Source organism: Diceros bicornis, chromosome 4 (assembly GCF_020826845.1).
Source record: "Diceros bicornis minor isolate mBicDic1 chromosome 4, mDicBic1.mat.cur, whole genome shotgun sequence".
NCBI lineage: Eukaryota > Metazoa > Chordata > Mammalia > Perissodactyla > Rhinocerotidae > Diceros > Diceros bicornis.
The window spans coordinates 21,136,151-21,274,128 of NC_080743.1; the positions used below are offsets into that span (position 1 = coordinate 21,136,151).

General features: G+C 41.4%; 1 protein-coding gene, 1 long non-coding RNA gene and 1 pseudogene across 6 annotated transcripts; 1 reads left to right on the plus strand and 2 right to left on the minus strand.

Annotated features, from left to right (window-relative positions):
- Nucleotides 1-1,204: 1,204 nt before the first annotated feature.
- SSX2IP (SSX family member 2 interacting protein) lies at nucleotides 1,205-44,418 on the minus strand. Of its 5 annotated transcripts, none has more exons than XM_058538402.1 (14): nucleotides 44,336-44,418; nucleotides 24,608-24,727; nucleotides 23,824-23,993; nucleotides 23,160-23,372; nucleotides 19,612-19,722; nucleotides 17,881-18,016; nucleotides 15,893-15,968; nucleotides 15,635-15,824; nucleotides 12,162-12,312; nucleotides 10,619-10,755; nucleotides 10,098-10,271; nucleotides 6,730-6,844; nucleotides 5,869-6,034; nucleotides 1,205-2,041 (listed from the first exon to the last, which is right to left on the minus strand). In XM_058538402.1, exons 2-14 carry the CDS (start codon nucleotides 24,636-24,638, stop codon nucleotides 1,867-1,869), a joined length of 1,845 nt encoding a protein of 614 aa, XP_058394385.1. In that variant the 5' UTR covers nucleotides 24,639-24,727; nucleotides 44,336-44,418; the 3' UTR covers nucleotides 1,205-1,866. The 5 variants fall into 5 exon arrangements, with proteins under 5 accessions (XP_058394385.1, XP_058394384.1, XP_058394383.1 ...); XM_058538401.1 differs by having other exon boundaries at nucleotides 15,635-15,812; nucleotides 24,596-24,727; XM_058538400.1 differs by having other exon boundaries at nucleotides 10,098-10,268; nucleotides 24,596-24,727.
- Nucleotides 44,419-44,760: 342 nt separating this feature from the next.
- On the plus strand, nucleotides 44,761-54,531 carry LOC131404108 (uncharacterized). Its single transcript, XR_009219729.1, has 4 exons — nucleotides 44,761-45,186; nucleotides 46,558-46,697; nucleotides 46,806-46,956; nucleotides 52,325-54,531. It is a non-coding gene; the product is annotated as an uncharacterized LOC131404108 (long non-coding RNA).
- Nucleotides 54,532-55,204: 673 nt separating this feature from the next.
- LOC131402215 (large ribosomal subunit protein eL34-like) lies at nucleotides 55,205-55,577 on the minus strand (annotated as a pseudogene).
- Nucleotides 55,578-137,978: the final 82,401 nt, after the last annotated feature.

A 137,978-nucleotide genomic window follows, 5' to 3' on the forward strand; every position in this document is an offset into this window, starting at 1 on the left:
AAAACAGATGCTGCTTTGTAGAAATCCATTGTCATGGAATGCAACATTCCCTAAAGTAAGAGATGTACTTTAAAAATTAGAATGCTTGTTTCTGGCAAAGTATATCATGGCAACTCCTAAAAATAACCCAATTTTTGACAAATGTTTCATTGCCTATTTAAAAAATTTCTGATTGCCTTTCTTTAATCATGTTATTGCTCAATAGCAAAAGAATTCTAACCTAGCTGTTTCTTCGTTTGGAATATGGTACTCTCTGAAATTCTGTATCATTTCTAACAGTTTAAACAGTAAAGAAGGGACCATGCTCCAAGCTGAAGGCAGCGAGCAACTAATTTGCTTTTGTTCAAGAGGCAGCTTTCTGAGACTCTAAATGTGGTTCCTGTGTTATGAGCAGTTTCATTAACGTCTTCTAAGATACTCGACAACATCCTATCACCCCTGAAAAAACGGCTGCTGCTACACAACTCCAGTTATATAGTGAACGGACAACAAAAACACTTTTTTTTAATATGACAGATTTAAATGCAACAGGCACAAGAGCGTGAATGCAAGTGGTGGAACTGCTGGAAGATGGGGAGGCAGAGGCTAAGGTACAGCACCCAGCAAGGCCTGGATCTGGCGGGCTTATGTGTACAGAGACAAACAGGGAGGCACTTAAAGCTTTTCGATGAAAATGCTGGGAAGGAGCCTGGGCCTGCATTCCTTCTTGTTACTACTATCAACAATAACAATATAGATGAAGAAACACGCGTCAGTTCCGAAAATGAAATGACACAAGTCTGTGCAGAGTATCGTAGCATCTGGATTATAAAATCGGATGCTTTTACATTGTCAGACTTCCTTATCAGTAGCAAATACCTCACTGAAAAATTAAAAAATTGCTGGTAACTATACAAAGCCCTAGCCGGCACAGATGTGATGGTGCTGGTACCCATCTGGTAAAGTAAATATCACTATCCAAATATCTTAAATATACTGCTATCTTCTATTATCCAAATATCTTAAACCAATGTTCTTAAATTGCTTTATTCAAAGGTATTTTTGTTGTCTTACCTCTATTACCCTATAATCAAAGGTCCTTTGAAAAATTATAATATCCTACACATACAAAGTAAAAATGCTAATTTAATTCTGTAGCAATTTCAAAAGTGTAATGTTAGTAATGTTAATTATATAAAGAACTTGGATTCATGGAATACTTTTCAGTATTTATTGCTCAGATGGGTTCAAAAATTCTTAAACGTAATGTGGCAATGGCTCTAATACATCTGTAAACAGAATATCACTAAAAAAATTTATTGGCATGAAATACTATAATTATGGATGTGTAAAATTTTTAAATCTTAAAGCCTCTTAACATAATCATGTATATCTATGTACAAAACATACATAAATTTCACTTTATTTAAAACATGAAAGAGCAAATTTCAAATCACACTAAACATAATAAATATAGAACTTGCTTTGTTGAAAATCTACAGTATACATTCAAGTAAAGGCTAAACTTCCAATGTCAACTATATATGAGACAAAATTAAACATTTACAATAATCAGTTTCCTAAAAGTGCTATTTTCATACCTATAAGAGGAAACTCATTCTAGTGCTTTTGTTTCCATCCAAACATCCATACATTCCTTTATTCACAGAACCAGATGCTTCTGTTACTAAAAATACATATCCAAAGCTTCTATATCCTTTTAAATAGATTTAACATTTTAGCTCTTTGGGGGAGGAACAGGGAAGTCCAGAAAAACAACTCAGACCATCTTATATTATTGGATGATTGACTTTATGACACACCCTGTTTCAACTTAGATGTGACATTTGACGAACATGTTAATGAAAAAGATCTCAGTCCATGTGTCTAAGGTAAGTCATCTTTTTCTAGATGCGAGTTTGTGTAGGTCAAGGAGCATCCACTATAGCAACCTTCCCGGGACCCAGGTCTTGATGCCATGCTCCATTTCTGATTTGTACATTCTCTTCCAACCTGATTTGGTTTAGTTTCTTCAGGAGTTATATTCAGTACACTGATCGAACTGTTGGGAAAAGAAGGGTAGATCTTAATAATCATCTCCTCTCGTTTTATACGTTAGATAAGCCTGAATGTCTCAAGTCTGATTGCTCCCTTTCTCCATGCTCAGTAAATTTTGAGGACATACAGATCAAGAACAAGGAAGTGTTTTCAAGTGGCCTAATTTATCACTTTTATCTTATCTGTCCATCTATTTATCCATCTATTTATTTTGTCTCTTTAGTCTGTTCTGAAGCACTCTGCCCAAATGAAGCCTAAGGGAGGTGCAACCATGTGGGTTTTGAAAGCTAGGTTCCCCCATATCCTCATCTTTCTGCTACCATTTTTAATTCTCTCTGGTTTCTTTCTTGACTCATCCATTTGTTCACAGATGCTGTCATCTAGCCATCCATTCATCCATACACATATTTAATGAGTGCCTACAAAAGTGATAAAGAGTCTAGACCCTGAAGTCAGCTGGTGTAGGTTCACAGCCCAGCTGGACCACTCACTATGTCACCTTTGACAAGTTAAACCTCCCTGTTCTTCAGCTTCCTCAGTTGTAAAATGGAAATAATAATAGTACCTATCTCATAGGGCTGGGGTGGGAACTATACGAATTAACACACATTAAAGCACTTACAACAGTGCTCAATTAATTCGAAGTGTCAGGCAAAAACAATCTCAGCGTCTCAACAATGACATAGCTCCTCCCTTCAGCAACATAATCTGAGGGGTATGCTCTGCAACCAGCCTCAAAACAGGAGTCAGGTTAAATGATTACTTTCAAATCTATGGGGTTAAGGCAATGAACAACACATTTTTATCAACTGAGTATCTTACATAATTTTTTCCACAAAAACTTTTTTTCATAAATTTACATTTTTTGTGACTTTGGTTTATTAACTTGACCTCATAATGAGAATCCCAAAAAAAATTAAGTTGCTTTAACTCTAAAAATCTAAACCGAAAACAATTAAAAATTGTACTTATACTTATTTGCCAATACTTAAAAAAAAAAAAAAGGAACTTGCTTATAATTCAGCCCTGAATCCCTGCCGTCTCAGTCAAGATGAGATCAACGATCAACTAAGTTCCTTAAGTAACTTAGTACTTGAGTTATTTTGCATGAAATCCAGGCACAGCCTTTATGTAAAATTCCACCCTATAGTGAAGGAGAAATGAGGATGTTGTAGAAATTAGCTACGAATACTCCTAATTGTTTTGTTATAATCTTATTACAAACCCAGATCCAAGGTGTTTCAGGAGCAAGAAATCCAAATTTACCAAACAATTTAAAATTTCAAGAACTATGTCAAGCTGCACAGCCTCTCTCCTGAGAACCTGAAGAGTTACACAACTCTTTTCTATGTTTGTTCTAGCGTCAGAGGCCATAACTGTGACGAGCTTAATGGAATTTCTTTATGCTCCAAAATTCTGTTTCTATGCCACTGATGCTGTTCTGTGTAGCCCTCACAATACAGAAAAGCATTTTTATAATCCATTTATGTTTACATATATTTTCAATCTTATAGCCTGTTACTAAAGATTTATAACGGACCAAGTACTCTTTTAAATGCTTTACATAGGGGCCGGCCCGTGGCTTATCAGTTAAGTGCGCGTGCTCCGCTCCTGGTGGCCTGGGTTAGGATCCCGGGCACGCACCGACGCACCACTTCTCTGGCCATGCTGAGGCCACGTCCCACATACAGCAACTAGAAGGATGTGCAACTATGACATACAACTATCTACTGGAGCTTTGGGGAAAAAAAGGAGGAGGATTGGCAACAGATGTTAGCTCAGAGCTGGTCTTCCTCAGCAAAAAGAGGAGGATTAGCATGGATGTTAGCTCAGGGCTGATCCTCCTCACAAAATAAATAAATAAATAAATAAATAAATAAATAAATGCTTTGCATATATTGACAATCTCATAACATCCTATGATAGATGTACTAAATGTTGGACTTGTGTTATCCTTATTAAACACAGAACAATGTCTTCAAGGAATATTTATGTCAAATATTTCATAACTAAAAATAATTAGGTAAAAAAGTAAAAATTTTAAATACATAAAAATAATTGAGGCAACTATGCTATGTTCTCTCAGATTTAGAAGGCATTATTTGTACATGGTGACTAGAATTTGTGTCTACATCTATATAGATAGTTCCGATTGGTCAAATTTGGGGGTTTTAATAACATTCTGTGTAAGAAAATACTCTGAGTTTATAATATCTTTTGATAGTAAATTAAACTTTTACCTCCCATATTCAACCCATCAGTCAATCTATTTGCAAAACATATCCCAAATTCAAGCATTTCTATCTTCGTATTACGACCCTCGTCCAAATTACCATCATCTCTCACCTCAACTCCACTAATGCCCCCTACTGGATGTCCTGGCTTACATTACTAGCTCCTACAATCTGTTTTCCACATAATAAAATGGAGTAATCTTTTTAAAACTTAGATTTTTTTTTTCATGCTCCTGCTTAGAAGTCTCCAGTGCTTTCCAATGCCCTAGAAAAATATGTGACCTACAAATACAGACTAAAATATTTTACAAATGAAATCTCAAGTATGTGGTTATATGTGAACAATACTGTCTGGTGATAATTGCTGAACCTGGATGATGGGTACACAGGGGCTCATGACCTCATTCTCTCTACATTTGGATATATTTGAACTTTTACATAACAAAGATTTTAACCCCAGTCTATTCACCCAGGGCCTGTAGGACGCGGCCCCTGCCCACCTCCCACCCTCACCTCACACCTCTTGGTCTCGCTCACTAATGACACTCACCATCCACAAACCACCAGTGTCCCACCTCAGGGTCCCCACACTTGCTTGGAGGGCTCTTCATCCAGCTCTTTTTTGCCCCCCAATGTTTACTTAGAATCCTAATCCTTTTAAAAGTCAACTATAGAGTGTTTTCTCATTTTTAAAAGCTTCATATTTCTGTTTTAAAATTCACCTATTTAACGATTCTTGGTCCAAGGGCTAGCTGGCTTCTTCAACACTTGGCTCCACACCAGTCTCTCACAACCACAGGCCAAGTGTGCTGCAGCCCGACTCCTGCTGTCTAAGGCCCCTGCCCCAGCGCAGGCCCTCCTGCCCGTCTCCCGCTCAAGAGGACAGAGAGCACCACCCGCTTCCAACACACCCCATGCGCTTCTGTTCCTCTCTATCTCCCTAGGAACGTTCTGTCTGCTTAGTTCAAATGCAATCTGAGAAGAGGCTCTGACATACAGCACTGATACTATACCTGAGGAAATGATTTAACAACTTGAGACAGAGAAAAATACCAAAAAGAGGCAGTTAATAGCAATACATGGGTTTCCTGGGGTGAAGAGCAACTTGCGTCACCCCGTCATCCTTGGGCACAGATCTCTTCACCAGTCAAGATGAGGAAGCTTTCCTGAGTTCTTTACCCTTCAACATCAATAAAACAGGCAACCAAAAGAAACTCGGAAATAAGTACTCTACAAAAACTGTCAAAACAATATCCTTCTATTTAATAAAAGTGAAGTACTCAAAATATTAAGTGATTCCTGTAAATAAGACTATATTTTAAATTGTATTTTAGGTGTGAAATAAAAAGAATCACATTATATGATTCAGGTCCCAGCAGACAGGGATCATCTACCTTGTTCACTATCATATCCCCAGCACCCAGCAGGTGTCTCTATATATGGACACCCAGTAAATATTTGTAAAATGGATGCATCAATCTACTAAATTCCTCCCCAAAGCCTCTACTGTTGCTAGCACTACAGACGTGTCGACTTGTCCTCAGCAGAGTAACTCGAGCGCTTTCACAAATCTGTGAGATCATCCATAGACCAATACCTATGTTCAGACACACAGGAACGTGTCGGGCAAAAGTCTGAAGTGCAAGGAGAAGCAGGAAGGGATTTAGTCAGTGTAGACGTGCACACTGGAGACCCGCTGGACACACTGTGAGGCTTCTTCTGCCGTGGCCTTGAGTGCACTGTAAGATTGTCCTGTTCAGAACCTGTCAAAAAGAAAAGGCAGTACATACAGTGAAGTATTAAATCTAGTGAAGGTAATTAACTAGGAGGATTCATGTGCGGTTCTGAGTGAGGTATCAGCACAATTAATCTGAATATCCCCTCTGGCCCTATGACTCTAGTCTAGCTAATCTTGTGACCTTTGTTATGCATAATCCACATTTAGAAGGATGTAGTTTTAAAAATATTTCTAGACTATGAATTTTCAAAAACTTGACATTCTTGAGGCTGGCACGGCGGCATAGTGGTTAAGTTCACGCGCTCCACTTCAGTGGCCTGGGTTTGCAGGTTCAAATCATGGGCGCGGACCTATACACGGCTCATCAAGCCATGCTGTGGTGGCATCCCACATAGAAAATGGAGGAAGATGGGCACAGATGTTAGCTCAGGGCTAATCTTCCTCAGCAAAAAGAGGAAGATTGCCAATGGATGTTAGCTCAGGGCCAATCTTCCTCACCAAAAAAAGAAAAAAACGACATTATTACATTAACAAAAGTTGTTTTTAGTACGCATAGTCCTCCTGTCATTCCCATTGTGACTACAGTAAATAAAATATTAAAGTTGATTTTTTAGTTCCAATTAGAGAGCACTTACTGGTGATCTTCACAGTTCTATATTAATAATTTACAGTATTTTATTTACATGCATTTTCAGATTAGAGAGTTTATGAAGTACTCACTTCCTGAGAAGGCACTGAAAAGTTTCACATTTTCTGAGTTCTGGTGGTCAAAGGTAGTCATATTTAAAAACTGTTGCTTTAACCAACTGGCTCTTTCTTCTTCAAATGCCTTTCTCTACCATAACAAGCAAAACAGAGAAACACTGATCAATGTTTCAACATTCACAGAGTTGCCATTTCACATGATTTCTCTAGCTATTTGTGTTTGCTTTCTGGCTATCATATATATTTCTGAAGTCAAATGAATTAACCTAGAAAACTAAGAAAAATTTCACTTAATAAAATTATGCTTAAAAGATAAAAATTCACCCATTTCATCTAACAAACCAACTAATCACTCTTTTCACATCAATTATGAATAAATTCAAAAGAACAATGCACAAAAATATAGCACATTAGCACAACTTTTAAACATACAGAATATTAGCATAACTTCTGAACGTATAAAATATTATAAATATAAAATTACCAACAACAGAAAAATACCCACTGTCATCATCTGAAAAAAAGGAGATATGGCTTCATCAAGCATTGCTCTCATCCTCCAACCATCTACCAGTACGAGCAGCCACCACCACTAGACCACAAGAGGGCACACATCATACCTTCCCCTTCCGAACAGCTGAGGAATCCTGAACTAAAGTCTCCCTCACTCATCGGGTCTCTCCATCCTCCCCTCCCATCCTTCACTGACCCCATGTCCCCACTGAGCAGAGGCAGACAGATTCTCATGCAGAGAACTGGGAGTGGTATGCAAAGGGGCAAGAGTATCTCTTGGAGCAGGTTGGGATATGGGCTCAGAAGCAGAGGTGATCCCATAAGAAAGGAGAAAATGCTGGTGCAAACTGTTTTTGTTTCCTGAGGAAGATAGCTACTGATGAAACAGACTTTCACAATTGTGGAGAAAATCCATGTCAGCTACTTAAAATAACCAACGTACAGTCTTTCACTCAATATAAATATTAACACAAAATCGTGCATTACCAGAATTTGAAGAAAACTAACAGTGTAAGAGAAAAAAGGCCAAGATAAATAAAGAGACCTGACCATGGATAACAGTTCAAGATAGAAGAAATCATTTTTAAAAATTACAACACAAATTATCAGACAGATTTATGAACATCCATAAATAATATAATTCTATACAAAGAAAAGCAAAAAATAAAGACATTAGAAAATTTAAAAGATAAATTCTGAAATAAAAACTCAGTGGATGAAGTGAATAATAAAACTGACCCTGCTGAATACCAGGCTAGTGATGCAAAGATACAGGCGAGAGAATATCCTCGAATTCAGAACATAAAGTCAATCTATAGATTTAGTCAGAAGGCCAAACGTTTGTCTAACAGAAGTTCTAGAACACGAGAGAAGTCAAAGGAGGACAAAATACAGAAGAGAATATCTCTAAATTGAAGAAATATAGTGTCTTGGGCTAAAAGGAGCTACCTAGGCGTGTCCTGGTAAAATTTTGGAACTTTAAGAATATAAAATTCCAAAAGCTTCCAGAGAAGAGGATAAAACAAAACACAAGGTATCTACAAAGTAATGGAGATTATATCATAATCAGGCTTCTCATCAGCAAAAGCAAAAGCTAGAAGAAATGGATTAACTCTTTCAAAGTTTTGAGGGAAAAAGTTGAAACCTGAATTCTATATCCAGCCAAATCAATCAAGTATGAATATATTTTTGGATATTCCAGAATTCAGAATATTTTTCACTCACATACTACTCAGGAAAAAATTACTAAGAAGGTAATACAGCAAACTGAAACAGGAACCCAAGAATGAGAAATAAGAAAAACGGCAGCTGAATCTGACTCAGGAAATCATCAAGGAAGCCACAAAGAAAGTCAGAGAATTCACTACATAGTGATACATGGAAAATTCTCTTCCAAGTGGCAAAGTCTTAATAACATAGAATATTTCCTAGGTGTCCCAACATATTACTTGGTTATAGAATGAATAATATTTACTTAATCATGATGTTCTTTCCTGGTTTTCAATTTTTAAGTCTCAACCTTAGATAAAGTATTTACACCTGGATTATATCAGAGGATAGAATATAAATGTGATAACACTTGACAATGAAATATAATATCACAGACAAAGACGGGGAAGTCGAAGTGGAACAAGGGTAAGTACAGGAACGTCCCATCCTTCATTGAGGGATAGACTGATACTGTCTGAAGCCGGGTAAACATGAAGGGGAAGCATTAAACATTTTACTTAAAGTAAAAAGGTCAACCAGAAGAAACAATTTTTCAAAAAGTAGTTTAAAAAAGTAACAATATTATGAAGAAATCAGATGTGATGAGGAACAGTGTAGATGGGAGGTCCAATAAGGACATCAATGCCTTATCTTTCAGAGTGGGAATCAAGAGACTGGGATCAAGAAAAACAGGCTGGACTACAATAAAGTTAAAATAGTACTTCCCGGAACAAAAAGAAACTTGTAACAGCGGGTACCTCTATGGAATGAAACTGGCATAAGAATGGAGGGTATTTTCTCACTTTGTAACTTTTTGTGTGGGTTGAGTTTATTTTTAAATCATGTTCAGACATTAATTCTATAACTTTTGAAAGGGAAACATGTAGGTAATACATTGCTAACTAAAAAAAGCAAGCTGCAGAAGTGTATATCCAACAATCCAGGCTGTTCACCGTGAAGACATACGTACATCCTGGGTGAGGGACTGGCGGGGGGTGGGGGGACCTTTTATTTTTTACTGTACTTTCTTGTTTTGTTTTTTTTTTTAAACAACAAACACTCTCTTGGCTGGACCGTCCTTTTTTTTTTTTATAATTTTATTTATTTATTTATTTTCCCCCAAAGCCCCAGTAGATAGTTGTGTGTCATAGCTGCACCTCCTTCTAGTTGCTGTATGTGGGACGCCGCATCAGCATGGCCGGAGAAGCGGTGCGTCGGTGCGCGCCCGGGATCCGAACCCTGGCCGCCAGCAGCGCAGCGCGCGCACTTAACCGCTAAGCCATGGGGCCGGCCCCTGCACCGTCTTCTGACACTTTAACTATTGACAATGGAGAGATGACAGATCCGGAAAGAGATCTCTGGTGTCAAGCTCAACGCTTAACAGTAGAAAGCCAATCCCAAAGGGATAATGAATGTTTATAGGTTTTTTTTCAAAAAAATGTTCAATTCCCAAATCTAGTAAAGGCAAAAAGATATCCTTCCACAGTTCATGTGCTTAGCATCCCTTCTGTTTCAAGTTATTAATGAGATCACCGGTCAAATACTTTAGGAAAAAACTGGGCAGCAAAGAAACAAGGAAAAGCAGAACTTAAGACGCATTCTACTGAGGCCTGCCCCCAATCCTCAAAAGCTCCAGAGGGAAAGTGAATTGTTTAGAATACCTCTAATCCTAGGCGAATAGCAGCTTCTGTAAAGTTTCGTCTTTCTTTCTCAAAATTCTTTTTTTGCTCTTTAAATAGAGACCACTCTTCTTTGAGGCGTTCCTTTTCTTCCAACAGATAACAGTCTCGCAGTAGTGAAGTGGTATCATCATCACACGTGGTAGCGAGCTGCTGCTATTAAATTTGAAAACACAGTAAGTTCCAGAGGGTCCCAGCACCACCCCAACAAGGTGAAACGAAAGCAAGAGAAGGCAGGTCAAACTTTAGGGGAAGGACAGAAATGATGAAGAATCAAAAAGTCAGCTGAGAAGTCTCAGTTCCCAAAAGCTTCTACTGCAAGCAAAGCACCGCCCAAGGAGTGGCATGCAATCCATCCGCCAGCACGTAGAGAACTTAGTTTGGATCAGGAAAATGTCAAATACTACAGATCTTATGAAACAAAGGAATAAAAGTCTAGCAAGAGTCAGTACATTCTGGCCCTTCTCAGGAGGGAAGAGCTTTACAAGGTAACTGACATTTACCTGTAAAAGTTGCTGCTGGGTTTTTATCATTTCTTTACACTGCTGAATTTCTAACTCGAGTTTTTCAGTTTCTTGCTCGTGGTCTTGCCGTGAGATTACATCTTCATCATTAAAACCTTCTAGATGTACCTTTGAAACTAACACAACACCAGTAATTTGACCTAAGTTTTACAGACACCATTCAGTTTATGGTGCTTTGGGACATACCTTTAAAAATCAAGGCTCTCAGAACTTTTCTCTTTCTGGAATCTCATAGGTTTTCTAAAAGGTAGTTATTTCCTTCACCCTTTAAAAATTTCATAAGCTATAATAAAATTAAATTTATATTATTTCAACAGTGAAAAATTTTAAAAAGCAAAGCAGCTATAAGGAGTTCATGACAACTATAAATTTGTACTATTTTTGGATTCAATGATGTCCTTACAAATAGAGCTCTATTGTCAACATTTAATTTGTAGTCTATATTTATTCAAAATTATGTCTTAATTAAAAATAGACAACCTGTATTCACAGAAGGGAAAAATAATTAACATTCATAAACTACATTCTTTTGATACTTCTTCAAAGATCAGTGCAATGCTACAAATCTTGCTCTCGTATTAAATTCAACAAATATGAAGGCCCAATATACTATTTACTAATAGACAATGACTTAAATCAATAAAATCTCACATAAATTAATTTTAGTACTATAATCATTTTGCTGACTGCTCTTTACTATTGAAGACAACTGGCACTGAGTGTGTGATTTTTGACAATTTAGAATAAATTTTCTTTAAGTAGACTTCATTTACTGAACAGAAACCTTAATCTTCTTGATTTAAAAGCATGCAAACTTTAACAAATATAAAATATTAAGGATATATTCCTCAACTTAGCTATATCTCTACCGTCTACAATGACAGGAAATAATGTCTAAAATAATACACTGTTAAGTGAAAAAGCACAGTGCAGAAAAAATATGTAATACTCAATTTTGGGGATTTTGTATATTTTAAAATAAATATTCCGCAAAAGCATAGAGAAAAGTCTAGAAAGATATGCACCACACTGTTAACACAGTGTTATGTTTAGGGAACAGAGACCTGGATATTCTACTTTATGTACCTCCTAACTGATACAAAAGCATTGAATATCTATTGTTTTGAAAATAATTTAAAAATGGATAATTAGGAACCTAGGAATATGTAAGTATCTAGGAATAAGTGAAAAGTTTGTATTTATACTGTATTATGATTAATATTTCTTGATTTCCAAGATTTAGTCCAAGACTCAGTTCACTTCACTCAACTGTACACTGCACCCAGGGCAGATGGACATGATGTCCTCTTCTCAGAGAAAGAGTCACTCCATGAGCAAAGTGTATTTCCTCAGTGAGGTTCCAACCTCACGTCTAGAAGAAGGCAGAATCTTGCTTCTCAAACCACCACACTGAGCTCAAGTACTTCAGGTCTGAGCCCATAACGTGGCTTTCCCAGTGACTGAAAATGAAGAGTTTACTGAGTGTCGCAACTCACTTTAAATGCATTTAGGCAGCAGTTACCTTGGTTATCAAGTTTTTCTACGTGACTTTTCAAAATTCTCCACTGTTTCCTGATGCTGTTTGTTAGCTGCTCTCTCACAGTTTCACAGGAAAGGTCCCACATACTCTCTCTACTCAGTTCCCCAGCATCTTCGTCAACATCAGAGAGAACCTATGAGAGACGAAAAGGAAAGACGAGCATCTTAAAATGGCTTTAGATATTAAGGCAGTAGTAATCAGAATGATTGTCAGAGATACTTATCAGAATCCTTTCTGTGCTATATCTTAAGCATATATGACCCAGTAGCTAACATAAATATCTTGAGAAAAAGCAATTAATGTTGAAGATAAAAATTCCTCAATTCAGGTCTCTTCAACCCCAATTTGAATCCAAATATAGTTAGTGACAAGAGTCACAGAGCCGTGTGAGGAAGAGTCATTCACCACCTTTCTAACGTTGAGTTAGATGCTTTCACATGTTAACGAATCCTCAAATCATGTTACACTGTGGGGAAACTGAGGCTGAGATGAGTAACTTGCCCCATATCACATAGCTGAGAGGTAGAACTGAGATCAAGTTAGATCAACTTGTCTCCAGTCTTGGGCTGCTTAAATAACTCTGTGAAATAACCTCCAAAGAAAAAGCAACTGTTAGTCCTATTTTCCTCATATAATTTTTTTTATAAAATTGGTGATTATTTTTCTTTGTATTCTACCAAGACATTACATCACAGGAAAACATAGTAAACTTAACTGACATAGAGCATACAGAATCAAAGCAGGATAAAGAACATAGGGAAACAATGTCATAATAACCTGCATCTACATAAAATGGTCCTAATTTGTCACTAACATCCAGAAAACTGGACAGACATACTTTAGTAATTTGAACAATAAATATCTTGCTGGGGAAAAAAAGGAAGAAAAGATAGAAGATGGAAGGAAAGAAGGGCTGACTGCTCCCACACGAGGACAGAGCAGGAATGAGGGAGGGGCTGAGTCTGAAGAACTGATCAATAGTCTGAGGTCAGCGATGGGCTGGGAGACACCACGGTCTCCCAGGCGGAGCAGGTGGGAAGATGCGCAGGTGCAACTGTGACTCTGGTTCTTGTCACTCAATCCTCTGGAGCTACCTGCCAGTAACTCTTCCAAGGAGCTACACCTTCTCTTCTACATATTTTAAGGCATACCAGAATACTACAAATCCATTATTTATTTATTTATGTTTTTGCTGAGGAAGATTAGCCCTGAGCTAACATCTGTGCCCATCTTCCTCTATTTTGTATATGGGACGCCACCACAGCATGGCTTGATGAGCGATGTGTAGGTCTGTGCCTGGGATCTGAACCCACAAACTGTGGGCCGCCGAAGTGGAGTGGGCAAACTTAACCACTACGCCACTGGGTCAGCCCCCCCACTAATCTATTATTTAAAAAAATTAACAATAATTGCTGCACAGTTCCCAGATTGAATGAAACTCTAAAACCACAAAATGAAAACAAAAAATCCATTTAACTTGAATTTGGGGTATGTATTTTGGCTAAATGAAGTAAGCAAAATAATAAATAAATGAAACTTGGATGCTACCTAGGCATTCCAAGGTTACATCTTATTCTTCTTGCTAAATGCTCCAAAATCTTTCCTCAAAACAATGGTTGAATTACTTCAATTTTAAGAGAAAAAGGATCTAGAAAAATGGATATTTTAAAAACAGGAAATATACTTACGAGATTGTTTCTCCAAATGTAAACATTTGAATTATGAATACTGGATACTACCCACCGGCTGAGTAATGGAGAAGGGGAGAATTTAATTATCTGAGAAAGATCTCCTTGATCTTCTACCTACTTTGGAGGTTAGTAATGGTTGAGCCAAAAAGTGAAGAAACCACAGGAGTAACAGAAACGAGGCTACCCCTGGAGAGGTACTGGTGAATGTTAAGAGCTGGCCAGAAGTGACCAGCTCTGAGAGATAGGTTAACTAAATACAAGAGGTGAAGCAGGCCCCAGACTCTGGAGAGTGTAAATAAACACTCAGGTAATATTTGTTTTAAAGAAGATAAAAAAAAAAAAAAGGTAGGAGTTGGGATGGTCTTATCAGTTGGACTGATTTGTAATACCACAAAATAAATAATCCTCAAATACAGGTTTAAAAAACAAGTTCTGGTGACTTCCCTGTAATTAGCATTTTCCATTAACACTGTTATTTTTCAGATTTTAGTCACTAATGTGAACTTGCTTGAATCTAGAATTTAAACTTATATGTAAAGTAATTAAAAGAACTTTTCACCACTATGTGACTTGTTTCTTCAGACCTCTGCACATATTACTCCCCTCTGCATCAAATGCTTTCACCATGCTTTCTACCTCAAAAACACTTATTTTTTAAAAGCCAACTCAAATGCCACTTTCTCTGTGGCGCCTTCCTTGATTGCCATAATTGTTTTGTTTTACACATGGCAGCACCCTATTATGGCTCTAACGTGTAATAATTACTTTTCTGAATGCCTATCTCTCCCAAAAAAAGAGCTTCTTGATGGATGCAATGGACTAAATGTTTGTGTTCCCTCAGAATTCCTGTATTGAAATCCTACCCCCACTGTGATGGTATTAGGAGGTGGGGCCTTGAGAAGGTGATTAGCTCAGGAGAGTGGAACCCGCAGGAATAGGACGAGAGCCCCTATAAAAGGGACCAGTGATAGCTCTCCCCCTCTTTCTGCCATGTGAGGACATAACAAGAAGCCAACAATCTGCAACCACGAAGAGGGCCCTCTCACCAGACCCTGAATCTGCTGGCACCCTGATTTTGGACTTCTGGACTCCAGAACCGCGAGAAATAAACTTCTGTTGTTTATAAGCCATCCAGTCTATGGCACTTTGTTATAGCAGCCCGAACAAAGACAAGGGAAAAAGTCAAAATCTTTTTAGCTTTTTTTCTCCAAGGACTAGAACATAATGTAGATTCAATAAATTTATGGACTGAATAATTATTTCATTTCCAAAGTTAACAAAAGTTCACTCTCTGAAAAGTAGAGCCTGCTTAAGTACACAGAACTTAAACTATTTAAAGGCTATTTGGCACAGTGGTTAAAAGTAAGAACTCTGGAGTAAGACAGACTTAGATCAAATCCTAGTCTATCATGTGTGAACCTGGGCCAACATTGTAACTCAGGTTCCTTCATCTATAAAATGGGGATAATTATAGTATCAAGAGCATCAAATTACTATAAAAACGAAATGCGACAATGTGTATAAAGTGCTTGTCACAGTGCCTGGCACAGATTAAGTTCCCAGAAAATCACTGCCATCATTCCCCAGGGCATATCTGGAAACACAGAGGGACACTTTCTGGTTGTCAGAGTGACTGGGGGTGAGCACAGCAGTGAGTGTCTTGTCTAAACATCAATAGTACCCCCACTGAGAACACCTATCTAGTGTTTCAATTGTTCTAATCAGCAACCTGAAGACTGTATTAGAGAATAAGGAGATACTTACAGTTCCTGTACTATCATCTGCTCTTTCTCTAGGTTTCTGCTTTTGGGGAGAAAGAAGAGAAATCATTTCCTTTTTCATTTGCTGAAGAACCTTCTTAAGTTCAGCATTTTCCATTAGGATTTGTTTCTGACGATATTCATAATCATTCAAGAGAATTTTATACATTTCGTCTTCATTCCTGAGAAAGAAACTGTCAGCATGAAAATGCAGTAGAGAAAGACAAGTCTGCGTACATTTCTCAACTTAAGTGGACCTTACCTGGCTTCAGTTTTACCAGTCCTCCAGGAGCCTCTTTTTCCATCAGCTCTCCCCACATAATTTAAAACTTCCATAGCTATAAACACAAACACACACACAAAAAACAGTTCTTACCACACACGTTTAGGTGTTTAAAACCCGACTACACCCTATAGCACATTAGGGACAGAAGTCAACCGGGTGTAGAGATTAGGATTTGGGCTCAAACAGCCCAGATTTCAAGTTCCAGTTTCATCACTTATAAACACTCAGATCTTGGCAAGTTATTTAACTGCTAAGCCTGTTTCTTCATTGACCCCATGGGAATAATAAAAGTATCTACCAGAGAGTTGTTGCGAAGAGAAAAAGAAATGTTAAAGCACTTAACACAGGAAGTACTTAATAAATATTATTTTATTATCATTATCTATTTTATCATCAGGGGTTGGAAAGCTAAGGCCTATGAGCCAGCTGCGTGATTCATAAATAAAATTTTGTTAGAACACAGCCACACCATTTGTTTATATATTGTCGACGGCTACTTTTGCGCTACAATGGCAGAGATGGATAGTTGTGACAGAAGACCACAGACCTCCACAAACCCGAAAATATTTAGTATTTGGATCTTTACAGAAAAAGTTTGCCAAGCCCTGTATTGTCACCATCATCAAAGGAGTCAAGGCCTCTGACAGTATTAATGTCTCCTCTGCCCCAGGTGGAGATGGAAATAGTTGTCATAAGCAGGAAATAAGATGAGAGTAAGTTATTGTAATTTTAGAGCTGATAAAATCATTATGAAACTTTCACTTCCTATTGGGTTTGGACCAGGAAACAGCTAGACCCCCCATAAAGGAAAGGCTTGGTTCCCAGAATTAAATCTTTAATAAACTTCCCTAACGAGGTGTTATATTTTATACTTCCAGCATTTCATCCTGCTCTTTCCTTATTTCCTTCATGAACAAACACAAGGTTAGCCTTAAAAACCAATGAGTGTTCAAGTGAAGTTTAAGATTTAGTACCTCAGAATACCTAAAGATTTCCAACCATATCTTAATTGGTTATTACACTCATTTTTCAATAATTTTTAAAATAAAATATTCTAATTACTGCAACAGCTCTGCTGCACAGAATGACAGCGATGCAATCAACATTGAACTGCTGGCAGAGAGCAGGCAGAGCCCACCATGTGACAGCTTGAAACATCTGCTCATCAGCTGCCGTTTCAGCAAGTCCAAGTTCAGTTTAGGAAAAGACAGTGCAGGGTCTCACTGGATAATGTCGGTTAGAGGACAACCTATGTCCACTTGGAAACCACTCTTCAATAAGTCAGTGCAGATTTCCTGTTCCCTGAATCTTATCAGGCCGACAAAGCTGTGTCTGTGTAGCTCCACTTTTGTGCGTGTGTAGTTCTACTTCTTAATCTAAGCTATTTACCTGAAATCATGCACACGCTTGGATTAAATTGTAAGTTAATTTTCAGAAGAATAATACCAGAAAAAAGTATACATTAGGCACAAACATAAGCAAAACTTTCATAGTCCATCCTTTTGACCCACTGTTTCAAAAATGCACAGCTAAACTTATTTAAAGGAACTCAAACTGACAAATGATTCAGGCTGATGAACAATTTTATGAAGTTAACTCTAAAATCATACTTCTTTTGATACTCAGAAACAGATCCTGATTTTTAATATTATTAGTTCTTTGCTATGGAAGATTCGAGTGTCCCCTGGCTTAGTTTTTCTCTATAGATTAATCCTACCCCTGTCCTATTAAAAAAAATATGCAATTCTTATACGCACACAACTAATGAACCAAAGTAAAATTACTATTTTTCACTGACCAGCTGTCTCAATTTCTAGTTTACATGGATATACACCATCTAAAAACAATTGTATGAAGCATGAAAATAACACTTCATGAGTTACTGTGCTCAATCCCTTCACATTTATTTCTTAGCATCCTATTAGCTTATGTATCCCCTTTGCTGTTAGCCAGCTGCTTCTTACCTATTTTTTTATCCTTCTTGTTCATAACAAGTTGATGTAGACGTTCCTTTAGTTTATTATATTCACGCTCTTTTCTCTTCATATCATGATTATACTGAGTGGCTCGACTTGCAATGATATTTTGTAATTTTTGTACCTGAAAAAAAGCATTTTCTATCAAATGAGTCCCTTTAGGATTAATAAATCCAGGTAAAATTTACAAATTCAAAAGAGAAAAGAATCCTAGCATTTACCTCCCCATAAAATAGTTTTCAAATTCTAGAATTATTCTTCCTTCTCCATAACCATTGGAAATCACTAGCATTAAATGAATCACATAAAGTTTTTAATTCTGAAATTTCCAGAGCTGCTAACTTTCTAAATTATCTTCTATACCTTTCACCTTACATATAGATTCTGATCACTGAGAAACCAGAAACTCTTACGGAAGTATTCAAGTGATTAAAGCTTCATCTGAAACAAGCAGAATTCGTCGGATCATTGGTACTGACTTCCTTATACTCCTGACTTGAATCACTTTATTCCTTATCAATCTGTGACAAGGCAAATTAGCGATGGCACATGGCAGCAGGTAAACAGGTTCGTTTTTCTCTGATCATAAACAGTTCTCAAATTACAGTAAGTCCAGTTCTCAAATTAGAGTAAGTCCAAACAGCAGAGAGAATCAGGTTCAAACGTGCTGAGCACACGCCAGGCACTACTGTTCAACGTTGTATCCACTATGGCTTCTCAGCAGCCCCTGATAGGAAGCATGTTTTCTTCTATACAGACCTTTTTATTCTCTGTTGGAGATGATCATGTTTAACTTAATCCTTACTAAAGATGAACTATATCCAAACCATTTACGTGTAATCAACAAATCAAGTCAAAATTTTCTGTGAAATAACTCAAGGAAATGTATAAGCAAGCTTGCAGTTAAGATACTTCATTACCCACTTACTAAATATGCGACTAAATAATCAAATATGGTAAAACAAATCTAAATCACTATAAGGTCCTTAAATAAAAAAAAAAAATACACTTCCCTAAAAGTCTTCAATTATAGTTAAACAACATATACAACACTGAAAATAAGTATTATATTTTTACAGTTATCACACGTTCAGGGACCAAATTGCAGAGCAATAAAACCATGTTTTCTTCTTACATAAATTAAAAATTAATTTCAAATGCATTAACTCTATAGGTCCAAATACTAAGTAACCACTAAAGCAGAAATGTGATTACAATTATAGCGTCTTTAGCCCCAGAAATGAGATTTTTAATGTGAATTGCGTTTTTTTTTTAAACAATAACTCTTGTTTCCATTAAGTCAAGTAACTGCTTAACTGGATGAACAATATCAATATTTAAGATAGTGCAAGAAGAGGTGTGCCAGATATCAAGTACAGGTATGGCCGAGCACAAAAAAGATCTGCACTTAAAGCACCCTTGTGCCTGAGAAAAAGTGACAATGCATGTGAGTCCAGGATGGACAGTACAGGACAGTGGTTGTCACAAGCTATGGACTAATATACTAGCTGAATGGGTCCACCTGGGGCAGGGGGTGGCCGGGGAGTTCCTGACTTCTCAGTTAAATATGATACAACACTGTACACAGAGGTCCACCATACCAATTTGACACAGGATGAATAAATGGTTCTTTCTTATTTTAACGTGGCTCCTATGGTCACCTCAAATTACAAACAAACAAATTCACTTAAACTTTATCTGCAACAACTGACAACTCACCTCATCTTTTTCATTTTTCAGTAGCTGATGCAAATTCCGGTTCTTGCATTGTAACTGTCTGTCTCTTTCCTGAAGCCCAATCATTTCTCTCCTGGAGGTTTCCAGTTGTTCCTAAAACATTCATATGCAATTCTGATTAAAATTAACATAGGATTCAGAGCAACTGAATTCTTAAAAGATTAGTAAAAACAATTTACACATACTAGGGTTTGTTAGCTAAAATTGAGGTTTAATGGCACATAAAATGTTTATTTAAAGCAATTATTATAAAGCTCAATACTATAAAGTTACAAAATTTATTTAAATTTAAATACCCAATTTTTTAACGTATATACAAAAGCGCTTCAAAGTGGATCCCTTGAAAGGCTCGTCACTTAGTCCAGCGATGCTGCCACTGGACATTTTTTAAATTTTTTAATATTTTTTAACACTTTTATAGAACACTCTTTGAGAAAGAGCCAAAAGTGATTCAGAGCTAAGTCTGAAGAAGACGGGTGACCAAGCAAAGTGGCAACCCTTCAGGTCAAAAAGGGCAGGACAATAGCCAGACACCAGTTCTCCCTTGCAGGCGGTCAACTGGTGAAGACCTCTCCCAGAGAGGAATGGCAGCCACCCTGGGGTCGGTATGAGATAAAATGCTCACTTTCAATTCATTCCATACATTTCTTGAGGAACTGCGCCAAGTTCTGCATGAGGCGACTGGAATATTTTTTAAATCCTCTTATCTTTATGAAAGGCACTCAAGTTACGTCATAACTGGCCACAAACAACAACTTGCACAATATCTGTAACAACGGATCTCAAGAAGATACAGAAAATTTAGGAATATAACTTGGATAATTCTAAGTTGTCAGAATTTCTGGCATCCTCTTTTTTGGAGTGTTTAAAACTTCCTATCATGCCAGACCACTTGGCATGGCTAAACTTAAACGCGCTAGCACAGCTGATATGTTCCATATGTCAAATCGGAGATTCACTCCAAGAGATTATCAATGCCTTAGTTGAACTCATTATCATCCCTGCAGACCCTCCTCCTCCATTTCTTATCTCAGTGAATCATACCATCACCCTCAGTAAACTCAAGACAGAGACTCGGATGGTATCTTAATGACTTTCTTATTCCCCAAATTCAAATTTTTCATAAAATTTTACCCCTTCTACCTCTTAAGTTTTCTTCATATCTCACTCTTACTATCCCCATCAGCACTACTTTAGTTCAAGTCCAAAAGCTCTCTGGCCTGGGCAACTGCTAAGGCCTGCTAACAGCTGTCCTGTCCACCAGGCCTTCTGAGCCCCCTACCTCCATCCCAAATACAAATCTGCATCCCTATAGAACTATAACTTCTCCACCTACTGCCAGAGTGATATTTACATGATGCCTTCCTCCTGTTTACATTTCTCAGTGCCTCTGGGTCTCTGTACAGTGCCTTTCATATCATCTGAAACCTGGGTCCCAGCCTCACTTCTTACCACTCTTCATCTACATCATATACTTCAGCCCCTACAGAGCTATTTGCTGTCACCTGAAAGTAAAATGCTTTCATACCTCCATGCTTTTATACAGGTTATCCGCTCTGCCTATAATGCCTTTTCCAAACACTAGCAAATTGCTATTCATTCCTCAAATTCCAGATCAAGAAGCTTTCCCTTACCTCCCACATCAAGAACAATTAATGAAGCTAACAATCATGGTTCTATGTGCCTCTTTCCACTGGACTGCAATCTCCCCGCAAGCAGGGACTGGGTTTCACTCATCTTTGAAACCCAGTGCCTAGCACATAAATACTCAATAACTTTTGCTCAACAAACTGAATGAATCATATGCTGGTTCTAGAAACTCTTCAGGGATAGATCAGCAACTTTTCCCAATGAACACACATTTCTGTCCACAAAAAAATACCTGATTCTGATCCAGGTCAAAGCCCAAATTAGAAGATATTCTGGAAAATACTTTATTCTCTGGGCAGTCCTAATAAGTGATCACTCCGTACAAGAAAGGCTCGGTAACCCTGGATTACTAAGATCATTACACAATTACTCACCAGCTACTTACGAGATACTTGGCCAAGGGTACACAGATATCAAAAGTTTTATTGCAGAATTATTGCCTTCTAGGGTTTACAACTCTGGGTCAATCTAATTCATAAGACCTTCCATAAGTCTCTCTGATTAAGATTCAAGTATTACCCACAACTCACAGCCTTTGTATAAGCTTGGAGGGTACCAACTACCCACTCCAGCTCACCACAGTTCTCCAGTCAGCTAAGATACATAGTTGGATAACCTCTATCCCTTTGGCATACAGGATGTACAAAAACCTAAAAATATTATTAAAGAGAAAACCTACTGTTATTACTGTCTATGAGCTCAGAAGACAACATAAAACAGCATCCAGCAATGACAGCATCCGGCAATGACAGCATCCGGCAATGACAGGCTGGTGGGCAGTGCTGCTAAAGAGCTAAGATGCCCCTCAATCAATCCCCAAATGTTCTCAGTGTTCACAGACGGACCACCTCCAGGCCACTTCTCCACAGTACACTTCCTACCAGAGGATTTAAAATATTACACTGAGAGAGCCTGTTATTCTCCAATAGAGCTTAGTGATTCAAGATGCTGAGTGGGTTTTTTTTTGTTTTTTATATTGTTGCTATCTGTTCTTAGAGGGAGATGGTGGGGAGAGGATACAAAGGAAGAAAAATAAGTAGAGAGGCATGGGCCAACAGATGAAAAACTAAAAGGAAGTTGATTTTCTGAGAGTATGCAGATTCAAAGGCTTTTATTTTCACCAATAAGAAAACCCAACATAGAAAAGTATCTTTAGAAAAAAATTTGCCTTGATGATATTACATCCTTCATAACATACAATCATAATATAAGTCCCTGCCATACCGTGATTTTGAACACCTTCTTCTCTCTCCTTCTCAAATGAATAAAAATTTTTTTAAAAAGGAAAATGTAAAAAAAAGAAGGAAAGAAAAGCAGAAGCCAGCAACAAATTTTCTATCATTTAAGGTAGCAGGTCAATGGTCTGTGAAAAATTTTCCTTTGTTAAGAGAAACAAGCAAGTTCACGAAAGCATTCCTCTAGGTGTTCCCTAGAGCTCCGGGGACCTCTACGAGTTAGAAGTTGTCCGTCCTGCTTTTGGTATTGAGCTTTAGCAACTTGGGCACAGATGCCCTCAAGAATTTTTTTTTGGAATTAACTGATGCAGCTTTTCACAATGAGACTATTTTAAATTAAGTATTTATTTTATTAAGCAAGATTGGATGGAGTGGGTCAAATTTTACTTTTCTCAGATATAAATATGTCCTAATCTTTCTATAGATTCAACAAGTCACTAAACAGTTCATAAAATCAATGCCTTCAATATAGATATTAGGAAGCAGCAGGACTGATCTGCACAAATTAAGTTCACTTTTACTTATCAGTTTAAAAAACCAAAAAACTTAAAAAAATTAACCCTAAAAGTTGTTTGATAAATAAAATTTAGAGTATCAAATTACATAATAATGGCATTGAAATACAGATTGCCACACAATTTCTACCTTAAGTTTTGCATAGCAGCTCTGTAGATGGTCCATATCACTTCCCAGTTTCAGATTCTGTGTTTCCACATTTTCCTGAGCCAGAAGGTTCTTCCGCTGAAGTACAAGTAGCTCATTCATACAATTTAAAACGGCAACTATATTTAATTCTCTCTTTGTCTCTTTACCTTTGGATTCTTCATACAATGAAGGAAAACCAAAAGTAGTCAATTCCTGGTAAAAGAAAATGTTTTCCTATAAGTTGGTTACCAGACAATTTAGTAAAGAAACAAAAGATAGAAATCTTTTCTGAGAAAGAAAGAAAACTAGCCTGAGATAGTTAAGTCAATAGTAAATATCGCAAAGGACAAAGAATTGAGAGAACTGGGCTCTTTTAGCCTCAATTCTGCCACCACCTGTGACCTGGAGCATCAGTCTGCATCAGTAAAACAGGGTGAGACTCCCAGCGGAGGAGCCCTGGGTGATAGGGAGGCCAACACGCTCCAGACAAAACGTTTATCTTGTATCTAGACTAGATGATCACCAAGGTCCTCTGCAAATCTAGTGTTATGAGTCCCAGGACAATACATAAACTGGTGCTCGACAAGAGTTTTTCTCATAACTTCAATATTTTCTATTATATAACATGATTTATGCTACTGCTTCTTACAAAAAAACATGTTACCTGATCAAGATATGAAATACTCTGTTCAATGTTCTGTTCTGTGCAGAAGGCACTGAAAAAACTGTGCACGTTTTTTGATAACGGTATTGAAGAACATAGCACTTGCTGTGAGTATAAACTTGATGGAGACATCTTTGTTTCTGAGGTATACTGAGAGATATTTTTGCTTTCTGAAAGAATCAATAAAAGGCATTTAAGTGAATAATTTATAAAAATGCATACAAACCAAACAATCTCCATTACCAAAGATCTTAAATTATATAAATATTTTTAAGTATTTCCAAATTAGGACAAAGCTATTTTTTATATGAAAACCATATACTTTTCCCCAAAAAGATACAACTATACAGTGGTGCTCTTAGTAGGCATGTTAAGCTACAAAATATTACCCTACTTTCAGTACTACAGATTTATAATAACTGACAAAAACCACTTGTCTATGCCACTTAAAGTTTATGTGATTAAAGGAGTAAGTCAGAGAAATGTACTAAAGTAGCCAATGAATTTACTTCAAATGCATGAAAACTTCCCTCAAAAATAATAACAATCAAGTAACCTGTTACTCATCCAAAGCATTTAACCCCATGAATCATGGCACAATTCTTAGCTCTCCCTGTTAATTTTTCTGAAGATGAAAATTAGATATTTCACAACTATTTCTCTTTCTCTCTAGTCACATCTTCAATATTTATGGTAATTATTTTATAGTTTCATTGAAAAATTCACCTTTACAATTACTGCTTTAGTTTACAATTACTTTAGACGCAGTTACCTGAAGACAGACCTGGATCTGTAACAGTCATCCAATCTCCCATAGCAATTGCCCGAGCCAGGATACCTGAGGAACCAGTTCAGCAGGGAAACATTTAGTCCAGCTGCTGCCACCCTTCTATGTAGGCATCTCCTTAAAAAGCAAAGCATAGAATAATAGCATCTAACTAAAAGTATGAAAGCAAATATAAAACCAGTGTATAAGAATTAGGTGTATGTCCTTCAAAACAGAAGGATTTTGCATTATTTACTCCCAAGTACTCCCATATAGAACATGATAGAGCTCAATAATAATTGTGTGTGTGTGTATGTGTGTGAAAGGATCAAGATTAAAGGCTTTTCAAGTTCTACTAAGGTATTCACATTACTTCATATACAAAGTACATGGTGCATGATTTGACTCACAATATAAATCTAAGGTACAACATCATACTAAGTAATAAACATTTCTATATTATATCCTCTAAAGTAAAGTACAATTCTTATTTATGTAGATGAAAAGATGAAAAACTTCTTGGCCATCACTCTCATTTTTTGTTTGTTTTTACTAAATATATTAGCAAAACCTTTTTTTTAATTTATTTTTTATTCAGGTAACATTGGTTTATAACATTATATAAATTTCAGGTGCACATGATTATATTTCGACTTCTGTATAGATGACATCGTGTTCACCACCAAAAGTCTAGTTTCCATCTGTCACTGTACAAATGTCCCCTTTACCCCTTTTACACCCCCCCAAGCCCCCAAAATTGTTCTTTTTAATTACAAGTCCCAGTGTTGGCACAGATGTAGGAAAATGAATACTCCCATATACCACTCTCCAGAAAGATCACATCAATTTCTACTACTACCAAGCAATTTGGCAATATGTATCAAAAGTCTTATAAATGAAAATATATTTTAATCCAGAAATTCCATTTCTAAAATTTTACCCCAATAAGATAATGATTTGTATAAAGACTCATCTACAATACCCATTGACAATATCAAAAAACCAGAAATAACTTATATGTCCCATAGTAAGAGACTGGTTAAATAAACGACACATTTATACAATAGAACACTGTGCCACCTTTAAACACAGAATTAGGATGGCTAACAAATATATATAAAGGCCAGAAATACATATAAATGAAGTGGACTAAGTATAAGAAACACATAACCTTTTCAGCCTACCATTCATGTTTCCACTTTTTTTTTTCCTGAGGAAGATTCGCCCTGAGCTAACGTCTGTGCCAAGCTTCCTCTACTTTGTATGTGGGTCGCCACCACAACATGGCTGCCAACGAGTGGTGTAGGTCCACGCCTGGCAACTGAACCCAGGCTGCCAAAGCAGAGCGTGCCAAACTCAACCACTAGGCCACGGGGCTGGCCCCATGTTTCCACTTTTTTATAGACAAAATGGAAGAAATAAACATTTCTCCATCATAAAAAACAAAATTCAAATGAAATTATAAATGGCCACTGGAAGCTGATTTCAAGGTCAAGGACAGAGGGAGGGTAGTGAGGACAGCAGGCAAACGGGAGAACACACGCCAAAACTGGGCAGCTGCTTCTCAGCTACGACACACAGTGACCACAAGAGAAAGCAGGTCCTGTGTTGCCACAGCTTTCCATTTTTTAGGAGATGTCGGAATTCTAGATTTTTATGTGAAATATCCAATTTTTAAATGTTAGAAGCTAATGAAAAAGATTAACTATGCAAGTTATCCCATGGGAGGGAGGAGCAGCTGGGAGCGGGATATGAGCGCCTTCTACATCTTGATCTGAGGGGGGTCACACGGGTACACACGTTAGTGCAATTCATCAAGCCATACATCCAGTCAAGTGCACAGATTTTAAATGTAAGTTATACCTCAAAGAACTACACTTTTTAATAAGCCAAATAATACGTGTCTTTAGGGTGGATCTGGACTGTGGATCAAGAGTTCACAACAAGTGTTCTGAATATTTAAGATGGCAGGGAAATATTCACACTGTAATGTGCAAATGACACGAAAATTTTCATTCATTCAGTAAATGTTTAACTGTACTACTACATGCTAGGCACACTTTTCTAAGTACGGGGGAGGCCCTGCTCTCAAGAAATTCACATGCTGGTGGGGGTAGAAATAGATAAGAAGCAAGCAATAAGTTAAATTAAATTAACATAACAGTGATGAGAACTATAAAGAAAATAAAACACAGTAACAAGAGAGAGTATTGGGGTGGGGGGCATCTAGATTAGTCAAGGAGGGCTGCACTGAGATGCTGACATCTGAACTGAGACCTAAATGATACAGAGTAAGCCACAAGATGATCAATGACCAGCCAGCCCAGGTAGAGGAAACAGCAGGTACAAAGACCCAAGATGGAAATGAACTTGGTAAGTACGAAACACATCAGGAAGGCCAGTATGTTTCAGGCACCCTAACCAAGGACAGATGGCAGGAAGTTGATTTCCTCTAAATTGCAATGAAAAGCTGTTGAAGGAGTTTAGGCAGGAAAGCAACATGATCTCCTTTAGGGTTTAAAACAGATCACTCTGGCTACTCTACCCTCTGAGTAGATTACAGTGGCCAATAGTGGAGGCTGGAAGAAATGAGGCTACAGCAATAGGTTAGGCAAGAAGGCCAGGGTTCCACTACAGCTCTAACAGGTGGACAAATTAGGGATGTGTTCTGGAGACAGAACCTTCAGGACTTGCAGATGGACTGAAACACAGGCAAAGGAGAAATCAAGGATGGTTCCTAGGTTGTACAGCAGCATACAATATACACTAACGCAAATGATGTGACATGTCATATTACATGTTATGATGTCACATACACAGGTGGTTATCTGGTCCAGCACTGAGCTTTTGCCATTTTTCTACTCAGGTACCTTGGTAAGAGCACCCTGAACTAGTCTGCACTTCCCACTGTCCTTAAATGGGTGCCTTCAGCAACCGGACGAGCAGGATGAAGGCTGAGTCTGCACCAAGCAAGACAATGATTTCACTTTTGGCTTTCAGAGATAGTAGCTTTAAGCAAAACAGGATCCAAGGGACCATAAACCAGTCTACTCTAAACCAGCTCTGCTTTGGGCAAGTTAGTTAACCTCTCCAAGCCCTGGTTTCCTCACTGGTAAACTAGCAGTACAATGGCGTTGACCTCATAGTTTCCCTGAGGACTAAGTGAGATAACGCACATGAAGTATTTAGCACACTGCCTGGCATATACGACACATGTAATTAATATCAGGTGTTATCATCATCTAGACACAGATCTGTTTGGTACAAATGACGGGATTCTAAAACCTGTAACAAAATGCTCTTAATAAAAGTTAAACATCAATCCTTAGAAGATCTGGAGATAGATATCCTTATAAAAACACATTAACGGGGCCGGCCCCATGGCCTAGTGGTTAAGTTTGGCACACTCCGCTTCAGCAGCCCAGGTTCGGTTCCCAGGTGCAGACCTACACCACTCGTCGGCAGCCATGCTGTGGTGGCAACCCACACACAAAACAGAGGAAGACTGACACAGATGTTAGCTCAGGGCAAATCTTCCTCAAGCAAAAAGAAGATTGGCAACGGATGTTAGATCAGGTTGAATCTTCCTCAGCAAAAAAAACCACATTAGGCAGTGAGTTAATTCTTTGTAATTGTTAAGTTGGGGAAGGGACAAGATCAGAAGAAAACGGAAACAGGCACCCACCCAAGTCCTTTTTTTTCTTTTAAGATATTTGTAAATAAGACATAATGGTGCCCTAAGAGCCTTTTCTCCTCATACAAAAAGATCATCAAACCCCAGAATGTGTCTACTACATATCCATTCTTTACAATTGTAATTTAAATCAGTTTCTCTTTCTCTGTGAATTTAGCTCTCCAATGTCTACAGGTTTAGACAGTGAATTGTTCCCTATCCTACTAAAAAACATAAATAAATAACTGCAAAATATTCAAGTCTAGTTAAATGTTCACAATGAAAACCAAAACTCCATTTTGAAGTGCTATGAAACAAAGAACTTACCAGTATATGATTTCACACAATCTAAAAATTTCTATGGATCCTCATCTGTTCAATGATGCACCAAATTATACCATGAGCCTTATGACAAAAGAAAGCTACCCAACCAGTGTTTCCGAGAGGAGACTTAAGACTCTTAATCAAGGTACAGTCCTGTGCCACATAACGACATTTCAGTCAAGGATGAACCACGTATACGATGGTGGTCCCATAAGATTAGTACCATATAGCCTAGGCTATACCATACAGAACTGTGTAAGAAGACTCTACGATGTTCACACAATGATGAAATCACCTAAAAGCATTTCTCAGAAGGTATCCCGGTCGTTAACTAATTTAAGCAAAGTATTCTATTCTGGCTCAATCATAGCAAGAATTTCATTGTTAAAGGTTGCCAACTGTTTTTTAACAAGATATTAAATAAGTCAATATTAATTTCAAAAGGAAAGGAAAAAAGTTAACAGAAGCATCTCTGCTTTGCATAAATCTAATATCATCACAAGTTCATTTCAACTTGAAAGCTTCAAAATCAGGCAAGAAGGATTCTATTAAAACCTGGTGCTGGAACACAGAATTAAGTTCCATATTATATATATATATTATATAATATTAATCAAATCATAGCAAACCATTATTTAGTGAACATGATCATCCATGACAAGTCATATAAGAACAAACAGTTATGCTGGCATTGTTACTATAGTTTCATCACAGAAGAAAGGAAAAAAAGTTAACAGTGAATCCTGTTTTGGTTCAAACGAACTGTAACCCCCAATTCTCTACATACACCATTGGTTAGGGTAGCTGCCCAGATTCCAAGATGGTCAAATCCACAAATGAATTTTATGAGCAAAACTTGAAGATTAAAGAATTTAAATATCTTGGAAAAGTCATTTCATTCACCTAAGATTGTTGGGGAACAATCTTGAAACAAATTAAAGAAAAAAATCTATAAAGTAATCCATAAATAAGAATTTTCTCTCCTATTCTCTACATCAGAGAGACGTAGTTTTGTTCCTTCCTGGTGGATAACGTATATAAGCATCTCATAAACTTCCTTGTTCCAAGTATTTCCCAATGTACATTCCAACAAATAAGTCTTCATACTACAAAACCTTGCTAATTGCAGTAAAATTGCAATCAATCATTGCAATCAATTATCTCACTATTTCTGAAGAACTACTCTAGCTTCCCTCTATGCTGCTGTGGGCCCCCCAAAGACCAATGCCACATACTTCAGGTGTAAAACAAGCAAAGGGTACCCTGTCTTTTCTGGGTAAAATCATTAAGCAGAACTTAAGAATTATCTAGTAGCATTCTCTTGGTAGAATCCTGATAGAAAATTGAGGAGCAGTGAGACAACTGAACTTAATATAATTGTACCCTTTCTGAAAGAAAATGAAGATTTCATTTTCTTTCATAAATCTATCATTCTTCATGTCAAAGTATTTTCTTTCATGTATATATCTATTTTATAAACAGCAAACTTGGGCTCAGAGAAGTTAACAGCTCTGCCTGAGGTCACATTTCTAATTGGTTGTGAAGCCTGGACACAAATCTCAGTCTTCAAAACTGTGCTCTTTTTACTCTATCACCATTCAACCTCTCAACACTGTATATACACGCAAATCTATCTATATATGTTAAAAGTAGAATAAAGATTTCCATGAGGTTTCTTTAAAAGACTGAGTTCCCATAATTCATTTTAAATTATTCCATTCAGAGCATATAAGCTTTAACAGAATTTATCTACTACTTAAATTGAGGCACAGTTGTAAACTTCTTCTCTTGCCACAAACAATAGCTTTTTTCTCATTTATGAACACTTGGCTTTGAAAAGGCATAAAAACAATTCCCAGAAATGAGATCAGTTCCATAGAAAGTTTAATGAGGGTGAGAGTGAACAAATCATTTTACCATTTTCTATCCTAGAGTAAATCTTAAGACAACAACACAACTAAGTTTATAGATCTTTAACAAAAACATTTGTGGTCTTTTTTTTCCCATCAGAAAAGTTCCTTGGATGGTTCTTCTACCCAAGACTCAGAAGTTCTTAATATACACCAATCACTTGTAGAATTTGGGGCCAGGCAGCCTCTAAGATGGCCCCCAATTATTCCTGCTTCCTGGTGTACACACCTTTGGGTTATTCTGCTCCTCAAGTGTGGACTGGATTTAGTGACTAGCTCCTAACAAATAGAATAGAGCAGAAGTGATGAGATTTCACTGCCAAATTTAGTTTATAAAAAGGCTGTGGCTTCCATTTGGGGTCATCTCTCACTCGCTGTTTCTTGGATCCCTCTTTCCGGGGAAAGCAAGCTGTCATAGCTGTCATGTTCTGAGCAGCCCCATGAAAGTCCGATGTGGCAAGGAACTAATGTCTCCAGCCAACAGCCAGTGAGGAGCTAAGCCCCCTAGAGCCAATGAGTGAGTCTGGAAGTAGATCTCCCCAGTTCATGCCTTGGGATGACTGCAGCCTTGGCCAACACTTTGAAGGCAGCCTAGTGGGAGACCCTGAGCCAGAGGGACCCAGCTAAGCCACACCCAGATTCCTGATCGACAGAAATTGGGAGACAAATGCTTGTTGTTTTAAGCTGCTAAGTTTGAAGTAATATGTTATGCAGCAATAGATAACTAATACAAGTTTAAAAATATATATATATATTTCCGAGTCCCTTCCATAATTTACACGTCTCCTGCTGAAACATAAGTGATACCATATACTATAAAAGCAACTAAGTTTTTGATAATGATATCATCCAGTAGTACAATTAATCACTCCATATTATTATAGTTGGATGCCTCCCTCACTATTTTATGAACTTCTCCAGGGTAGAGAATGTATTCATCTTTGTATCCAGCAGTTCTCAAAACATAGCAGGTACTCAGCAAATATTTATAAAATGAACTGAGTCCCACGGATGGCACACCCACTCCAGCCTGTGTGCTCTACTTGTGCTTTCTCCCTCCACCTACCCCAAACTAATGCTTCTTCAAGCCCAGCTCAAGCATCCTCCCCTCCACACAGCCCACTAACCTCTATGCTCAAGGTCCTCCATATATTTACTAGTTTGTTTCATCTTTCCCAGCTAGACTCTTTAAGTACCACACATTTTACATTTCTGTATCCCCCTACTAATCTTAATAGATGGAATAATCAATGAACACTCAAGTATATAACTGATGATAAATTAACATGTTTACTCCAGCAAGCAAAAGTGGATAAAGGAAAACAGCAATGGAAAAGATGCAAAAGATGTGAGTCCTTTAGAGAAAAGCATTACTCTTCTTCACCACCCAACTCTCTCCTAGCACGCCTACCCACTGAGAGAGAGCTCAGCAGAAACCTAAGTGGTATCTTGATTACAAGATTTCCTTCACACAGTACAGGATTTTAAGTGTTCTTTTCAAGTTCACTTGAAATGCAAACTTGAGAAGGCACCATTGCCTACCTAATCAGAATTCTAAAACAAACTTCAATGAAGTGTCAGAAAACAATAGTTTTTCATTACACAGGAATGTAGTAACATTATACCATGTGGGCTTCTAAATATTGTACAAGATTTTTCACAAATAGCTAACTAAAGTCTTTGCTAAAATCTCACAAAGTTAGAGTTACCAAATTGTTGGGTTAAGAAAATAAAATTGTTGAAACTCAGTCTTTAAACATTAGTCCTATCTTACAAATTCAGTCATAAAACTTAGTTATCAGTATACTTTAATAGATGTTATTACTCTCAAAACCAAATACATTATGGTTATTTAAAAAAATCAATATCACCATCTACTATAATTTTGTTCCAAAGGAGATTATAGTTTTTAATTCTATTATAAATACCTCTGCTACCTTAAACAAAACCATTCAAATATGCATCACAGTATAGAAACGCACTAAGTTCAACCTCTTGGAAAATCTACTTTTTACACATTTAAAATCTAAATGATTTCATCTGAGTGGTACAATAGTACAGATATTTTCCACAGAAATAAATTCTTCTTCATAAATTAAATTTTAATATATAACAGAATGGCTGAAACTCAAAATGTGGTATTCCCTTAATCCTCTGCCCCTCATTGAGTGTGTGGCTATGAGGAGGATTCACAGGTGGGGAGCACAGAGCAAACAAGGCCAGCCTCACCGGCCTAGGGCAGACAGACGGTCCTCTCCTGACCAAGTCTCTCTCCGAGCTGGTTTCCTCACCTGGAAAACAGCGTGATACCATCTACTTCCTAGGGTGGCTGTGGGTATTTAATGAGGTTAACAGGTGAAAAAGCACTGTATACCTAGGATACAGGGGACTGATTTAACAAACTCGGGCCAGGGGATGTTTTAAGTGCTTTACATCTATTATGAAGTCAATACTCACAACAACACTACGTGTTATCATACTATTTTCTTTCTACAGATAAGGAAACTGAGGCACAGAAAGCTACAGTAATTTGCCCAAGGTCATACAGCCGGCAAGTGGCAGAGCCAGGGATATTCCCCATCCAGACTTCAGAGCCCATGCTCTTAACTGTCCTGTGTTGCTGCTCCGGAGGATGAGAGGCTCAGGAAGCAGTATTTCCTACCACCGCTCATGGGGCAAAGGCTCACAAAGCAGCGTGAAGACACAAATTATGGTAAACTATTTCACATGTACCCTTTGGGTTGAGAGAGACAATCTCCAGGAAGCTCCAAGCCAGAATTTGCCTTTAGAAAGCTACCCTCTTAGTAGCTTAGAGAGCAGGAGGCGACATTAAATTCCTTATATATGTCCTTGAACTAACTACTGCTGCAGTGTGAGAAACAGTACAGTGTAATGGTTAAAGCACAGGATCCAAAGTCAGACCACCTGGTGTCAGACCCCAGTTCCAGCCCTTACAAGGGAAGTGGCCCTGAACAGAAATCTCTGGACTTCATTTTCCTCATCTGCAAAAGGAGAGTAAAAACAGTCTACCTCAAAGGATTATAATGTGGCTAAATAATCAATTTAGGTTTAAATTTAATAACTTTATTAAACAAATTTATGCATGTAAAGGGCTTAAAACAGGGTCTTGGGTACATGGTAAATGCATAATAAATGTTAGCTATTATTAGATATTTTACTAATTTGGAAAGATTTCCATGATATTTTGTTAAGCAATAAAAAAAAGTTGCAGAACAATATCTAAGATGACCTTATTTGGTCTTTAAAAAAAAAAAACTACAGGGCCGGCCCCGTGGCTTAGCGGTTAAGAGCCAGCGCTCCGCTGCTGGCGGCCCGGGTTTGGATCCCGGGCGCACACCAACGCACCGCTTCTCCGGCCATGCTGAGGCCGCGTCCCACATACAGCAACTAGAAGGACGTGCAACTATGACATACAACTATCTACTGGGGCTTTGGGGGGAAAAAAAAAGGAGGGGGACTGGCAATAGATGTTAGCTCAGAGCTGGTCTTCCTCAGCAAAAAGAGGAGGATTAGCATGGATGTTAGCTCAGGGCTGATCTTCCTCACACACACACACAAAAATAAAATAAAATAAAAAAATTTAAAAAAACTACATATGAGGGGCCGGCCCACTGGCATACTGGTTAAGTTCGCACACTCCACTTCAATGGCCCAGGGTTTGCAGGTTCGAATCCAGGGCATGGACCAACACACTGCTCATCAAGCCATGCTGTGGTGGCGTCCCACATACAAAATGGAGAAAAATAGGCGCGGATGTCAGCTCAGAGGCAATCTTCCTCAGCAAAAAGAGGAGGACTGGCAATGGATGTTAGCTCAGGGCCAATCTTCCTCACCAAAAAAAAAAAAAAACCTATACATGAGTATACACGTATAGGTATAAATTCTGTTCTATGAAGATAGAAGTTTGCGTAAGAACAGAAAAAAATGGAAGACAGGACCAACCCGGGGAGAAGAAAAGGGAGGCAAGGGCAAGACTTTCATCTCTGTCTTTATGTATTTTCACACACACATGGATATTACAGGTAATCTTTACTTTTTTTTTGTCTTCTAAATTTTTTGTAAATGAATCTTTTTTCATACAATGAGGAAGAAAATCCATGTTTTTAAAAGGCAATTATGGTGATAAGCAGAGGCAATGGGGATGAATGGCACCGCTCTCAAACACCAAAACTAGTGGCAGAATGGCATGAGTAACAAAAAAATATAAAATATTTATTTCCAGATTAATCAGTTAATCTACAGTATTGTAATACACAAAGGCAGCAGCCCTGTTGGGCAAAAACTGGTTAGAAATTAAACAAATGTCCCAGAGTTAGTCAGATAATCAATTATGCAAGGGAAATAGAACTTTACCAGAGTCAGTAGTTTGCAGTTTTAGATTGCAATCTAGCAGTCCACAAAAATACGAAACGTGTAAATCTTTCCACTAATCAATTATACTTCTAGGCATCTATTACCACATATTCAATCATACAAGTGAGCAAGCATGACATATAAGGACATTGCTGACTGTAGCAATATTTGTAATGGTAAGAAACTGGGGACAATCTAAATATCTACCAGTAGGGAAACAGTTAAAAACCAATACCTATGGTACAGCCAGAAGAAGGGACACGTTGGGATTATTAAAGTGAAGTAGACCTGCATGTATAACATGAAAAACAGAAGTGATAGATAACGAGAATAGTATGATCACCAGTTTTTGCTAAATCAAACTATCTAAATACATTTAGGAGAAGGGTCTGGAAAAGTTACAAACTGTTACCAACAGCATTCCTGGGGAACGGGATGGCTGGGCGTAGTGAGGGAGGGCCAGGGCTTTCCATTCTTCCACAGTACACCTTCACAGAGCTGGAATGTTTTAGGAGCATGTATTATTTTGTAAAAATTTTAGAGGCCGTGAATTTATGCAGAGTTAATGAGACAATATGTGTGGAAGCACTTCCACCTCAACTCCAGACAGCAGCACCCCTGCCCTTTAGTGCAAATTATCAGCTCAGAGAAATGATAAAGTCTTTCCACCAATCAATGACACTGCTAGCCCTATCCCACACATGCACGCATACAAGTGAGCACGGATGCCCTGCTGTGTCGGAGCACATCTGTGCAGATGGAGCCCACCAGTGGGGGCAGACTTTCCCCCAACTGTGTGAAAAGTAAAGACACAGAGTACTGGCCGACCTAGCAAAGGGGGACTCTCCCGCTCGCTCAATTACCATCTGACCCTGGTGGGAGGAAAGAAGCAGGGAGACTGGCTTTGATTTATAACTAGTATCAAGATTCTTTTCAAACAAGAATGTTCTTAATCAATCTTTTATGACTCAAGCAACTAATAAGGCGCATTTCTCTTCTTCCAGAGAGCAGCTCATGCAGCTACATAGGTATATGCCACACCACCTGGTATTTCATTACACAATTACACACTCTTTTTTATTTTTTTTTGTGAGGAAGCTCAGACCTGAGCTAACATCCATGCTAATCCTCCTCTTTTTGCTGAGGAAGACCGGCTCTGAGCTAACATCTATTGCCAATCCTCCTCCTTTTTTTTTTTTTTCCTTTTCTCCCCAAAGCCCCAGCAGATAGTTGTATGTCCTAGTTGCACATCCTTCTAGTTGCTGTATGTGGGACGCGGCCTCAGCATCGCCAGAGAAGCGGTGCGTTGGTGCGCGCCCGGGATGCGAACCCGGGCCGCCAGTAGCGGAGCGCGCGCACTTAACCACTAAGCCACGGGGCCGGCCTCCCACACACTGACTTTTTATTGCTAATGTTTTCATCTGTTTTGGTCTTGGCTCTCCAATTAAACTTTTTTTTTCAGGGCACTGTCACTTCAGGGAAGCTGCACAGGGTGTCACCACAGCCGCAGACCGAGTGTCAGGGTCTATGGTTCTCAGTGCCACTTCTATCATTTACTGAGCAACCCTGAGCTGGTCATCATTTCCTTTTTATTTTTTTTTTTTCCAGTTTCCACATCTATAAAATCAGGAGGTCCAACTAGATTATCTTCAAAGATTTTTCAGTTCCATTATCTATGATTTTTACATTTCTCAAAGGACCTAATATGGACTTGAGTACAGCTATTTATATCAAAAATTTTTCGTCACTTTTTGTAACAGAATATGCACACTGTCTTCACACCCACATGTGTAGCAAATAAGATTCTACCGAATTTTTATTAAGCATAAACCATTTACTTGGAACAAGTAAATTTAAAGCATTTTACATGTATTAACTCATTCCATCTAACAATAACCCAAATCAACAGTTATTTCCCCCTACTACAGATGAGTAAACGGAGGCCCAGAGAGTTTTCCTGCCCAAGGTCACACAGCTAGAATGTGACAAAGCCAAGAATCAAACCCTAGTAGTCCAGCACATTCAACTATTACACTCTCCTGTCTTTACTGTAGGAGAGGAGGGAAGACACAATACGTGAGCTGCTTTTTCACCCTGAACACACACACACACACACAAGTACTTGCTTCTCTACCACCTCACCTTGACACTAAATTACAATCAGATAGTAACTATTCCAATTGAGTACCTGGAATGGGAGCTATATAAAAGCAGACAAAACATTCAATGTTACAGCAATTCAAAAAATTTTTTTGAAAAATCGAGTGAACATCGAATCCAAATTGCCAGGCTTTCCCGGAACTGCCATTCCCTTCTCTTTGTGCTTCCAGAACATGCTGCATTAACTCTATTACAGTGCAGATCTAACTGTAATGAAATATCTCTCCCACCACCTAAACTGAGGTCCTGGTCAGCAGGCCTGTCATCGTACTGTCTGCACCGCTTTGCTATGAGGTATCATAACTGACCCATGGCAGGAAATAAAGTTTGCTGAAAGAACGTCCACCTAAGTTCAATGATATATTAAGGTGAGGTGTGCTACTGTAATATTATGACAGACAAGAACCAATGCTTTAGCCATGCTGCAACTTAGGGGGGCTTTCAATTGAGTCTTGATTGGTGCCAGCTCAGAGAAGCAGCAAGGTGATTTAGTGTACGAATCAACACCATGACAATTCAGAGACAGTACACCCATTTCCAGTTCTCCCACTGCACACACAGGAATAGCAGCAATCATAGTCTTACCAGAGGATTATTAAGAACAAAAAAGAGGCACTTTTTTAAAATCTATCTTACTTGGTAAGGTTGAAAGTCAGCTGCAAAGTCCAAATAAAATAAACAACAATTCCCATTTATTGGTATTTCATTCCTAAAATAATTAAGTAAAAGGTAACAACATTTACTAAAGGCAATGGGAAATAACAAAGAAACTAAACATAATTCATGAGTCTGTTCTGTAACAGTGTAATCATGTATCTGTAACAGTTTTTCAATGATTGAGCCCAAATTCAATCATCAGTTATAGTTCTCAAATTGTGGTCCCAGGACCAGCAGCATCAATAGCACCTGGGAACTTGTTAAAAATGCAAATTCTCAAGCCCCACTTTAGACCCACAGATTCAGAAACTCTGGGGGTGGGACCCAGAAATCAATGTTTAACAGACCCTGCACGGGATTCTGATGCATAAAGTTTGAGACCATGGCTGTACTCTATAGAATGTGGTTCAGTACTACTATTTTATTTATGCAGTTTAGATTATTACAGAATACCAAAAAGGAATTCTTACTTAACGGTGCTACAGAATGGATTCCAAGAACAATGTAAAAGTGTTCCAAAGTACAAAATGAGGTTGAAAATAACAGTCCTAGAGAATGCCGGGCTACAGTTTATTAAACTTTGGAGGGTGGGGAGAACCTCTGAAAAACTGTATGGCAGCTGAAATTCCTATCTCCTATTCATACACTCTACAACCTAGCAAATCCACTTCTAGGTATAAATCCAAGAGTAACTCTTGCACATGGACGCCAAGAGGCGTGCACACACACAGCAGCACCCTTCACAACAGCGAAGTAGCAGAGGAGCACAACACCCCGATCAACAGGAAAGTGGGTAAACTGACATATCTGCAAAATGGATATTATGCAGCAGAAACCTTCAGTGACACACTATAGATGAATCTCAGCAATATAACACTAAGTGGATGAATTTCAGCATTATAAAGTGAAAAAAGTCTCAGAAGATAGGGTACGTAACATACATAGTTTTCATGTATGTATGCGTGGAAAACTTACACATAGGATGAATATAAGATGCAGTAAATAGTTGCCTCAGGGGAGGGAAGTAGGAAAAGGGATGGAGGGGCCCATGTGGTTATATAGAGGTTAGTGTCAAGGTCCTAGCTTTACGTTAGTTGAAGCCTATTATGTTAGAACTAAATAAATGGACCAATTATGAGAACGTGTCATGGGCCAAAGATTATAAGGAATCTAATTCTTTGCACCTGAAGTCCTTAAAAAAAATTTTTTTACATAGATATTGTTCCTCAAATATTTCAAAAAATTCTAAATTCTACCCAGTCTAGCTATGAGGCACCAAGAGCCTTGGGCCCTAGGCCTGACTACTGCCAACTCAGGGGTTAAACTGTTTTGGGTCACAGAATCCGAAACCAATGACCCTCCCCTCTTATAAGTACAAACACAGGCAGTTTGGCCTACAGTTTCAGAAGATCCATGAAGCCACCCCCAGATTTACAAATCATCTGTGGATGGGGAGTTAAGAACTCCTGTACTAGCTAATTACTGGTAGGAGAGAAGAACTACTACTCTGAGCCTCTCCTGTGTGCCAGATGTGGCTCATGCTTACAGTGGCCCTAGGAAGGAGTAGATATAACCCTATTTTATTGATGGAAGAATCTGAGACTCAGAGAGATTAGGTAATTTAACCGAGCTACAAACCTGGAAGGAGGGAATAAAAACCCAGCTATTTAACCTGGAAGGTAAGAATAAAAACTAGCTATTTATGATTCCAAAGCCTCACAGACCCTGGCCTCCTCTTAACACTCAAACAAGTCTCCTGAGCAAATGATATAAATTCTCTGTGCCCGTCTCATTAGAAAATAACACAGCTGATGATGGGGTGTATTTACTGATGATTTCTAAGATGTCTTCTTGCTTTTACATGCTAGATCCTATGTAGAGGGATATTTTTAAAACTTGGATACAGAATACAAAGACTAATGTTTTTGAGGGTGCCATCTTTTACAAAGAAAAGCAGAGACAGCCAGATTACAATAAACTGACAAACTCAAGACTAGGACCCTCATAACCTAGACTACCAACTCTCAGGTAAAAAACATAACCAATTGGGGCTGGTTTAGTGTGCTCTGCTTTGGTGGCCCAGGTTCGATTCCCAGGTGTGGACCTATACCACTCATAGGCAGCCATGCTGTGGTGGCCACCCACATACAAAATAGAGGAAGACTGGCAGATGTTAGCTCAGGATGAATCTTCCTCAGCAGGAAAAAAAAAAAAAATAAGCAATGGCTGGAACCCATCTTGCATTATAAGTACCTACTGGCCACTCACTAAACTCTATATAGTTTTAAAGTCATAAGTAGTGTTACAATTCTTTTACAACAACATTCTTCTGGCAATCTCCTCCCAACTTAATGTTTCCAAAATAACATTATTATTGTACCAGCAGCCTGTTTCAGCAGCCCTGGTACAAAAATATTATAGCAAACTGGGCAATTAATGGTCAGGGGCTGGCTAACTTAGCCAGTGACAATGAGGATAGTGAAGGTCAGATAAATACTTCAGAAGTTGGACTGACAAACTGGGTGACAAGAACACAAAAGGGAGGCATTGATTCTCTCATGTAAAAATCTGTCTTTGGTATTAGACAGATAATAGTGTCACTTAGACAAAGAGAACAGCGGAGTAAGGTTAACAAAACTAGGTCTGGTTAAGTGTGTGGAGACAATGCTCTCAGCGTAGAATTCATTGGGTTGAGATGACCCCATGAGACAATCAAATGGCGCTAAACTCTAGGGCCTGGAGGTCAGAAGACATCAGGGTAGATTTAGGAGTCATAGGCATATACCTGGTAGTTGAATCCACACAGAAAACAGGGGCAGCAGAAAGAACCCTAAAGATCAACATTTACAAGTAAGTGAAGGTGACCTAGGTGTAGGAGATTAAGGGTCGGGGGGAGGCTTTAGGAAAGCCAAGGAAGGAGGGGGTGATGAACAACAGCAAATGCCAGAGGAAGGGTGAGATCTGAATAGAAAAATATGTTGGATTTGGTGATTAGTGACTTCACGACAAAGCTGAGGGGGAAAAATGGAAATTGGATTTCAGGAAAGTGATCAGCAAATAAGAAAAGGAGATAATAAACAAATATCACTTGTTTAAGAAGCTTAGTTTTACATAATTTAGCTTCTCTGAATGTCGAGGCTTTATTAGATGCTCAAGGATTGATCCACTAGTGACTAAAAAAAATCCTGTCCTTAAATTAGTTCCTATTCAATTACAGTATTTTTATATCAAATAGAAATATTATTAAATGCTCAATAAATATAAGCTATTTTTCCAGGCACCATTCTGGATATTTACATATTTTCTTACTTAATCATCACAATCCTATGAAGTAGGTATTATCATCCCTAATTTACAAATGACCTGCCTAAGGCAAAGAGAAGATAAGGGCAAGGAGTAACTCGCCCAGGGTCACAGCTGGTGATATGGTGGTCAAACCCCACATCTGACTCAGAGGGAGGGAGGGGAATGTGTGAAGCTAGGTTAACAGATGAGACCTGTAAATATTACAGTTAAAATTGTTATTTGTTTAACTGGCTGAAGTTTAATTTCTACTTAAGAACTTATTTTTAATTTGAAAAATAATTTGTCTCCTCTCATCTCAGAATCATTCGCTAGGGCCTGACATTTTTATGCCTCTTATGACACTCAGATTCTGCACTGCATTATAACTGTTATTTCTCCTACTGAATTGCAAGTTGCTTGAAAATGGAGCTGTATCTTATTTCTCTCTGTATCCCTATTCCTCTAATCCTAAAAGTAGAAAATACTCCATAAAGGTTTGTTGCATGAATAATCATTTCTGCTCTTGTAAGGTCTCTGGGGGCTTCAATAAAATATTTTTCAAGTCTTTAATTGCTGTGTAGGGTTGTTGTCTCTCTGCTATTATTTGGATGGTCTATGTTAAGAACACTTTCAGATCACCCAACTTACTGATTTGAGTGGAAATACCCTTCTCAAGTAAAAATCAAATGTAATTCTGCTGGATAAAACCTTTTAAAGGTTCCCTTTCACCTACTGGTCAAAGGTCATAGCCCTGTTCACCAACCTTATCACTAACCCAGGCCACCTGGCTCCACCAACCAAACCACCTGTACTTCCCCAATGGTATACTGCTGCAGAACATGCTAATATGTGTTCATCAGGTAAACTCCTTCTCCTCTGTCAAGACACAGCTGAAATTCTCTTTTCTAAAGCCTTCTCTTATTTGCAATTTTTATTTTCTATTTTTGCTCTCTCCCTGACTACACCGTAAGTTTCCTAAAAAAACTCAAGGCAAGATTCATCTTTTTAATCCTCAGGTCTGACAAGTAGCAGCTTAGTGTGTAATAAATGTTTATTGAAAAAATAAATTATTAAAGCATAATTCAATACTCTGCTGGTACCATACAATACTGACTCACTCTCAAAAGTAAAGATTTTAGGTTGTTTTCCATTACCAACAATGAATGGTGCGCTTCTCTATTCTATCCCATCCCATAAACTTGTGAATTCAAGATAACTTGTACCGTCATTGCCAATTAATCATGATCAGCATCAGCAAAGACAGAGTATCAAAATCCCTTGTGTCCTGAGCAAACAGTCAGACCAATAAGGCATATTCACAACTATTATAAAACACATGGAAAACTATCACTTAAAAAGCTTTGAAATTGCACCAATTTAAGCATGTGAAATGAATTAAAATCACACAATTCTGGGGCAGTGTCTTTCTCATCATTCAGTATCATTTCATCTCTAAGTGCATACTCCATAGAAGGCACTCATCTGTCTGCTTTTATCAAAACCTGTGTCATTGCCAGCTTGTCAAAGATCAGCTATGTCAAGTTTTTGGAGACTCCAAGAACATACTCTGACTTTGTGCTCGCCTTGAGACCTTTGGCAAATCATCGGAACAGTTAACATTTTCATTTTCTCATATACGGCCTCAGCGTGCTTGGAACGCAATGTGCTTTAACAAGTCTCGTCACAGGCGCAATGTGTTATGAGGAAATCTTCACATTTCATCCTAGAATAACTAAGTCTTTGCACTTATCTTCAAGCTGCTTCCCTTGTTACTTAATCCTGGGGCTTTATTATCTTCATTGTACAGATGGGGAAAGAGAAGGGAAGAAGGGTGTAAAATGACTTAGCTCAAGAGGCCCAGCAAGTCACTCAAAGAGCCTTCATTTGAACTATCAGTTCCTAATCCTCTTTTCAAAAAACCATTTTGTTTGAGAAAATTTCATTGACAGCAGGCAGAACCGTGTCAAATTAGTTATTAGCTTTTACTTGTTAAATCTGAATGAATAACCTAAGCTTCCTAGGCGTGTAGGTTATGACAGCTCTAGGATAGGAGATCTGACGGACTGTTTTGCTGACTGAATCCAAATTCATAAATCTACCTCTAACTTCTTCTAAATTTCAAGACAGCTTGAGTTAGACTTCAACTCTAGGGCATTTTTTCTCTCTCCAGATCTCTAAGTCTTTTCAAATTCTATTCAGTCACCTAAACGTGTCAAGTCATATCTACCTTTCCAGTTTAGGATCAAGGCTGCCAGAATGTTCTTCTACCTGAACAGTAAACCAATCCCTCCTGAGGCATAAAGGGTTCCAAGGCACCCATCACTCACAGCCAACTCGAGACCTAGACTCTAAGCTGAATTGTTAGGGGAGCCCAGCAATTTCTAAGTCCAGGAGGCCCTTCTCTTACACTTCTGAATCACCCTCGGAGGAGTGACTGTTCTAATCCTCATCCATTTATGGGGCCCAGAAAAGGGAAATCTCAATTCTCTCAGATTCATCAAGAACTTTATCAGCGCTGCAAGTAATGACAATTTGGCAATCATAACTATGGACCTTGAAATGGAGTAATAAGCTAAAGATTCCCATATTACACATGCTGAGATTATTTAGCAGATTCCATACACATGCTGAAATTATTTAGCAGATTCCATTTCCTGGACCCAAGTGACTTGTATAACTGGGCGATCAGCATAGGCTCAAAAGCCGGCAGAGAGCTCACACTTCGGTTTACCGTACTTGATTATAACATTCTGCACCAAAATATCCTCACACACGCCTGCCTCTTGGATGGGGTAAGTTCTTGCCCTAGACTCGTTACTAGACCACTATCAGGGTCCTCTTCCCCTGCAGCGGCCACGGGCCACCCGGGAACTCATTCTAACGACTGCCTCCTGCGGCTCGCGCTAACAAACCCCGAAGCCCGCATGCCCGCAGCCTCTGCTAAAGAGGCACCGCAGCCCCAAATCCGCCATCCCCTCCTCCCCCTCCACGTCCCCGCGTTGCTCGTCATCCCACGCCAGGCGCCACCCTCTCTCCATCCCCGGAAGGGTTTGGGGCTCCCCGGGCGAGAGCCCTGCCGTGGGCGCAGCGCTGCGACGGCGGGCAGGAGCGGTCCCCGAGCTGACACCTACCTCCCCCCTCCTCCTCCGGGCGGGACCGGGGTCAACGCTCGCCCGCCTCCTCCAACCGCCCCAACGGCCACGCCGAGCTTCCGGCAGCGAAGCGGGGCGCCGAGCCAGGTGCCGGCGCGCACCTCCGCGCCCGCTCTCCCGCCCCCCGGCCGCCTGCCCTCGGCACCCCCGGCGCCGTCGCCCCTCCCCGGGCGGGCGCGTCACAATCCCCGCCGCGGGCCGAGGCTCTCACCGTCACGGCCCCCGCGAGCGGCGGGGAGGCACCGCTCAGCTCCTAGCCCCGCTAGCGCAGCCCCGAGGGCCCGCACAGGAGCGCCGGCACACAGCGCCCCGGGCCGCCGGCCCCGCCTCCGCCTCCGGCGCCCGCCTTCGCCGCCCCGCGCCGGGCTCCGCTCCGCCCCTCGCCGCCGCCTCCCCGCAGCGGCAGGTTCGCTAGGTTCCCACCCCGCCCCCGCCCGCCGGCGCCGCCGGCCCGGCCGCCTCCCATTGGCTCGGCCAGTTGCTAGGCGATGAACAACCGCGGCCTGCATTGGTCCGGTGGGGGCCCGGAGCCTCCTCCTCGCCTCCAAAAAAGCCCAGAGAAAAAGAAAACCTTATCCCCAGAGCCCGAGCGGGATGCGGGCGCAGCTGCGGCTGCGGCACCTGTTACGCCCTGTGATTCACCCGGCCGGGGCCTGCTCCCCGCCCCCTCCTCAGCCTGCCCAGCTCGGGGCCCAGGGCTCCGTGGGGGAAGGGGGTCGTGGCTGCTTTAAAGCACGTGTTCCGAGCCGCGGTGAACCCCAGTGCCCACCCATAGGAGCAAAAGGGAAGCGCCTAGAAGAGCCAAGTGCACTTGGAAAAGTGGAGAAATAAACCAAATAGCAGCCGGCACCCAGAATTAGGTCAGGCCCAGGGGAAGGGAGGTTCAGGTGTCGGGAATCGTGGAGGCAAACAACCCAACCGGGAGAAAGTTACCTGTTAAATTAGGGGAAAGAAACGGACCTGGGCAGCAGACAGCGGGAAGACTAAGAAATGGCACTCGTGAACCAGAGGTTTATGCAAAAATGCCCTACACCCACCCAGCAAAATATGTGCAAAGAAACGGTAAGCCTGCACCCGTGGCCAGGGTCAGGCCGGCTCCTCCCCTGCTCCATGTCAGCCTGAAATTCTCCAGGGAAGAAAAGAGGCCGGAGGAAGGAAAGAGATCAGATGGAGAAATGGCAGGCATATGAGTTGAGTTATAAACACAAAGATGTACTTTGATGGATTTTTTTTTTAAGTGAAGCCAAGAGAGTTACTCAAGAGGGGAAAAACAGGTTTAGTATCTTAAGGAGGCTCCTGAGAGCACTATGAAACTAAAATAGTATGAGATGAGAATGAGAAATATTAACTCTGAAGAGCGAGAGAGGAAGGAGTGCTCCCTTCCCGATTTACACGCACGTATCCCCAGTCCTGGATGAAAGAGCAAGGAGAGAAAATGAGCCCGCCATGGTGACAACTTCGGAGTCCAACGAAATCCTCCTCATTGCCTTTGGCCTAAGCGATTAGGAGGCCGGCCAGACGCCGTCAAGCATAGGTGAATGACAGCCAAACAAGCCGTTAGGGCCCATCATTATAAGGACGCTATTAGTGCAGGGCTGGTAGGGAGGAAGAAACCAATTATTGCAATGATTACTTTTCTCCCTAACCCAGACTGCTGATGGGGGGAGGGGGTTACCCCAGCTCCCGAGAGGGCCTTTGAAATTTCATAGCAAATATCCCACACCCCTTTCCATCTTAAGAAGCAACTTAACATGAGTTTTTCTTTGAAAGAACACTTAAGGCTTCTTTTTTTTTTGACCATTTCACCTCCTCACAGTCAAAAAGGGAGAGCTCGCTCTCCGATTAGCTAGAAGAGTTGAGATCAGTCAATTCAGTAAGCAGCGTCTGGCACACCCTGTTGCGATCTAACGCTAACAGTCTGATTTGAAGAAGGTTTGGGTCGGGCTGAAGTGAGCTCCGGAGAGTTCGGCCCCGCCCCCAGCTCCAAGGGTGAATCACATCTGTCTGAATAAACCAGCAGTTTTCAATCTTTTGCTCTGGGGACCCTCTTTCCACTCCCCAAAATTATTGAGGGCCCCAAAGAGCTTTTGTTTATGTGGGTTATTTCTGTTGACATTTACCATACTAGAAATTAAAACTGAGAAATTTAAAAATATTTGTTATTTAAAAAAATAATAAAGAATAAAAATTGTCAACATAAATAGCACATTTTTATGGAAAATATGTTCCAAAAAAAGGTAGAAAGAGTGGTATTACTTTAAAAATTTGCAATTGTCTTTAATGTGTGGCTTAATGAAAGGCAATTTGGTTTTCATATCTGCTGCATTCAATGTGTTGCACTATTTCAGGTAGCCTTTGGAAAACATAAGAGAATGGGAGTAAAAAAGGCAAATAACATTTTAATATTATAATAAAATAGTTTTGACTTTGCAGACTCCCTGAAAGGGTCTTGGGGATCCCCCTCCCAGGCTTCCTCAGATTACACTTTGAGAACCACTGGTCTGCACCTGTCTTGGTACTGTGTCCCCCTTGTCAATGACTGGTTTAGGAGCTGAGCTTGTAACCTAATACTGGTGAGTACATATTGGGAAGTAGAGGGTAGGGGATTTCAGGGGGAGGGTTTTGTCCCTGAGAGCCCATAAGAAGTCTTTTCCTTACTTCTCGCCTTGGCCATCCTCCAGGGAGCAAGACATGTTTGGAGCTGTGGTGGCACATCCTGCATCAATGAGAGGAAAGCGGGAAAAGCAATACGGGAAAGGCAATCCGGAACCCAGACGTCACTGAATGGCTAAATTACCCTACCCTGGCTTTGCATACCTCCAGACTGCTCAGGTGGGAGAGCGCAAATGACTGATTGCTTAAGCCATTGTGGGTCAGGTGTTCAGTTACTGGCAGCTAAGGAGATCCTGACTGATATACAGGACAGGTAAAGAATTTGGCTGCAGCCTAAAAATAGTCTAAGGACACTTTTAGCCCAGGGCTAGAGGAATTGGGCTTGATAGAACTATGGTAAGGAAAGATAAAGGGTAAAGATGTAATCTGGAATTTTTCTTTTAAATGCTTTGCTTTGCCTGCTTTTGCTTCTTTAAGCAAAATTAAGGGGATGTGACTATCAAGTGGTGTTGTCTTCCAGAATGCATCAAAATTTCCACCCTTGTTCCTCTATAGTCTAGTTTTATCACAGTGGTCAAAGTAATTCTTTTAAAATACAATTCAGATCATGCCACTTCTCTGCTTTGGCTCCCCTCACTCAATGTTAAAGCCAAAATTCTTTCCATGGCTGCAAAGTTCTTATGACTTGCCCTCTATCTCCTTACCTCATGTACTACAACTCTCTCCCTTACTCAACTACTAGCCACCTCATTGTTCTTCAACCTTGCTAGGCACATTCCTGCCTCAGGGCATTTGCACTAGCTATTCCCTCTGTTTGAATGTTCTTCCCCTTAACATCTATATTACTTATCTCTCCTCTTTCAAGTCTACCCAGTCATCTTCTTTGTGAGGCCCAACCTGACAACATTACATGTGTTTAAAATTGGAACCCCCTCCAGCTTTCCAAATCTCTCTTACCTTGCTTTTATATAATCTTTAACCATAATATAGAGTTTACTCATTTTGTTTGTTTGTTTGGTCCTTCTCCCTTTGCTAGAATGTAAGCCAGCAGGAACAGAGATTTTGTCTGCTTGTTCACTGATGTGTCCCCAGTGCCTAACACAGTGCCTGGGATTTAGTGGTTAGTGCTCAATAATTAGTTAGTGAATAAATGAACATAACTTCACATGAATGTCATTTCAAAGTAGTCACTTTGGCAGGCTGTATGCATATTCAAATGATGCTGCTCAAAAGGTATCACACCAGTAGGCACTGAATTTGTTGAAAAGAATTCTTTCTTTGATAATAAATCTGATTTTTGGAACAGTACAAAAGTTATTCAGAGCCAAATCTGATGAACACATTCTGGAGCCATGTTAAAATGCCAAAGCTGTGTTTTCCAACTAAGTTACTGCATTTGGGTGGATAGGGAAAGGTCAAAAAACAAGATGTGTGTGATTTTCTAAGACAGTAAACTGACTCTGAACATAATTTCAAAAAGGAGTTCTAAAAATGTGCACCACTAACAAGTTGCAGAAAAAGTATACATGTATATATCTTAAACTCTATATGTTTGTGTGTCTGTGTGAATGAATCTCTTCCACCCTGTCTGCAGACTTCCATTCTTGCTCCCACTACATCAAAATCTTTCAAAAATGAAAATCAGATCCTCAGGGCCAGCCCTGAGCATAGTGGTTAAGTTTGGCCCGCTCCACCTCGGCAGTCTGGGTTCACAGGTTCGGATCCCAGTCATAGATCTACACCATCATCAAGCCATGCTGTGGCGGTGACCCACATACAAAATAGAGGGAGATTGGCACAGATGTTAGCTCAGGGACAATCTTTCTCAAGCAAAAAGAGGAGGGTTGGCAACAGATGTTAGCTCAGGGACGATCTTCCTCACCAAAAAAAAAAAAAGAAAATGAGATCCTCTCTGCTCCCCAGCCCTCCCACCCCCTCCCCAATTAAGAACCTTAAATGGCCTCTCATTGTATTTAGCATGAAACTGAACTTCCTACCCAGTCGTGCCTGCATGACCTGGCCCCCATGCCCCTCTTGGAACTCTCACTTTGGCACACAAGGTGCCAGCCTTAGTGGCCCCCTTGTTTGTTCTCTGGCTCTTTGAACCTGCCCTTCAGTCTGCCTGGAAGGCTCTTCCCACAAGGATTCAAGACTCTGATTCTTTTTCATCATTCGGATCCCACTTCCAAATATATAAAGCAACGTTCCCAGGCTTGGTTTTATTTGTTTATTTGTTTGCTGGCTTGTGGTCTGTCTCCTCCCACTAGAATGTAAGCCCCATGGAGGCAGGGACCTTGCTGGTCCTGTTTGCCTCTGCAGCCCCACCCCCTCCATACCTGCACTGGAGGGTGGCTGACCAAATTATTAATGGTGAGATTAGGAGGGAGGTGGACGGGAGGGAAGGAACATCCACTTTACATTTTATTAACTTCTGTTATATATGAATTTTTACAAGTGTGTATTATTGTAATTTTAAAATGTTTTATTTTTGCTTCAATAAGTAGGCTCTGACTTTAATATACGTGTTAAGTTAATAATCCACCCCCTATTTACTCATATGTGTTCCTCAGAAACCAGTGTTTCAAATACCCCAGCAAACATTCAGGCCACATAGCTTCTACTAACATGTGTATTCAAATCTGGATAATAAAGGGACCACTTATAAAGGCTTTCGCTATAATTCATACCATCTGGATTATTTCAATAGCAGCAACCATTCCTGGATCTAGAGGAGAACGTTTCTTGTTAGGGCCTGTATGCCATAACAGATGAGAAGAAGGGCTGAGTCACCTGCGCTTAATGGCCCCACTTTCATTAATTCTGTGTTCTGGCCAGGACTATCTTTCCAGGGGTGGCGGGGTGGATTAACAAAGTCTTGTTGGATACTGTGCTAGGAACTTTCATATCCATGGCCTCATTTTATTCACAAGATCAATTTAAGGCTGTTTGTAATAAACTGCAAAATAGTATAGGACAGATTCCAAGGGCGATAAGGCTCCAGAGTTCCCCGTGTGGGCTGGAGTGGTCAGAGAGTCCTCCATGGAGGAGAAGGAAATGGAGTAGGGCCTTGGGGCAGTCTTCACTCTGCCAGCCTGGCAATAGGCAGAAACCAGACCACCAGCTCTGCTTTGACTTCTAAAAGGTGGCCTTATGCTTAGCTGGACTTGGCTCCTCTGGGCATCTGAATATCTGCATCATGCTGCATTTCCAAAGATAATTGATTTCTGGCTAATCTCTTTGGATTTGGGCCAGTAGTAGTCCAGCTTGAAATGACAGTCCTGTGCCACTTACAAAGTGCTGCCCGAGTTCAGGAAAAACAGACCACTGAAGTTCCCTTTTCCTCCCACCTCCATCCAAGTGAAAATTCCCAGAAAAGAAAGCTATCCCTCCTCATTACCCTCCCCACCCCACCTTGTTCTACCCCACCCTGCCACCCACAAACACACAGAGCAGCAGACATGCCTGATCATCTTCTAGGTGTTCCCTTCTTAGTGCATTAGATTTTTGTCTAGTCTGCTGAGTGTTTGCTCTACTATTTCTTTTGAAAGTATTCTTTTTGTGCAAGAATGCCTGATGCATTTTATTCAGCTCTGACACTTTGGTTTCCAACTCTCCATTTGTCCTAAATTGATTTATTAATTTTAAAATATGCCATGAAAAACTTGACTATGCATAAATCACTCAGTAGATAAGGTGCTATCATAGAACAGTGGTCAGGTACCAACTAGAGTAATTCTCAAACCCTGTTTTTCCAAGAGAGAAGCATAGCTCCTTTCGTAAATGCAGTGAACACACATGCAACACACACACACACACACACACACACACACAATAGGCAATCATTTTGATCATTCAGGAGGACTGTCCTGAATTCTGATCTAACACTTCAACCATGTTAACTCAAGTCCTCAACATAGACTCGTCTGCTTCAGGATCCAATCATACTAAGCATAATGATTTTTTATATTTTTACTGAAAACTTATGGCGTCTCATCACACAGCATATAACATTTCACTTTTTAAAAATTCATCAGTTATACATACATCAATTATACATATCTCCTCCTGGGTCTCTCCTCCAGCCATCTTGTTTTTGCTCAATCCTCCTTTCCCTTCCAGTACACAAACACACACACACGCACACACACACGCACAAAGCTAACCTTGCTGACTACAGTGGCCTCTAAACCTTTCTCAGACAGAGCAATTTGGCTCAGTCTACTTTTCTAAACTTGCAAATTTAAACCCAGAGCATTGATCATCCAACAAAAGACCCTCTAAGGAAGTGGGAGGGGACTATAAATGACCCAAAATGTTTTTTAGTTAGAAACCTATTTAAAAACCACTGAGCACAAAGATCCAGCATTAACTTGAATAGTTCTAACCGATTTAATTCTGCACCAAAGGACCCTTTTAATTCACATAGTCTTAGTCTCCCCCCTCTTATTTGAAATTTTCCTCAATGGTTTAATGAATATTTATTGAAGGATTACCATGTGCCAAGCACTGAGGGATATAAGGTCCCTGCTCACAACAGCAACTCAGAGTCTCCCAGGAAGACAGAATAATGACAGTCTTAGTATTGTAGAGAAGTAGAGCAGACCATAAGCACTGGAGTTAGACTGCCTGGGCTGAAATACTGGCTCGGACACCTGGGTCCATGTTGACATCACTGAGCTCCCAAACCAACCTGGGGCTTCCTGCCTCTGGGCATTATATTTAGTAAAGAATAAATGCTTGTGGTCTAAGTCATTACTAGTTAGGTCGTTTGTTAGTTGCAGCCAAAAGCATCCTATCTGATAGTAGGATCTGAAAAAAGAACTCTCATGAAGTAATTTGAGGGTGTGATATTTCATTTTATTTGTACAAATATACTCAAGTGTCACAAGTAGAAACAGTCAAGTGAGCAAAAAGTCAGTGAAAAATGGGGTATAGGAGTTATTTACAAAGAACGGATTGAATGGAATAATTAAATGCAAAGCAGGGAAAATGTGGCACTATTTCTATGCTTTGAATTATAAATATATACTAGGATATTAACATTTTTCTAAACTATATTTTCTTTATTAATTTAACTAAGCCAGAAAAATTAAAGCATATTGATAAACACAACTTTTCACAAAATGATTTGCTATTCTGAAGTTTTCAGGCCACAGCACTATGTTTTCTTGCTAGTGCTTGCTTTATGTTATATTTTCCAGGAAAAGTTGTGTGTAAATAATGTATTTATAAATCTAATCATGTTCTAAATGTACTAGCAAAACTATATATTTAAAAGAAAATTATGATAAATCTTTTTGTGTGACGAATGACATCTTTGTAGAACAAATAATCTCTTTATCATTTATCCATTCTATAAGATCATATTTTAATATGCTGGATTTCTTTAAAAGAGTTTAAAATCATTTAAAACCCAGACTTTTGTGCAACTATTTTAGTGAAGAGTTTTCTGTAATATGAATCATATTACCGAAAGCCAAGGTTTGCAATCAACAAAACAGTTCATATCTTTTTATTCTGCAGCTGGCAACTCAATTTTATCTTAGTGATAGATTTCCACTTGATTTCATTATTTATATTTTGCTAGGCAAAGTTCTTTTCCTGCGTTCTCAGTGAAGAAGAAATCTGGAGGCTTGGTTCCTGATGGATTTTATTTCCTGCTTTGTAAACCTCTGTCGACGTCATCAAATAATTGCTCGAATTGAAATATAGTGGAAAAGAATCCTCTATATATTGGGTAAACACCCACATAAAATTTCAGATTTGAAAAACTTTGATGTCAGTTAAAATATGGTATTGATTTAAAGTTACAGCTTAAGGCTGAAAATCATATGTGAATCTGCCTGTCCCTTTAAAAAGAAAAGCGATTATGTTCTGGTTGCTGAGCTCTCTTGGATTTATTTTATCTTAGCAGCTGTTCCTGAAGTCGATGTTATTCAAATGAGGGTTTTCAAGCTCTTTGTTGTGTTCTTCAACTTATGGTATATGCTATCAAACGTAAAACCCAAATTTAGAATGCGGTGGGGGTGGGGACAATTAGAAATACCGAGAAATAAAATAATATTGGAAAAAACCCTTTAGTTTTCATTTAACGAAGATAAAACTGTTAAACATGATCTTCCTGAAGCCCCAGTAACAGAAGCAAGACAAAACCCTGGAACCTCCAAGCACCAAAAGTTGGATGATATATTTAGTAATAAGTGCATGTGTAGGGCGGAGGGGAGGTGTCCCAGATGGAAATAATGGAACTTCCTGTGGTTATAGAAGATGAGGAAAGAACACACCAAATACTTTTCTTGCCACTCTGGAAAGAAGCATATTATAAATTTTGCGTAACATAGGCTACCGTTTGATCTAGAAAGAATAACTTTACAACTCATACACCTTCTACTTCCTTTATTTTCATTTCACTTGTTTTCCAAGAGGCAGCATAGCACAATTGTTAAGATTGCAAACCCTGGGCAAGAATATTGGCTCTGCCACATATCGGCTGTGGAAACTTGTACTTTTCCTTTAATTGACACAGTAAACCAGTTTGCTTCAGTAATAGCAAAGTATATATCAAACTTTAATTTAGTTAGGAGTTATCATCCTCATTTTCATGTCATATATAATCATTTCCTAGTATTGATGTTAATCATTTATTGAGTGATTACTACTTGTCGAGTGCTGTTCGAAGTGCTTTACATATTAATTCATTTAATCCTCACAGCAACCCTAGGAGGGAGGTATCATTATTGCCTATATTTCCAGATTAGGAATTAAGCAGGGAGAGGTTAAATAATTTGCCTATTGTTTAACCTAGAGGTTAAGTAATTTACACACAGCCAGTAAATTTCAGAGCTGAGGTTTACAGAGCTCTTCTCTTAACCACCCTGTCATTACCAATCTGTTTAAGACTGCCTTAATCTCTGTGGCTCTCCAATCATTTTTGTTCAAACACTTGCTGATTAGTGAATAGAAATCTTCAAACTAGGATAACCACCTCTGCCCATGTACGTGAAAACTCTCCAAGTGGAGCAGAGGATGGATAGCTTTAAGAGCATCAATTCCACATCCTCCACTTTCATTTCCACACTTTCCTAAAACTTCTCTGCCTGGAACATGCTTGTGGGCTCTTTTCCACCCCCTTTTCACAACTGCCATTTTTCCACTTAACAAAAGAAAGTCATTCTCACAGATGCCACATCTTACTATGGCGCATTGACCCTAGGTGCACAAAACAGAAAATTAGAAGCCTGTGTTAGTGTTGAGAAAGAGAATAACTATGATGACTGGGAACAAAGCTGTCACTTGATAGAGCCTTAAAAATAATTTAAATGACAGATCATCACATGATTTTATCATCACATGATAATTAAAAGTTCAAGGAATTGAGTAACCACTACAACCAGTTCCTCACATTCCCATCTACTTATTTCTGTGAACAAAGTACTCAGCATTTATATCTACAAGAACAGTGTCAAATGCATGAATAGAATCGAGGCGGAACTCAGTCTCATTCTAGCTATAAATAATATTCATCCACAAATCCACTGGACAAGAAAAAGCCCCTTCCATTTCTTTAAAAGATGCATTTTCAATAAAATCTTATTTTTTATGTTTAAAAATAGTTATCAATTTGTAATATAGCCACTGTTTGATCAATTGTGTACTACTAATCATTTTAGTGATAACTCCACTCAGAGACATTTTTAACACCTAGAAGCTTATAGTCACAGGAAAGTAAAATTATGTAAATATGTAGTTATAATGTCTGTTGTAAAGAATGATGTAATGATCAATAAAAATTTTTCAAGCATGAAAATACTCAATAAGATAACATTCTGTGGGGGAAATTGAGTGAAAATATGACTTCAAGAAGAAGAAGAAACAATGTAAATTTTCTGACTGTTAAAGAAGAGCTAGTTCATGTATATTTAAAATGAATAATGTTGAGTAACAAATTACTGTGGGATTTAGATTCTTTGGGGTAAATTTAAAAGAGTGAGCTAACAGCTTTATTTTTAAATATCATGAATTATAATATGCTAGAAATTATACCCTTTGCAAACTTATGATGAAAAATTGTAGGAGGCAACACAAAAATGTGGGAGGCATACAAGTTTTTCAAAATTCTTTTAGGGAGGGTATGTGAGCAAAATTTTGAAGACCACTGATCTCGAAACCCACATAAGATCTTCCCAGGGTGCTTAAAATCGAGTCCAGGTAATCATTAACACTACCATTTTACACATAAAAACATGATTGCTATGTAAAATAAAATGCCCTTGGTCACTGTTCTGTATGCCCTGGACATTCAGCATTCAGCAAATGCTAACAAATCAGAACTGAATATACCACTTTGAGTTGATATAGGCACTTTTTGCTATGCTATTCTTTCATCTCTCAAGACACTGTGTGTAGCTATGTCTACCATCCTGAGTGTGTTTCAGGAAAACAATAACACAAAAAACATTTTTTTAAAATTTTTTTTATTACTCAAAAAAGCTTCATTTTTTTATTTAGCTTTCTGCCTCTGTGCTTGTGCCTTCAACACTTTCCCAACGATTTTCTGCTCCTCAGTAAGGAAAGTCCATCTGATCCTGTCATGACCACACTTAGCACACAGGGAACCTCCATAGGCCCTGCTGACATGTTTTTTCATTTTCGACAACCTCATAAGAACTTTAGGTCTCACAGCACGAACTCCTCAAAGGAGGCAGCCACATGCGGATTTGGGTGCGTTCCCAACCTTCTTGATGTAAAGGGGTTCTATTACGAGGGGCTCAGGACAGCCTAGTTTTGTTAGAGGTTGTATTATAGGATAGCCTATGATGGTATGTCAAACACTGGACCATTTTGAATGCTTCTAAACACCGTCCCGGAAGAGGAAAAAGGAAGTGCTTGTGAGTTCAAAGGTCAAAACAAAACAAACCCACGTCTTTTAAGATAAAGCAACATTACCACAAGATTTTCCTGTGATTTCTCTGTTAATATAACCCTGGTCTATGAGCTACTTAGGATATGTATTTTCCAAAGCCAAATTTAAGACCTATGATCTGATATGTGAAAGTGTCCTTTGGAGGTTAAACTGGCAGTTTACTGGAAATCAGATATTTCCTGAGAATCCAGGGATTCAGGTCACAATAAGTAATAAATAATATGATCCACGGAAAGTCTTATAACTTACTCTAGTGCCACACTTGAACTCTAGAAAGCTTGGATTCTCATTTTATTCTGCTACCAATCTTTAATAAATAACTTCTCTGGGCCTCATTTTCTTCCCCTATAAAATAAGCGGGATTACTTACATATCTTTTGTTTCCTTCTGCGCAGAAGTTCTATTGATTCATTAATTCAACAGACCTGTACAGAGCACCTGCTAAGTACCAGTGCTGGGCCAGGTGCTGGAGATTCTGAGGTGAAGGAGACAAAGTCCTTTCCTTCAGGGTGCTTCCAGGCTATGAGGACATTACAGATAATTACAGTATAGAGTGAGAAAAGCTATAACAGAGGAATGTGGAGGGCACAGTGGCGGCTCAATGGAGGGAAGTGTCAAGTTAGGGAAGACTTCACAGAGGAGGAAACACATAAATGTATCTTTTTGTCCATTTGATGCTTTAAAATTTTTTAAATTTTCAAAATTTTCATTACTTTTAAAGATGAGGCAATATATTCATATGATATAAAATTCAAAATGTACAAAAGGGCATGTTGTGAAAAGTTTCCGTTCTACCCACACCACCCCCCACCCACCACACTGCCCAGTTTCCCTTCTTGGAACAACCAGGACTGCTTGTTTCTTGTATAGTCATCCAAAGATTTGAATTCTATCTTAAAAGAATGAATACAAGATAATCAAGTGAAAAACAGGGACCGAGCATTGCAGACAAAGGGAACAGCCTGAGCCTGTGGGAGAGTCGAGGTCCGCGAGGATGCAGGGCAGGATGGGTCAGCTCCTTAAGGGGCCTTCCCATGCTAAGGAGTTTGGATCTGATCTTGAAGCATTAGGACAGCCATCAGTGGATTTAGAGCAGAGAAGATGCCTGACTAAATGAGTGATTTGGAAAGAGCACTCTGGCCGAAATGTGGAGAATGGATTGGAGAGAGGTAAGATCAGTGAGGGAGACCAGTTAAGAGGCAATCGTAATAATCCAGGGAGGAACTGAGTACCCAAGCCAGGACAGAATCAGTGGGGATTGGAAAGTGGGCCAATGCAAGTTATCAAGGAATAAGGATAGATAGCGTATTGGATCAATCCAATTCTGATGAATTTAATTCCTGTTCTCTCCTCACCTAAGAATTACCTGAGTCAAGTTCTAAGAATAATTAGAATTAAGTATCCCCTCCCTTTACGCTACCACCAGGGCACCCCATCTTCTCTTAGATGTTTATCTCAGTGACCTCAAGATGTCCAAGTCTCCCAGATTAAATTTCATCCCTCACATCCTTATCCCCATACTGCTCTGTCAGCGGAAAAATCCCCTAGAGCCACACGCTTCTTTGAACAGTCACTTCAACTTAGTTCTGAGGAAAACCTGGCTTTCCCCTGAGGACACTGAACTCCCTGCGGCCCTCATGAGTGGTGGCCAGTTTTCTCTCGCCGATCACGCGCCGCAGGGCCAGAAGGTGATACAGGTGCTCTTCTTGTTCCTCACTGCCGCTTCCAAACCACTGTCCCTTTCTTGCTCTCCCCCATCAGTTGCTTGGAAGCTTCTTCTATCAGACTGCCCCTTCCTCCAGACCTCTTTGCTATGGTCCACTCCTGTCCTCCTGCTCACTCTCATACCTTTCTTGGAGATTTCAACAAGAGGTTTACTGTCTTTCACTCCTCCGTTCTCCCGTCATTACTCTTGGTGATTTCAATATCTGCATGAATGGTCCATCCAACCTCATGGCCTCTCATTCCTCAACCTCTTTATTTCTGGTGATCTTTCCTCCTGCCACTCCACTTCAGCCACCAACCCCCACAGTTATCCTTAGACCTTGTCATTTATAACTGCATCCCCTCAGTTATCTCAGTTACAAGCATCTTACTTCTACATTTCCAGCTCATGGCCTCTCATATTTCAGCTCAAAAAAATCTTCTACTTCACTAGGTACGTTGTTCCTTTGACGCTACTGCCTTTTCACTGTTCATCTCCATCCCTCAGGCCCTCATTCCCTCCTTACCTAGCCCAGATTCCATGGTTCTGCATTGTAATTACTCCTTTAAATATGCTCTTACCTCTTTTGGGCTTTTATTGCTTTCATTATCCTAAGTGAAAAAAATCCTAACTCTGGTAATAGTTCTCTGTCTACCTTCTCTGCTCCTGTCCTTGAGAATCTAAATATGTTTCAAGAAAAATGTGATTATGCTGACCTCAACCCTTAAGTTGACCCTTAATGCTGATTGGCAATCCTTCTGCATTTTCCTAGTCAACTTATTCTTTGACTTTCCCAGACTATTTCATTCTTCAAAACTCCATCACCGTCCCCCTATTTCGTCGACCATTTCTCTCAGACAAATATAAGCAACAGAAGAGACTCTCACCATCAAATCTACCTCCTTCCTACATCTATTCCTGTATACTCTGCTTTTCGTCCTGTTGCAATGGATGAGCTGCTCAGCCTCCTGCCTAAAACCATCCCCTTCACTTGTGCACTGGATTCCAACCCGTCCTACTCCCATGATTACCCACTTGTTTTCCTATATTATATGTTTAAATTCTTCTCTCTCTATTGAATCATTCTCGTTAGCAAACAAGCATACTTTAAAAAAAAATTCTCCCTTGACTCTATATCCTCCAACTACTAACTCATTCTTTTGCTTCTCTTTATAGAAAAACTACTTAAAAGAATTGTCTATGCTCAGTGTCTCCACTTCTCTACCTTCCATTCCTTCTTGAATCCACCTCTAATCAAGCTTGCCTTCTGTGACTGAAACCTCTTTGTCATGGTCATGTTGCCAAATCTAATAGTCACTTGTTCATCTTCATCTTCTCGTCTTACTCAACCTCTGGACAGTGCAACACAGTTGAAACAATTTCTTCATTTGATTTCCATACTCCAGCAATCTCCTTTCCCCTCCTCTTTTCTTTTCTCACTTGCCATTTTTCTCAGTTTGCCTTGCTTATCCTTCTTTTTCTGAGCTCTAAATTTTGGAGAATATAGTGGACATACTCTAAGGTGACCCCCCCCGATGAATCACACCTTGTATAACACACTCCCCTTGAGTGTGGGTGGAATCTGTGTCTAGTTTTTAGCGAATAAAATATGGCAGCAGTGAGAGCACTTTGTAGATGTAATTCGGGTCCCAAATCAGTTGGTTTTCAGTTGTCTAAAAGGGAGATTATCCTGAGTGGGGCCTGGCTTAATCAGATGGAAGCTCTTAGGAGGGCCTGGACCTTCCCTGAGGTCAGGGATTCTCTTTCCTGCTGACCTTGAAGAAGCAAGTCACCATAAGTTTTACAGAAATAAATTCTGCCAATAAGATAAGGAAGCTTGGACGATCTTTCCCCAGGTGAGCCTCTGATAAGTATGCAGCCCAGCTGACACTCAGATTGTAGCCTGGTGACCCAGCTTAGCCACGCCTAGATCCTGACCCATAGAAAGTATGAGATAATACATGTGTGTTGTTTTAAGCCTTTATATTTGTGGTAATTTGTTATTGTAGCAATATAAAATGAATACAGAGTGTTTCGGGACTTAGTCCCCAGGCACTCTTCTTTTGAACTTGGTGTTGACAAATGGTTCCCGTCTTCTATTCCTACGTCAATCTAGTCAGAGTCCTGACTGTAGAGGCTGGAGAGCTAAAGAAAACACATTGTCCAAACCTCTCTTGCACCTAAGTCCTGGATGCAAATTAAGAGCCATTAATTAGATACACCAGTGTGAGATTTGAAAGGAAAAAATGAGGCACAGGTAATTCTTACTGCTTTGACTGTTTTCTTCGAGCAAACATGGTTTGAAGATCACAGCGTTGAGTCTCTGGTTTGTGGATATTGTGAGGTAGTTGCAGTGGTGGTGTTGACTGTACTCAGCTTTCCAATGTCCAAGAACCAGTTTCCAGTTGTCAAGAGGAAGTTATGGTGACTGCAGAGACCAGATTCCACATCCCACTCTCCAGCCAGTTGTGCAGTGAAGGCAGCAACTCCTGATCCCAGTTTCCTCATCCTTAGACTGCATCTATGGCAGTGTGTTTTCCCTCCATTCAACAAATATTGAGACTCTAATAATGTGCCAGGTACTGTTCTAGATGCTGAGAACACATCAGTAAATAAACAGATCAAATCACTTTCTTGATAAAGCTTATACTCTAGTGACTTTGCTAGTTTCAGTGGAAGATTCCTGATTCCTCATTTTCTTAATTGTAATAAGTTCAGATCTTTGAGTGAGTAACAATGCACTGCTGGTGTTTAGACTTCGGTTGCCTGCGTGGGTCCCTGTGGCATCTCTTGCCTATCAAAGTTTCAACCACAGAGTTGCTTTCAGTCTATAGCACTTAAGGGTGGATGGTGGTGGCAGGCATCCTTTACCCTGTGTGCCCACACCACTGGCATCCAGGGCAATCACCCAACCTCCTCTTCAGACTCCATACCATGTGTCAGGCAGTACTCTGGGGGTGACCATGCATCTCTTCTGACAGCTTTTGAGATCATCGCTCTGCAAAGCCATTGGAGCCTTCTGATCATGTCCCTCTTGTCCCAGTTGATATGGTGATGTTGTGCTCTTCTAAGTCAGTCTTAAGCCATGCTACATAAGGGACATACATTCCTTGCAAAAATGGGACCAATATTACCTTCTCTCCTGTGGGTGCATTATGTATCCCTCTATTTGTGGAGGTATGTGGAACGCAGGGATGTGGTCAGCATAGAAAGGGGTCACATTCTACAGATAGGGTGATCATGGCCTAAAGAATTCAATAGAAGATGTGGTTGGAAGATGCTGTTCTTTGTTAATGCTATAAAATTACAAATGATAACTTTAACACGAATAGAAAACAAACAGTTCTACACTGAACACTGTATAAGACTTGTATTTGTGATTATCATCAATGAAGCACAGTAACCACTTCTGAGAGAGTCATTGGAAGCCAGTATTCATGAGTAGCACCATGGATGATGCATCCTCATGAGTGATGGTGCAACCGGCTTTAAATACATAGTGTTATGGAAATTGCAAGGGCAAGAAGATCTATAGTCTTTCAATACAAATGAAATTCTAAAAAGCCATGGCAGTATGAGCAACAAGAGCATTGCTACTTTTTTAATAAATATTTATGATATTAGTGAGGAACAGTGTATTTGACAATAAACACGAAGAGATGATTCCTAAAAAGAAGAGATGGCGTCTGGACACTACAAAGACTCTTCACATAAACTGATTGGACAATAAATAAATATGATAGTGCCTCTTCTCTACCCAGTATTCTAAATCTTCAGCAATAAATTACTATACTTTGCATGAGCCCAAGAATTTTATAGTACATTTTGGATCAAATTGTTTATATAGGCAGGGGTCCTATAAAAAATATTTGCCTGCACTCTCTGTCTCCTTCTCTCACCTCTGTCTCCTTCGGTCCATTTGGCCTCATTCTATCCTACTGTGCACAAGATTTCTCCGTGAGGTAGTGATCATGGATGTAGGTAGCTCTTGGGTTACATCTTATTGCTTGCCACCAAAAAGAGATGAGAATAGTGTCTATTCCAGAAAATTCTGGAGACTGTTTTAGCTTGGGTCATATGCCCACTCCTTGGACCAATCACTGTGTCCTAAGGAATGTGGTCAACTAGCCTAGCCTGGATCACCTACTAAAATCCTCTGCCAGAGGCAGCGTTACCATAATTAACAGTCCCACTAGAACCACATGGAATAAAGGAGGAGCAGTTACGGGGCTGGTGCTGTTACCAAAGAAAAAGAGATGCAGGATAAATGAAAACAACAGATACCCCTAATAAAGTTCCTAAGGTGGAATAGACACCTAGTAAAGTGAGTGGCAGACAAATTCTAGAAGACACAACAGTAGTATATTTAGATTAAAATTTATTCCATAACCAAAGTGGAGTCAGTGAAATAAATTTCAATGCTTTATCCAATCATCTATAAAATATAAAATGTAAATAATAAAAATAAAATAATATCATAAAATAATATTTTCATAAAATAGCATTAAGCAAAGGCCCTATGTAAAGTAAAACTTAGGAAAAGATGAAGGGAATCTAATTTATACGTCGCAAATCGGCAACATGTGAGACACATATCCAAATCAGAGCAATACAATTAATACCTTTCACTTTTCATTTTCATAAGAAATAAAGCTTGAAATTTAGGTCACTTTAAATTTAACACACTTTCTGCAAACCTAGTATAGGAGATAAAAAACATGAACACATTCTAAAATATCCAAACAAACATAGCTTTAAGAAACAAAAATAAGCATTTGAAGTTTTTATCTGTACAGAAAATTTTGCTATATTGTTTGTTTAGGGTAAGAATAATTGTTGATAATAAAATATCCTCTTTCTTCAACTCTACAAAACAAACAAAATAAAACAGGAAAATTCATAAACTGCTGGAGGCTTTGGGATGCTCAAGTTCTCAGAACTGCTGTTCACATTTATAAAATATGATGAACTATTTATAATCCCAACATTTTCAGAATTCAGCATGTTTAAATGCTGCTACCTGATTTTACAAGCCAAGGAATTTAAGCTAGAACTGCAAGCAATATGGATAGGATAGTAAAACCCAGACCAGATGGCTCTGCAATACTTTTTAAGTAGGCTGGTGGTAACATGGTGTTATCTGAGGACCCCCAAAAAAACACTTCAAAAATATCTCTCTTATCCAAGAGTCTTGGTGCCTGAATCTCCACCTTTAGCGATTGGGGGAGGTAGAGGACATATGTTGCTTTTGCCTGCCCAGTGTCTATTCCTCCTTCTGGTAACAACACTCTGATTTCCTTAAGAAAGCACCTCTCCCCAGCTCTCCTTGAAGCAGTTAAGTGGCGTTGATTCAGACCCTAAACTTAGAGGTGGGCACGAGACCCAGTCTTGACCAAGCAGAGTACTCCATCCTTCTGGCCACAGCAGTTGGTTAAGCAACAGACATATAACCCAATGAGATCCATTCATGGGATCTTGGATGTAGGGATTGAGAAAGAGACAGTACTCCTTCTTCTGGAAAGCTAGCAGTGAGAGTGCTATATGCCTGGTGTGCCTGGGGCCATTCCCCCTTCTCCTCTCTACCTGCCTCCACTCTCTTAGACCATGGTGCTGGAATTGAGGAATGCCTTTGCAGGCTCTTGCCCAGGCCCTCAGAGCCAAACAATACCATTCCTTGCTAATATTTTCTAGCTCTTTGAGATATTCTAGGACAATTGATTGAAGTCAATAAAGCACTGACTTCCATGTTTCCCAGACAAATCCCAGAAGACACGTTCTAGGAGAACCATGTTACCCTATGTGAATGCAGGGTGTTAATATCACTGCTAATACTCACAAGAGGGAAAAAAACAGACATCTATTTGTAAAGAATCACTTGAATTTTGTTATTCTTTGGATCTGGCCTCTTGGAAAGGAGCTAAATAAACATTCAAATTTTCTAATTACAAAAATAGAATATAAATATTAAATTTACTGTATATACAATAGACAAAGGTCTTAGTGTGTTGTGGTCAACAAGGACCTCTAAAATGAATCCACTCTTTTCCACTCCTGGAAGTCTTCCATGGTGACTAACAAAATGCCAACGATAAGGAGAAAAGCATGATAAGATTACTTCTCTGCATGTATTTCACTTCTCCTTCATTTCCAAATCTGGCAAGGTTCCAGAAGAAACAATCTACAGAATGAGGAGAGGTGGCTTAGCAATAGGCCCATTTTATAAATGTTTAGGAGTAAACAGACCTGATTTCGTATACATGTTCTACTACTTCCATTGCTAACCTTCCTCTAGATTCATTTACTGTCTGCCTGCAGTGAGACAGAGGGACACTGTGAGACAGAAAATGTCCTAGACATCAGAGATTTAGCAATGAAAAAGACAGATAAGACACTTCTCTCATGGAGCTTATACTTGCTGTTGGGTAAGACAAGAGGAAAACAAACAAATTAATCAATGAGGTAACTTCACCTGGTATTAATAACATAAGGAAAATAAAATAAAGAATGTGACAGAGAGTGAGGGGCAGGTGGGATGTCTCAGATGGGGTGGTCATTCTAAAATCTCAGGGCAGAGCACTCGAGGCAGAGGGAACAACAAGTGCAAAGGCCTTGAGCCAGAACAAGCTTGGTGTGTTTCAGGCACGGTGATCAGTGAGAGAGTAGGTATGAGTTTCCTAAAGCTGCTGTAACAAATTACCTGAAACTTACTGACTTAAAACAACACACACTTATCTTACAGTTCTAGAGGTCAGAAATCCAACATGGGTTTCACTGAGCTGAAATCAAGGTGTCAACAGGGCCACGCTCCCTTCCCAGGCTTTAGTGAGACTAAGTTTCCTTGCTTTTTCTACCTTCTAGAGGCTGCTGGCATTCCTTGGCTTGTGGCCCCTTCCACCATCTCCAAAGCTAGCAGCCAAGCATCTTCAAATCTCTCTATGACCATCCCCTGCCCGCCCCCCTCCTTCTTTTCCTTATAAGGACCCTTGTGACCACATTGGGCTCACTCAGATAATCCAGGATAATCATCCAGAAGGCCACTCCCCACCTCAAGTTCTTTAACTTAATCAAATCTGTAAAGTCCTTTTTGCTATGTGAGGTAACAATTGCACAGGTTCCAGGGATTAGAACACGGACACCTTTGGACACCATTATTCTGACAACCACAGAGTGTGAAGGAGAAAAGTGGTGGGGAGCTTGAGGTTTGGTCGACTAAGTGGGATGCAAAGCCATCAGGGCAGGCAACTCATCTGATAAAAGTTTAAACAAGATTACTCTGAATGTTGTGTGGAAAATGGAAATGGCGATACCAAAATGGAAGCAAGAAGACCAATTAAGAGGCTATTGCAGTCGTTCAGGAGAGAGATGATGGGTGGCCCTAGACATTGGGACAGCTTCCTAGGCTCTCTGTGGCTCAGGAGCCTTACCATAAGATAAAGTAATATTGCACGGCTGCATTGAGCTAGCAAAAATGCATATCTTTTAAAAGATTCAGTGCAGCACTTAATTCCAAACAGTGCTCAAGGAATGGTAGCTGTTATTTTCATTATGCTTTAAAATTTGTTTTAATTAAAAAAAAAAAGAGCATTTAAGAAGTAGAAGAAATCTTAAGGATTAAGAAAATGAAGCACAGTGAGGAGAAGCAACTTGCCTGAGTATACCCCATAGGTTAACAGACAGATACCAAGCAGTGCACAAAAGAGAAGTAGGGACAAAGAGCCACTTTCTGTCATCCTTACAGGAACCACAAAAGGCAGCTCAGAGCCCACTGGGAAGGAATGGGAAGGGCAGGGGGAGGCTGATACTGTGAAGCATGTAGGCCTTGTACTGGTGGTGGCGTTGAGGGGACATGCAAATGGCATCCAAAGACCAACTTTCAAATACAATTACTTATTGACTATGTGACTTGGGGCAAGTTGTTTAATTTCCCTTTACCTCATTTATTTCTGTTAAAAATGGGCATAATATCACACTCCACAAAGTTGTCATGAAGTTAAAATGAGAAAATGTAAGATAGAGCATTTAGTAAACTGCCAAGGATATAAAGTTATGTATTATTATGCCCCTCCTCCCAAGCAGCCTACTTTCCATTTCCCTCCAATCTGGAAAGGCATGGGGCATGCTTATTTTCAGTTGTAGAGCAAATCTCATCTTTTCACAAGGGTTTTAAACTGAATGACAACCTTCTCATGTCCCTGTCTAGATAGTGGATCCAACAATGTTCACCAGTTTCTATTTCTGAGTACATCAATATTTTCCTTCAAAAGTTGACATTCAGGGCCCAGCCCTGTGGCAGAGCAGTTTAAGTTTCATGTGCTCTGCTTTGGCAGCCCAGGTTCCTGGGTTTGGATCCCAGGCATGGACATACTCCACTCACCAGCCATGCTGTGGCAGTGTCCCACATATAAAGTAGAGGAAGATTGGCACAGATATTAGCTCAGGGCTAATCTTCCTCAATCAAAAAAAAAAGAGAAAAGAGGGCGACTGGCAACGGATGTTAGCTCAGGGTGAATCTTCCTCAGGAAAAAAAGAAAAAAAAAAGAGTTGACATTCAAACACAAAATGTGCTTTCTCCAGTAATATGGCTCTGGGTTTTCATTTCTCCAAACTTTTTCTGCTTGCAAATTCATTTGTTTTAAGCTGGAACTCAGAAGCAATAAAAATAACTGTACTCTCCAAAAAGATAAAATAGATTTGAAGTTATATGCAACTGGGAATTATTTATAACAAAGTCAGTTTAAGGATGTATCTAGCCAACTAACATATATATATATGCCTTACATAACAGAGTTTGGAGAGGCTTTAAAGAGCATTAGAGATGACAGAGTTTTGAGGACAAATGAGTGGATATAAGCCAATGCTACTATAACTCGAAGGGCCAATGCTGAAATAATAATAGTAGCTTTCAGCGTTCACACACATGAGCTACACTATATCAGCTTGTGGATGGCTTATCTGATTAGTAAACTGCAATACCTGCTCTGAATACAACATAACACCCTCCCCCACTCCCTCTTTGTTTTCAAGAGATCTCAGCTGTGAGTATATCAAAGGCCGTCTAAAATCAGGCCCACCTTCTCCCAGGGGAGAACCCACTGTCTGTCTGCTCTCCAGAGGCCTGAATGGAAATAAATCAACCATTCAAAATGTCTAGTCAAATGAAAGCCTGTTCCCCGAGGGATGACCTCAATCCCACAGTGAATGAGGAGCAGATTAGCATATCGCAGATCCCAGGGCACCAGGCATTGTCTGGTAAACAAAAGGAAATTAGAAACACAGGAGTAGGACACAAAAGCCAAGACAAATTAATGCTTTATGTGTGTTAATGTTTATCTTTGTTTAAGTAAAGATTTTTGAGACAAGTGGTGAGTCATCTGTAAATAAACGTCTGGTTAGACTACAGTGTGGGGTGCCAGGGGGGATTCAATAGAATACGTGAGAGTTAGATTTCACAGGTGAAAGCTTTAGAACCATTGAAAATAAAGACGACTTCCTCCTACCATCAAACCTTTGTTATATGTTGGTTTTGTTTTTAGTCAGGGGTCTATGTTATTGTAGGTATATGTGTAGCTGAAGGATGGAGTAAACAGACAAAAAATGAGACTAAAGATTAGCAATAACTCCAGGATTCAATAGTGATCAGGGGCACATGCTAAATGATTCGATGAAGATCAGCAAAACCCGGAACACGGAAAAATCTACAGGACAGATAACGTGGGTTTTCCAATAAATAAAACACAAGAAAAAAATTAAAAGAAGAAAGGGAAATCTATAGAATAAAAAGATATAAGAGGCATATGTGTGGACCTTGTTTGGATCTTGAATTAAACTAATGTTAAAACAATCTATGAGACAATTTGGGAATATTTGAACACTGGATATTTGATGAAATGAAGCCTTATATTTTAGAGATACATACTGAGTATGTATACATAAAATGATATGTCTAGGATTTGGTTCCAAATATGAAATGTGATCGATTGTCCATGGTTAATAATTATTAGAGTCGGGAGATGAGTACATGCTGATACTATCCTCTCTCCTTTTGTATGTATTAGAAATTATCCATGATAAAATATTTTTTGAAAATGAGCAGGCTCTGAATAATAATACAGAAGTTATTCTTGTTAGAAATACACTATAGTACTTCTAAATGTTCTTATATGACACTGTAAAAGTCAAATCAAAGCTTATAAATGTAGAAGCTCTTTTCCAAATGAATTAATACATATAAAGCACTTAAAATGATGCTGGGTATACTACATGATAGAGTTCAATAAATGTTAACCAGTTCTTATTTTCTTAAACATAGTGGGTCTAAATCTTAGCTTACAAATGCAAGTGTATAAGAAACATATCTTTATTTTTTTACAACTGAATATAATCTCTTCTTCAATCCTACTTTCTACTAGGGTGGTAGAAAAAAATCTCAGTCAATTCTAAGATCCTCTCAAACTTACCTATAATTGTATCTAAATTGCAGGAGCATCTGTAGAACCAAGTGTTGGAGTTGGGGGCGTGACGGGGAGTCTGTCTGATCTTCAATGTCTTCTGTTCACACTTACCATCTGCTGAGACATCCATCATCCCATATGACCCATTCACCTTTGTGTTCTCTCTTTTCCCATCTTGGGGTTGGGTGGGTCTCTCTAACTTACTTCTAAGTCAACCTCAGGCCCAGGGGACTCATACTGATTCTCCACCACAGGGGGCGATCTGTGAGATTCTCCAAGACCATTTCTTTTCTGGGGTTTTCCTACTTTCTAAGGCTCTCCCTGGGAGATAAGACATTGATTTCTTCTTTTGAACCTTACAAACCTAGTTGGGGTTTTGCTCAGCTTCATCTCCCTCTACTGCTCCCCAATCCAGGCTGAGTCTAGGGAGCTGGTGCTGGGCCTCCTTTCTTCAAGACCCGCCAAAACAATTTCCTACATATCTATCATTTCCCCTGGACACTGCCTTCTCCTGCAGCCTGAGAAGACCTTGCTCTTTCTCAGCTATATGCCCTCACATAATTTTCTGTGCCCTTTTAAAACTCAAGTGCTGGAAAAAGGTGCCATTTTTTCTGCTTTTTCCTATCATATTCCTTCTTGGAGGAAATGACTAAAGAAAGAGTAGCTGACTAAGTGGGGAAAGGAAATGATGGGGGAATATGTCCTTAAGTATTTCAATTATTTTTCCTTCCATTCCAACAACGCATGGATGGAAAAAGTACACAGCTGAGTTACTTAACCTTTTCAAATTCCTATAATTAATTAAGACAACCTTGGCTATACTTCAGAACATCCAGAATGAGGATCATGTTGAGTGTCTGCCCTCGACTTGGCCCCTAAAAGAACAGATGAGGTCTCCAATGTGAGCTTACAGTTACAAAAGAGATTCCCCCTTCAATATTTTCCCAAAAGACATAAAATCTATTCCAATAGAACTAGTAAATGCTAATAAGCTCAGATCAAGAGAAACGTGGCCAGATAGCATTCACCAATTGCTGCACTTCAAGTTTTAGGTGGAGGTTCAATTTTTCAGGAAAGCCTTTCTTTGAAAGACGAATAGAAGCTAGTAAAAGTAAATTTTGTGCTTTTTGGTTCTGAGTCATCCTATCCTGCTGTACATTTGGAAATCACGCCATGCTGGTGGTTTCATTTATTTATCCCTCTATGCCTTCAGTAAATACTTGTGAGTGTCTATATGCCAGGCACATGCTAGGAACTCAGCCACAACTAAGTATGAAGCTGTTTGGTCCTTCTTCACTATGTGTTGGGCCTTGTTTCCTAATTCGACTTGACTAGTCTATGGGTACGAATTTGAAAAGCCATTAAACCAGCCAGAAACATGAGTTATTATGGGCTAAGGAATGTGTAGTTAGGAGACATGTGACTAAGAAAAAAGCATTAACAGCGGCTTCCAGCTGACCAGGTGGACAATAGAACAGAAAGGCCCTTTATTAGGGTGTAACTGTGTGAATGGAACACAGTATCAGGTTAAACGCCTCTGCATTATCACTGGTCTAATGAATTTTAAAAGTATCATTCTAACACAAATCCAGTGAACAACAAAGATAAAGAAATTCTGCTGCCACAGCTGAAAATAGTGCCACCACCCAGGCACTTTCTAAACCAGCACACACTCAGACTAGATTACGCTTTGGACCCATTAGAAACTCCCTCCTCAAAACAAACATCTCTTTGAACTTGTAGCCCATAACCCAAGTTAAAGACCAAGAGAAAAAGCAGTAATTGTAACCTAACAGAGGGACCAAAAGCTCACGTATACACCCTACTTCACCGTCTCACACATTCCCAGAATTTCTAGCTCCTGAAAGTAAAGAAATTGTTACTGTTTTTCCTTACATATCAGGCATTTTCTCCACCAATATGAAAAGTGAAAACTTTTTAGTGATAATTATGGGGGTTATAGCCAGTTGAATCAAATCATTGACTCAAAAGAAAGGTCCTCTTATAGAAATTACTGGGTTTTTTTCTTGCTATGGCATAATGTTATATTTTTCAAATAGTTAAGGGGTGAAAGCTATTTCTATATGAAATTTAAACAAAGCGAGTATTTGGGTGAACTTTCTTCTGGGCATTAGGGACTTTGAAAATTCAATATACAAAAGAAAAACAAGAAGAAATACCCTTTCTCAAATACTTAAACTGTAGTATAAGGATTATCCCTATTGTACAGATACACTTCTATTCAAACTTCATTTTTGAGACAAAACTATGTCTATGCAAATTTACATAAGAAAAAGTATTAATGAAGAAAGAAACAGCTTCTTTGACTAAGAGCCATAAGACATCTCTCTATGGTGTTTGTAAGTAACTGGGGAACTGCGTCCCAGGCTGCACCAGTGGAACCACAGACTGCCTGATAGAGGAGAGAGGGTTTGCTGACTCAGGGTCTCCTTCTCTGCCCCAAATTGGGCACCATACCACAAGGTCCCAGGGCTTCATTGCAGGTCAAACTGGGTAATTCTTAGGTAACTCTATACAGAGTGTTGGTAATAAACACTATGATCTAATAGCTTTCAATCCAATGACTAAATTGCAATAGACTATTTGTTTTCCATTTTTCCAATTAGCCCAATGCCCAGATTTATGGCTTTCTTCCATTTTTGGCAGTTGGCTATTCTTTCCTGAAAAAGCAGCAAATCTGCCTCCAGCTTCATCCTCCTCACATTTTTGACACGTAAATACAAACTTCTAATGAAAGTGATCTTACAGAGTTTAAATTCAGAATTGGAAATTGCTCTTTTAATGTTTCCAGGCTTAATTGGAGAGGGAGTATATTTTCTGTCTTTCTTCTTTCTGCTGAACCCATTTGTAGGGCCAGAAAAGGCCTAGCATCCTGGTTTTCCAATATATGCACTATGGACATCTTTCCCTGTCTTTCCAAATCTTTGCAAACTGATGGAGCACCAATATCCACATTTATATCCCACCTGATGATGAGTATGGCCTTAGCTGTTTGTGTCTTCATCACCTGCCGTTTCTAGATCTTGTCGGTGTAGTTGTCTGGTAGTTTTCTTATAGTGCTTTAGGGTTACTGACACACAGGAAGCCAAGTTCTGTGGCTGGAATTAGAAATTCTGGCTGCCTGAAAGTTAACACTAGACTCCTTTCTCATCATCCATATGGAAGTAATCAGATACTCCTACCTTCCACAAACTCTGGCATACTCCAGTATGCCACCTGGTCTCTTTTGTATTAGTCCGTTTGAACAGCATGGGCTAACAGATATTAAGTCAGCCAAGTTGATTCATTGCTGAGGGTGGTATAATTATTGTTCCTTCCTTCCCCTCATCTGTCACTGTGTTAGGTCCTGCTGAAGTTCAAATGAATTAAGAAATAAGATACAGGAGACTCAAAAGTAGCTTTAGATTTGCGGCAAAACAGACTTGCCAAAAATCCTTCCTTTTCTAAAAGATTTATCCACCAAATCACTGGTAGAGATATGCGACTTTGGGTTTCTGCAATGGAAGCAAACTGTGTCTGTGACTTATAACGTATAGGAGATTTGACAGACACACACCTTGGGAGGTTGGCAGCTTGAGAAAGAGATTGAGTCGTGTATGCTCAGTGACGTCACCAAATTCACTGATTAGGTGAGTGAGTTCTCCTCCTTCCCTGAGGAGGAGGAAGTGAAGGGGCAGAATGAAGTTGATTGTGTTCTCTTCTTTTGGATGTTGGAGTAGAAATTCCTTTCTCTCTATGGGCATATGAGCAGTGGGGACTAAGTGTTTGCCCCTAGCACAATCGTAAATGCTGGAAGATTTCAAGGAAGGGAGCAGGCACATTTGGTTGTGTTGTCTAGGCTGGCCTTGCCAACATGGGCTTGGCTGGGCTGCGTGGGTAAGGAAGGTGGCAGAGCCACAAATGGACCCCCTCTGGCCCTCCTCCTGGTCAATGGTGCTTTGGCAATAACTAGGTGTCTTTCCTTCTGTCTCTTTTTTCCACACTGGGCTTGTAGAACTCATGACAACCTAGGCCAACAGAACACATTCTCAGTGAATAATCTCTAGCTTTAGAGGGCGGGTTTAACCATCTCATTGCTCACTCTCCCACCCCCATCCCACCCCGACTCAAAGGCCTAGCCAAGAATGTCTGGAGAAGACCCTGCATCCCTGATCCAAACCTGATGGATGGACCATGGCCAAGATGTCAGGTGGGGGCAGGAGGTCTAGACCCCTGCCCTGGCCCTGCCCCTTCTTGATGTTGCTAGAATTAGCCTAAATTAAAAAAAATAATAAACTTTTTAGTTTAACCTATAAAGTCCTGTGCTTCTCCTTTTTATCCAAACATCATTCGAGTTTTCTTAATAGTTTTAATAAGTCAACTAGCTTAAGAACAAGGAGTTATTTCTCTTTTCAAAAGCAAGAAAAATTGAAAACTGAGAGGAACATTTTCAAAGAAGTAAATCATGCTTGTAACCTTAAGATTTTTTGTGTGTTTTTTAAATCTATTTAGTTGTAAAGATGGCTATATGTATATTTGTAGATACATATATAATCTGTGTATATTTACTTACCTTTAATTAGACAGAGTTCTTAGTAAAAACAACAAAATGTATTCTGGCTAGCTTAAGCAGAAATATCCTTTAAAAAAGGATAGGTAGCTCAGAAAGTCAGTATTACAGGCTACGCAGTCAGGAACAAGAATCAAACCACACTATAGGAGCGTCTACAGTGAAGACACGAGAGCTCACACCAATAGGGATGGAGACAAGATGCCAAGAACTCTGCTATGGCTGCCCTTTAAATGTGGGATGTTTCCAACATCACCCTCACCAATAGCTCCGTTCTTCGCTGTACCTGGACTTCATTTTCCTCACTTCTAAATAAGAGGTTTGCGTGATAGGACTACGTCAGTATCACATGCCTGAAGTTTACCTGCAAGGATGGCTGTGAGAGTAACTTGAGGAAGAGGGCATTACAATGGGAAATTCTCCAAACATAGGAAGAGTGGTTCAGATGCTGTGTGACCACAGACATGAACGTGTTGACTTTGTCCACCTTTGATTGTTCAACAGTAATATACAAACCCCTCCTTCTACACTTACATTTCCCGACTCTTAATTTTAAGAGCCAGAACATGTTCCTCTTCTTCATGCCATGTTTTCACCCAGCAAGATCAGGATTTGATCACAACTGCTTCCCCCAGCCCATGCTTGATTATCCCCTCCCCTCTTTCCTTTCCACCGCTGCGTGACTGCACGGCTCTCTGCTTTTGTGAGTTTGCTAACTGCTCACCCAAAAGATTGTTATTTATTTTTTCCATTGTTACTATATTGAGATTTAGGAGGGGTGGAAGAAGGAAGGTTGAAGGAGATATTAATTATTAATATTATTAATTATTAATTAATAATATTAATAATTAATATTGATCAGGAAATTCCCTGAAGGCAGAGAATTTTCAAGACAGAATTGAAAACAAATTCTGTGTCCTATTGTGTTCTTTTCACAATAGCTGTTCTATTGTTCCAGCTTTCCTTTCAAATTTCGACTTCCCCATATATCTCTTCCCCCAGGCATAATCTTCATTAGAAAAAAGGGCCGGGTTGTAACTCAAGATTGCTGCACCTGGCTTGAATCTCTCCCAGAGTTTCTAGGGCTCCAGGCTTCCCCTGAGCTCAGTGAGACCTGGTAGAAAATTATCCTTTCACCACAAGAGGAGTCTAACAATCTCTATTTTTCTCCTTATGTCAAGGATGACGCACACTAGGATGTGAGAGAGGATGAGAGACATTATCATTCACTCATTCATTCCTTTTATTCCCTCATTTATTTACTCTGTATTCCATATAAACCTAGAGCTTACTATGGTTGACTATCTTAGCAACCTCACATTCAGGAAGCACAGTCAAAGGGAATTCTGTCGAAGTTTTTTATTGGCGGGTGGAGAGTGGACACAATCTTTCAAAGAACATTAAATGGGATCCTAACATACACTGACATTTGTTAAAATTCCTCCTTTTCCTAGCCACTTCCCATACATCCTGCCACGACACTAGTGTCTCTCTCCTCAAACTAACCCTCAAAACTCCTCTACCTTCCAGTACTATATTATTTAGACTATTTAATTTTTAATCCACTGGTTCCTATTTATTACCGTGCAGCTATACGTTTGAAGGGTGGAGGACAACTCCAAAGGGATCTGGGTTTGGCTGTAGAACTCCGCATTAATGAGCATCTCAGAGGATTCTGAGCGGGGGACAGGGAGGACTCATTAAGAGCAGAGGAAATTGCGCTTAAGACGGAGCACCAGCAAGCCAGGTTCCATCCCCTTTTTCCCAATCTTTCTCCCCATTTTCTGTAACAAAAGCCCAAAGAACAAGTTTGTCAAAGACAGACATCTCCTCAGAAGCATAGAAAGAGAGGAAGAGAAGTTAAGGAGGCAGAAATCCAGTTCTCAGGAAAGGGGGTGGTAAATGATTGTGAAAATCCAAATATTAATAATTTTTGTCTGGTCACAATTCATTTATTTGTTCATACTATTTGTTTTCGTTCTTGAAAATATTAAGCCACTAATGGGTACCAAAGCAGTAGCCTAGATTATTGGAATTCAGCAATAAATAAGGCAGAGCACCGTCCAGGCCTTCAGTGACCTACCTCACCGTGGGTTCCTCTCCCACCTGGCCCAACTCCACCTGCTGCTCCAAGTTGCTTAGCTCAGGTCAGCAGAATTGCTCCTTCTGGCTGCTCCCTTCAACAACAGTGGACACAAGATGCAGAAGATGTCCCATCAGCTCCCTGCTAATGGCAGCAGCTTCCCAAATGCCTGGTACTTGCAAGAACTTGCTCCCCCCAGTAGCTCTCTTACGGTGCCTGTTGACTGTCAGCATTTTGTGAAGTCCTTGACCCTTAGCACGAGGGCTGAGCGTCTCAGCATCACCTCCAAGGAGACGGCCTGCAGTCAGCTGCCAGTGGATGGCAGCAACGCCAGGTAGATCCCTCTTCAAAGGCCCTTGCTCAAAGCCACTGGAGCAAGTTGCTCAAATTTCAGTACTGGTCAGACTCTTAAAGGAAAACAGCCCTTACAGCCCCTAAGAATGTGCAAACCCCAAACTGAGAAATACTTTCCTAAGCAATGCCTGATTCTATTAAAATGTCCTTCAATTACGTATTATCATAGGAGAAGTTTTATCAAAATAATTTCTTCTTAGATGACCATTAAAATGAATATAGAAAAGATCACCCAGAATATATCCATTTCCCCAAGCTGAATTCAGCATCTGTGCTCCCACCGCATATCATTTCACTCTCAGCTGTCTCCTTATAGGGGCACCCTGAAGCCAGGCACAGAACACTGATTCTCTGAGGCTTCGACTGACATTCCAGTTCCCAAAAGAGTCCTCTCAGGACTGATGTGTCCAAATGCAGGTAACCAAGGAATTGACAAAAGCTGAACTTTTTTCTTTGCGAATTCCCTCCTTGCACTCAGAGGGCACAAGGACACTCAAACAATTCAAGTCCCAGAAACTACCTCGTAGTTCCCAAGCATAATTATGAATGCAGATACTGCTAGCTGCCTAGCTAGAATCTCTTCTCCCCTTCTTCATTATTAAGAGATTACCAATTTTGTTCAAAGTGGCATTGTACCTAACCACACTTCCCTTGTAGCTAAGGATAATGAAGGGACTCGGTTTTAGTCTTAGTCTAGAGTTGGAAGCAGAGTTGCTGGGCAGGGCTTCTGGAAAGCTCTTAAATAGAAGTGGGTTTAGGCAGTTTTTGCCCTTCTCTGGTTTGTGGAGGCCACACAAGTGGAACCACCGTCATCTTCCAGGAGAAGATGAAAGCCACATACTGAGGTTGGCAGGGCACTGAGGCTGGGAGGAGCCTGGGTACCTGGTGACCGTAAGGATCCTTTGTAGTGGCCCAGATTCCCTACCTCCAGACTTTATCTCTGTGAGAAAAACAAACATCTGGTTTGTTTAAACCACTGTTTTTAGAGGTTTCAATTACAACCAAACACAATCTCTAACTGATAGACTATATGAACAAAACTTGCACGTTACCCTTGCAATGATATTTCAAGTCATATTTCTGTGAGATTAATCTGAAAGCATGTTGAGTCTTCCCTCCTTTGAGACTTGCAAGTATTTTGAAAGAATTTTTTATTTTTCTCCTCTATCAAAATGAAAAATAGGTCCATATGTCCTATCTCTCACAGTTTTATTGAAGTAGAATTCATAGTTCGATATTTCTAAAGTGGCTCATACCACTTGGTTCTTGTTTGGGGGTTTGTCTTAGTCAGGGTTCTCCAAAGAAACAGAACAAATAGGATATGTACATACACAAAGGAGATTTGTTATAAGGAATTGGCTGATACAATTATGGAGGTGGATGAGCCCAAAATCCGCAGTGTGGGCTGGCAGGCAGAGAGCCAGGAGAGCTGATGTGCAGTTCCACTCCAAAGGCTGGCAGCCTGGAGATTTCCCTCTTGCTCTTGGTGACTGATCTTTTTGTTCTAGTCAAGCCTTCAACAGATTGGATGAGGCCCACCACACCACGGAGGGCAATCTGCTTACTCAAAGTTCACCAATTTGAATGTTAATGTCATCCAAAAACCTCTCCAAGCTGACATATAAAATTAACATCACAAGGTTTATTTATTTACTCTTTAGAGCAGACTGACTCTAGGATAAATGGAATGTACATTTGTGGCCCTGCAAATCCCTGGAGTCATTTATTTTTTCTCTTTAGGAATGAAAACAAGATACAAAACTCATACTTACCTCTTAATAATATTTATTATTCCTCGCTTTAAGGAAAAGTTAACAGACATATGTGAAAGTTTCAGTTCATGTAAAAACTGCATTTATTGAAATGGCAGATGTTTACTACAGATTCTGAAGCCAAAGTGCCTCAGTTTGAATGTCATGTCCACCACTTACTAGCTTGTGACCACAGAAGGTTATATAAGCACCTGTGTCTCAGTTTTCTCATATAACACTTGTCAATACTGGTATCTCATGGTTTCCTTAACCAGTCTTCTGGTCTACCTCGGCATTCTTCCCTGCAGTCTTTGCTCAACAGAACAGCCCGAGTGATCCTGTCAAAGCAGAAGTTAAATTGTGTCACTTTGCCCAAAACTCTTCAATGGTTTCCCAGATTACTTGGACTAAACGGACAGGCACTTTTACTGAGCAGAAACTTTTGGGAGTGGAATCAAAGTAGAGCAGGACAGGGACAATGAGATAAAGGAAAGAGAGGGACAGATAAAAGTGGTGGAGGGGAACAGAGCCAGGAGAGCACAAACCATCATATTTTCTAAACCCTGCGTGAAAAAACAAACAAACAGAAGAGGGATCCCTGTGATGTTAGAAAAGCTATCTCAAATTAATTTTAAATAAAAATGAGCCACAGAAAGGAATCAAGATCAAATCCCATGCAAAGTTATTATAAGTACAAAGAGAATAAGGAACAGAGTTACACCGTGCAATCAACAAAGCACACAAGAAAGGTAGTGTCTCTAAAATAAATTAAAACTGCAATCTGTTATTTCAAAACAAGCTAAAATACGTTAAAAAAATAATACAAGACATGAGAGAAGAACATAAATCAGAATTAGTAAAACACAGAAATGAGATGACAGAAGTTAATATGAGGAATAAAAGAAAAAATTTTCTCAGATATGAAGTCTCAACTAGGAGGAACACAGAAACAAACACAATAAATAATGTCTTAAAAGAAGCTGAAGGTGAAAAAGAGAAAAATATTAAAAATCAAAAAGAGACACGAAGGAGAAAAAGTACAAATACTGAAAACAGGCAAAAAAGATCTGTACAGATAGTAGGAGCCACTGAAGAAAAAATCATTGCAAAGAAGAGAATAAATGCTAGTAACTATAATTCAAGAAAAAAATTATTGAAATAAAAAATTGAAAGAGCACACTATTTAACTGAGAATATCAACCCAAGATAACCAACATGGCATGTAAAATTACTGGATTTTAAAGGAAAAGGAAAAAAATCTTTGAACATCTAGGCAAAAAGAGCAAGTGCCTTATAAAAGAATAAAAATTAGATTATCTTCAGACTTTTCAACAAGACTTCATACCATAAGAAATTTGAGTAACATATTTGAGATACTCAGATAAAGAAATGTGAATCAAGAACTTTATATTCAGCAAAATGACTTTCAAGTATAAAAGGCACAACTTGTTATCAACATACAAGTACTCAGAGAATATTGTTCGCCTGAGGCCTTCCTGATTAATCACCTGGAGAACACGCATCAGACAGTCAAAATGATTCAAGAAACATCAACGTATGGACTGGTGGTGAGCACTGAAGATGCAGTTGTCTGTAGAATGAAGACTAAAGGTGGGCTAGGAGGGAGAGAGCATCACATGTCACGGTTGTATGCTCTGACAGTGTAGAAATAAAGCAACTATATTAAAAAAAAAAAGGAAGGAGGATGGGGATAACATTTGCAAAAAATTTTTAAACTGTTTTAAGTAATCATAATTGGTGGTGATAGGGTTAGCATTGTTACTCTGAGACTGTATGTGGATAAAACAAACAAATAATTATGAAATATTCTAATCCTATCATCCACTGTGTTTTTGAGAACCAGAATTCTTACATGAAAGAAAGGAGTCTTGAAATTTGTAGTCTTGATATTTGAATGGAAAATGTCAGTATGAACACATGAAGTATTTTAAAAACAAATATTAGTGTATGTGTATATCTATATCTACTGAAAAGCTCTAGAAACAATGACCAACCCAAGGACCTATGCCCAGATTGTCGTTTTGAAATACCATTTCAAGGAACCAGGGCTTCTTGTTCTTGGAGAACTAGCTGATTTCAGGAGTGGGGCAAGTAATGTACAAAATGAGCCTGGAACTTCCTGTCATTCCAGATAGTAAGAAGGCTGTCAAAGACAACAGGGTCATGTCAGAAAGACTTGGAGCCAACTTGAAGAGGTTCCTGCTGGCCAAAGATGGAGTAATCTGAACTTCAGTTATGATAATAACTACCATGGGTTGCAACACATAAAATATATTTGAATTGGTGAGTTTATAATGATATTTTTTAAATATAAAAATAATTGGTTATCTTTGGAAGATAATAGGGAAACAATTTATTACTATCTTAAAAACTGGTAAACAAAGGGAATGAATCAAACATTTATTCTACCTCTCCTATATGAACTTTAACATGTGTAACCAAATAGTAGAGAAGGAAAGCATCTCTTTATAATATCATTCCAGCTGATAAAAGAAAACTAAATTATATCATTTGAGTATCACTGATTTGTAACCACCAATGAATTAATGGACCTAGGAAATAAACACCAATGGCTGCTAACATCATAAAAAAGAGTCGTCCACACATCATGTGCCTCCCAATGAAAGAATACACAACCTGTATTCTTGCCGAAGGAATAGACCCTGTCTGGTCAAGCCTCTGAATCCAGCACCCAATCTGCGAGAAACACAGACAGTGGAACTTACTGAATGCACCGTAAGGATGCAATCAGCAAAATCATAACTGTGGAAAATTCCACAGGTCAGTGATTCTCAAAGTGTGGTCCTGGACCAGCCACACCTACAACACCTGAGAACTTGGTAGAAATGCAAATTCTCAGGCCTCATTCTGACCTACTGAATCAGAAACTCTAGAAATGAGGTTCAGCAATCTGTATTTTAATTTCTCTAGGTGATTCTGATGCAGGCGAATGGGTAAGAACCACTGCTATAGGTCAAATGTCCAGGGATCTTAAGCATAAGTGTAAGAAAACAAATAGAAGTTCCTCAAAAAATTAAGAGTAGAACTACCATATGATCCAGCAATTCCACTTCTGGGCAATTACCTGAAGAAAATGAAAACACTAACTCGAAAAGATATCTGCACCCTCATGTTCTTTGCTGCGTTATCTACAATAGCCAAGATATGGAAACAACCTAAGTGTCCATTGATGGATGAATGGATAAAGAAGTGCTGGTATACATGTACGATGGAATATTATTCAGCCATAAAGAGAGTGAAATCTTGCCATTTGTGACAACATGGATGGACCTTGAGGGCATTATGCTGCGTGAAATAAGTCAGACAGAGAAAGACAAATACTGTATGATCTCTCTTATATGTGAAATCTAAAAAAACAAAAACACAACAACAACAACAGCAAAAAAACTGAGCTCACGGATATAGTGAACAATTGGTGGTTGCCTGAGGTAGAGGGTGAAGGGTGGGCAAAATGGGCGAAGGGGATCAAAACGTACAAATTTCCAGTTATAAAATAAGTCAGTCACGGGGACGTAATGTACAGCATGGTGACTAAGTTAATAATACTGTATTGCATGTTTGAAAGTAGCTAGGAGAGTGAATCTTGAAAGTTCTCATCACAAGAAAAAAACAATTTTTGTAACTGTGTATAGTGACGGACGTTAACTCAACTTAATGTGGTGATCATATTGCAATATATACAAATATCGAATCATTACATTTTATGCCTGAAACTAATATAATGTTATGTCAATTATACCTCAATTTAAAAAGGGGAGATGGAAGAGAGAACCATAGATTAAAAGAGATATATCAAATTTTTTTAAATGGGCAAGACTAAATCATAATGTTTAAGGACATGCACTTGAGTGAAAAACCATAAAGAACCGTAAGGAAGTTATTAGTACAAAGTCAAGAGCGTGGTTACTTTTGGAGAAATGTGGGAGGCTGTGACTTTAAGTCAGAGCAGATGGAAGGACCTCTGGAGTGCTGGCCAAGTTCTAGTTCTTTACCTGGGTGGCAATTACAAGAGTTTGTGGCTGATAATGCTTCACTAAGCTATATATTTGTTTTGTGTGATTTTCTGTATTTTTGTTTTAATTCACAAGAAAAAGTTATAAAAAATTACTGTTGATTGAATGACATTATTTAAACCTCTTGGGCCTTAGCTTCTTTGCCTGAGCTGTGAAGATATAACTTCATGCTCACTCTGGAATTTTACTTTACAACCCAAATAATGTTGACCCTATATAGTGGTTATTTTTCACAGTTATGGGAAATGACCGCATACATTATAGTCCTCCGAGCCAGTGCTTAAATCACGTTTGGGGAGTGTTGGGAGTAGAAAAGACTGGCTTAATTTTGACAGTAATTGCCTCTACACTCCCATTTTCTCTTTACAGCTGCCTGGGAAATACACTTCCTCACCAGAGCTCATGAAGAAAGGGGAGAGAGCTGTAAAGGTGGGATCCTCTGAGGCAGTAGGACCTCCTCGCTATTCCTTTCTCTCAGGAGGATGTATGTTTACAATCCCTACCCTGCTGAACACTCGGATCATCACACAGGCAAAATCTGCTGAGAACTGTCATGGGATCCAAGGTTTGACATTTCCTTCAGCCCCAGTAAGGGGGAGCCTGGGTGAGGAGGCTTGAGTGATGCTACACGGCCAGGTCCGATCCCACCGATGACTGAGGGAAAGACTGAGTTGTTGATATGAAGAGCTCGGCAGAAGGGCTAAACCAGGGCGGGAAGTGGCGAGAGCCATAATGGACTGGCTCTACCCCTGACTGACAACGATCCGGCCATACTTCTGTGGCCACAAGGCCAGGGAAGCGTGTGCCTGTGGGTCTCAGGGTTTGTGTGTAGACAAAGGTAATTTTGAGGGAGCTGGAAACCACTCACTTGGTTTTGGAACATTTACACCCTTAATTCTCTTTCTTCCTCTTTTAAATGAATATTTATTCCTCTTATAAATAAACATTATAATGTCTTTGTTTTCTATTTAATTTTTATATTAGTTGATTTTTATTGTATTTCACAGAAATATCAGTCTATGACTGATTGGAAATTAAAAACCAAAAAGCCAAAAAAAAAAAAAAGTGTCTGCCACAGATAGTTTGAGAAACACTGAAACAGACTACATTAAAATTAAGAAATTATGTTCATTAAAAGGCACTGTAAAGAGCAAAAAACAAGCCACAAAATGGGAGAAAATATTTGCAACATATCAAACAAAGGACTAGTATCTAAACTACATAAAGAATTCATTCAAATTAATTAGAAAAATGGGCAAAAAACTTGAACAGCCACTGCACAGAGGAAACCCTGATGGCCAATAAGCATATGAAAAGGTATCAATTTATTTGAGAAATGAAAATTAAAACCACAGTGATAAGCACATGGTCACCAGATCAGCAAAAATTTAAGTCCCTCAATTCTGAATGTTGGTTGAGGGTACAGAAGTTCTCATATATTGCTCTCAAGAGTGTAAAATTGGTGAAATCACTTTAGAAATTTCTCTGACAGTATGAATTTACCAAAGCTTAATATACACATGTCCTATGAGCCACTCCCAGATTCCCCATAGACTGAAAAAGAACAATCCACAGCTTCACACAACAGATGAATCTTTCAGACATACACGATTGTCATAGGTTTCATCGTAGTTCCCCCAGGGGAGCACAGGATGTTTCAGCGAATGAATTGGTCTCTAAATTCAGATATATCCTGGTGCTGGAACAGTCTCCTCTAGAGAGTCAGCTTTACCTTGGAGCTGAGATGTCACGGACAGGAGGTAGATGTTGAAGTCACTGATGGAGTCTGGGGCCAGGAGAAATTTCAAATTCTGACTTGTAGTCTATGGCACGAAAGTCAGAGGCTAGGACCGGAACTGAGGCCACCAGACCTCCCTGCTGGAGTCCCTATGTTGGGGACTAACAGGGCTGGAGGTAGAAGGAGACAGAACTCCTCCTGCTGTTGGAATTCCCAAGGGGCTAGGCAGCGGCAGAGCTGCAGGAACCTAAGACCCTGTGACAACAGGACTGGCAGAGGCTCCAGGTAACGTGCCGGCTTCTCCAGCTCCCTATTCCTGGCTGGAGCTTCCTGGAGATTGCTGTTGCTGCTGCTGACAGTATTTGACCCAGTGGTTCTTGAACCACACCTGTATTTTGTGCTTGAGTTAGGTAGTAGGTCGTCCCCTTCTTTGTAGGTTGGGTGCCTGCTTCTCTCAAAGTGTTCCTCCAACTCTAGTGGCCACTCCCTGCTGTAGGCAAAGCATCCCTGACTGCCTCCTTGTGAGGTCTACGAGGTCCTGAGGTTCTTCCATCCTCCACTTCTGTTCAGTTCCCTCCCAGGGTTCTTTTAGACTTCTTTTGTTCTTTGTACTGCTTTTTGGTATCTTTACTAGAGTCAAGGATTGAGAAAAAATATTTTCTTCCATTCATTGTCAATCAATAGTCCTGAGTCCTTGACTCCACTCTCCCCACCTTCTCTGTGATCCACTTGTATCCATCATCTTGCTGTCTCTCCTCTGCAACTTCTACTTCTCCCTTTCTGCTGGCTGCTTCTCCTGCTGTATGGAATTGCCCCCTGCTCCCCAATTTTTCTCTACTCATTCCTTAAGACTCAGCTCGATAGCCACCACCCCAATGTAATGACATCCCCCTGCTGCCCCCAGGGCCTGGATTAAACACCACTCCTCTATGTGTTCTCATCTCCAAGTACATCTCTCCATCACTGCACCAAACACAACGCCAGCAGGCACATGATGAGTATTTGCTGAACGGATGAATGAATGACTAGCCAATTACTGAAGAATGAAGGTGATACTCAAAATTGGTTCATTTTTCTTTGCTTGGGTAGGTATAAGTGATAAAGGTGTGAAACTAATTTACTTTATGAAATTGGGAGGTGTAACCATGCTTTGCCCTTTCTCTGTCAGCACAAATAGTGATGAGTTAGCTGCCTCTCTCAGAACTGAAAGCTGTTGCTTTTTTCCATACACAAAGCTCCTGCTTTCCTGACCACAAAGAGCAGGGCCCTCCTGATGACTGCACATCTTACTGGAAAAGGCAAGCAACACCCTCAAATTCCCAGTGAATGCCTCTCCTGGTGGTCCCCACTACATAAAGAAAAGCTTCAAATTTTGCTTACAAACTATATGCGGGAAAAAGGTTATATTTGCCAACCATATGAAACAAAATGTAAATGTTATACTTAATTACAAGAGTGAGAATTAATTCTCAGTTGTCTCCTCTGTGTTTCCTGGGGTGCTGCAGACTGATGCTTTTTGTGGTTCACGTCTGTGAGTGACTCACGGTTGAGATCAACATCTCTCTAACTCAGGAACAGGATGAAAATTAATAGTCTGCTGTAAATCCTGTTGGTTCACAGTACGAAAGCTTGTTTTGCACAGATGTTAACACTAATGTGTGGCTTTAAAACACTTCTTCCATTACACCGGTGTTCCATTCCACCATCCCCTGTGGCAGGATTTTGTCTATTGTATTTCTCAACTCCCTTAACACTAGTTCTCACCTGATGACAAAAACACAGTCCACCCTCTATTACGCCAGAACAGAAGGGGAGGGCAACCTCCATTCCGAGCTAGAAAAAGAGGACATTTGTGAGGGGAAAATTTATATATCAATATTTATAAATAATAGATTTTTACACTATCTATTAATTATATCAATCAAAATGTATTAAGGATGTGTTATGTGCAGATCCTATACTAGGGTGCTGGGGACATGACACTGAGTAAAGTACGGTCCCTAACCTCAAGTTCTAACAGCCCAGTGAGGGTGAGTACCTGACCACCATGGAGCAATGAGACTTATAGCTTTGAACTAATCTTTAAAAATTCCACATTTTTATTTAGCTTCATCACTCACATGAGCATCAGTCTCTTTAGATTACGAGAAGGGAAAGCATCAACTTAAGTTTCTCTTCTTTGCGCCAGCCAGCAATAATTCCTGAGACATTTTCCTGAGGTATGTTCATCTAAAGAAGAGCAAATGCACAAATGTGGCACTGACATGGGCAGTGGTGCCATGCCCGTGGGCAAGTCAACATGGTATCATGTGACTACAATGGAGGAACAAATTGGGATTTACAACCATCACCACATTCTAAGGAGGGTGGCTCTCATTAAATGAAGGCCATTTTATTCAGCTGAGCCCTTTCACGGGAGCTGAGTTTAGAAGCAGAGGCTGGAGAAAGTTTAATTGTTTTGCCTAAGAGAGTGAGAAGAATTGGGAGTTCTCAGTGCCAATCCACAAGGCAGGTGGAGAGGAAGAAAGTGGAGCGGCAAGGGGGGAGGACTCAGAGGAGGACGAGGAGGGGTAGAAGGAGGTTAGGATGCTATGTGGGGTGAAATGGCCAGAGAGCCACCCTCACTGGGGGAATGGCCAAAAGGATGATGTCTGAGAGCTAATTTGAAGTAGTTTGTGTGGCTGCAGTGAAGCATCCCTTCACCCTGCAATATTCCCCAAGATTCAGTCAAGTCTGCTACTCATACACATGATGTGTATGAATGGGTATTAGGCTGTGTGGTAGGCAGAATAATGGCCCCCAAAGTTGTCCTAGTCCCTGGAGCCTGTGATTATGTTAGATGACTCGACAGACGTGATTAAGTTAAGGATGTCTAGGTGGGGAGATTATCCTAGATTACCTGGGTGGGCCTGGTGTAATCACAAAGATCCTTACAAGTAGAAGAGAGAGGGGGAGGAAGAGAGTCAAGGGCGATGTGACTACAGAAGAAAGGCACAGAGAGGTGCTACATTGCTGGCTTTGAAGATGGCAGAAGGGGGCCAACTCCAGGAGCTGGAAAAGGCAAGGAAACAAATTCTTCCCTGGAGCCTCCAGAGGGAAAGTAGCCCTTGTCAACACCCACATTTTAGCCCTGTGAGACCTATGTTGGACTTCTGACCTCCAGAACTGTAAGATAATAAATTTGTATTTTTAAGCCACTAAGTTTGTGGTAATTTGTTACATCAGCAACCAGAGTGTTGCTGTGGGGGGTACAATAGAATTTAAAGTCAGAAAGGTCAGTTTAAGTCAGGCCATGGGGAGCATTAAATGAGAGATTAATGAGTTTAGACAGAATCTTTGGGCCATTGGGAAGCTGTGGACAGGTTCTAGTATGGAGATGCAATGAGCAGAATTTCAGAAGTGGAGACCATGAGAGCTCAGGTCTCTGCAGTGCACTCTGTCAGGATGCCTGAGTTGGGGCAAGTGAGCAGGCCCTGGGACCATCCGCATTTCTCTGGACCACTTTGCCTTGTTTCCTGTTTCATATTCTGGGCTTCTACTTCAGATTTCATTTGAACAAGGGATTTTATATCTAAAATAATAAAATGAAAACACGGAATGAGCATTACTTGCAAGTGCCTCATTCCAGGTCACCTAGCTGGAAGGCGGGAGGGTGGGGATTTATCCCTAGGAACCCTGACTCCCAGTCCTGGGGTCTCCTGGTGGCAGGCCGGAGAGAGTGGAGAGGGGAGTAGATGAGGCCGTCTGCTGCAGGATCCTAAGTCACGGACTGTGGAAGCTTTGAGCATGAAAGGTGGGGTCTGGATATGAACGACAAGTCCCAAGAAGCAACATGGACCCAGAGGCAGCACTGCTCCATCCTCAGGTCAGCAGACGCCAGCGGGAAAGACTACACTGACCCCTTCCCAAGCCCAGGAATCCACGGACAGAAGGAACCGGACACTTCAGAGCCCAATATGAAGGAGAGTCACATTAGCAGACCCCAAAGAGGGCACACTAGCAATGCAGGGAATGCTTTCATGAGGAGGTTCCGTCTTGGGTCAACAAAGCAAGAAAAAGAATGAAGCGATCGAGCAGCAATTAGAGACGGGGAGTTGGGCCTCTGCCAACGATCCCAGAGGAACTGCAGCGCAGTCTGTTAACTTCCTCCTGACCCCACTTCCAAGAAACGTGTAAAACCATAAACCAAACAGCTCTGTGAGGGCTCAAAATGAATGTTTAGGACCTTGTGGTTCTCTCAGCATGCCTTCCAATTGTCAGGGTATTATTACTTAAGCAGGAACATCGCAATTACTTTTGCATTATTACAATACACAAAGTGATTTAAGCAGTAAAAAGGCTTTGATGAATTAGTACTTCTTTTGATTTCTGCACTTTTGTGGCTCACATTCAAAGACGTCTTTTAAAAGTTTCCAGATCCATGGAACAACTGCTATAGCTCTTATCCAGATTTTCTTTTTTCTGACTCCAAATCTGTTTATCTTACTGCTTTCTGGACACTCCACCCAGAAGTCCCACCCTCGTCTCCAACTCAGCTTGTTCAAAATTGAAACTCATTGCCTCAAGACCTCCGGTCCTGCTGTCTTCTCTACTAACTGCTCTAGTGGTGTATTGGTAACCCGACTGATCGTAACCCCGTTCCTGCACGTTCCTGCACGGTCCAGGTTCCTGGACCTACTAAATCAGAATCTCCAAGCCTGCATGTCAGTCTTAGCAACAAGCACCCCCCTCATTGATTCTAATGATCAGCCAGTATAGCCAAAGAGATCTCTAAGAGGGAAACCCCTGCTTAAAATCTTCAATGGCTTCTGGTCCCTTGCAGGATCAACTGAACACTCCTTAACCTGACAAATAAGGGTCTTCTATGATTTGGCTCCGACTCATCCTTTCTAATCACGCTGGCCCATAGAAGGCACTCTGTAGGTTGATGAACGGTGTAGAAGACAGAATAATGGACTCCTAAAGATGTAGATGCCCTAATCCCCAGAATTTATGAATATGTTACCTTACATGGCAAAGGGGACTTTGCAGATGTGACTGAGACGGGGAGATGATCCTAGATTATTCACAGAGGCCTAACCTAATCACATGAGTCATTAAAACCAGAAAATCTTTTCCAGCTGTGGTCAGAGAGATATGACGATGGGAGAAGGATCAGAGAGAAGTGATGTAAGAAGGACTTGAGCTGTCAGTGCTGGTTTAGCAGATGGAGGAGGGGCCATGAGCTAAGGAATGTGGCAGTGTCACAAGCTGAAAAGAGCCAAGAAACAGATTATCCCCTAGAGCTTCCAGAAAGGAATGCAATCCTGCCAACACCTTGATTTTCGCTCCTGTGGGACTTCTGACCTCCAGAACTGTCAGATAATAAATCTGCATTGTTTTATGCTGCTAAGTTTATGGTAACTTCTTTATAGCAGGAATATAAAACAAATGCACATAGTAGACCAGCTCATCCACACTTCTTGCATCTACCACTTTCTCTGCCTAGAGTGCCGTGTCAAGGCCACTTGGAAAACTCCTGCTCACCCTTCAAAACCCAGCTCAATTTGGCTGATTCAGACAGGCCTCCATGAATAGTTCCTTCAATTCTAATAGCACTGAATATTTATTCACGATAAGGGCTAACATCACCTTGCTTTGTATTTGTTTGTTTACTTATCTACATTCCCCATTCTCTCAGGGCTGAGTCTTGTCCTGGTCACTTTGTACTCCTAGCCTGGCATAGTGCCTGGCATATAGTCAGTGCTCAAAAAAATTTGCTGGGTAATTACTACAGAGATATTGAAGGAAATGTATTATAGAAGCACCTCATGTAAGCCAATTGATGTTGGGTTCCGTGAATTCTTAATAGACTATCTGGGTTTTAAATATCAAAGGCAATGATTCCAAAGATGAGTCTCTTTAAGACTGACAGTTTATGTTTACCACCTACTCTTAATTACTTTCTTTGACATCAGATTATTTTTATTTTTCTTATATGGGAAGTATTTATTTCTAATATTTCAGTCCAGGCAGGAACAAAAGAAAAAAATTACTTTGATTAAAAGCAAATTCTGTATCCCACTGTCATTCCTAAAGTTGAGTTTATGCATCTTCCCAGGAACTTGATCCTCACTGGCCTCCCGGGGCTCTATAGCCATGTGAAGAAGTTAGGAGCCTGGTGACGTTTCCTCCATACGTGTGAGGGAAAGCCCCACCCGGACCCCAGGGAAGAAACCAGATGCTCCCAGAAGGAACCCTGTGGTTTTGTCCTGCACTCCTGGCTTGGCCCGCTTAATGTCGAAAGGAGCCCAGGGCTCTGTCCCACACGTGCCTAGAGCACAGGAGAGGAACCACACAGGGACTTGGAGGCGTCACCCAGGCTTATGCCCCTAAGGTACCTGGAGAACTGTTACTGTTTATTTTCATGAGTTGCTTGGTCCTCAACCCTGGCTGTAAATTAGAATCAACTGGAGAACTAGTAACACATTCCTGCGGAATTCTTAGCAATGGGTCTGCGGTAGGACCTGGGAACTGGTATTTTTCAAAGCTCCCCAGATGATTCCGATGTGCAGCCAGGGTTTTGGTTTCCACCAGGCAATAGTTTTCAAATTTCAGTTGGATTAAGAATCACCTGTGGTGCGTGTTAGGCATGCAGAGCACGGGCTCCCACGGTCAGTGGGCCTTGGGAGGAGCCTGGGAATCTGCAGCTCTAGCGAGCCTGAGGCAGCCCCGGCAGCCCCGCAGCCCCCACAGCCCGCTCTGGGGGCACGGACACTGTCAGTAGCTACCATCTGGAGGCCCCGGATCCCACCAATTGCCGAGGCCAGGACACCGTCTGAAGAAGCAGACACACTGGGAAGGGACTCTTGGATTATTTGCAAGCACCGATTTGTCTACACCACGCTGACAATGCGGAGGGCAGAGGAAGAAGTATTAGTGTGTGTTGCTGGCTGTAGACAGAACAAACCCCTTCTTTCCCACCAAATGATAAAAACCTTATGAATCAGGCCTTATGAATTTCTCCTTTCCCACAGTCACCATGTCCTGGGATAACATATTAACATCTTAAATTTCAATGGTAAATTTCAAAGAAGAGTTAAATGGAAATCCACACATGAACTCTCACTACACTGCAAACGTCCAGTTGTTTTAGATTCATCCAGCTTTTGTTCATCCAGTTTTTATTCACTCAGCTTAAATTTTGTAACAAAAATGTTTTGACTTGACTGACATACTGGAAATTTGTGAGTTTGTCACAGTCATGGACAAGGCTGCTGTCAGGCAGGCCAGCTCTGGTCAGTTATCTATGGTTTCATTTCGGAATATTTACGTTGGCAGTCCTACTCATCAAGGACAAGCAAACATTTCCTAACATGAGGCAGGAGATCACAGGACTTCCCCGCTGCTCACGCTGCTCACGCTCATTTCCCCAGCCTCTCAGCTGGATTCAGGGTGGTGTAGAATGAGCAATTCAGGTTGCCTTATCTGCTGAGACCAGAGGGTTCTAACACACCCCATGGATATGCATCTGGACGAATCCAGATGAAGACTTGAGGCAATGACAAGGCAAGGGTGGGTCATCTCTAGGTCATCCTGCTTCTGAGAACTCTGGGGATGCTGAGCAGACGGCAGCTGGGCTGCGGGTCCTCTGTGATCAAGCTCGGTGGTGCCAAAGTTTGCTAAGATCCAAGAATTTGGACTAAACTGTTCTTTGAATCTCCTACAGAAAGACTCAGGAGTCTTGGAACAGAGGTGGCCTTGGCTGGTGGTGGGGGCCACAGTCTTCAAGATGGGCTGACATGGCCTGGCATCTACAGATTTTCCCAGCCCTCCAACCCTGGACATGCCTCACAGTGAGTGGTTCCAATCCAGTCCTTGCGGGTCACTGTACCTACAGCTACACCAGGTCACACTCTCCGCCTCCTCCAGGAAAGGCTGTCAAACATTAGCAGCTGCGGCATCAGACAATGATTGCTGGTATATCTGGAATTAATTAAATTTCTAGGAAATCCGAAAGTGCCAAGAAGTGACTAAATGTTCATCTGAATCCACTTCACCAGCTTGTTTGTCGCCACCGCCTGACAGCCAATGCTGATAAAGACAAATCCTGACTCTCTCTCTAGAATCACACTGGCTGCAGGCTGTCTGCAATTTGTGGGAACAATGCAAGAGCTATAAGGAGAGGGAGGACCTGAAGCCACTTGGGCACACACTTGCCTGAGGCTCACCTGCAATCCAAACTCCCCATCATGTTTCGCACAGCATATAATGTACTTTTGCTTGTTAATTCTTGGGGATGTTTTGGATCTTATATAAAGGAGGGACAGCACTTTAAATGGTCACATGACATTAGCTGCACTGCTGATGCAGTGACACAGTCATCAGATGCCTTCATTTGTTTAGGAAGGGATGAAGTTCATTCTTTGTTCCAATGTATTATTTTCCATAATTCCATCCCGAAAAGGAAGTGTCACATGACTCTCTGAATTCTCAGAGTGACTGGAACCCACTGAGGGCAGAGACCACGCTTGTCTCTCCTTGGATCTCCGAAGTGCTTCACTCTTACTGGGCCCTCATAAGTGTTAACTGAATCAAAGAATCAATCGACTAATGACAAGCTATATGCTAACTGGTTCTATCCAAATTTAAGTGTGCTTCCAGGGGCCAGCCCCATGGCTTAGCGGTTAAGTGCGTGCGCTCCGCTACTGGCAGCCCGGGTTCGGATCCCGGGCACGCATCGACGTACCGCTTCTCCGGCCATGCTGAGGCCGTGTCCCACATACAGCAACTAGAAGGATGTGCAACTATGACATACAACTATCTACTGGGGCTTTGGGGGAAAAAAAGGAGGAGGATTGGCAATAGATGTTAGCTCAGAGCTAGTCCTCCTCAGCAAAAAGAGGAGGATTGGCATGGATGTTAGCTTAGGGCTGATCTTCCTCACAAAAAAAAAAAAAAAAGTGTGCTTCCATGGTTTCACAACCTGCAATTGAAGGCTTCTACGAGACATTAATGAAGTGGAAAACAGTAGTCTATGGAATCTGACTAAAATCTATTAGTGGCAGAAATCTCACATTTGCAAACAATTCCAACAAAATGGAGGCACTTTAAAAGGCTCCGCGGATTTGTGAGGCTCTGGCTGACTGCCTGGCTCGAGCATGTCGTGTACTGCGACTTGTATTTTCATGCCCGATGAGGCACATTGCTCAGTGTTGACATAAAGCTTCTTTGGCCGGTCCGGGAGGACGTGCGCACACACGCACAAGGTGGAGGAGATATTTTAGTGGCACTCCAAGAAAGTCATCTGTTTTCAAAAAACGTTTATGTTTAGCACAAAAAACGTATTCTGATTCCACTAAATTATGGCATGAACTTACATATTCATGTGCCCTAGAGGAGATCAAAGTTTAACTGGAAGCTCTCTCCTCAATTCTATGAAAGGTTGGAATCACCATGCAAGTAGGGTACCAATACTCTAGTAAGGAAGTTCATCCCGTGGAGCTTCTAAGAAAAGGATCATCTAGCAGGGCTGCCACCACCCGCACATTACATTTAACTGAAAAAAGGCTTCACAAAATCATACTTCCCTTACTGTGCAATTCACCTTAATAGTTTCCATTTTATTCTATTCCATTTTTTTAAATGCTGATCGTATCTACTATATTGATTACTTGATCCACTAACAGACTGTGATCTGCAGTTGGAAAAATACTGCACCAGAAAAATGAAGAGTCTCCCCAAACTAAAGACTCCAACAGGAAGCCACAAAGACTGCCTGGGAGGCTTGGCGATGCTGTGGTCCAGAACATCTATCACCAGAACATACTCATCAGTGGTGGCCGACAGATCGTGGTCTGGGAAGCTGGGCTGTCTGGATGCACCGCAATGACAGCACGCTGGGCTCACAAAATGGGGAGTGGGGCTAGAGAGGGCTCTGCATTCTTTCTCCTCGAACACAGGATGTTCGAGAGCAAGCCACTCCTAGCTCTTAGCAGAGGTTCAGAGCTCTGTCATCCCTGGAGTAAACCTCCCATCCTTTGAGATGAAACTCAAATGTCACTTTCATGAAAATTTCCTTTACCTCTTACAGTTGGAAGTCCTTTTTCCCTCCTCTCAACACCTACAAAACTTAATCCACACCTTGCTTTGTGTACACAACACTTTCTAAACTGTGGATTAGATATGATTTGGTCTTATCTCCTTTGCTGACTGTAAGTAGCTTGAGGACTGTTAGGAAGTCTTTTTCATCTTTGTGGCCCTGATCTAGCACAGTGCCCTGTATGTATAGGTGCTCGATTGACATTTGGTACATACACAAGGAGGCCAGAGAAATGCTTTGTCTGATACCTGGAAGTTTAAAATGATTTAACTTTGAGAAAATGTCACTAAAATTCTGTAGAAGACTCACTTATCCAGCATTGGCATTTTCACACGTCTTACCTTCTGTGTCCCTACCCATTCCTCCAACCATCCATCCATCCATTCCTCCATCCATTCATTCATCCATTCCTCTATCCATCCATCCAACCATTCATCCATCCATCCATTCATTCATCTCTCTGTCCATCCATCTAACCCTTATTGAGAGTCTACCGTGTTCCTATGCTAATTATTCTGGTTGCTAAAATGGGTAAGACTGTCCCTGCCTCTGAACCTTAGTCCAGTTGGGCAGAAGACAAGGTGGAGGGTAATGACAACATAGTATGAGAAGTGCTAGGAGGGGCAGCTAACCCAATTTCCTGTCTGACATCATAATCCAGTGCTCTCTCACCATATATTTTGTCTGCTTCTCTCAAACTTCTTAAACTCTGAGCGAGCAGCAAAGATTTTGCAAAGCTTTATATCCTATAGTTTGTATTATGAAAACTATAGCTGTGTAAACACGTAAAATTGTTATAATACTGAATACGTTTTTTCAAAGTGTTTATATATATCCAAAGCAAAGATGATAAATGGGAATTATAGTGTGAAAAGCAAACTATTTAAGTTGAATAACCTTACTTTACTGCTAAAACTCTTCAAAAGCTTCCCTTTGCTCTAAGAATAAAACCTGGACTGAGGTCTTACCATGACTGAAGGTTTCTGCACAATCTGGCCCCTACCTGCTTATCCCTCTCCACATTGCTCTTTTCCTTGCTGTGTCCCAGCCAAAGTGGCCCCCTACTGTCCCTCTGCTTGATACACTCTCCACCCCTCGGTGGGGGTGGGGGGTTGGGGGGTGGAGGGAAAGGGGAGGGTGCAGCCTAAAAATTCATCAGAAAGGTCTTCCCTGACCACCTAATAAAGGCAGTTGCCCACCATTATTTTCTATTATAGGAGCCTGATCTTTTCCTTCACAGACCTAACTACAACGTGTAATTATTTCATTTATTTGTTTCTCTTGCTAGACCACGAGCTCCACAAACTGTTCTATTCATCAGTCTATCCCTAGAGACCCACATGGTTCTGACACATGGTAGATACTTATAAATATTTTTTGAATAAATGAATGCTGGGGCGGTTCACAGAAAGAGCACCTACTCGCAAAAGGAGGGCGTCTTTCACCAGCTAGGGAAAGGCCTCTGCAGAACCCAGCAGTGGAACAACAGCGCCACCAAGCGGTCAGTCACCGTTACCCAAGGCATCTGCTCCTTTCCGGAAATCTCGGCATTAGAGGGCTGTTCTGGTATTTAAAGGTGAATCATAATCCACTAAGCTTGTTTCTTTATTTCCTTTATTTAAAAAATCCACAAAGTGCCCTCGAACATCTCTCACCTTCCCCTCCACAGAGCGGGACATTTGAAGGCACGTGGAGGCTTCCTAGCTAGGCGGACTTGGGGAGTTGCTATGGTGACTTTTCCCTTTTTTGCTAATCGTTTGGAAACCTTACATTTTCAAATCTGCACGCTTTGAAAAGGTCTGCTTGCTTCTACTTTGTTTTTTAAGCTTTGCTTTGATTTGCCGTATTTAATTTGCTTCACCTTCTAATTTGTTTAATGACATGTTATTAAAATTCCCCAAGGAGTCAGCAGGAATCTGCGCCGCTGAAAGACATTAACTGCATTCTGGAAGCATCTGTGATTCCCATCAGAGCACCCCTTACAAGGTTGAAAACCCATTTATTACTGCTGAGCTGCTGTGGACAGAATCCGCAGTGGCCTGGAAGCTGCCGCAGACGACCCAAATCTTCGGGTGATGCTGGAAAAGCGTGCCGTCTCTTCATTCCCTACGCCGGTCAGCGCCTCCATCTCCGCTGCTGCTGGTCCTCCGTGCGAGAAAAGTGACCCTGACTGTTGACCGTACCTGCTTGTTTTCTCTCATTAGTCACCCCTAGGAAGATAGGAAAACAGAACGTTCCGTGCTCAATTAGAAGGACGCTAAAATGCATCCCTGAGGTCTGCCCATGGCAGATATGAGCCGAACGTGAGCAATAGAACATGCCACGAGCGGTAGCGGCCAGGGCCCCGCCTCGGTGTCAGGACTGGGGCCCTGACTTAGGGAGGCTGTGCAAGGCAGGAAGTGTTGTCAAGAAAATGCAGGCAACCAATGGTTCCAAAAAGGCTGCTATACTGATGGAGCTACGAGAGCTTCCAGGAAGAAGGCCAGGGCAAAATTTCTTGGCATTGCGAGAAAAATAGACCCCAGCACCCTCTTAAACATTGTCACACAGCTTTAGGGTCCTCTTGTCCTTCAATAAAAAGGGAGGCAATCTCTCCCAGCAAAGACGGAGCCTGAGTGCCCTTTCTGTTAAGTGGTATGTGCTTCCGCCCCTCCCCATTTTATTTTTTAAAATGGTAAATACGTGGTAGTTGTTACCTGAATGCGTGTCCCTTCTAAAAGGGGGAAAATCAAATAACACAGAACTATATTTAGAAAAAGTCAATGTTTCCTCATCTTACCCCTTTCTACTCACCTCTCCACAGGGGACTCCTCTTGGAGCAGTTTGGTGCGTAGCTTTCCACATATATATATAAATTTATATGTGTGTGTGTACATGTACACATACAATTCAGGTGCAATTTGAACTGTACCTCAATTGTACGATTCAACTTGAGGACTCAGCGGTCTTGTGCTATTTCTGGAGCGCAGTTTTTATTGTTGCTTTCACTTCCGGCCAGTCTGGGTCTCAGGTAGGCGCCTCCTGAGACTCAGCCCCCCGCCGCTCACGCTGGCCTCCCTACACAGCGTGCCCCTACTCCTCGCTGTGTTGGATCTGCGTATCCTGGACACACACTGTGTGTGTCCACGGATTTTGTCCGTGCCTTTCTGCCACCTTCTGGATTTCTCTAAAAGCCCAGACCACCAGGCTTCCCAGCGTCGTTTCACCCGAGTAAAATCCACCTCCTTCCTTTAACTTCAGAGTCACAAGAGCCCCCCAGCAGCGTCCATGGTGTCTTCTTATCTTTGGGTGTGACACAAAATCCCCACCGTCTTCCCTTGGGTGTCTACATGGACCCCACACTCACCTGAGCTCTCTTCTCACCAACTTTGTTATTTCGCTGCCTGAACATCAGGCTGGGCTCTGTCAACACGAGGGTTTCCCAGATTTGGATAAAGGGAGGGCATGTCCATCCCACACACAATCTATCTGGTTGGCATTTTGCGTGATGACAGCTATTTTGCTCAAGAATTAAATAAGGCAAAAATATGTCTTATTGTAAAGCTTGTCGCAGTAGCTTCACAAGCAAATCATTTTGCTTCTAAGTGGGATTGTGCTATCAGGTGGCTACTATGTACGCTTTCACATGTATCCTTTCACATCCTTTATTTTTACCTATAATTTCTTTCACATTGATGGAGAAAGTATTTATTCAGGGCATAACCCTGTGATCGGCACTGTGAGGGATATGAAAAAGCCAACTCTTTTAAAAAGGTGTTAATTGGATTTTTCCCATATAAAACCCCCCATAGCATTTTATTTCCTAACTTGCTTCTCACGGTCAACTTCATTTGCCCACTTAATGCAATTTGCTTCTCATGATAAGATTCTATTAAGTGATTATTAAGACATTCTGAGTTACTTCAGCCAAGCTCGTCTATAATCATTACCGACCTCCTGGGGGTGATGCGAGGTGTAATTAGTTAAAGCTCACTGTTGTCTCCCAGCATCCGGAACTACAGAGACACTTCCACACGGCCCATCTGCAAGCCTTGAACTTAGTCTGGCTGTAGGACAGTGCAGCCTGCTTGCATTTACGTTCCCTAAGTCCCATAGGTCCGGGTGGAATGACACTCAATGTCGGATCTGTGGAAATAGACAGTATACTAGAAGTCGACTAAGTCTATTGACATCAAATTATATCTCTAAGAGTTGATTTCTTTTGGTTTCTAAACCATATTATATAATAGTGCTAATCTTACTGTTAAAACGAACAAATGAACCTTCTACTAAAAATTGAACTAGGTTGAAATAAATCAACCTAGCATTACCCTGGAACCTCTCACTCTTTTAATCTTTCAGAAACACTTATTGAACTATCTGTACAGGTAGCACTGGACTAGGATCTCAGGCTATGACGTTGAGAAAGTAAGTCTATCGCCCTCAAGGAATTTATAATCAGTAAACTACGCAAATGGTAATAAGAACGACTGGCAAACTTTCACATTTACTCAAAAACCTACCTGGTATTAAGAGGCAGGAGTCTGCAGGAGCTGAGTAGGGCTGTTGAGGACAGGTCATTGTGGACATCACTCATTCTTAGAGTCTCCAGGAGTCGGAAAGACTGGACTACAACAATTAAGAGAGAGTGGGGAGCAAGGAGAGAGGGAGAGAGAAAGAGGAAGAAATTGCCTGAGTGGTTTAAATACTTCATTGATGAAAGTACTTGAGCCAAGTACCAAAGGCCCCATGGCTCCCGGGGTCTGTTTCCTCTCCAGAGCTAGTTTTTTAGTCCCTTGGAAAATGAGAAGCATTTAATCAGTAGAGGGGGGTGAACCGCTTCAGTAGGCACGCAGACCACAGTGAGAAAAGACATGGGTGATATCCCTATAATAAGGGATCAGGCTGAAAAACTGAAAAAAGAAACAAGAATTCATGGAGCATTTAGTGTACAGGCAAAGAGCTCTATAAACCCTAGCGGCATCTCAGGGTTTCTTTGCATTACAGCACAATACAATCATTTGTCGTGATAATGACTCCAACACACTCAGAAAAGGTTACAACATGGCTGCTAGGCAGGGGACTAGGTACTAGAGAACCATTTCCACCAAAAAGTACTTCTAGAAATTTAAATCATTCCTTAAAGTAATTCTGCAGTAATAAGATGCAGGAGGCAAATTGTAGTTCAATATAAAGAAGTGTTTTCTCTCAGTTTTAGCTGCCCCTAAATGGATTTGGCGACTCTGAGGGGTGGTGAGTGTCCCACGGCTTAGAGGTGTTTAAGCCAAGTCAGGACAGCCACTTATGGGGAGGTTGCTGAGGGACTTCAAATGTTGGCCTGCCGCACGTTTTGTATAGCCTGGGAGCTAAGAACGGTTTTCACGTTTTTAAATGTAGATTGTAAAATGTCCAAAGGTCTATTTAGCTTTTCAGTGAGAACCGTTGCTCAATTTTGCCTCTTGACCTGGCAAGGCTAAAATGCCCACTATCTGGTCCTTTACAGGAAAAGCGTGCTAACCTCTGCTCTAAGGGGCGTTGTTTCCCAACCCTGGGGTGCCGGGATCTGAGCACGCCTCATGTGCTGACGAGGCCTCAACCACAGTGACCCCACAGCAGAACTGCTTCCCAGTGGAGGAGAGTCCCTCTGGGAGACACGACGGTCTCCAGAAGCCAACCTCCATCTAGTGTCAGGGAATGCTTGTTAGGATATACAAATGCCGAATTTCCTCCTCTCCTCTTTCTTACAAATTACATTTTATACTTTCAGATGTTATTCTTTGGCTGGGGAGAAAGACAACTCAATGAGTTCCAGGAGGCAAACAGCAAGAACAGGGTGTGTGTCAAAATCACCCAGATCTCCCCTTCCATCAGGCCAATGGGACATTTCCCAGGGCATCGCACAGATGGGGGCCAACATCCCTGGACCATCCCAAGGGGTCCCTCCAGGGAAGATGGTAGAGGCAAGAGCCAGGGACCGTCATGTTATTTTTACTCTGGAAGAGAAATACCCTTAAGAAAATGAAAGTGTTCAAATTTCTCTAATTTTTTTCCTCCAAGTCTGGGGGGAAAACATCTTATCAAAATGCCTTCTCCACCTGTTCTGCCTTTGATGAGGGATTAGCAACCCTTGAAAGGCTCCTGTCCCTGGGTGTGCTGGGGGCAAGAAGAAAAGGGCCCATCTTGTGACTATCACAGGTGTGAGGTGGCGGTTTCAGTAACATTGTAAAATCCCTGGGTCTCCAGGAAAAGGCAAACAAAGGGGAGAAAACCCTGACACAGTCCCATTAATCTCAGCATAAGGTAACAAATTCCACTGCTCAGAGTTTGAGCCAAGAGAACAATAGTCTTCAGGGAATTTCATGATCTCCAGGGACAAATATGTGTTTTGAGTTGGTTTTTAAAATGTGCATCTATGTATGTTCATGTTTTTCCCAGCACAGGGTGCCCACACATGGCAAGTCACAACGGCATGAGGTATGTGACATTAAAATTCACACGTTGTAAGTATTTTTAATAGCTTTAAGGAATTGCATGTGCACGCACGCGCATGCACACGCACACCAGCTTAGTGCTCTGTAACTTCTGCTACTGCCTCATATTGTGCTGTACGTCAGATCACAGGGACACAGAAGCCAAGTTTACTGCACGGAAAGGGCCACACTAGTGTCACCATCCCTTCATGATTCCTCCATATCTATCATTTCAGAACCTCTGAGCACAAAAGGGTTATTGTTATGCCACATGATACTAAACGTTAATTTTGTGACCCAAATCACTCCTGAAAACACAGTTTCCACCCACTGTGGGTGCTATCACTGTAAGTGTTTTCATAAGGATATGTGTGAGAGAGGCTGGAAGTATCCAAATATCTTTGAGAAATTGTGGTCAGGAACTTCCAAATAGCTCACTCGCCTGTCTGAGCGTCCCTCTCCCCTTTTCCCCTTCTCCTTACGCCCTTCATCTACTTTTTTCTCACACACACACGATCTCACACTTCTCCCAGAAAATGGACTTGGACCACGTGCGTCATGAGTGGCAATCTGGATGGGCACATTTCCACTGTCACAAAATCGTGCCTTCTATCCAAGCCAATCTCCCCCGCCCTCCTTCCCGAGGCCCGTTCCACAGTTAGAATTCAGCTCAGAGTGAAGAGCTGGCACCCAGCAGATGGCTGCAGGCAGCACCTTCCCGCAACCTGGACGCCCACTCCTCAGCAGAAAGAACCGGGGCGCCATATGTCGGGGCTGCTAACGTTGCCAGCAGAAGGGAAGCTTTGTTCTTTTGTTGGGTTTGTTTTGAAAGGGGAACATAAATAATGCACACCAGCCTCTCCTACACCAGCAACCTGGGCAGAGCTTGCCGGCAGTCCTCGCGGTGGCTCGGAGGGCCCCAACTGTTCCCTGAACACGGCTGAGTACAAGTGCTTGCCTTGGCCACCGGGTGGATTAAGCCTGATTAATTGCCAACAGTAAACAGTCCTCCTATGGCTTTTCTCATATTTAATCCGTGAATGAGCTCTTTGATGAAACAATCATGTTTCCCTATAAAAATTAAGATAATTTTTTTCACACAACCCAAAAAGCTTCTCGCAAAGGCAGTTGGAACAGTGGATGTCCCCACCACTTTGGCTGATGTGTGTGTTAGGAGAGGGGAGGGCTGAGGTGGGTGCATGCAGAGCGGGTAGGGCGAGGGTCTGAATATCCTCAAGGCTTTTGAGACAAGAGTGTCAAACGTCTGTTCTGCTGCCAGCCAGCCAGGTTTGTTTCTCTTACAGGAATCCTACATGCTTCTCAAAGTCACTCATTTCAAGCTGTGAAGTGTCTGAGAAGTCAGCACGGCCTTGCTCAACGCCCTGTCCAGTCTTAGCAAATTCTCAATAATTTTTGTTGGATAAGTGAATGAGTGGTTAAATGAATGACTGCTTTTTGGGTTAGATAAATTCTCGATAGCTTAAAATGTGTTTTGAAAACACATCATATATGTGTGTGTGTGTGTACTTGTATCTATGTGCATATGTATACACAAAGGATCTAAAATAGTCTAGCCACGGTATTAAAAACGTTTAACATTATTTATTGCTAGTCTCTATGCTCTGTTTTTCATGTATTACTTTTGTTATTAGAAAAAAATTAGCTTCATTTTGAAAAGGAAACAAAACATGTAACACTAAATAAACCAAAACAGCATCACTCATCATCATTATAGTAATTGCAGTTTACAAAGAAACTGAGTGGGTGCCGTGTGTCAGCCACTGTTCTGAGTATCTTGCGTGCATTACCTCATGTCATTCTCATGACCACACTATTAAGTAGGAACTATTATTAACTCCTTTTGCAGAACGGAAACCCATGAATGCAAATGATTTATGTTCTTAAACAGTGTATATAATACAAAGATAAACAAATGAACACAACATACAATTTACAACAATTTCCCAATAGTGGTGTAACTGACAAGGCGGCTCTGAGCTAGCAGCAATGTAATGAAGCCCGCCTGAACGACAATGCTGCCTCATTGGGTTTGAGAGGAATAAACGAGATATGGAAATGTCTGGCACCATCCCTGGCTTCGAGCTGAGACTTAATAAATGATAGTTCTCCCCTCAAACATCAGTCAAGTCCCCCACAGCTTTCTCCAGGATCCTTCAGGGGTGAATGGTAACATCCCAGGCCCGAGCCACAGCGTCTGGAAACACAAAGAACAGAAACAAAATGACCGGTTTGAGACTCAAGTACGGGCCAGCCCTGTGGTAGGTGTCTTATAACTGTCCCCTCCTTCAGACAGTCTCTCCACTAATTCTGCCCCTCCGGTGGCAATCTGTATTGATCCCATTTGCCAAGATGGTGACATCAACCGGGATTTATTCAAATACCATGAGAGGAGACCGTGAAGTGCCTTCTGGAGCACTGCCACCCCCTAAAAATCATGCTCCAGGCCATTGTGGGGTAAGATGGATTTTATTTGAAAAAAATGTTTCTTTCAAAGTCAGTCTTCTATATATGCTTGTCACCTCCATTAACAACAGTTTGCAGAAAGGTCATGGATTGTGCGCTCAGCGAATAGGCGAGGCAGCTGTGAGTTTTGTTGTCAGTGGAGAGGTCAGAAGACTGAGTTAATCCTGACTCTGCGCTCACAAGCTGGGTAATGCAGGGCTTCGGGTCCTCCACCGCAACACAACAGAGTTGGTCATGTATGGTTGCTTCCAACTGTAATATTTTATGAGTCTGAGCTAACAAAGCCTTTGGAGACAAAGGGGCAGCAAAGCTTTCCCTGGAGGCAGGGGTATATAAGGAGTGCACACCCCTTAGATTTATAAAGCCCAAGCTCTAGAGTGATGGGGCAGGTCTGCATATTATCCAGAACATTCTTAGAAGGGAGGAGTGTGAACTGAGTTTTGTGGGAATGGAGGAGAGAAGCCTTTCTCTTCAAGTGGAATGAGATTACAGAAAGGAGTCTGGGAAAGGCTTTCCTGCCCAGAAAATATCGAGATCTGCCCTGCTGGGGTGGAACATGCAGTAGGGGTATATTTAATAAAAAGAGAAATATCCTACAATGAATTAATTCAACATATATCTGTGGGGCACTTAGTGGGCCAGGAATAGGCTGGTACTGGGACAACAGGGGGCTTCTCCCTGGTCCTCAGGGAGCTTGCAATCTAGTGGTCCAGTGTAGAGAGAAACAGGTCACTAGAGGCCTCAAAGTCCCTAGACTTTTGGGTGAATGGAAGCAGTAGAAGGATTCCCACAATTCAGGAAGAGGCACCTAGAACAATTTAAAGGTCATCAATCCAGAAATGAGCTGACTATCAGGCTCTGTAATGTTGGCAGGGAGGAAGGGAGGTGAAAGGATTTCATCCTTTCCTGTAAGACTTTAGATTCCTTTCTCTGGGCTCACCCTTGTGCACACCCTCCTGCATGAAGCTGACGGAGTTACCTTTCTAAAACGTGGATAGCCTTGGGTCACTCCTCACAAACCATCATCAGCTCTCCATTTGCTGCAGGAAACTCCCAGTGTGACATTCAAGGCCCTTCGCAAAATGACTTCAGCTTATTTTCCTAGCCTCATCCCACACCTCATCCTTATGGGTCCTAGAATGTGCCAGAAGCATACTTTTTTCCCCTTGGCTGTTCACGCTCTTGCCCCTTTCTGATGGTCTTTACTCCCTCTTCCTCTTAAGAGGCCAACTTAAATATTATCTTTCTTGGGGAGATTTCCCATATCTTACAAACTCATTCCATTTAGTTCAACAAAACGTCTGTTGTATCCCTTTTCTCCCAGGGCCTAGCACATTGCTCTAGACAGGTAGGCATCCTAGTGATCTAAATTCTCAGAATCTGAAGGGATTTTGAGTGAAATTGCTAATGGGTGACTCTAATTTGCAGACTAGAGTTTTAACTTGTCTGCCAAATCCTGTCCTCTGACTGTGCAGAGAAGGATTTTAATGCAACATTTTGGTCTAGCAGGAAAAGTATGGTGATTGATTAATGAGGTCTGCCACTGTCACAGAAAGGGGGTGACAGCATGCATGCCATTTTTTCATTCTTTCACTAGATGTTTCCAAAGGGCACATACTTTTTTTGTTGTTGTTAATATAATGTAGTCCTGGTTGTTTATGATTTTTTTTGTTAATATAAGTTCCTAGTTCTTAGGAGTCAGTTTTTCAGCTGTCTGTTGTCCCTCCACTTGACTTCATCTACATTTGGCCTATAGATTCTTGGAGGCTGCCACTTGTATAAAAGTCCCTGTCATCCATAGCTCTGGCTAAAGAATGAGAAACAGATCTTAAAAACAAAATGCAGCTGGATTAAGCACCTTCCATTGATATTTGGAATTATTAAGGCACTATTATAATCTGGAATCTTAGTTTTCAATGTTCTGAGCCTCAAATTCTGCTTATTTGTCTGCATAGCTAATCCAACCTAACGCTGTCCTCTACATTCAATTAACAACATGTTCTGGATGCTTAACAATGAAGCACAGTCTGATTTTCATTCAGCAATTTGGAGAGCAAAATGCTCTTGCAAAAGTGAGGAAATTTGCCACTGAAGCTGGAGACAGGTCCCCTGTCTTTGTCAGATGCTCCCTAATGAGGTTCCTAACCTGAGTGGGGCGGTCCACGCAGTGCCCTGTGATCACAGTCAACGCAGGTGAAACAAGAACCTCCTGAGTGTAGGAAGAAAGCAGGTGTTATTCACTCGGGGTATATTTTCACTTTCTCCACAGGCTCTGAATGTGATTATCTTCCCAATCAGGGAACAATCACTACAAAGGAATGCCATCCTTGTAAAGCCCAAGGGCACACAGGTTGCTCTAACCAGAAACACACCTCACAATGCAGAGAGGCCATCTGGGATGTCTCCACTGCCAAGGGATGGGCAGGTGATGGGACCAGAACAGAGCCAGGATGCCAGCGCTCTGCTGGAGAGGAGGTGGCTGCCCTTTGGACTAATGCTTTTGAAAATCTCCTGCTGGGGAGAATTGGAGAAGTGCTAATGGATGTAATGAACCAAGACTCCCAGGAAAGCCAGAGAGAGAGCAGTGCCATCAGCCAAATCGCTGAAAACTCGAGCAAGGAAAACACTTTGAAGGAGAAACCCAATGGGGCAATTCAGTGTGGCCCAGGAAATGGGCAGGAGCCCCTGAAATCAAGGGCTAGTCATCAGCCCTTTAGGCCTGGAAGAAATTATTTGGTGTATTTCTAGCACAGAGACCTGAGGTGGGTGATTGGCTCCAAACAGGAGTCTCCCACTTGCTTTGAGAAAAGGCCTGGGGCGGGGGAGGTGAGGACAGTTCACAAATGTGGATGCTTGGAGACGGAGCATGGAGAGCACAGGGTGGCCAGGGTATGTCCTCACACAGGCCCCTCCCCCTTCCCCGCCTGTGTCCATGTCACCTTGCCCATCTCATCCTGTCTGTGGGCATTCAGCTGGCACCTGCTTCCAACTTTGCCCCCAGGTTAGTTTCCTATTGCTGCTGCAACAAACTAACACAAACTGAGTGGCTTAAAACGAAATACATTTATTCTCTTCTGGTTCTGGAGGTCAGAAGTCCAAAAGAGGTTTTATTTGGCTAAAATCAAGATGTCAGCAGGGCTGCGTCCCTTCTGGAGGCTAGAGGCTCTAAGGAAGAATCCATTGCCGTGTCTTTTTCTGCTCCTAGAAGCTACCTCCACTCCTTGGCTCACGGCCCCTTCCTCCATCTTCAGAGTATAGCATCTTCAAATTTCTCTCTGACACTCCTGCCTTCCTCTTTCCCTTATAAGGACCCTGGCAATTACATTGGACCCACCTGAATAGTTCAGGATAATTTCCTCATCTTAAGATCCTTAATCACATCTGCCAAGTCCTTCTATCATGTAAGGTAATATATTCACAGGTTCCTGGGGTTAGGAGAGGACATCTTTGGGGAGCCATTATTCTGTCTACCACATCCTCCTACTACAGCAACCAGAGTGGCAGAAGTGCCAGGCTGTCCCGGGAGCTGCAGCTCAGGAGCCAGGGTGAAAAAGAGCCAGATGGGACCGGGGGGTGGCAGAGCTGGCATTCCTTACCAGTTGGATTGTGCAGCAAACATTTCTTTAGTCTCTTCATCCACGAGTCCTGGCATACCCTGTCAGAAATTAAAATGCATTTTCCAATGAAAGCAGTGTGAAAAATCACTGAGAAAAATCACGGAAATAGTACTATGCTTAAGGTACATTATATGTTAAACAAGTTTGTGAGGTGGCTGAGACCTGCCCTTCACCTTACACTTCATTTTTGTGGCGCAAATGCCGCTGAACAGAAGACATTCGTCAGCCATTCCTGTCTGTGTGATAGTTTTCCAGCTACTGTGCTGAACTTACCATTTCCCCGCATCGCCAGTCCACACACACACCTCCATTATCGCTCTCTTAAACTGCTCCTTTCCTAGGAGTCCTATTGTTTCAATGGCAGCTTCAGTTCCATCACTATGTTGGGGAGACACTGCACGTGCCTCCTGCCTTATAGAAAGAATTTACAACATTGGACCTCAGTGTCGGGTTAATGCGAAGAATAGGGAAATACAATGAAAGGGCAGGTTGTTAAACTAGAGGCAGTCTTGTACAGCACACGAGGGAAGTATCCAGGGGTGACTGAGTCTGGGCTCAAGATCCAACCTTCCTGAATTTTAATCCTAATTCTGCCACTTCCAACTGTGTGACTTGGGAAAGTGTGAGTGTAACCTCCCCATGTCTCAGCTTCCCTGTCTGTAAGAGGAGGTAACAATAGCACACACCCAACCTTGTAGTCCTTGCGTGCCTCACACTAGAAGTTGAGTATAATGGACATGTGCTTTCCCATTCTCCTTTGCAGCTAGAGATGACACAGTTCTGGCCCATGGGCTGGCAGTGGAAGTCTGCCAGGGAACTTGGGGAAATTGTTTCCTCTATAATAAAACGCCTGGGAGGAGATTTTTCATTCTCTTACTTTCCTCTCTTTCTGCTTTGGATGCTGTCATGTGAGAATGTGATGGTTCGGCCTGCCATAACCACGACACCATGAAGAGAAGGCCAGGAGAACGTAGAGATGCTCACCCATCACCCTGGCATCACTGAGCTGCTGAACTACCCTAGAACTGCTCACCTCTCTGGTGGGTGAGATGATGAAATGACTCCACGGTTTAGGCCACTGTCAGCTGAGTATTGGGATTCTTGTGACTTAAAGCATTCTAAGCAGTACAAATTTCTGTCTCAGGGGGAGCATTGTAAAGATTAACTGAGATAGTGTATGTCAAGTGTCTGGCACAAAGCTAGCTGTCATTCCATAAATGGTAATCATAATAATTATTATTAATAGCTGGGGAAAATAAGGATCTACTATTATTTGCTTTTTAACTTCCTACTTTTCAGTATCACTAACTCACCAATTTATGCTTGTGCTGGGAAATAAAATGAAATCCCATAGGCTCAACTACATTTGACGAGGAGTTTATGCCCCTATTTGGGCTCCTGGAACAGGGGCTCCTCAGGGCCAGCGGCTGTGTCTTATTCATTAGTACACTCCATGCCTGGCACATAGGATGCTCTGAGTGGATGTTCTTGGGTGGGTGGATGGATGGATGGACAGACAAGTGAACTAACCCCAGAATCCCTTCTTATCCAGCATCAGGCTTGTTTTGTATAACACAAAAAAATGAAAATCAAAATCAGACTTTTAGGGGAATCAGGCACTTCTGATCTTAAAACCCTAACCAATGATGTGTCATAGTCTATGCAGGGAGGTTTCCAACTGGGCCAAGAATACCACTGAGTGTTCTCCTAGCCCAGCATGAGCCAACTTGTCTATTGCTTTGCTAAAACATCTAAATATGCTGCAAGACATTTATATAACGTGACTTTTTTTCCCAAAAGGAAAGAGATGACTTGCACAGAAGAGTTTTAAGAAAATCACTTCCTGTAAAGAAAAAGTGATGGTGTTTTATTATACCATCAGGGCCAAAAAAAAATTGTTCACAGTAACCAACTTCTGTTGGGCTTTCTACCAGCCAAGACAATCTGATGTCTGAGTGGCTGTAGTTATTCTCTCATTTGCTAAAGAGATTGCTAAGCTTGGGAATAGATGTTGAAGCAAGTGTTGAGGAGCAAGGCAAGATACTCACACCATGCTTTTGATCAATTAGCCTGGGCAATATCATCTGTTCTTCTCCTGTCTAGCCTGAAATCCCTCATCTGTGCAAACGAATCAGGGTGTGTGCATGTGTGTGTGTGTGTGTTTTCAGTCCATTCTTACCTCCAAAATTTCTTCCTTATACATTGAAATTTTACAGGTCAAGACCACCAAAGGGATTCCTTCTTACCATTACACCAGGATGATCAGGATCAATCATCAAATTTACTCTATCTCGTGTCTTTCCTGTATCAGTTAGGTATTTCTATTGGCTGCTAATAACAGACTGGGAATAACCTGTAATAAATACATAGTGTGCAGGTGGGTAGTCTAGGCCTGGTTTGGGGGTTCTGCAGTGTCATCAGGAAGTAAGGTTCTTCTCTCCCTGTTTTAACATATGACTTCCACCTCAAGGCTGCCTCATATTTCAAATATGGTCACAATAACTCCAGCCATTAAGCCTGCCTTCCAGATAGGAAGCAGAAGGAAGAGAAAAAGAGTACATCCCAAATATTTTTCCCCTTTAAGGAGGCTTCCTGGAAGTTCTGCCCAACAGCATCCATCTAAAGTTCTTTGGCCAGAAGTTTGTCCTACGGGCAGAACTGTCTGCAAGGGAAGCTGGGAAATGTCGTTTTTGGGTGGATAATTGCCACCACGCATACAACTGGATCTCTTTACTAAGGAAGTAAGGGAGGACGGATATTGAGTGGGAGCAATCAGTACCTGACCTGCCTTGTCTTTACTTTGCTTGCCCATCTTTCACCCCCAAGATCCGTCTAAGTTCTGACCTCTGCTTTGTTTGGGTTTTGATTCTTCCTTAAATCAGTGTTTAGCTTTTAGTGTTGATTATCTATTCTCTGTATGGAGGGGCCGTTTGTGGGGTTGTTACTGATGCACTTCAACCAGAACAGGCTGAGCACCTCCGCCCAGCTAGGCTGCAACTCGCTTTAAACAGAAGCCTAATGTCTCCAGGGTAACCTGCCATTAATTTGCCAACACCACCAAAGACACAGGTATAGAAAGAGGCAAACAACCTGTTAATTGAGCCTTTACCATGTCCCATTTAATCCTTCCAACCAAGAGCCCTAAGAGGTAAGTGCCACTATTAATCCTCATTTTATGGATGAGGAAACCAAGGATCAGAAAGGTTAAGCAAGTTACCCAAAATCACACAGCTGTGATTTTGGCAGTATAATAGGCTTTTCCTATTATACTGTATGTTTTAATGAGTTCTAAGCTGTCTCCCGAAAATGAAATTAGGCCCAAAGTGGAGCCCCCAGGTGTGGAGGTCTGCCCAGAACACACCAGCCCCAGCCTGGTGGGGGTCACTGATTTCAGAGGCTGCTCTTGGCCTTTTGCCAGTCTGTATGATGGAAGCAGGAGGGGTAATGGAAAGGTTCACATCAGTCTGGTCCTCAACCTCGGTGCTGCCTAGCTTCTTTACCATCATGGCACATGTGAAAAATGATAATATTTGTACAGCATGGGGGTAACAGAGGCAGATCCAGGCCCCCTCTTTCCAGAAGCTGAGGGGTCCACATCTCTTGTCTCCGCTGCCAAGAACACTAATATCCTTTTTCTGTTCCAGGCTCCAATCCAGGATCCTTTAGTTCCCTTTAGTTGTCATGTCTCTTTAGCCTCCTCCAATCTGTGACAGGTCCTGTCTTGTTTACTCTTTCCTGATCTTGACACTTTTGGTGAGTGCTGGTCAGTTATTTTTGCAGAACATCTTGCAAACTGGGTTTGCATGATGTTTTCCGATGATTAGATTGAGGTGACTCATTTTTATCAAGAATGTCATAAACAGGATGTATCTTTCTCAGTCCATCATATCTGGAGGTAGTGACGCCAGTGCATCCTGTCACTGGAGATGTTGACCACGATCATTTGGGTAAGGTGGTGTTTGCTGGGTTTTCCCACTATAAATTATTCTTCTCTTTATAATTAATAAGTGTCTTGGGGGAGATACTTTGAGACTATTCAAATAACCTGTTTCCCTTCAAACTTCTGCCCACTAATTTTAGCATCCATCTGTGGATCTTGCCTGTGGTGTTCTAAAGGTGATTTTTATGTCCCTAATTCTCTCATTTATAATTGTAATTCTTCTGTAAAGAAGATTTGTCCCTTCTCCCCTACTTATATATTTATTCAACTATTTATTTAAATCAATATTGACTCAAGGATATTTATTCTACTCTATGAATTATAATCCAATACTATTATTTATTTTGCTGCTGAAGTTGTTCCAGCTCTGGCTGTTGGAAGCTCTTTCAGATTAGCTCCTGTGCCTTTTCAACACGCCATTGTCCTTCTGGGGGTACTTCCTTACTTTCTGGCACCACCAGAATGCTCCAGATTTATCCTGGATTTTCCCTGCCTCAATCCTATAATCAACCACTTTTCCAAAGGAACCTTGGCTCCGTTTATTTGAGAAAACAAGAAAACAAGATCTGGATGCTAGGTAGCATTCTCTGTCATTGTAAGATGATTTAGAATCAAAATATGATTTCAATTTTGGAGATGAGAAATGTAGGGATTCACAAAATTAAGTGATTGCCCAATGTTACACAGGTCAGAAGTGGCAGAAAAAGTTCAAATGGGGCAGATGCTGCACTCTGAACCTCTCCACCAGTGTGAATGCCTCATTTATTATAAATATGAATTACTACTTGGCAGGAAAAGTGCAGATGTGGCAGATAAATGTGATTTCTGGCTGACGGAATGTCAAATAAAGTATACTCATCTGTAAAAACAAACTTGGCATTCAATAAATATTTTTGGATCGATTTTGTTGAATGAATCATCATTATCATCAAATATTTCTTGGTCTCTGTGATATATCCCTACTGTTCAGTTCTACGTTAATTCCTTTCTGGAGGATGGTAGGGCATATGTAAAGTAATAAAGAGCATAGAAAAATGAAAATGATGGCAGCTTCCCTTCTGAAACCCCATGGTCTTTGGTTGGAAATTTAACAGTAGACTGTACCCTCCCTTTGCCACGTTGCTTTAGTAAGCCAGGAAACCAAAGCTTCGGGATGTGAGTGGCCTGCCTTTGGTGAGTGGTGAGCAGAGCAGAGCTTGCCAGGTCTCCAGGCTGGATCCTCATCTGCCTTTGACCCTCAGATCTGACCAATTACAGCTCAGGGCAGGATGACAACATCCACAGAGACTGAGCCTGGATGGGCAGGACCACAGGAGAATTCTCTGCACCTTGTGGCCCAGGCCCTTGGGTCATCTGAGAGACCTGTTCATGTTCCTGGGGAAGGGACCTAGAAATTCCATTCCCTTCCCATCCTTCTTGTGTTTAATCCTCAACACCAAAGCCGCCTTCTGCTTCAGTTGTGGCTAAGAATCCAAGACGCACGGGACTAGAGGCAGGAAAACGTGATGGTTTGACTGAATGAGATTGATCCAGAGGTGGGAGACCTGATTTCTAATCCCAGTTTTGCACTAACTGGTTGTTTACATCAGGCAAGATCTTTCATCTCTCTGAGCTCTGCTTACCTGGCCTTAAAATGATAGGGTTGGACTAGATGACCTCTAAGGCCCTATGCTGCTTTGAAATTCTTGGAAGCTTCAAATTCCTTTCCATAATTTCCCTAAAGGGCCATGGGCCAGCTGCAGTCTCATTGGTAGAACTCCTGCGCCACCTAGTGGCCAACTCGGAGGCCTCGTTCTTCTCCCTAAAATGCCTTCTGCCAGTTCAGCCTTCCATTGCAGGAGAGCGGCGAACTGCCAGACCTGGGAGAAACACATATTTAATTTATGTCCTAGAAAGATATGTTGCATGAACACACTGTCAACTTCCTTGGTGTGGTGGGCGTGTTGTTACAAAGCCAGGCTCCTGATTATTGGAACACCCACCGAGGTGCTCTGATCAATGCAATCGGGGATATGTTTGGGTTATTCTCCGCGTGCAAATGTGTTACACGCTGGCCCTTAATGCTTTCAGCTGCTCCCCAGTTAACACTTGTTAAGCATGCCTGCGGTGCTTCCATCCTGGGCCTTAGCCCCGCTGTCAGAACGTTCCTCCGGACATCAGAAGCTGAAAGAGGAGGGCAGGACCCCTTGGGTCTCCTGCTAACATGGAGAATCCTTCACCGTGTGGAAGGTCCCTCTGGGTTTTTCCTTTTCCTGACATTCCCGTCTAAATAAAGACCACTTCTGAAGTCTGCCTGACCATCAGTCGAATCACCTGAGTCATCCTCGGGCTGTAGTGCGTCCCAGCATTTGCCAGATGCTGCCATTAATCCCGGAATGATAGCCCCTACCTGATGGCTCATCACCTCTCCCATGGTGACAGCTCTTTACCTGGATCTGGAAGTTCCATGTCTTTTGCTTTCTGTTTTTATATCCTAGTGAGGCAAGTCCAGACAGCATTATTGGTGCCCATTGTTCAGACAAGAAAACCAAGGTCAACGGGTTAGGGGACTCTCCCCAGGTAAGCAAACAGGGAGTGGCGGAGCTGCAATAGAACGAAGGAGTTCTGACTCCCTGTTCAGTTATGCGGCATTCGGGAATTTGTTTTTTATGGTCTCAATGAAGGGCCATTGATTTTCACAACAATCACTATTGAAAACCATTAATTGTCCGTGCCTTAAATAGCTGTGTTTTTTTTTTTTCTTGTCCAGCAAGACAATGTAGTCTGTGGGTGGAGAGAGCACGGGTCTGGGAACCAGAAAGCCTGGGTTCTTTTTGATTTGGCCACCACCAAGCTGGGGGGCCAGGAACTCACAACCACTGAGGCTTGTGTTTCCTCATCTGTGAAATGAAAAGGCTGCACTAAGGTCCCTTATCTTCCAGAACTTGATGTGTATAAGGAAAGGGCATTTCTGATTTGGGGTATGTTTCATACCTCTAACCCTGGATCTATCCCAATAAAACGATTCAGTGAGGATGTCTTTGCCTGCTAACTACTATCATTCACCCGCCAGTCCAGATCTTTCAGGTGGGTTTATTGCTTTATTGATTTTTAAGCTTCTTCTTTCTTTTTTTTTCTTTTCCCAAGTGACCTGGCCTGTTCTTGGGAATTCCATTCCCAGGTTATAAATTCCTTTAGCCTAGTGATAACAAATAGTTTTCACCTTGAATGCCCTTCAAATCAGTGAGCATTGGCTGTTGGGAGCTCTGTGTTAAGGTTTCCGAGTCCATGTTCTAAGGCTCTGTGGAGAGTGATCCATTAGCCATGTCTGCCGTGGACATGGGCTGGGGAAATGTGGAGAGCAAGGGCTGTACTTACGATAGCAGTAGAGAATTCGAGAGGGGCAAGGAAAACCATGCCATGCTCATAGGCATAGAGCTACCTAGAAGCAGAGCAGGGATTGGAATACAGGCCTCCTCCCTCAAGTTCAGCTGCCTCCCACTCCAGTCTCCCTCTTTATTGGTTGTCATGGCAATCTGATGCTTAGAAGATGCTTTGTGATGATGAAATTTATGGCGCTGTGGCGGCAGGCTCTCTACCTGCTCCCTCTGAGCAGTTGTATATACCCCACTGATGTTCCTTCCTTCCTGAGGGACAGAAAGGCTTAACACCGGACAGGAGATTGACCAGGTGACTTTAATAAAAGCTCCAAAAGCTCATGTCCCCACTTAAATATGCCTTTCTCCTCCTGGCCAGTCCCAGATGAGACTTCTAAAAGATATGCCTTGCACAACTGACAGGTGGCAGCAGGAAGAGAGCGTTCCAGGCTGCAGGTGGGCGGACGAGGGGAAGGGAGGGCAGGGGGACAACAGGCCTGCCTTCAGAGGGGCATCTGGATGAACAATGATGGTTTGCCACCTTCCAAACGGCAAAGGCACTTTGTCCCCGAGAGGCCGGCACTGGAGGGACTCCCCACCCAGATGGACTCGCTGTTCTGTAAAGGAACATTCTGTGTTCCCCGGCTAGCAGCAAGCGCCTGGCCCATCAGCTCTCCCTGACTGCACACTGAGGGCCCTGCTGGCTTTCTCACGGGGTGCCCCGGAGCTTCTGCCCCAAGCAGATGCCTGGGCTTTCTGTTCCCACAGAGCAGGCTTGCCTGCGGCGGTCCATCCGTCTTTCTCTCCTTCATCTGGAGGCCCTGAGCGTGTGCAGAGAGCCTCTGGCCAGGCCCGGGAGGGAGGATGCTGCCTGGGTGGAGAAGGCAGCCTGGGCTCTGGGTATGGGAGTTTCAAGGGCCCATCCAGGGCCCTGGAGCCTGAATGCCCTTTTGTTTGCAATGAAATAAATCTACCCTTTTAAAAAGCATCCAGGTGGCCAAAATCCTAGGTAGAAGGGGTGCAGCTCACACGCTGCTAGGGGGGATTTCCTCAAGCTCCGTGGGCCATGAACCCTCTCCAGGGAAGGCCTAGCCTGGCTCTTAGTGCACATAGGATTCCCCCATCACACAGCCCTCCCTTCTCAGGTGGGCAATTCTGGAGTGAGGAATGACCAAACCCCAGTCTCAGAGCTGCCAGAGAAGGGGCCCTGGATCCCTGCTGTAGGTTTGGAAAGGCTCGTCTTTTCTGGAGCAGTATGCCTTCCATCAGCCCCTCCGGGCAAGGCCTTTCCATCTTCTCCTTTCCGTAAGCTCCTCCTCCCTTCACATGGAGGCCCACCCAGCTCCCAGGGCTCTATCTGACAAAGTAACAGCCTCTACAGGCCCTGACGCTGACCCACCAAGCAGTCCAATAATAAAAGGAACCCAGGGGCCGGCCCAGTGGCGTAGTGGTTAAGTTTGCACATTCCGCTTCAGCGGCTGGCCCAGGGTTCGCCGGTTTGGATCCTGGGCACAGACCTACTCACCGCTCATCAAGCCATGCTGAGGCAGCACCCCACATAGAAAAGCTACAACTCTACAGCTATGCTACACAACTATGTACTGGGGCTTTGGGGAGAAAAAGGAAAAAAGAGGAAGATTGGCAACAGATGTTAGCGCAGGGCCAATCTTCCTCAGGAAAAAAACAATAAAAAAAAAATAAAAGGAACTTAGGTGCTGCTCATGCTCCAAAGTGCCTTGCCTTTCCTCTGCAAGGCTATTCATTTCTTTTCCACCATCAGCTCACATTCCTCAAGGAAACTCCCAGAGGCCAGAAGTCTGCAAGACATGAGTGCATTTATTTCCATACCACAAGTATCACCACAGCATTAGAAACCCAACATGATTGGGGTCCTGAGGGACCTTAAGTCACTGTCAAAGGTGAACTTATTATCAATCAGCTGAGACCTGGGACTAAGTTTCTGTCTCCCAGAATTCCACAGAGGACCCCGCAGGAGAGGAGGGAACACCTCATTGTTTAGGCTAAACTGAATCCCAGCTACTCGAGCCATCCTTGCCCTTGGGATTAGACTGATAAATTTTTGTAAGCCTTCCTGATCAAAGCTATCTCGTCAGGTTTCTTTACACATCAGCCTCATTTCGTGTTCAGATCAATCCTGCATTTCTCTGCATTTTGTTGTAAGGCAGATGCTGTTCCTGTGCATGAATACACTCCCTGCCCACCTTAGCAAGAAGGGTCCTCAGACAAATAAGTGAACAAGCATTTATTATCTACTATGTTCCAGGCACTGTGTCAGGCTCAGTGTCCCCCATGGACCCTCAGGAGGCTTTCAGATATGAAAAAAATCAGTACAAAATGTTACAGGTGCCATGTTAGAACCCAAGTATTGGGTTCAGCGAGGGCACAAAGTAGGAGCCGCTATTTCATCTGTGGTGAAGGAATTGGAGGGGAGAGGGCAGGAGAGCTTCCCACCACCTGGAGTTGTTTTGGGGAATGAAAGTTACAATGTGGAGCTCTTTCCTACACTCTTAGATCTTCTTGAGAGGCTTCGGTCCTGGTGGTCACAGGCTGTCTGCCTGCCCAGTCTGGTGGGACCAGCATCTGGAGCATGCATCAAGTTCTCCAAGCTCCCAGGGGATGGTTAGGACAACAGATTATCAGTATGCTGATTTTCCACAGTGGGAGCTATATTGTCCATCAGAGGGTATAGCCACCTGGAAAGAGGCCACTCCTTGTCAGGCACAACCTTGCCCAGAAAATCCCAAATAGATGTTTTTTCAATAAGAGCCATGTTTAACTAAGAAACACTCCAAGTTGGGGGTAAAATAAATAAATAAAAGAAATAACCCACCCATAGCCAGAGACCTGGGCATTGCCCATGAAATCCAGCTAGGTTTGTCCAGCGAGCCACAGACTTGTGACTTTACGTGGATCGGTAAGGAAAAACACGTCCACAGCACTCTTCCAGGCCTACCCCTCCACATCATCATGAGAGTTTGGGTTCTCCCTGCACCCAAATCCATGATTCGGGGGTATTCTATCTCTTAATGATTGTGTCTGTTCATGCTCCTTATCCAGCAGAGCTACCGTCATACTTATGTTATATAGCATGTATATTAACATGGACATGCTTTCTACATTGTAGACAATAATTCAGCTAAGGACCAATCAACAGTTAAGGACCAGAGGCAGCTTCTTCCTTTCCTTGCCAAGCTCACTGCTCAGCGTGGATACAGAGAAACTAAATTCTAACATGAATTATTGGAATTGCCAGGTCATGCTGGAGTTCACGGAACATGCTCTCCTTTTTTTTTTTTTTGGTGAGGAAGATTCACCCCTGAGCTAACATCTGTGCCAGTCTTCCTCTATTTTGTATGTGGGTCACAGCCTCAGCATGGCTGATGAGTGGTGTAGGTCCCTGCCCCGGATCCGAACCGTGAACCTGGGCTGCCAAAGAGGAGTGCGCTAAACCCAACCATTACACCATGGAGCTGGCCCCGATGCTCTCCTTTTTGCTATTTGTTATTTTATTTAATTAATTTTTTCCTCTTGCTCGATTTCTCTGCTCTACACAGGCTTTTTGAAACCACACATCTGCTTATCACAACCTCTGAAAGTGTTTAGAATTTACAAGCCTTGCATTTTGGAGAAACTCCATGCCTTTTGGAGGCGACTCTGAACCAATCTCCACTGATGGCTCTGAGATGCGTTATTGTGTCCAATTCACCCTCTACCTGGATCTTAATGGGGTGTGTGAAACCAGGAGCCTGGGCAAGGCGGGGCCCAGATGTGTGACGCCGGCTGAGCCTCAGTTACTCCGGCCTTCCCCAGGAGCAGCAGAAAGAAGGCAGCTCTTTGTCCACGTAGCTCCTGTGCCTCTACCCACCAGGTGCCATCTACGGGCCATGACAGTGGCAGCCAGGTAGAGCCAGACGCAAAACTCACTTTGGCTTTTACTCATTGAAAATCATGATCCGAGCTATGTGATGCCATTAAGAAATAATTCCTGAGTTTAAGAGCAGTTAACTAGCCATTGCCACAGGTTACTTTCAAGACATGCTTTTGGTCCTTGAGGAAGTTGTATTACCCAGTAATGAATCCTGGAGAGAGAGTGGGAGGGAGGAGGATGGATGCACATCAGGAGAGGAGCTCCCACGGCAGTCACTTCAGGCTATAACTTTCCAAGCAAAGAAAATGTGAGCCCAGCCCTTCAGATCCCCTCCAGCCTAGCACAGTGATGGCTTTGCGCTTCAGGGCTGGAGGGCTCACTGGAGCACAGCTCAGCGTCTCAGTGGGTCAGGCCTTCTCGGGCACTCGGCTGGCGGCTCTGAAACCCAAGGTTTGTTCCAGATATACAACAGCTCCTATGCCCGATGCTCAGTTTTAGGCCACGTCATTGTCTGGAATCAATCTATACAAAAGAGATGCCTCGTACTCAAATGCCTTCAGTACGTATTTACTTGGTACCCTGGATACGGCAGACCCTGCTCTAGGCACCAAGACTCCAGTAGTGAAACCAACACAGTTGCTGTCATCATGGAGCTAATGTTCTTGTAGAAGAGACAGACAATAAATAACACACTGATATGTAGTATAGCACCTGGTGGTGATCCGCACCACCAAAAGCATAAAGCAGGGTGGGAGGATACGAGCTGCTCTGGGTGGGGTGGTCGGGGCGGTCTGACAATGAGCTGCCCTTTAAGCCGAGTCCTGAATGGAGAGGGAGGTGAGCCATGGGGCTGTCTGGGGCCTAGCACTTCAGAGGGAGCAGCAGGTGCTTAGTAGAAGGAAGAATCTGGTAAAGAGCACTATGGACGCTAAAAAACAGCCATTATTTAAGTGCTTACTATGTATGTATCAAGCACCTTGCATCCCTTGTGTGCTCCTTATGTACCTTATCTCATTTAATTATCACAACAGTCCTAGGCCACAGGTACAACTATTCTCCCATTTTATCGATGATGACACAGAGACGGAAGGATGACCCAGTTTGCGTCAGATCACACAGTTAGCAAATGGTAGAGTTGAAGCCTGAGCCTGCATCTAGTCTGAGTCCAAACCCCCATGTTCCTAACCTCCAGGATCTAGTGCTCTGTGCTGCCGTGGCGGAGCGCACCCCAGGCCCACAGGGCTGTGTGGGCAGGAGAGAATACTTTTGAGGCTGTGTGTGCCTGGAAGATGCTTTGCTCATCTTGTCAGCGGCTTTCTTTTGTGACTATTTTCTCTCTTAGTCGGAAACATTTTCCAACCAAAGTTGCTTCTTGGGGAGGCTTCCTGAGTCTTTGCTGCCTCACTCTTTTATGAGGTAAATGTGGTTGCTACCAGGATGCCCACGAATGCCACTCTGGTCCACAGCTTTATTTCAGGGCTTCCCAGGGGTACGAAAAAGTTACACAGCTCTTTCAGGAACCCGGCATCTGGGACTCACATTCGTAAGGTTGCTTCATTCTTATGTTAGCCCTGAGACCAGAAGTGAGTATCAGAGTATAGCCATCTTGGTGAATGCTTCATTCAGCAGAACCACGTGGACACAGTGTGATAGAGTAGAAAGAAGAGCAATTTGGAATCAGTCCTTTTGCAGTTTTGCAGAGTCAGACAAAAATAAATAAATAAATAACCTCACAACAACCTGCATGATCTTGAGCAGATAAATCAGGAGTCCTCTCTCGCCTCAGGGTCCTCATCTAAAAAATGAGAATAATCATGCCAACTTCTTTCCGCCATTTTCAGCAGTGACAACATCCCCATGAGAATATGCTTCTTGTGAAGGATCTTCTTCATGAGAAGAGGAAACACAGACAAAAGGCCTGGGGCAGAGCCCGATTCCTATCTCCACCATGTGAAATGCCTGGATGCTATAAAATTACCCTGGTATTTATCCATGCTGAATCAGTAGTTTTGTGTGTTGGCTCTTCTACTGGCTTCAAGAGGCGAAGCAAGATCACTGAAGGATGTCCCACCAGGCAGAAGCAGCACAGAAAGCACCTAGAATCAAGACAAGTGGGAAACCAACTCCCTAAACATATTTTGGATTTAAAAAATGACCCAAAATTCAAATGTACATACCGGTGACTGTAGATGTGATTAGCGGTTAAGAACAGATTCTGAGCCAATCCCTTTGAGTTCAGATCGTGGCTCTGCCACTTACTAGCTGTGTGACCTTAAGTGACTTAATTGACATCTCTGTACCTTTATTTCACCCTTTGTAAAATAAAATGGGGATAATAATCGCACTTACCCCAGGGTTATTGTGAGATTAATAAGTAAATGCATACACACACACACAGAGTCCCTGACAAATTAAGCAACATTTAAGTGTTGGCTATTTTTATAAGGAAAGGATCAGAAAAGTGTTGGTGCATGATACTGGTTTTTAAAAGAAAAGAAAAGACGACGATAAACTCAAGGATCTTCCAGCTAAAACCACCTAGTTTAGGGGGAAAAAAAATTCCAAGCCATGGCGAAGATGCTATCACTTAATTAACTACTCAAGGAATGGCACCGTCTAGGAAAAGCAATCCAAGAAGTGCCCAGGAACAGAGCTCCTTGGCTGGGGACACACGTGGTGGCTCTTGGTTGGGTGCGGATTAAAGCACAGCTCCTAGCCTCTCCAGTCTCCAAGAGGACAAGGAATGTTAAACATATGCTGCATTGTCGTTAATTAATTTCTCAAGGGCTGCAGTAATCGGGAGGCTCATTAATGTGTTTCAGCCTGCCCTTCATTTAGAGAGCGAGTAGTAAATGGAAATACGAGCGCACTTAGAAACCCTAAAAATCCTTCGCGCTGCAGTAGGAGGGGAGAAACCATGTGTCTCTAAGGAAAAGAAAAACCCACATAAAAGAGGAGCGATTCTAACTCTACAGCAGCAGAGGCTCCCTACGGCTTTTCCAAATATTATCATTTGGACCAGGCTGTCCCTCTGCTCTTGTACAATGTTTACGATACCATGCTCCATCCATATTTATATTCCGCCCAGCAGGGAGCGTAATCCTGCCGGGCGGATTCCGGGGGCCAGGGCTTGGCTTGGTCACTCCAAAGGGGCCGCCCTGAGCTCACGGGATGTGCAGCAGAAAAGGCTGCAGAGAGGAAGCGAGGCCCCCAAGGGCTCCCCCTACTGGAGGCTCGGCTGCAGGGCCAGGTTGGGGGCAGGGGCCGGTGGCTTCTCTAGTTCTTCAAGGCCAACCTCAGGGTTACCTGCGCTCTCCTGCGCTCTAATCTTGACCTCCCCTGAGGAGGTGCTTGAAACGGCGCCAATTCCCTCTTCTCTGTGAAGTCAGCACATTTCAGAGGATCGCCCTCATAGACCTAGACCCCTTCTTCCTGGCTCTTCCTCTTAAATGAATATATGAAGTGCTTGGAACAATGCCTGGCGTACAGTGAGCCCTCTGTAAGCACTTATTGTTAACCGCTGGCAGACAGTGGGCCCAGGATTTGGGGCTTCTGTCCCTTTGGTTTTCCACACTGGGCTCCCTGACAATAATCGCTTTACCAGTCCTTACACAACCAGTCACAGCATCTTGGATTGTGACTCAAACCTCCCTCCTCCTATTTCCCCATCCTCATTTTTGATCCACTTGGGTCAGTAATACCTACTCTCATTTTTACTCTCCCCCAATGTAGAGGGGAGGGCCGGGTCTAGGTCTACAAGCCCTTCTAGAGTAGGACGTGCCTCTGGTGGGGTTGGAGATTAGCCCACAGAAAGCAGAGCTTCTTTTGGACAGAACAGGAACCTGTGACACACTCCTCCTCCCTGGGGGAACAAACATTTCAGCCACTTAACACATGTCCTGCCCCTTTTGACCCTACCCTCACCTCTCCCGGGGGACCTTGAATATAAGGCCCTCCCATGTGACCTCGACCAACCTTTCCTCTTAAGTTCACTTCAACAAACATCTGCTGAGCACCTACCATGTGCCAAGCTCAATGCCAAGTGCCAGGAATACAAAATAAATAAGACGTGTCTCTACCCTTAGGGAGCACTCAGTCCAGGGATTAAGTCACACCCAGAAATACAATTCCAGTGATGAGGGCACAGTGGAAGGCACATCACTCAACCCAGTCTTCCTGGAGGAGATGGGACCTGAGTTTGGTCTTCAAGGACACATGGCAGGTCCCAGGACCTGGGGAGTGGGTGGGCATTCCAGACACGGGCATGAACATTCTGGCATCTGCCTCGAAGATGAGTGCAGTGTGTGGCACACGCTCATTGAGCTGGCCCATGGCAAGGGTCAGTCCTACCAGAGCGTGAACTCAGGCTGTGCTGGGAGATGGCTCTGAGGAGGGGCTGAAGCCAGAACCCGACCTGGCCTCGAGTGCCAGGCCCTTATGCTGTGAGACCTTATCCTACACGAGTCTGAAGCAAAGGGCTGATGTGTCAGTTTTACACCTTACTTGCTCATTATTCTGCTACCCCAGAGGAAGCCTCCTGAGAACGCTGAAGAGTTGAGCTGTCAAGATCGCAGTTTTAGACTCTGGTATTCCAAGGAGATGTCCCCAGCCGTCTTAGAACCAAGGTGCTCCTTTGTTAAACAAATTTGATAACTGGATATCTAATCTTGAGATACTTGATCGAAAGTGTATAGAGTGAAATTTTCAGTCTCTACTGTAGTTCCTAACTGTCAACAGAGCTTTTGACTTCTATTGAAATGTTTCTCCTCCATGAAGCTTTCCTCTGAACAAGAGTTTGTTCCTGCCTCCTGCCCTTAACCCCCTAGGATGCAGTGTCACCACTGGGAACGTGGCCGTGTGCATCGGAGTACACAGTCCTATTTGTACACTTGTGGGTCTGTATCACAGTATTACAGCCTGGACCTGGATCAGCTTCTGAGAGATAATGTGCAACATGTTACAGCACAAAGAAGAATCTCCGTTCCAGGCTTTGGCACAGGTTGGGCCAACACTGAAATTCTAAGGAGTGGTGTTTATTGTAATATCGAGTTTTAAACCTGAATCATACCTCACTCTTTAAGATTTTTTGCTACGCTTTAGCGATTTTTCTGAAGATTAAACAAAATAATGAATAAAGTGCTTACAAATGCTCTCTCTACCTATAGTAAGCCCTCGATAATGCTGCCTATGTTCATTATTACTAACAGGGATAGTTCTGCTGAAGATTCAAGTCATGCACACCTCCGGAGGTAGAGAGAAATTTACCTTCTGTGAGGAATGAGTTCAGCTTTTTTTTAATGTTGATTACTTTGGCCTCATTTAACGCTTGTAATGTTCCTATAATGTTTCCTGTTTATATCTTGGCCCCCTAATTAGACTATAAGGAGTGTGAGGGCAGTGATCTTGTTAGATTTCTATCTCTACATTCCTCACAGCATTTAGCACCATTCCCTGCATGTAACAGATGCTCAATAAATATATCTAGATTGACTAGATGCACACAGGGTTCTATAAATGAATCTTGAAGTGTTAAGCACCACGATACTTGGCAAGTGACTATCTGTTCCACAGTCCTTTTCTTTGCCACTACTTCTCGCCTCAAGGAAATGATCAGGACAGGTCCTGGGGTGGGGTAACAAACCCAAAACACTGTAAACTATGCTGGCTGACCGGTTCCCACACCCTGGCTTATCATTGTGTCTCTCTCCTTCCCACTATGCACTGGCCCAGCAGAACCTGTGACCTTCTCTGACCTCCACGCTCAAGGCAACCAGATGCAGCACCAGTTCCCCAGGCTGTTTAGGGTGCTCAGGTGCAAATGACTTCTTCAAAGTTCAAGGGACAGGCTGAAGATGTGGCCCCCTTCCTAGGTCACCCACAGCAAGTTGGGGCAACTGAATTGGCTCCATCCTCCCTTTCAAATAATAGGCCATTCAGTCTTGGGAAGGGAAATGAATCAGCAAGCCCAGGGCCATTCCAGCAGGCCAAACAGCTGCAAGCTGGGCAGCCCATTTCAAACAGCCCATTAGTACGAGTCCCGCAAGCTGATGTTAGCAAATGCAGGCAGCTCTCTCTGCAGAAACTAGCAGGGCACACACGTCTACCTGGAAAATGAAGTTGAAAATGAAGTTGTTTCACCTTCCGTGGCATCGTTCCACTCTAAGGAACAAGCTTTATTTCTCCCAAAACTTGGCTTCCCTTGACTTGCCAGAAGAAAAATGATGTGAAGTTCCTGAAATCATCTGCTCCGGGAAATGAATCCAAGCTCAGAGAAAGACGTTGGGCTGCTTTTTCAGAGCGCATCAGTCAGCCTGTCTTATAAGCGAACTAGAATTTCGATACTAGGTAAAGACAGTAATTATTTCAATTAGCAATTGTATTAGATGTAGAAGGTAATGAGGAATAAAGATGCTGGACCCAGCCCAACGACTCCCTCCGTATGTTTCTTTTTCCAGTTCTAGCTAAGGGAGCAAATAAAGGCAGAGTGAATTCAGCTGTGGGATCATCGGGGCTTTCCCCCAATGTGGACTGAGTCACAATTCATCATTCGCTGCAGATGAAGAGGCTGCACAGCCCTGGAGACTACACAGACATGAGATGCCAACAGTGCTGGGTCCACCCTCGGTCCAACACTGCCCTGGGTGCATGGGGACCCTTGTAGAAAAGGGAACACTAGGAGGTTGTATGGTAGTTAGTGAAACAACAATTTAAAGATATTTTCTTTAAGATATTGCTGAAATGAAATAAAGAGGTCCCAAGGATCTAGACTATTGTTATTCAACATCTTCTTAGACCATTATTTTGATGGTAAATATATGCATTTCCGGACTGCGAGGAAGGGAAAGAGAGGGAGTGGGAGATGGAGCGAGAGCAAAGGCCACCTTGTTCTGGGAAGACTTTGACCAAACTAGGCTAATATGGCAGAAAAGCCTGGCAGCTGATGGTCTTTTTGCACATGCAGCACATTTGAAGTTTCTGCTTTAATTAGTTCCTCTCTGTGTTATCTGAAAAGTCTATCACTAGGCAAAAACTGACAGCACTTCAGGGAGTAATTGACAAATCCGTGATCAGAGTGGGAGATTTAACACATTTTTATTAGTAATTGAGAGAGCAAACAGCCAGAAATAGTCAGTAAAGTTATAAAGATTCTGCACAACATGATTAACAAGTTTGATGTAAAGGACTTATAGAGAGCACTGCACTCAACCGCTGGGAAATGTACATTCTTTCCAAAATCACAGATTTATGAAAACTGATGATGAATTAGGGCATAAAGCAAATATCAAATCTCAACAAATGTCAAAGAATCAGTATCATAAGACTGTGTCACAATTAAGTTAGAAAACAGTAAAAATTATAACTTAAAACCTCCATACATTTAGAAATTAAAAAGCACACTTTTTAAAAATTGAGAGACAGCCGATTGTCGTCGCCAGGGGCTGGGAGGAGAGAGGAACGTGGAGCAACTGCTCAATGGGCATGGGGTTATCTTTTGGGGTAATAAAAATGTGTTGGAACTAGATAGAGACGGTGGTTGCACAACACTGTGAATGTCCTAAATGCTGCTGAATTGTGCACTTCAATATGGTTAAGTTTGTGTTATGTGAATTTCACTGCAATAAAAAAAGGGCTCATAACTCTGTGTTTAAATCCTAATCTGTAGATGTGTGGGTGTGCACAGTTTGTGAAACTTTTTCAAGCTATACACTTACGCCATGTGCACTTTTCTGTGTCATATGTATATATGTTTATATTTTCTATATTATGCTTCAATAAAGAGTTTAAAAATTAAAAAGCACATTACTTAATAACTCCTGGGTCAAAAAGAAATCATACCGTAAAGTATAGAAAACAAGAACTGCATGACACAACACTCAAAATTCATGGTGTGCAGTGAATTCATTCAGATCACAGGAAATCAGCCTGATAGAGGATGACATGAATTCTCCAAAGCACATGTGAAAGAAAATGTATAGCTTTAAATGTTTATTTTCAAAAAGAAGAAAGGCTTAAAATTAATAAGCTAAGCATCAAACATGAGAAGGGAGGAACAAACCAACAGAATATTCTCAAAGACAGCAAGAAGAAGGAAATAACCCCCTTAAATTAAAGCAACAGGTAATAGGTACAACAAAGACAACCAACAAAGCCAAAATTGGCTCTTTGAAGAGACTAATCCCTGGAAAGACTGAACAAGGAAAGAAAAGATATAGATATATGGAGAGAGAAGGCACAAATAATATTAGGATAAAAAAGGAAAATACACAAAGGTCAAAAAGATAATAGAAATATAAGATGAAAAACCTTATACCAGTAAGTTTGAAAATGTTCATTTTAAATGAAAAAATTCCTAGAAAAATATAACTTTCCAAAGCCGACAAAAAAGTAGAAAGCATAATCAGCAGTAAAAGTCTTCCCACAAAAGATATCCTAGGCTTCAAGAGATTTGTTTGTGAGTTCTACAAGATGTTTCAATTATAGTCTCGGATTATAACCAGTAAGTTAAATAAGCAGGATTCAGGGGATGTAATCTAGAAAGTTATTACATTGTTGTCTCCTACTGCCCCTTTAAATCTTCTCAGTGAAGGCAATCCTTCCCCTGCCACTGGATGAAAACTCAGGGGAGCCCCTTGACTTTTGTGGTTATTATTGAGTAATAGAAATGCCTGTATTTACTTTCAGACAGAAACTCTGACTCAGATTAGTAACTTAAAATGTCCAGTACAATATAATAAACTAGGCTTTCAACTTAAAAGTTAAGATTCTCTCCAATCCCACTTCTCCTCCCCCAACCAGGGGCTGTGATCGGCTGACCACCTGTTTTGGCGAAAGGAAACAGAATCAGCGTCTTCTCTTCCTCTCTCCCACCTTCCCAATCACCCCTCCCCTCTATCAGTCAGGGTCCAATCAGGAGACAGAAAACACACCAGTTATTTGAGGAAGAATTTAATGTAAGGAATTATTAATTAAATGTCAAGTTGCTAACTAGGTAACTGAAGAAACAAGAAAAAAATTCTGAAGTATAAACGTAGCAATTCCAAGAAGCAGCTACCACCCCCAGGGTTGAGTGAATAAAAGGAAGAGGTTAAAATTCTTTAAACTTCGAAGCATAGACAAGGAATCTTGCAGAGCTGAAACTCAGGCCCCTGAGGAGGAAATGATGCTTGGCTGGCACTGGTGTCTCTGAGCTCAGAGGAAAGACCCTGTGAGGCCAGGACCCAGACTCTGAAGAGGAGGTGCTGGCCAGGCTGTAGTCATGTTCAGGGTGAAGGGCGGATGCAATGAGTCTGGTTTTGTCAGTTTTATTGAAACTGTAGATTGGATCAGCTGCTGCTATGGAAGGAACCGCCACTGAGGGGGTGAAGAAGTGGTGCTGGAGTGACATTCACAGGGACCACGGGCAGACAGGAAGTCCACAGGAGGGAAGCAGGCAGGGGCACATCCTTCTGCTCCTCCAGCCTTCCAGTCTCCCTCTAGCACCCCATTTGGCAGAACCCAACGGGGAATAGCTGGCAAAGCAGAAATGTGGTTTGCAGAGTTGGGGCCCTAGCATCACAGAGCAGAGAGTAAAAGGATGGGGGCTTGATGCTGAAAGAGAACAACTTAAAACTAACACATCCCGACTCACTGCTGTTTCTGATCCTCTCCAGGTTTGGGAGACGGGGTAGGAGGGGAACAGAAAGTCCTCACTTAACTGGTACTGCTATTAGAGTGCTTCGCTCTCTCTGGACCTGCTGGGTATTTAAAGCTGATTCTTTCTCTCGTGGAGGGCTTTCATGTGAACTTTGGAGAACCTATTTTCTTGCCCCATCACTGCTGATTTCCTTTGATCTGAATGAATGCACTGTATTCTGGAAGTTGCCTATTAACCCCCAATTAATGCCAGAAAAAAATGTAGCCATGTCCAGCTTCCCCTGGAAAACTTTTCACCTCTCCAACTGACCTGACTCTATTTGAGACAATCTAAGACGATCCCATGCCAATTCTTTTGTGCATATCTTGTTGTGTATGAGCCAAGGAAACACTCATGCATTCTTTGCCCAGACAAATTTGGGGAATGCAAGCTGATTCAAGCCCAACAGCACCTTTCTTTCACTCCATCACCAAAGCAGCTAGCCAGCCCCGTTCTTGCCTTTTGTGTTCTAGATGGGAGCCAGACACAAGTTCACTGGACCTGTCTAGCTGCAGAGGACACATATGGAGTTCTCCAAAGGGAACTGTTGAATCACTTCTCAATTGGCTAAATTCATACCAGTAATGCTTTCCAAAGAAATCTTCTTGAAAAGTTTCCATCAAACTCCACTCTCAAGCCATTTACATGCTTGAAAGGATGAAGAGTTGATAATGTCAAGGGGCTGATTTCTGGATATGTCCTTTGAAAAGGCTATCTTGGCCTATCATCTCACTTTGGAAGTTTATATCTTTTGAATCTTGGTGCTTCAATTGAAACTTAATTTAACATCCTCTTGCACTAATGTTAAATTCTTCCAATTCATTCTATGAGATTACTATAACATTAATCTTAAAATCAAATAAAACAGGATTAGAAACGAAAATTACAGGTCAATATTATTCATAATCAAAGTTGCAAAGACAAACTATTCTAAACCATATCAACCAAATCCAGCAGAGTATGAAAAAGATAATCCATCATACTATGTTGGGTTTATCCCAGGAATTCAAAGTTGGGTTGACCTTACAAAAATAATCAATGAAATTCATTACATTAACAGATTAGAGAAGAAAAACCATTTGATTCTCTCAAAGATGCAGAAAAAGCATTTGAGAAAAAGCAAACTACTTTGTGACAGAAACTCTGCTAATTATAATTAAGAAGGTAAATTCTTAAACAGGATAAAAGCCAAAAACAAAAACTTACCACAGACATCATTCTTAATGGTAAAACTTACAAGTATTCCTTTTAAAATCAGGAACAAATTGACATGCCCAATATCATCCTTCTATTCAACATTATGCTAGTGATTCTCATTAGTAAAATTTAAAAAGGAAAATAAATAAAAGGTATACAAATAGGAAAAAAAAGAATAAAATAATCATTATTAGCAGATGATAGGATTGCCTATAGAGAATATCCAAAAGAATCTATAGTCAAATTATTAGAATTAAGAAGAGAATTTAGCAAAGTGGCTCAGTATACAAAAACCAATTGCATTTCCATACAGCAGCCATAAAAATTGTAGTAAGATATTTTTAAAAGATACTGTTACAATAGAAACAAAACTAAAATAAAGTAAGGGCAAGCCTTTATGGAGAAAAACTATTGAAAAACATTAAAGAAAATCTAAACTAACAGAGAGAGAACCATGTTCATAGGTAAAGAGACTCAATACTATAAATATGTTAACTCTCCTCAAATTCAATGCAATTCTAACCAATGTCTTAATAGTTTATCATAGATCTTATTAATCTGATTCCCAAATTTATATGGAACAGCAAAAGCCCATGAATAGTCAAGATACTCTTGAGGAATAAGAACAAGATGTGTGTATGTGATGGGATAGGAGCCCTGCCAAATAGCAAGACTGAAAAATCTATGTAAATAAGACAACGTGGTATTGGAACAGGGATAGATAAATAGACCAAAGGAAGGAACAGTGAGCCCAGAAATGGATCCATAAATATATGAAGACTGACCCACTGGCACTGGAGAGCAGTCATGGGGAGGGGAGTTGGCAGGGAATGAATTGTGCAATAAATAGTGTGGGAACAAGAGTTTATACATATTGCTCCCTCACACTATATATAAAATAAAGTCCAGGTGAAATAAAGACTTAAATGTGAAAAGAAAAACCTTAAAAATTTTATATGTCAATATAGAAGAATATTTTTGACTTTGGGTAAGGAAGTATTTTCTAAAAAAGACCCAGAAAATACAAACCATAAAGGAAAAGATTGATAAATTAGAGAAATTCAAATTATGAATTTCTTTTTATTAAAAGATACTCTCTTATTAAAGAGAGTAAAAAGACAAGCCAAAAATTGAGAGGACATATTTTCCATGCATATAATTAACAAAAGATTAGTATACAGAATCCATGAAGAACTCCTAAAAATCAGTAAGGAAAATACAAACAACCCAATAGAAAATGAGCAACAGGAATGCAAAGGCTTTTCACAGAAGAGGAAACATGAATGGCCAATCAATATACAAAATGTAGCTTAATTTTGGTAGTAATCAAGGAAAAGCACAATGAAATCACAAGGAGAGATATTTTCACACCTACCAGGTTGGTACATATTTAAAGTCTGACAATTGTAAGTGTTGACAAGGTCGAAGTACAATGGAGTCTCCTACACACCAGCAATGGGTGACACAATCACTTTGGAGAACAATTTGACATGATCTAGTACAGTTGAGACTGCATATCTCCTGACTTCTAGGAATATGTCTTAGAAAAACTCTTGCACATGAGCACCACATGATATGTTTGAGGCAGCACTGTTTGTATTAACAAATAACTGAACACAACTCAAACGTTCACCAACAGGAGAATGGACAGATCAACTGTGGTATATTCATAAAATGGCCGTAACAGTGAAAATGAATCAACTACATAACTGAATCTCAGAAACAGAATGTATAGGACAGGAAAAGAATACAAGAAATATGATATTTTAATAAACTTGGAAAACAAGCAAAGAAAGCAATATTTTGTTTAGTGATATATATATATGCGGTAAACTATAAACAACAGCAGAAGGATGATAAAGCCAAATTTGAAGGCAATGGTTATCTGTCAGGGAGGGGCCACGGGCTGTGACTGGCGAGGTTCTCACAGGTAGTGCTGCCAGATAAAATACAGGGGGCCCAGATAAATTTGAATTTAAACAATAAATGTTTTTAGTGTAAGCATGTCTCATGCAATAAGTATGTCCCAGATAGTGCATGGGACATACTTATACTAAAAATTATTTACTGTTTATCTGAAATTTAAAGTTAATTGGGCATCCTTTATCATTGTTGTTGTTTGTTTTTTACTAAATCTGGCAACCCTACTCACAAGAAGCTTCAATGATATTTATAATGTTCTATTTCTTAAGTTGGGTGGTAGGCTCATGGCTAGTCATTTTATTGTTTTATTTTTTTAAAAAACAAACTTTAAAGCAAGTCTGTCATTGTTTACAATTTTGCTTAGTGGATCCAAAGCTTTCGATAAAAATTCAGCAGTAGCTGTAGGCTGGGCAGGGGTGTCAGCTGCCGGTCATCCCTGGCCAGCTGGGGACACGTCAAATTGCTCGTGGCTGGGTTTTCTTCTTATTGCTCTCTCTGTGCTTCTATTGGTGAGTACTTCACCCCACCCCACAACTAAATAGCAGCTGCGGAATTGGCTAGGTAGACTATCCCACCATCTTCCTTTCACAGCCTCTGGAAGTATAGGGTGTTACACAATGCGGGATCCACTTTAAGCTCATGTTCCAAGCCATAAAAGACTTTTTAACCATCAAAGAGCCCTCCTATCTCCCCAGCTCCTCAGAGAAAATGTCAGAAGAGAAATCACAAAGAACATCCAGATTAAAGAGGCTATTAGTTGCAAAATCACTTGCTTAGTGTCATGGGAAGGAGCTTACCGGAGGGAGAAGAGGCTTCCATAAAATTTAAGTGATGAAGACTCAATATCTAAAGACTCTTGAAAAAAGTGCATAAGCAAAAGGTAAAGATTTCGCAAAGAATACTAAGGACCCTAAACAAGAGTCGGACATTGCAACATAGCACAAAGAGCAAGGGGGTACAGTGGGGGGCTGCTCAGGCCATACAGAAGAGATTCCGATCAGATGTGCCATTAAAGAGCCCCAGGACGGTGAGCAGCTCTGTCCCGCTTATGTTGTGCTCCCAGTGCTTAACTCAGTGACTGCATAGTCGTCTTCAATAAATGTTCGTGGATGGAATGCATGAATGCACAATGAATGAAAGAAGTAGCAAAGGGAGTATTAAAGGTTATTAGCAGATCATTAGAAATGAGGCCTTAAAGAGTCACATCAGAATCTGCTGATTCTCTTCTATATTTCATTGGATATAGGTATGTGAACTGTTTATTGGTCTCAATACAAGTGCGGGTTCATAAAGCCTGAATTAAAGGAACCCTTGGTTGAAGCTCACAAATCTATTCCAGTCAAGAACCTGGTGTCCAGAGTGGGGAGAACCAAAGAAGCAGCTATTCCTAACAGATAGTCCTAAAAGTGTTCCTACAGATAGCACCCCAGCTAGGCCTGCTTCTGCTGGGTTTGCTTAGTCACCCTGGTACCACTGCTTTAAACATCTTTGGTTCCTTCTGGAAGACCTTGAGGGATAATGGTCAAACTTCTGACACTTTTCCTTTTGACGTAAGGTACTGATACACTGGCCTTCTCTGTCAATTCTTGCATTTAGTCATTCATTCAGTAAACATTTATAACGCATCTGCCAGGTACTATGCTAAGCCCTGAAGATTTAGAGGTAGTATTTAATGAGCACTTGCCAAGTAAGGCACAGTGGTAAACACATTGCTCAAATTATCTAATTGGCGGCCCCACACAATGAGTACTGTTATTATCCTATTTTACAGATGAGGAAGCTCAGAGGTGAATGAGACCTGTCAGTGGCTTCAAGAGGGAAGAGAGACATTTGCAATACACTGTTCTGAGGGTTTTCCAAAGTACCATGGGAACATAGTGTATATGTGATCTGAGATGCTGTCCCTAACCACCTGTATTAGTTACCTATTGCTGCATAACAATATCACCACCCAATTAGCAGCTTAAAACAACACACATTTATTTTCTCACAGTATCTGTGGAGTCAGGAGTCCAGGAATGGTTTAGCTGCATCCTCTGTTTGAAGGTCTCTCACAAGGCTGCAATCAAGGTATCAGCCAGGGCTGGGTTCTCATCTGAAGGCTTGACTGGGGAAGGAAACACTTCCAAGCTCCTGTAGTTGCTGACAGCATTCAGTTCCCTGACTGAGGGCCTCAGTTTCTTGCTGGCTGTAGCTGTTGTCTGCTCTCAATTTCTTGCCACATTGCCCTCTCCACAGGGAAGCTCACAACATGGCAGCCTGCTTCTTCAACGCCAGCAAAGGAGAGGGTCTCCTAGTGAGAGGAGCATTACAGTCTTATGTAACATAATCTAGAAGGGACCTCCTATCACCTTTTCCATATTATATTAGTAAAATGAAGTCACAGGTCTGGCCACACTCCAGGGGGAAGGGCTTACAGAAGGATATGAATACAGGAGATGGGAAGCACACGTACCACTTTAGAGTCTTTCCACCACACCACCCTTTGCTCTTCTTCATCTGCCCAGATTAGCTGCCCCTCCAATCTGCCTCCAGAGACACCAAGGCTGCCACATGTGGCTGTGTATTCACCTGACTGCAACATGAAAGACAGCCCACCCCTACCTAGAGTTGTGCAGTACATGACCTACATAACCATACACAGCAGCCCTGCCACCTCCATCATAGTGTTTATAACACTGCGTTGTGATTATCTGTTTACTTTTTTCTCTCTTCACTGTACTGAAAGCGCCTCACAGTCAGAGACTGAAACTTTTATTTTTATATCCTCAGTATAGCAAGTGTCAAATAAATGGAAGAATGATGGTAGTACACATAGCTCAGTTGGGGTAGCCACGAGGAGGCATGGGGAAGACTTCACAGGGAAGGCACCGGTATGCTCTTCCTTGTCACTCAGCTACAGGTGGACCCTGAACTTCCTTAAAGAGACTTCAGAAACAATTCCCAATGAGATATAATAAAAATTTTGGTTTATTGTGCTTTGGTTTCCTACTGTGTAATCTCCAGAAGATAAAAACAAAAACACCCTGTTGATTCAACCCAGTAAAAACCAGTGTCCTTGTTCTCTTTATCTGATAGTGGGAGATAGCAAGTGGGATGTTGCCTATTTTTCTGTAACGGGCAAATAGGCCCCAGAGCAGGGAGAGGGTGCTAAGCTCCCTGCAGTCTAGGTCAGGAGGACATCCAGCTCTGGGGCGCACCTTCCTGCAGGGCTTGCTGAGTGATGCCAGCCGGGCGTGCCAGCCACATGCTCCTCCCCAGCACCTCGCTTCCCCCACTGCCCCACTGCAAGCCCCTGTGGCCCCTGAGAGCTTTGAAATGGATATAATGGAAGTGGACAGAACTAAGGACAGTCTTAAAACTAGTTATGTATTTTAAGATCATTATCAAGTCTCCTCTCAGGTTTTTCTTCACATAAAATTATTTCTGTGTCTTTAGAGTTTCTTTATGGTTTCCATGGTACAGGCCTTATGCCATCTGCTGTGATTCAGCTGAGGACAGATAACGGTAAAGTTAAGACTGACACTATGTCTCCCAGGTCATGACAGCACCTGCCCAGGGCTCTCTCACTAGGACCTGACCCATGGGCTAACTTGGAAGCACAGGGAAATTTTAGGAGCAGCAGCCACACAAGGATACCAATGACACATGCAGCAGTGAATGGGAATTAAAGTACTAAAACCAGAAATTGTTACCACTTCAAAATGATCATTCTGTGGTTTTCTCTGTGGGGACAGAGTTGGTTCCTCAAATTAAACTAATAAAGAAACAAAAAATCAAACGCTTGTCTGAAGGCCACACTCACCGTGCTGTCTTGGGGAGGAGAGGCAGGGCTAAGCGGAGTCAGGCTTTGATGGAACTCATGTTATCTGTGCAGTCACTAGAGGCCTTTGGACCTGATGTTCCTCCGCCTGCCAAGGAACACTTTGACTCAGAACAAAGGCACCCACCAGGGAAGTTCATGGCCTCTGCTGTTCCCACCACAGCACAGATCACCTTCACACTGTCCGAACACTGAGTCACTTCTGCTGACCGCCTCCCCTGGCGCTGTTCCTGAAGGACAGCATAGTTAGAAAGTTTCTTTTATGTGGCTTCTATTAAATGGGAGCTTTTTGGTGCCCTCGAGTGGTTTTGAGGCAGTAAAAACTGTTGAGAGGTTAATGTTGCTTTTAAATATTAATAGTCAATTTATTAAAGTTATAGATTTAAAAAATGAATTTTTCCTGAAGCTTTTAAGTGCTGCATCAAATCTTATTGTTCTTTGTACAGTACATATAGCCTGTCATTTTTTTTAAACTATAATAAAGGCCTTTGAATGAGATGTGACCCTATTTCTAAGCTTAGCTAACACCTTCAAGTATTTCAAACTGCATTTATAAATCAATGTATTCTATTTCTTTTTTTTCCTATTACTTCAATGTTTTCATTGAACTAACACAATTTTCCTGAGTACTCAAATACACAGAACACTAACAAATCAAACTTATAAATAGGGTTAAGCTTAACTTCTTTAAAATATTTGAATACCGTATATAAACTTAGTAAAATTATAACTTAAAAATCTAAAGCGCTTATTCTCACATTATAGATTGGAGTTTAAAACCTGTTCATTTTAATATGAGGCCAAATTGTCTTAAATATTATAGGCACATGAAATACCAAGTATATGCTTCTCCCTCACACAAAATATTAATATATGATAGGGTTATTTCCTTACAAACATCCATACTTAAATCTAAATCAGCCTAGGGGTTGAATGATGCTTACACACTGTATTGGTTTCTTGGGGCTGCCAGAACAAATTACCACAAACTGGGTGGCTTCAAACAGTGGGAATTTACTCTCTCATGGTTCTGAAGGCTGGAAATCTGAGACCAAGGTGTCAGCAGGGCCCTGCTCCCTCTGGAGCTCGAGAGGAGACTCCTTCCCTGCCTCCTCCAGCTTTGGTGCCTGTCAGCATTCCTTGGTTTCCTTGGCTTGTGGCCACATTGCTCTAATCTCCGCTTCCATCTTCACATCACCTTTTCTGGGTGTCTCCTCTTCTGTCTCCTATAAGGACACTTGTCATTGGATTTAGGGCCCACTCGGGTAATCCAGCCAGGATGATCTTATTTCAAGGTCCTTAATTTTGTTACATCCACAGAGATCCTTTTTCCAAATAAGGTAACATGTGCAGGTTCCAGGGACTTGGACATGACATATCATTTTAGGGGCCACCATTCAACCCACTACACACACGAAGGAGCTAACTGTCATTCCAGTGAGTCACAGTACCACCCAGAGGTGGCAGCTGGGTGCCCTTCTGGTGGCAACACTGATGGGACATACTAGTTCTATTTATAGCATTGCTATCAATGCCCTTCAGATGATGTCTCATTGTTCACAGCCCTGAGTTCACATCCTATTTTACTGAATTTTTTTTTTACTTGTATTTATTTTTTTATCGAGGTAACATTGGTTTATATCATTATATAAATTTCAGGTATTTGTCATTACCTTTCAATTTCTGTGAAGACTAGGTTGTGTTCACTACCCAAAGTCTAATTTCCACCCATCACCATATACACGTGCCCTTTTACTTCTTTTGCCCTCCTCCCTCACACTTCCCCTCTGGTATCCACCAATCTATTCTCAGTGTCTATGTGTTTGTTTGTTTGTTTGTTTTATCTTTCACATATGAGTGAAATCATATGGTATTGGGCTTTCTCCATCTGACTTATTTTGCTTAGCATGATGCCCTCAAAGCCCTCCATGTTGTAGCATGTGGCAAGATTTCATCTTTTCTATGGCTGAGTAGTATTCCATTGTGTATATATACTACATCTTCTTTATCCATTCTTCCATTGATGGGCACATAGGTTGCTTCCAAGTCTTGGCTATTGTGAATAATGCTGCATTGCACATAGGGGTGCATATATCTTTTCAAACTAGTGTTTTCATGTTCTTTGGATAAATACCCAGAAGTGGTATAGCTGGATCATATGATAGTTCTATTCTTAATTTTTTGAGAAATCTCCATACTGTTTTACACAGTGGCTGCACCAATTTACATTCCCATCAGCAGTGTACAAGGGTTCCCTTTCCTCTCCAACATTTGCTATTTCTTATCTTTTTAATAATATGAGTAGAGTTTGAGAAAGAGAGGTCTTGGCAATAGATATAAATTTGGGAGCTGTCAGTATATAGATGGTATTCAGAGCCATGGGACTTGATGAGATGACCAAGAGAGTGAAGGTAGATAGAAAAGAGAACTGGACCAGTGGCAAGTCCCTCCAGCACTAAGAAGCCATGAAGAGTGAAATGAGCAAAAGAGACTGAGAAGAGGCAACCAAGAGAATGTGGTGTCCTAGGAGCCAAGGAACTGTATCCTGTATGGTGCTGGAGTCTGCATTTAACTCTGGAATGTCCTCCATGTGATGACAGTGAGCCTCTTAGCGCACCAGGTTACGCCAGCTTCCCTTAAGTCTACCTCTAAGGCTAAACATCTTTTGCCTTTCTGCATCGACTTCTGTAGGGGAATCAAATGGATTTTAATAATTAAAAAGTAAGAAAGGAAATAAAAATCAAGAACTATACCTCAGGATACCAATAATAATTTTTTAAAAATATATCTATAACTAATTCACATAATCTACATAAAATGTGCACATCACTTGCAAATGCCCTTGCAATCATTGGTTCTTCGGAAAATTCCAGTTGGTCCCACAGCAATAGTGAATTTTATACCATACCCTGCAAGTTGTGCAAAGGCAATCCAAATGGCACTTTGGAATAGTCACAAATGTGGTCATGCATTTTGGACAGTGTGGGCAACCACCAGGTATTAGCCCCTTTCTTGCCTCATAAGTATCTCTTTAGGCACTAGTGTAAGCTCTTTTTGAGCTCAGGGTCTATTTTATTTCCCTTGGTATCTTTCTCAGTGCCCAGCACACTGTCTGACCCATGATATATAGTCTATAAAAGTTTGCTCAGTGAATGAATGAAGAGTGTATGCTGCATTAAGGAATGACTTGAACTAAAAAGACTTTCTGGTCAAGAACTGAAACTCAGACAAGCATAACAATTATACTTAGAAGTTGCCTTTTATATTGAATGTATTGCGTACTTTTTTGATTGGATCATTTGTACTTTTTTTCCTATAACATAAAAACTCAAACGTGTAGGCTTTCTATCCCAAGACAGGCAAGATCTTTCCACCTTCTTTGAACCATATATATTTCCAAAAGGAAAAACTAGGCAGAGAGAGGGGAGATTCAGCTTTCTAATTAGCACTACTGTTGAGGACAGATGCTATTTTATTTTTCATATATCTCTTTTTTGGGCCACCATTTTAGGAATTATTATTTTCGATATTCTCAAAGTTAAAAAAAATCTCTGTGAGAAGGCAACCAGGCAATGTCATCACTGCATACACCACACAGGTGCACGAGACGCTCTATCACTGGCCAAAGGGGCATAAGATAGAGTCACTCTGCAAACCAATCAGAAGGACCATTTCCAGGAGCAGCCGCCTTGTTAGATTCATAATCAAGTCTACCTAGGGCCTCTTTCCGTTGGGGAAGCAGGAGACATAAAGATTCATTTTGTCAGCGTGTTCTAGTTATTCATATGATTCTTTGCTGTCTCCAGGATTTTTTTTTCAGCACTCAAACAGACAGCTATAAAATTGATTGGCTTAAAAGCCAAATAAAATAAAACACAGTAGCCTACTTTATCATTTGCTATTAGCTATTTATTATGAGCAGTGCCGTGTTGGGATATCGACCCTGAGATTAAAGTAGAGAAATATGGGTTCTAAGATTCTGCGGACACATAAAGCTCTCCAGCCACGGTGACAGATGATAATGAGATTATACTCAGAGGCCATCTTTTATCTCAACAGAGCCCCACAGCTATCATTTTTTAAAAATAATGAATTGTACAAACAATGCAGGGAACATTTGCCTAGCGGTTTTGCAGTGCAGCTTCCTCGGGCCCCAGCTACATTGGCAGGCTGCCCAGCTGTCTGGCCAAAGAGGACAGACACTCCCCCAATTCATTTATTTGTTGGTTGGTCATTTGTTCCTTCCTTTACTTCAACCCACCTGGCCACTAGGGGCGTCCTTCTCCCTGAATATTCCTTGTCTTCGTCATGTTCTTCCTTACGTCCCTGCCTTTTTTCTCAGAGCATCCCTCCAGCTGGGAAACTCTCTTGCATCTCCAAAATCAAAACCCTACTCCTCCTTTAACCCACAGCTCAAGTCTCACATCCTCCATAAACTCTTAAGCAAAAACTTGAGAGTAAATTGGTTCTGGATCTAAATCCCGGCTTTACTGCTTATTAGTGGGGGAGCTGAGGGCAGCTCACATCAACGCTCTGAGTCTCAGCTTACTTACCAGTAGAGTTTAAAATTCTTATCTCCAAATTCTTATCTCATTTTTATGTTATTCGGGACTAAGCATATCAAGTGCAGAGCACAATTCCTAACCCCGAGCAGGCACTCAATCACTGTTAGTTTCCCCTCTGGCTTCTTTTCTCAGTTAAATTTACAGCCCACACTTAGGTAATTCAACAGACACTGAATTTTTCACAGCAGGATGTCCTGGATCTCAGGCTCTTCTGTGAACCTTCCCTTTATCTTGTTGCTTTAATCCATGGTTCTGCACCCTGGCTGCACGTGGGCAATCACTTCGGATATACCCTGGCTGGGCCCAAGCCCTGGAGATTCTGATTTAATTGGTTGGGATAGAGCCCAGACATTGCTTGACAAAACAATTCAATTGTCTGTCTACACCACAATGGCAGCCAGGCAGCTAGACGGGCTGAAGAGAAACAGACAAACTTGTTGAATGGTCTTAAATCTGTCACTGGGTGGGCCTTGGTCTGGCAGCCCTGCTAAGTCCCCTTGTTCCCTCACTGTCCCACTCCTCCGGACAGTGATTTCTCCCCTTCTCCTCTCTGCTCAAACCTCCAACACCTCTTGCCTTATCACTACTCTCTGCAAGGATCTGGAGCACTCACT

What these genes read in the sequence shown, in the direction of transcription:
- SSX2IP (XM_058538397.1), bottom strand. Translation starts at nt 24,638, where the DNA reads ATGGGAGATTGGATGACTGTTACAGATCCAGGTCTGTCTTCAG. An exon ending in TGAAAAATGAAAAAGATGAG is followed by an intron (nt 18,017 to 19,611) that starts GTGAGTTGTCAG and finishes GCTTTTTTTCAG; the next exon opens with GTACAAAAATTACAAAATAT. An exon ending in CAGATGATAGTACAGGAACT is followed by an intron (nt 12,313 to 15,634) that starts GTAAGTATCTCC and finishes CGTCTCTCATAG; the next exon opens with GTTCTCTCTGATGTTGACGA.